The sequence below is a fragment of the Meles meles genome, chromosome 12, assembly GCF_922984935.1.
Source record: "Meles meles chromosome 12, mMelMel3.1 paternal haplotype, whole genome shotgun sequence".
Taxonomy (NCBI): domain Eukaryota; kingdom Metazoa; phylum Chordata; class Mammalia; order Carnivora; family Mustelidae; genus Meles; species Meles meles.
Window position 1 is genome coordinate 91,907,456 of NC_060077.1, and position 135,056 is coordinate 92,042,511.

Below are 135,056 nucleotides of genomic sequence, written 5' to 3' on the forward strand. Positions count from 1 at the left end.
ATATGATTTCTCTCATATGTGGAATTTAAGAAATAAAACACATGAACATAGGGGAAAGAAAGGAAAAATAAAATAAGATAAAATCAGAAGCAAACCATAAGAGACTCTGAACTATAGAGAAAAAACTGAGGGTCACTGGAGGGGAGGCAGGCAGGGGGATGGGCTAGATGGGGGATGGGCACTAAGGAAGGCACTCGAACTGATGTGCACTGGGTGTTGTATGTAAGGGATGAATCACTAAATTCTACACCTGAAACCCATAGGACACTATACATTAGCTTATCTGAATTTAAATGAAAACTTGGTTGGAGGAGGGGATGTGGCTTAAACAAGGTTATTTCCATATGTAATAAGGAGGTTTAAAATCAACAATCAGGGACAATCACAGTGCTTCTACTTGCCCTTGCAGACCTAGGATCCTCCTGTCTTCCGGCTCCATCACCGAGGTGCGACGTGGCCCTGAGCAAGGGGAACACAGCAGTGCCTTCTCTGACAACATTGTCTTTTTATTTGGAAACAACGCCTTCTACGGGGCCTTCTGCCTGTATCTCATCACCCTATATCTACCTCTAACATAGTAACCAGTGGCAGACAGTCACTCATGTTGCAAGAGTCTAGGAAATCGAACGTTTTAACAAATGAGGGTCAAGGACAGCATTAGCCGCAGTATAGAAAGCTCCCCACGGTGTGGTGAAACCACTCCGGCTGCAGCAGGAAACTGTTGCAAGGTGAGTTAGTTGCAATCTTGTGCGTCTAATGGGTCTTGTAGCTGAACGTGGTTCCACATTCTCTTTGGTCCCTAGGATGCTTAGAGTGAAATCTGACCCCCACCTACCATTGTGAAGGTCCAGTTAGCATTTGTTTCTGGGCTCCTCTTACCTGCTAGCTTCTCGTGTTTCTCCTCTGGCCAGACCACACTCAAGGGTTTATTTTGATCTTGGATATTGTCATGTATTTTTATAAACTGACTCAAGTCCTTCATCACAGGATGGAAAGGAGAGACCGAGTGTGTGAGAAAGCATGAGAGCTCAGTGCAACAGCATTTTGGGGTGGGGGATAACGAAGTCTCTTCTGGATGTGCAAAGTTTTGAGATAACTATGGGCTACTGAATAAAAAGAATGTCAAGATTGAGTGAAGATTTGAAAAAGGCAAACAAGTATTAAGGTCATGGGAGTGGCTCAGACTATCAAGGGAAATGGTAGAGTGAAAACGGAAAAAAGATAAGAAAAGAAAAGGATAAGGAAGTCTATAAATAAGGAGCATGAGATCCTTAATGATTTGAAGCTTCTTTCTGGATTCGGGAAGCATCTGCTCGCCCTGCCTGTCCTGATAGAAGTTTTCCTTCCAAGGAGACAGTCTAGCATCACCTGTCTGGTGTTTGTTAGAACGTTTTGCTTTTCTTTCATCAGTTTCATTTAACTCTTTACAACAAGATCCAACTCCCCAACTAACGACAGAAAGGAAGGAACCATTATGAAATCGGTTAGCGTCCCCTTACACGTCTTTTATCGGTGACTATTTGAAATTTGGTACAAACAAAAGCGTAAGACTGTGTCCCTAAGACAACCCATTTTCCATCTGCTCCTGAAACAGCCCTCGTAACACATCCTGGGGTTTAGACAAGAAGTCCATTTTATGTTATTCCGTAGTGAATCCTGAAATCAAACCTAGTTGGTTTCCAAAATGAAGACCGTATCTGATTGCTGCTGTCTTGTCCCTTCACACTTTGTGCGTGCACATGTGCGTGCATTCCTATTTTCACTGAGAACACTGGGCAGACAACATTGGTGTCTGCCCATATCCCCTCACTCCCACCAAGTTAGAGCCGTTACCTGGTATTAACTGCCAGCACCTGTGGATATTGACAAGCCACGGTCACAGTTTCTGAACACACACCCCTCCCCCCAGCTTCTGCCATTTGGAAACCATAACTGTTTTCTATGCCTGCCATAACAAATCACTACAAACTTAATGGCTTAAAACAACACAAATCTCTTACCTTATAGTTCTGTATACATCATTAGCCCAACATGGGTCTCACCAGGTTCAAATCAAGGTGTCAGCGGCCCTGCAATCCTATCTGTGGACCCGAGGGGGCGATCTGTAACCTTGCTCATTTCATAGGGAACGCCCGGAATGTGTAGATTGCTTTGGGTCCTACAGACATTTTAACAGTATTTGTTCTTCCAATCCATGAGCATGGGACATTTTCCAATTTCTTTGTGGCATCTTCATTTTCTTTCATAAGTGTTGCAAAGTTTTCAGGGTACAGATCTTTTTTACCTCTTTGGTTTGATCTTACGGTTTTCAGAGCAGTTGTAAAAGGGATCCATTCCTTGATTTTTCTTTCTGCTACTTCATGACCGGTGTATAGAAATGCAACAGATTTTTGTACGTTGATTTTGTATCCTGCGACTTTACTGAATTCATGTATCAGTTCTAGCAGGCTTTTTTGGTGGAATCTTTCAAGTTTTCTATATAGAGTATCATAGGGAAAATTTGACTTCTTCCTTGCTGATTTGGAGGCCTTTCATTTCTCTTTGTTGTCTGACTGCCAAGGTCCTGCTCATTTGGAAAGTAAGCAAATTCAATTCCTTGCAGTTACAGGACCAAGGTCACTGTACCCTTGCTGGCTATCATTTGGGGGCCGTTCCCAGCTTCCTGGGGTCGTTCTCATTCCTTGAATCCCCACCTCCGTCCTCAAAGCCAGCAACGTGGGTTAGACCCTCTCTCCCTTTGAGTCTCAATTCCTTCTTCCAACTCCTCGGTCTGACCCAGCTGGTAAAACTTCTCCACTTTCAAGGACTGCTGTGATGAACATCGCCCAATGTCAGGCATCTCATAAGTAGGAACATCTGGGTTGAAACCCAGGTATTTCAGTTACTGAGGCTAGGCCCTTAACCACTCCAAAATAATGCTTCTGTAACAAAACTCATTTGTGACGAAGAGAAAACAATGTCGTGTGGAGACAGTGGGAAAGTGGGGCAAAAATCAGTCTACCGATACTGCCTTTCCTTAAAATGGTGATATTTGATTCATTATGGATATTTTTGATTAATTTTGATTTCTAAAAATATTTCATGGAAATGTTATCTCGATCACCATGTTTTTAGCCCCCTACAGTGTATGCGGGAGGTGAGGGCCTCACTCTCTTCCCAGGGCTCAGACAGAAAACAGCACAGGGCTGATTGCCCTTTATGGGAACCTATGTTTACAAACCCTTTCCCAGATCCAGATGCAAACGTTGCTTAAAATCACAAAATGATTCCGTATGAAAGAAAGTGAGGAAAGGGAACCAAAGCTGCTCATAATATTCTAAAACACAGGGAGCAATAAATCTTATCTTATCTTTGTCTTTTTTTTTTATTTTATCTTTGTCTTTTCCATTGATCCTGAGAAGAGAAGACTGAGAAGACCAGACCTATTCTTTTCCTAATTCCTAATTCCTTTTTCTAATGAAAGCGGCAGCATGTCTCACTTTTCAGGAAATGTCACCAAAGAAGTTCAGAATTTCATTGAGTCAGAAGGGGGAGCTCTAGGTTTTTAGTTCTGTTTCCCCAGCACCTCCGGCTTTGGGGTTTGTTTCTTGTTTTGTAAACAAAGGAACAGTGTTAAGGATTCTATATAATAAAAGGCCAACTCACGGAGTTGGTTACACCATTGAGGCTTGAAGCAGCTGTCTTTTGTGTTCTGTCCCTTCCCCGGTAGTTTCACTCCAATCCGCCAACTACCATTCTCCAGGTAAGCCCATGGTCATCTTGGGAAAAGCTCAGTATTTACTGAGCCTTAAAATAACGCTTTAACCCTTTGGGGCCACTAGAGGGCCACGGACACCCACTGTAAGGAATTTCAGGCTCCAGAAATGTAATAAATTGGTAATCATTTACAAAGACATTCTTTTAAGACAGGTTCTTTGGGTTAGTCTTTTAAAGATAGCCATTTCTTTTTTTTTTTTTAAGATAGCCATTTTTTTAGTACTCACTTGTATGGGATTAATTTGAATTTCAAGATAGTAAGTCCAGTGAAATTTAAGGTAAAAAGCTGTTGACACGGCTTTCACAGGTGGAACGATATTTAACTGTTTCAGCCAACATTCTGTTCCATACGACTCTGTCCTTGACAGCGAGGCCACCACTGACAAAGATGCGATCCTTGTCTTCGAGAACCGACAAATTCGAAGCGTGGCTAGTTCGTGACAGTACCGGGTGGTGTCAGAGCAGAGCCTTGCCCAGGACAACGGGGTGCTGGCCAGGCTCTACTCTGCATTTCGGGGATCGAAGGGTTCAGCTGAAGGCATGGAGCACAAGGGAGAATGACTGGGACACACAGCATTTAATATGACAAGTGAGGCGATCTCTATCCCCCTCAGGCTTTTATGGCTTGAGCTCTAGGAAGTCCAGAATCGGTCCCACACTTTCCTAAAGAGAAGATTGTGTTCACCATTGGATTCATCGGAGAAAACAATGAAAAAGGGGAAACCCCCCAAACCTGACCACCTTTGAAATCTAAAGTTACCTACCAAAGGTCACCGTGATGTTTCCCCCCTCCCCCGCCCAAGGAACTTAATTTCTTTAAAATCCTTTAAAAGATATTTTTTAAAAGATTTTATTTATTTATTTATTTATTTGATGGAGTGAGAGAAATAGCACCAATCGGGGGAACAACAAGCAGAGGGAGAAGCGATTTCCCGCTGAGCTGGGAGCCCAATGCAGGGCTCAATCCCAGGACCCTGAGATCATGACCTGGGCCGAAGGCAGATGCTTAACCTACTGAGCCATCCTGGCACCCCTTTAAAGATATTTTTAATTTTAGGAAGGATGAAAAAAAATTTATCTTCTCCAAAAGCCATGCTGTGTCGCCTGGTCAGGGAACACTCCTGGCCTCCTGCTTTGAGGAGGTGTGGCCCTGGGGCTCCTCCTACCTGGTGAAGCAGGGTCTGTCTTTTCCGTTCTGTACAATGGGGACGTGAAGGCGTCACCAAATAAGGGCAGAGTGTGGGCCTGAAAGTTCCTGCCAGTCCAAAGGTCTAAACACTACCCTTTGTCCCACTCACCTGGCCCTGGACTCTGAACCAGCTCTGGCAGAGAGCAAGCAGTCCAGGGACATCTGAGCCCCATGCGTCCGCTGCTAGATCCCCAGAGGCTCCCCAGATTGCAAACCAGGCATAAATCCACTGGATGTAGCCATCCACCTGAAGACAAATGGCTGACTCCCGCTGACACTCACTGTCACCTGTCGGAGTGGAGGGGCTGAGGCGGTGGGCATGACAGGGAACACACCACAGCTCCAAACACCTTGCCTGGGACAACACGGACCCCCAGCAGAGGGAGAGGAGAAAAGCCAGGTCCAGAGGGAGACAGTGGGCATCATGCTTAGGAAAGGCTGACGAAGCCAAGTGGGGCCAGGAGTGTGGGGGGCCACCTGGTGCGGGGGCACCCTGCAGTCAGTACCCTGAGCGGGGCTGCGCTCTGGGGCTCAGCACTTGGGCGGGAAGGGCCCGCGATCGGAGCAGGAGGTACCCGTGGGAGGGCATGCGGGAGAGGATTTGAGGAGGATGAGAGAGGAGACAGGGGACGAGGGCCCCCCACGAAAGGAAGGCGGCTTGGAGAACCCAAGTGGCTCCGTGGGCTGCCTCCAGCCCTTGTGGTGAGGCCCAGACCCAGGGTCTCCGGGAGCCAGGCCTGGGGGGGGCGTGTTCGCTCACACAGATGAACGGGGCAGCTCTAGGGCTCAGATGATGGCAGTGGCAGGGACGTGGAGGGACGCACCCCCACCCCGTGGGAACCCGGCCCAGCTGCGGGGCACAGGCTCAGAGGCGGTGGCCTCCTCCCCGTGCCTCCAACAGTGAGTCATGGGCCTAGCAGCAAGGGGCACCGGAGCAGGCGCTGGGGTAGCCGGTGGCCTCCCGCCCACAGACCCTGTCGAGAGGGGAGGCCCCAGAAAGGAAGTCAACAGCGGGTTTCCCTGCCGTACCCAGACGCAGTCCAGGGACTGAGTTCCGCATCAGGCTCCTCGCTCAGTGGGGAGCCTGCTTCTCCCTGCCCTGCTGCTGCTCCCCCTGCTTGTGCTCTCGCGCGCTCTCTCTCTGACAAATAAATAAAATCTTGGCGAAAAAAAACAGTGTCCTTATTCTTCTAAAGGTAAGATCTTTTCTCCTGGGGTATTTTTCTCTTTAGTTTTGAATTTCATCTATTTGTCTACATTTTGGTGCAGTCAAGTCCCAAGAAGAGGCTCACAACCTCCAAAAATATTTCAAATATTACGAAGGGCACGGCGGAATCGGAACAGCCTTGTGTGTGTGGAGCATGGGGATCGCCGGTTTGTCATGGGGGCGAAGGGTGCATAACTGACAAAAACAGGACGCGGAGCGCTCGCTTCCAAGTGTCGGTCCCCCGCGGCGCTCTGCACACCAGACACAAAGTGACAGCCACCACCAAGGTCAGAGCCGGTGAGCCATCGACAAGGGGACTGTGTAAGGCCCGAATGACGAGGGAGGAGGCCAGTCATCCTTTCTCTACGCCGCTCCTTTCAGAGTCTGTGAGTGAAGGTTTTTACCGTCAGGAGAGGGAATCCGGAGGTCCAAGAAGAGGGGAAAGGCCGACCCACGGGTCTGGAGACCCTCAGACAACCCGGAGAGTTGCAGAAACCTGAGGATTCCACTGTGAGTATTTAGCTTGGACGAGAAGAAGGAAACAGATGCGGCCTCGTGAGCCAAGAAGCTTTGTCCCTATGCAGCCTGGTGGCTGTGGGGAGCACGAGGCCTGCAGTTCTCAGCTATGAGCCCTGGAGTGAGTTCCCTGATCTCCGGCTCGTTCCTCAGGCACCTTTGACTTCCTCAAAGTCTCGTGGGAAGAATAAAGATGCGGGGGGCGAGACGCACAGGCCTCCAGGTGCCCCGTAGGCGGGCAGAGCTCCCTGAAGGCTGATGACTGTGATAATTATCTGCTCACTGGGAAGAGAAGTGAGACCCAAAACAGTCACGAGCTACGTGCAATTAAGAAGTGGCTTTGCAACCGTCAGCATGACTAGGTGAGAAATTCTTCCACGACCATCACGCCTTGTGTCACTGGTACGTGGGCTCAAGGCACAAGCCCCAGGTGTGGGAAGAAGATCGGAAAGAAGTGGGTCCTGCCTGCCCTGCAGGACGGGAGCAAAGAGGGGGCTCACAGATGTGGGGGACACTCGGCAGACAGGGCAGGGCTCCGCCTGGCTGCCGCCCGCTGCCCTCGTCCAGCGGCCATGCCTGCACCACGCGGGCCACCAGCCACCTTCTCCCCACGCACGATGCTTGCGTGGTCTTCCCTGGGGCCGGGGGAGGGGGCAGGGGTGGGAAGTGCCGCTACTATCTCTGTCAACAAAATTCAAAGCACAGATCTATCTCCCGATCTATCTCCCCGTTTCCTCCTTGAGTCCCTGCTGTTAGGGGGCGCTCGGTTTAGCCAAAGTTCATGGGGGGAGGGACTTTATTTTTAGTATCTGTGGGAAAAGAAAAATTAAAATTTGGGGCTGATGCATTATCCAAGTTTCTGACACGAGGAACAGGGAAGGGGAATGGGGAGCTCATCAGAAAAAAATCCCCACTTCTGTCGTTTAGAAGGAAACCCGTGCAGCAGGCCACAAGGGCGGGAGGTCAGATAGAGGCTCAGGGCTTTGCTGAGTGAGTCTGATTGACTGCGCATCTTCCTGGTCCCCCCATGGGCTAAACAGCACGGACACAGCATAAAAGGCTCTTGGATTTAAGTCTCCCTTTGTTCTCCTAACCCTCACACAATTTCTCTTTCTGTTCCAAGAATTTGGAATCTGCCCGAGTGTGAACTGGAACGCACGGCTGAGTCACAGAGGCCCTGGACTAGGCCCCGCTTACTCCTTGGCCCGCGAGCCTGTGGGGTCCGGGGCTCCCTCTCCCCTCTGGGACCGCGCTTCGCCCTTCTTGGCCGGGACACCGCGGGACAGGCGGCTCTCACCAGCTAGTGTTCCCAGGAGGCGCCCTTGGGCTCAGCTTGCCAGGGAGGATGCACGGCGTCTTCCAGGCCACAAATGCTGTGGGCGCGGTCCTGAGTCTGTTGCGGAGCAACACACAGGGCCGCGCTGCAAGATGGGAGGCAGAGCACGGGGGTGCGGGCGCGACGCTAGCCTCCAGCCTCCAGCCTGCCCCGGCGGGACGACACCTGCTCGGACGGGGACCGAACTGGCTTTGAGTCCTGCTTCTGCCCTCCCGCAAACTAAAACCTGAAGCCTGACTTCACTGCTTCCGCATCTGTAAAATGATGGTCGCTGTTGGGCATCAGTTCTGTCCCCACGAGAGACACGTGGTTGTGGTGTCGTTTGGACACAGAGTCCTTGCAGGTGGATTCGTCTGTAAAGCAAGACAGGCACGCGGGGCTTGGTGGGCCTCCCGTCTGGTGAGGAGAGGACGCAGAGAGAGGGTAGGTTGCAGGGCTGTGCCCACAGGGCAACAAACACTCGGAGACTCCAGCAACACCAGGAGCTCGAAGAAACACAGAAGGACCCTCCCCCCCACCCCCAGAGCCTTCCCTGCTAACACCCTGATGTGGGGATTGTGTCCTCTGGAACCTGAGAGAATGAGCGCCTGCTGTTTACACACCCATCTGGGACATTTGGTGATGGTGGCCTTGAGAAACCCTACAGTAGTGTATCCTGGTTCGCAAGCTGGTCGCGGGGATCGAGTGAGATTGTGTAAGAAAATGTTTATTAAGTGTTGGATATCGTTTGTCCCTTTCCTTCCTCTTCCCGGGGGAGTGGTGGCGGCAGTGCGTTCAGGAAGGAGCTTGAGGGCCCTGCTGTCATCCGAGAGCCCAAGGGGGAGTGGTACTGGGATTGTTGCTCAGTCGGCTTTTCGATACACGGCCAAGTTCGCAGGCTGCAGCCTACTTCTCCCCTGTGCCTTGCCTTACCGGGAAGAGTCTAGGTCTGGGCTGGGGACCGGATGCCTCCACTGGCCCAAGTCCCGGCCAGCGTGGCCCCAAAGTCTGGGCAGGAGCAAAAGGCGGTGGCCCCAGCTGAGTGTCCCCATCAGGGATGGCAGAGGGACCTACGGCCTGCTTTCCCCCCCAGCCCTCCAGTGACTCACACCGGCCAGACGATCTCCAAGCACCCTCTGAGTTCTGTCGTCCTAAATTCCATGACGTGGGGTCCAGAACCCTAAAAGCCCAGCCCCAAGGTGCTAGCAGCTCAAGGCTTGTGTTGCTCCCACAAAAACTTCTCACAATCAGGTTAATATTTGACGCCTCATTCCAGTGAACCCTCTGTGCTTGCGAGAGCTCCGCATCTGCCGAAGATCATTTATGCTGTGTGTCGTGGGTTCAGCAAGGCTCCGATCCCAGTAACGAAGTCAAGGTCTGAGGAGACGGACAGAGAAGGCCTTTCCAGAGCGTCCACGTGCCTTTCTGCGGACACTACAAGACGAGGGGTGGGGACCTGTCCGTGTCACTCCAGCGGAGAACCCAGGGGAGCACAGCCCTGACCCGGAGGGGGATCTGGCCGGAGGGGCACAGAAGCCCGTCCTTTGAGAGGGAAGGGCAGAGGTGGGGAAATCAGCCCAAAGTTGACAGTCACCATGGAGAGAAGCACGGATTTGTAGCCCACCTCTGACCTCAGGTGCAGTCCCAGGGCCAGGAAACCTGCTAGGGCTTGAATTGTATGTCCCCCAAATTCATGCTGGGGGACCCAGAATGGGACTGTAGTTAGAAATCCGGTTGGTGCGGATGTAATGAACTAAGGTGAGGTCACGCTGCAGTGGGGTGGCCTGTAATTCAACATGAGTGTCCTGATAAAAAGGAGACATTTGAAAAAAAAAAAAAAAAAAAAAAAAAAAAAAAAAAAAGGAGACATTTGGATACAAGCCCAGGCACACGCCAGGGAGAACGCATGTGACACGGAGGCCAAGACCAGGGAGACGCTGGAACTGAGGAACCGCAGAGACTGTCAGGAAAGCCCTGAGGCTGAGAAGAGCCCAGGGACAGAGTCGTGTCCCCGCACCCCCCTCCCCACCATGCTTGGAAGGAACCAGTCATGCGGACCCCTTTCTCTCGCAGCTCCGGCCTCCCGGACTGGCAGAGAAGAGATTCCTGTGGTTCGAGCTGCGCAGTCTGAGATCCGGCGGCCCGGCAGCACCCGGAAGTCAGTGTGCGGTCATCCCAGCCACAGAGCAGGAGCTCCGGCCCCGCGGGGCTGCCAGGAAGACAGGACCGCGGTGGGGCTGGAGGAGGCCCGGACTTCTCCGTCAAGCCACAAGAGCCACACAGCTGTGGTCTCTGCGGCAAGGCCAAGCTTGGGGGCTCCGGCAGCCGTGGACGGGATCCGCAGGGTGATCGGCCTAAGAAAGCAAGAGCCGGCGGCCGCGGTGCTGAGTCCTCCCACCCGGCCACGGACTGTGCGTTCCCCACGCCCCCCTCCAACAGGGAAAGCCAAGGGTGCGGGAAGCCCCGCGTGGGAGCCCTGTGACCTGTGGGGGCAGGAATCTGAGTCAGCGGAAGGGAGTGGCCCTGTGTGAAAAGAGGGACCAGAGGATGTGGGGGGCAGAGCCCCAAGAGATGCTGACTGCCACGGCTGGGGCAGCGGGGCAAATGTGGGGTGCAGGGAGAGCTCCCTATTGCAAGCTTTGCTTCAAGAACGCAGTGTGAAATCGATATGATGACACGAACGTCAGGCATTCGATGACAGGATGCTCAAGGACCCCCGAGGGCTGAAGAGAAAAGTGCCCGACTTATGTTCAAATGCAAACATACCCAAATGTAGAAGGTACTAGTGAAATCAACTCATGTATCAGGAAATAATTGTAGTTTGTTGTCACTGAACCATTAAATCACTTAAAATGGTGAAACGCTCCCAAAAAGTTTCCCTCGTGAACAAGTCATGAGAGTTGTTGCACAATTCAGTCACTGAGACTCGGGCACCAGATGCGTTCCTGCAGACGACGCCTTCGCTTTCTGGGCTCCGTGCACTGCTGAGGGGAAAGAGTTCTTATATCGAGTTTTTACTAAAAAAATAAAGAATACACCCAAACGACTTGGACGTCTATGTCCCTCTAAGCTTTGAAAAACTGATATATATACTTTTTTCTTTTTTTTAAGTAGGCTCTATACCCAATGTGGGGCTTGAACTCACAACCCTGAGATCGAGAGTTGCATGCTTTTCTGACGGAGCCAGCCACATGCCTCAGGTCCCTCTAAGCTTTGAAATGGTTTAATCAAATATCAACCTGAGAAGAATGTTAGCATCAGTCTACGTACCAGGGAAAAAATCAAGTACATTCTGAGAAGATTTCTGGAAGTGACAGAGTCAAGAAGGAGAAGTTTAAACTCCTTCTGTATCTTCAGAAAACAGTGTATCTTAAAATGTAATTGGGTAGTTGACGAATATGGAAATAAAGTTTTCTGCCAGTGGCAGGATTTCCTTCTTTCTCACGGCTGAATAACTCTCCACCGTACAGTTACCCCATTTGCCTTACCTACTCACCCGCTGGTGGACGTTAGGCTGCTTCCATGTCTTGACCACAGTGAGCACCGCTGCATGAACACGATCCTTCCATGCCCTGATTTCATTTCCTTCAAGTATGTACCAGAAGCAGGATTGCTGGATCACATCGTATTTCTAATTTTTAATTTTTTGAGGAAACTCCATACTGTTTTCCACAGCAGCTGCATCAATTTATGTTCCCACCAATGGGGCAGAAGCCTTCTCTTTTCTCCACATCCTTGCCGATGCTGGTGGCTTCTTGTGTTTTTGAGTTTGGCTGCTGTGACAGGTGCGAGGGGATGACTCGCGGTGGTTCTGGGGTGCCTTTCGCTGATGTCAAGTGATGCTGGGCATCTTTTCCTGTCTTGTGTCGGCAATAACGTGGGTGGACATTGAGCGTATTCTGCTGAGTGGACTAAGTCGGACAGAGAGAGACGAATGCCGTAGAGCGTCACTTATCTGTGGAATCTACAAAAAAGTTAGACTTAAAGGAACAGAGGGCAGAAAAGGGGCAATGGGGGGGGTCCAAACTTACCCCCACAAGATGGAGAAGGCCTGAGAATGTCACATACAACGCGGGGACTGTAGTTGATAACGTGGTTCTGTATGCTCGAAATTTGCTGAGAGGGTGGGACTTCAGTGTTCTCTGCAGAAACACAGGAGATACACACGGGATGGCCAGCCAGATGGGGCCCCTTTCGCAATGTGTGTGTACATCAAATCACCACAATGCACACTTGAAACATCTCAGAATTTTATATGTCGATTTTTATCTCAATATAGCTGAAGTTGAAAAAAGTTGTTTTTAAAACGTTCTTCATCAACATGAAGAAGGATTTTTTACACTAGGAAACGTGTCAGGGCAGGGAGAGAGTGAGCTGCACGGATCCAAGAGGAAGGAGAACCAGGAGGTCAGGCTCTGTGGTGCGTGTCCTGCAGGCGTGCGGAGCACAGCTCCCAGAGGATGCGTCTTAGAAGCTTGGCTGCTCCCCTCCCTTCTCGGGCCCCCTACTCACCTTCTATCGGCTAAGTCAGGATGCTATTCGGGAATAAACCGACCTTGTACTTGAGAAATTAATCTCGTGTGGGTCAGACCTTTGACTGAGCATCCAACGTCAGAAATCAAGTTTAAACGTAAAAAAAAAAAAAAAAAAAAAAAAATTATTTTAAAATTAAAAAAAAAAAGTAACTGCCCCTGGAATCCAAGAGAGGTTTCAAGAGCCAATGTGAGGAAGGCCGCGGGTGCAGCTGGGCCTCCAGAATGCGCGGAGGCGGCCTTGACACCTGCAGCAATCTTCCCTCTGTAGCTTCTCTCTGTCCTCTCGGAGCAGCTGGCTCCCTCCCTTCTCAGAACCGGCAGCAGCGCTCTGGAGTCTCAGCCCACGGCCTCTGTGCTCAGGGCCGGGCTCCCCTCAGCTCGACCGCAGGAAGTCCCTGGAGATAACCACCCCCAGACCATCCGCCGGGGTCCGAGCAGAAATCCAGCGTCACCCAGAGCCCCGCGACGGGAGTCGGGACTGCCAGGGCCGGGGGAGCCGTGCCTGACGTCGGGGGCAAGTCAGCAGGTGGGGGCCCAGAGGAGGTGACGTGGTCCTCACCAAGCAACATGCACACATCCGTCACCGCCGGTGGCGGGCGTCACCTTCCCAAGATGTGATCAGCTCCCAGGAGCCAGTGAGCGAAGCCTTAAGTCCTACAACTTTAGACCCTGGACTAGGCTAAAATGTCAAGGGGTCTTCACACCAAGTCTGTCTGCAACAGCTCTGAGTCTTGCCCATCACATTACGACCAGAATGGGATCGCGTTCTCCCCGCTTCACCTCAGACCGAAGTTCGAGAAACCCAGTGTGGAGTCAGCATCCGGCCAGTATCCAGATGCCGAGGAAGCGGATTGGGGAGGTGGGTGTTTTTTTAAGACAACATCCTGGGGTCAGAACATACATACCTCAGTCTTCCTAGCAGTTTCATCTAGAGTACTCGCGCTTGACATCAGCCATGCAGAAACACCTTTCCCTCGAGGGCTGACAGCGGCTCCTCGCTTTACTTCAGGTGCTGTGACACGTGCGAGGCCCCAGGGATCAGAGGGACCTGGTCCTTCCTCGGGAGCCTTCTGAGAACCTGAATCTCTCCATCAGAATAACTGAGATAATGAACACCTACCGTCCCTGTGGCTGTAAGGAGACCCACCAGATAGCGTCCATCACACTCTAGATCATCCAAGATTCATTACGGTCTATTAACTTTCTGATGTGAAACAGGTATTACTCTGACTTATTCTCATTTCAGAAACCCAGTTATGGGAAATATTGTTTCCGTCAGTTTTCGACCATATTAAGTTTATAATAACAATAGTTGTTATCCACTCAAGCAACATTTGAAATATGTTTGATGGTTTGGGACAGTCTAATTAAACTGGTTAACAGTTAATCAAAAATCTCATGCCTCAAGCATTTTGAATAATTAGAGGCTTCTAGTAAAAATAGCAAGACAAGAAAAATTAAGCCTTTTGGAAACAAAGTTAAAGAAATGAGAGTTTTTCTTAATTTTTTTTTTTTTTTTGACAGAGAGAGATCACAAGTAGGCAGAGAGGCAGGCAGAGAGAGAGAGGGAGAAGCAGGCTTCCCGCTGAGCAGAGAGCCCGATGTGGGACTCGATCCCAGGACCCTGAGATCATGACCCGGGCCAAAGGCAGCGGCTTAACCCACTGAGCCACCCAGGCGCCCCAAGAAATGAGAGTTTTAAATAAGATTTAAAATATTGTCGGGTTTTTTTAATGTGAATAATGTCATTCATGTATAAGAAATTCCGTATGAGGTGCAATGAGGTAGTGCAATGATCTTATTGATATGTTATTTTTCAGTCAAAACTTAATAAGAGGTAATTGGTCATGGTTCTCAGGTTTCTAGAGCATTTTTTGAATTTCTTAGAGATGAAAAGCTGACATACATACGTAGGTGACCTGGGAGTGAGCAACTCACTTTCTCTCAGAACCGTGAAATTAGTAGGAATTTCACCTTTCGTTGACTATGCCTGAGCACTCAGGAATCCCTTCTAGAAAATTCTACCGCATATAGGGCAGCAATGATGGGGGTGGGAGTAGAATGCAGCTGACTGCGGTGTTGTGTGCAGACATTTACACCAGGGCAATACCCGCCAGTGTCGTGTTGTGAGACATTTAGTTCTTCTCTTCCAAAGAGCAAATGCTTAAAGATATTGAGGGCTGTCAACCAAAAATAAATCAGCAAGGAAGAATGAGAAATGGCATTTTTCCAGATAAAGCTTACTATGTGCGTGATGTGGAAATATTATTTCTAAGCCCATGACACATAACCAAAAGAGAATACCATGTCAAATGTAGAAATGTCAAAGTCTGGAAGAGACAAGGCCCATCTGTTGATTCAGTAAACAGGGGCCACGGAATTGCTTCTGTTCACGCCTGCTCAGTTCAAGCCAGTGCTAGAAACCAAAGCAGCTTATGAAAATGAACACCCACATTTGATAATAAAAATGCTGGATGCTTCCCCACGATCTTACTCGGTTCCTTGTAGACATTCATCAGTAAGGTGGTATAATCGCATCACGCTGTATACATTCAGAATTCAAGATCTGCATAGACGAGACTTAAGCCAAAGTAACAGAATTATTACAAAATGTTTAATTTGAGCTCTGTAATTCATATTGCTTTTGAAAATGCAATTCTATGTCAAGATAACCAGACACAGTTCTAGCTGTGGGAAATAATACATAAAAGAAATCCTATTTTTAGATTTGCATGTCCAATAATGGTCATATTATTTCAGTCTTGGCCAGAATTCCAGATTTAGAATATTTTCCACTCTCAAAATAGAGCACGTATGAGTACGTGAACTATATCTCAATGAAGCTGTTTGACAACAGCATAAGGCATGTACAATTGCAGATATGGCTTGGACGCCTTCTAGGAGGGTCCCCAAAGCCACGGCTCATTATTCAGGCTTTACAGTATAAATATGTTAAAATTCTAGCACAGCACGTGCTCGTGAACGTCCTATCAAATCCCCAAGAAGAGCTAGCATTTATTGAACACTTACTAAACACCATGAAATGCTACAAACACTTTTCACACACTCACTGATTTCTCTCAATGACCTTACAACGTAGGTGCCGTGACTTTCTTACATGAAGGAGGAAACGAAGACACGAAGAGTTTGTACAAATTGCCAAAATTCGCCCTGTTGGTGCGGGGTGGGCCAACACCCGAGCTCAGGCAGTATGGCTCCAAGAGCAGACTGGGTGCCAGGTCAGGCGAGGACGGAATCAGATGCCAACGCCTAACTTGCTCCATCACCCAATCTGAGACCATGCGGAGGCCCCTCCGTGGACCTCTGGTCACATCCCTGAACCACCATCCTCCCTTTCAAAGCTCCATAAACTGCCATGGAAAGATGCTGAACTGGAAGGCGGAATCAGAGGCCCTAGAATAGAGCAGCTGTAAGACATTGGGGTTGTCCCACAGGATGGCTAGGGACTCCTCCTGGCGCTGCCTTCACTAACAAACATGGAACAGCTCCGGGAACTCCATGGACTTCCTTCCTTCCGGGGGTGGAACTACCTTGCAGGGGGCAGTTCAGACTTGGGGCTCTGGAGGCAACATGGAGCAAGGACCGCAGATGGCAGGGGTCACGGGGCCCTTCCACAGGTGGCCTGGATCGGAGGGCCTCCAGCTGTCCCCCATGTGTCCCACCAAACACTCTCGTGGGGCCTGGAGGATGGAAGCAGGGCGGCTCCATCCCTTTCCCAGACCCCAGAGAGTGATTCGAGAAGTCGTCCATGCGGTCTTCTCCAGGGTCACTCCTCCCCGGAGATGGGGTCATTCACATTGTCCTGCTGCGTGTCTCTGTGAGGGGTGAAAACTTTCTACAAAGACTACTGGGCTAGGCCCCCGTTTAGCCATTAGAGAGATCCCTAACTAGTCTGAGCCTCTTTCAAAATCATAACGTAAAACAACTGAAATCAATTAAAAAAAAACAAACAAAAAACTCCCCCCCTTCTGCCCTAAATGTCCAGCCTCTGCACCAAATTACAGTTTTCTTCCACCTTCAAAGCTTCTCATGCTAAGATTTAGTAATAGGTTACCTAACTTCAACCTTTCCCCCTCAGGGGTCAAAACGTAGCATTACCCCAACATCAAAGCTTCTTAGTTGCCAAAAACAAAATTTGAAATACTGCCTTGTAAAATAAAAGGTTTCTAAAAACAACAGAATGCACGAACAAGCCCTGAACTTCAGAACACATTAACACTTCTGTAATCCCGTCCGCGCACACAGAAACTACTGCACTGCCCGTCCAGAAGGCTGCCAATGTGACCAACACAGAGCACAAAATCAACTTTCTGGTCTGCAGAATTTGACCAGACACTGGTCTTCTTCCTCCTTCTACAGACTGTATTTAAAGCACGTGCACACACAGACACACACACCAGAATGAAACCCCCTCTTCTGGGTCCTCTCTCGATTTCTTGCTCTGAAACTTTCATTTGACAGAACTCTTTTCTCTTTATAAGAGAGTGATGCAATTGTTAATACTTAACTTACAAATACTCTTTGGCCATTTAAATTGATTTTTAGTACCTTTCTCTTTTCTTTTAAAAAATTTTTTAATTTAAGTCATTTCTACACCTCATGTGGGGTTCGAATTCACGACCCCAAGATCAAGAGTCTCACACTCGTCCAACTAAGCCAGCCAGCTGCCCTGCTGCCTAGTATCTTGATCAAATAGTGAGCAAAAAGAATAACAAAACATTTAAAAGGAGCACCTTGGCTCTTGCTAGCCATATTGCTGAAAGTCCTAGTCCCTGAAGAAAGGATAATTTTCAAAAATACTGGCCACCAGATGCAGGACAGAACAGCCCTGGACAGGAAGTTCCCAAGGTTGGGTATGGGGGTGGTAATCAAGGCCTTGTCCCCGGGATGGAGGATGGGATGAGAGGAAATGCTCAAAAGTTACGTTTCTGCCTCAGGAACTATATGTCACAGCCCATACGCGTTTCATCATCGCTCGTGACCTTTTCAGAAATACACATTCAAAGCTAGCTTTTGCCGAGAATGAGAAGTACCAACTATGTATCTAAAACAATGTGCTTTCTGCCTCTCTTTGACTTTAAAAAGATCATTCTGGTTGTCTAAACCAATACATTCAGAGCTCTAATATCATGGGACAATGTGACATCGAATGGTTCCCGTCTAGCTTTCAGGCCTTCTGGACTTGAGGTCGTCTGGTCTACAGGCTATCCCCAGCAGTGTGGTTTAAAGGCCTGGGACTGACCTTCTTTGCACCTTAATTAGCTCTGTGATCTCTGCCTTTGTTTCTTCCAGTGCAGAATGAAGCCATCATCACCTGGGCATCAGCCAGGATCTGATCAGGAGAACAGAAACCATCCAGCGGTCTGAGATCCAACTCAGCGCTGCTGCATTTGCTAAGCTGCTGATCCAAGAACCAAGAGGCCACGCGGGGCTCGTGGAGGCAAGGCAGAGCGTGCCCATCAGCAGAGGGAAGGACAGATGGACACAGGGAAGGGCGGCGGTCACAGGCCTCCCTGGGATGATGGAAGCCCTCGTCGGCCGAGGTGCAGCCCTGCCGTCCTCGCTGAGGCAGAACGGAGGCCACACACCCTGCTCCTCCCCGGCCGGCTGCCTGGTGCTCCCGCTAACGGAGCTCACCCGGGGCCGGGGCGTCAGGAGCCGGGGAGGCACAGGCAGCGTGGGTGCTCTTATGAAACGGCGCAGGACAGGCAGGGGGCAGGGAGGGATAGATTCACGTGCATAACTGTTGGGGACCAGCGCCCTGCATGGCAGACTTGGAATGACTAGAACTCACATTCCTAAAGCAGGTTGTGCTCCAAACAGTGAGCTCTCAGGGCGCCTGGGTGGTGTGGTCGGTGAAACCCCAACTCTTGGTTTTGGCTCAGGTCGTGATCCTTGGGTGGGGAGACTGAGCCCCATGTTGGACTCTGTGCTCTGCGGGGAGTCTGCTTGGAATTCTCTCCTTCTCCCCCTGCCCCCCCCCTTGTGCTCTCTCTCTCTCTCTATATCTCTCAAAATTAATAAATAAATCTTAAAAAAAAAACAACAGGTGAGCTCTGGTGTGCATGGGTCCTTGGGACTTGGAGCGATGCTTTTGAGTAAACTCTTGTGACTTATAAATAGGACTGACTGGGAATGAACAACCAGAGGAAAGAAAGTAATGATGTAGGAAAAGTCAAACAAGCAAATATTTCCATCTGATGAGGAGTTCATCACTCCCACTGGGATGTCGTGGGCACAGTGGATCCCTGTAAGACATGATGGAGACGAACATCATTTCTCTGTGTACTTGGAACAGGGGCCGGGAGAATGGCCCATGCACCTCACACCTACCTGAAATATCTCCAAGCTCACATGTGTATTCAGAACTGTACAAAGGTACACACAGATCACAGTTTAAAAATACCTCTTTTGGGGCGCCTGGGTGGCTCAGTCAGTGAAGCGTCTGCTTTCAGCTCAGGTCATGATCTCAGGGTCCTGGGATTGAGTTCCGCGTCAGGCTCCCTACTCAGCGGGAAGCCTGCTTCTCCCTCTCCCTCTGGTCCTCCCCTGCTCACCCCCTTGTGTGTGCTCTTTCCGTCTCCCTCTCGCTCTCCCTCAAATAAACTCTTTAGAAAAACATCTCTTTCATAACCCTGTACAAATCGCTTTTAAGACATATCAGGTATCTCAAAAGATGTCAGATTAAACCCCCGCTATTACCCGAGGCTCGAACAGTGATCATCAAGCCTCTAAGCCACAAGAGGTCTTCGAGGACACCGGGGGCAGCACACTACCTCCTTTCAGGAAGAAGAGATCGCGACACTACACACGAAGGCAGACACAGGCTTGCGGACTCCTGAGCCTCCAAGTTACCCTGCTCTCGTGTTTAAACGGAACCATGCCCCATGGGCTTCCTCACCTGGCTTCTGCAGCCAAAACCCTGCTCGTCACCGGCCCCTTGTTTCGCAATTTTATAGTTTATAATTTACAAGGAATCTGGACTCAAAGAGGTTGTAGGACTTGCTGCCCGAGGTCACAGTCCCTTAAGGCAACACGTGAACTTCAGACCCACTTCTCCCAGCTCCCAGCTCTGTGCTCCTTCTGTTCCGGCCAGAGGCCCCGTGAAGCGCGAGGACTGCGCTCTCACTCGCGGCGCAGGGAACTGGGATGGGGCAACAGCGAGCGGCCTGACCCCAAAAGGGTCAGGACAGCCTGTGCTGCCACGGTTGTACCGACCCAACCTGCGTTGCAACACGGCTGGAAATGTCAATTCGAATTGCAACAGATTGTACTGCAAAGGCCAATTTTGTTTGTGAGAAAGCCAGACTTGGCACAACTCCAACGCTCATTTCGGAAAAAAGCTCCTTCTACTTCTAAGAGTACCTTTCAAGCACATTTGCTTTGTATTTTGCCTGCCTGTCCTTCTGGGCTCTCCCTACCTCTATCCCAGCACATGCCCTCTCCCATGGCTTCCTCCAGGCCATTGCCGTCCGCCCGGTTGGTGCCCACAGGTCTGTGTCTCTATAAGGATTCTAGCACACTGTAGGACTCAATAAATGGGTGCATGAATGAGTAAAAGGCAATGACCAATCATCACGCTTTCTGAAAATAGCCAATTTCTGCAGCAATAAAGATGAAAAGCCTGCATGTGTCAGATGGGTGTCCCCTGATAGTTGACCCTAGGGCAAGCCTACAAGTTCAAAGAGTTCATGGGAGAGGTGACCCCAGAGTTTGGGAGTGACACAGGGAAGGGAGGAGACACAAGGAAGGTCATGGTAGGGATACAGTCACAGGCAACGGGGGCCGCAGCCCAGCCCTCCAGAGAGGGCAAGGAGTCTGTCTCCACATTGCCCCCAGAGACGAGAGGAAGCCAGCTATCCACCACCCACCCGCGGCTGTGCCCAGTAACTGAGTCACTCCCGGGATATTACCTCCCTAGCACATCACGCCTGCCCACTAGCCAGCCAGCCACAGTCCCCAGCAGAGCCAGAGAATGCCTCAGGCAGAGACACAGGAAGCCTGGGGCCCTGTGAGAGCTGCCCCAGAGGGCGAGCCTTGGGACTCCCGGCGCACCTAGTTAGGTACCATCGAGCCCTCCTGACAGGTGAAAACCCGCGGCAGCACTGGGTCATGCTCCAGAGCCTAGAGAAGCACCAAGGTGGGGTGGGGTGTTCCAGGATCCCGTAATGAGTGGTTTTGAAATGCCGTATGTGTATTAATGAAAACCATGCGTTCCAGCTGCAAGCGTTTCTTTACAGAAATGCCACTTCAGAAACGAATATATTGAGAACCCAAGACACCAGAATACGCTCTTTTTTTTTTTTCTTTGACCCATTAGGACATTCTTCCTTTCTTTTTTTCTCCTTTGTTTTCTTTTCTTTCCTTTTCTTTTCTCTTTCTTCTTTCTTTCATTCTTTTAGTTTCAGAGGCAGACTTCAGTCTTCAGTCGCATGTAACACCCAGTGCGCATCCCATCACGTGCCCTCCTGAATGCCCCCCACCCAGGACCCCCATCCCGCCACCCGTCTCCCTTTCAGCAGCCTTCAGTTTGTTTCCTATGATTAAGAGTCTCTTATGGTTTGTCTCCCTCTCTGGTTTCATCTTGTTTTATTTTTCTCTCCCTTCCCATGTGATCCTCTGTTTTGCTTCTTAAACTCCACATATGAGTGAGATCATATGTCTTTCTCTGATTGACTCATTTCACTTAGCATATAATACCCTCTAGTTCCATCCACGTCATTGGTAAGATTTCATTCTTTTTGATGGCTGAATAATATTCCAGTGTGTGTCTGTGTGAGTGTGTGTCTTCTTTATCCATTCATTTGATATCTTGGTTTTTTCCACATTTTGCTTCTTATGGACATTGCTACTATAAACATTGGGGCACGGGTTCGCTACATTTGTATCCTTTGGATAAATACCCAGTAGTGCGACTGCTGGGTCGTAGGTAGCTCTATTTTCAACTTTTTGAGGAGCCTCCATGCAGTTTTCCAGAGCGGCTGCACTGGCTTGCATTCCCGCCAACAGTGTAGGAGGGCTCCCCTCTCTGCATAAGAGGCTCACTCTTAAAAAAACAAAGAAGCTATTCATTAACTACTTGCTTAAAAAATATCAAATATATCTTTTAGCTCACCAATTGGTAGCCCACCTACAAAGGAAGAATGAGCAGTTTGCACCTTCTGGCACTTTAGGCCATCTTAGACGGAGAAGAGAAGGCCTGGCCTGCGCTTGGGTGAGAAAGAAGAGAGACGGGAGGAAGGGTCGAGAGCAATGAGCGTCACGGGCAGAACTGCCCAGGGTGGGTGTGTCCTGGTTCCTGAGGGGTGGCTCCTGGAAACACAGGGAGCAGCCACACTGAACGCAGTCCAGCCCACGCTGCGCAGCCTGGGGCTCGCAGGACACATGGCAGCCATGGGGCCCCCACCCCAGTCCCTTTCCCTCATCCTACCTGGCAAGGATCCCATCTATACTCCAGTTCTGCCGACTGGCCCACCGAAACTCCGTGGAGCACTTTTTCCTCCAGCTCAGCACACCGTGCAGCATCTCTCTGCCTTCGTCACATCTGTAGTCATGTTCACTCTGGAATGTTCCTACAGCTTGTCTTTACCTCTTAGGACATTATCTTTCTGAAGAACAGTCTCCTCTCCCTCCCAGTGGCACTGTCCTCATTTAGGGTTTGATGCATTCCTGGACAGTGACCCATGTACGCAATGCTGGGTTCCAATCTAGGCATCCTGCCTAGAGGAATGCCCTGTCCATCGGCCCCTCAAGGCATCACCAGCTTCCTATCCCGCAGTTACTATGGCTTCCCTTGTGATGAGCAACCGGTCCAAGAGGGGACACACGAAGGCCAGCACAGACGCTGACCCTCACGAAATATCCTGCTTAGACTCGGCATCCATGGTGATTCTCGCCCGAGCCAGTGTTCCCCGTGAGGACCACAGACTGTCCCCACGTCACAGTCACCACCCAGCAGAGGCGTTTTCATAATGCCGGTCCAGATAAAAACTCACCCTTGGGAAGGACACCTCCATGATAGAAACGCACTAATTTGTCCAGTCAGTCAAGAAATTGCTGAATCCTATGTCCCATGAAAGGCCTCCTTTCCCTCCCATTTATTTATCCTTTCATTAGCATTACGGACTCACTGATCCCTATTTTCTGCAGTGGTTTGTAAGTCATTACTGTGCGCAGCTGCATGCCTGCCCAGGGCTGGCTTGATTGGCCCATAGGAGCCCTGTCGAGGTGGCTCCTGTGTCCTTCTGACCAGTCCCATCTTTTATTTTATTTTAAAGATTTTATTTATTTATTTGACACAGAGAGACACAGTGAGAGAGGGAACACAAGCAGGGGGAGTGGGAGAGGGAGAAGCAGGCTTCCCACTGAGCAGAGAGCCCGATTTGGGGCTTGGTCCCAGGACCCTGGGATCATGACCCAAGCTGAAGGCAGACGTTTAAGGACTGAGCCACCCAGGCGCCCCCAGTCCTGTCTTTTAAAGTCACTCTGTATTTTGCGGCATAAGGCAGCCCAGGCTCACGGACCCACACAGGGTTTCCTGGCCCTGACATCAGCCGTTTCCCTGAGGAGCCCTGGCTCCTTCTGAGGGGAGAGTCCTTGACAGAGGTCTGGGCAAGTGAGCTAGCTTCTGTGGCAGGGGTGTCCTTTCCAAGAGGCGGTTTTTACCTGAACCGGCATGACGCAACAAGACTCTCCCTCTGTTGTCTCTGGAACAAAGAGTCCCAGAGCTCAGGCTACGAGCGGGCAGACCACACAGACACTCCGGCAGAGCAGACTGGTACTGCTGGGGGCTGCCCCACCAGAGACGCCACCCCTGCGGGACAGGGTTCCACGATCTGCCCTCTGCCACTGGTCACCTGGATGTTCATCTTCGGGGTTCTGGACGGAAAGCTGCCAGGCTGTGGAAAATGGAGCAGACCCCTCGCTGGGACACCCGTGGAAACCCATGGGAGCATGACTTAAATTCATCCTTTGTCATCGTGGTGATGAAATGAATTCAGTGATGGGGCGCCTGGGTGGCTCAGTCGGTCAAGCAGCCGACTCCTGATTTCGGTTCAGGTCATGGTCTCAGGACCCTGGGATCGAGTCCCACGTCAGCTCCCCATGCTCTGTGGAGCGTCTGCTAGAGGACCCCCTCTCCTCCCTGCCCCTCCCCGAGCGCGCGCTCTCTCTCTCAAATAAATAAATAAACCTTAAAGAAATAAATAATAAATGAATTCCTTGGGGCCCTAATCACGAATCCGGGGACAGCACTGGCCCCGGAGAGCTCACAGCCCATCTACTCTTTCTTCTTCAAACGTCGTATTGTGAAAAGTCTACAACCCGCACAAACAGGAAAGAGCCTGTGCGGCCTCGCCCTGTCTTCTTATTCATCGCCGCACCCCAGCTCCGCCGTAGCTTTTGGCAAGAAAATACGAGAGCAAATTGTAAACAAACTCGAGTCCGCCTCTCTCAAGGTTAAGGACAATACCATCATCATCTCCAGCAAAACCCACAGTAACAACCTGCTTACCCAGCATCACGGCGGAGGCGGCCCCCGTCCAGGCGCTCCCCTCCCCAGTTCTCTCCACTATGTCCCGTTACACTGTGTTTAAATGAGGATCTAAGCCAACGAGGCCAACACCCTTTACGCCCTGGATTTCGCTCCTCTTTTTAATGTGACTTACTGGTTGAAGACTCGGAGTTCTGATGACTTTTCCATGTCCTTGGTGTGGCTGAGTGTCAAGTCAGCCCTTAATGTGTGAGGAGAAATGATCCAGGGACCCAGGAGAGGCAGACCTGGTGGGTGACAAGGTGCTAAGAGAGAAAAGGGCACGTTCCCCGGGTGCCACTGAAGGGGTGACAACGGTTTGAAGAGACAGAAAGAGACAAGGCAGACGGCTTCGCTCACTAAGGGAACCCCTCTGGGAATTATGACACGGATCAGCCAGAAGAAGCTGGCCCCGCGGGGAGCTAGCGCTCCCACACCCAGAAGCTGGTGCGCAGGGATCACAGGAAAAACGGTCTTCCCTTTCAGAGTCCTGGAAAGAGGTCACCAAGCCCACTCAAGGCTTCTGCGTGCGCTGCCAGCCCTCGCGGCTGATGCACTGGGGTTCCTACCACCAGAAGGCACCCCGTGGGCATCGTTCACATGAAAACCAAAAACCCATCTCATGGCATCTCACAGCTCTCCAAAATAAACAAAACATTCCTCAAAATCGCTTATCGTTTTATGTTTATTTTTACTTACTTGACAACTTGATCTTTTTGTGTTTGTTTAAATATCTGTTTGTGTTAGGAGGTCAAGATCCAGGGGGTACAGAGAGATGCAGCACTGGTTACCACGCAGGAATATGCTGGCCACTCAGGTCCCCCCGACCCGCTGTCCCAAATGGGACACATCCCCTCTTCTTCCTGGACTTCTTTGCTGGGGCCGCCGTAACAAGTCCACAGCAGACAACAGCAACGTATTCTCCCATAGTGCTGTGGGCCAGAAATGCAAAATCCAGGTGTGGACGGGGCTGTGCTCCTTCAGAAGCTGGGGCTGGGGAGCCTTCCTGCCTCTTCCAGCTTCTGCTGGCTGTGGGCAGTCCATGCCATTCCTGGGCTTCTAGCTGGATCACTCGTCTCTCACCCTTCATCCGGGCCATCTCTGCGTGTGTCCCTGAACTCACACAGCCATCTGCTCATGAGGACCGACTGAACCATGGGTCTACCCCACTCCACTGGACCTCATCATAACAAATTACATCCTTAACAGCCCTATTTCTGAACAACCCCATCCTCAGCGACCAGCGACTTGGACTTCTATGTGGCTTTTGGGGGAAACATCATTCAACCTTTGACATTCCTCTCCCAAACACGAGTTCAGCATAACTTAAGCAAGCATATGGAGCTCTCAATAAAGTACCGACTACCAACCTCCCTTCAGCTTAAAGACTAATTTGTTTATTTTAGAGCGAATGAGTAGGGCGGGGGTGCGGAGGGAGTGAGAGAGAGAGGGTCTCAAGCAGCCTCCTTGCTGAGCGCGGAGTCCAATATGAGGCTCGATCTCATGACCCTGAGATCATGACCTGAGCTGAAATCAAGAGTCGGATGCTCAACCGAATGGAGTATCCATGCGTCCCAGCCTCCCCTCAACGTAAAATAATCTGTCTTACCACAACTGACAGAGGAAATTCTACAGGCCACCAATACCTTGAGGCTGTATGTGACGTCACTAAAAGAGAAAGTAGCCCATTGCCCTTCAATTGCGAGTACAGAATAATTCAGGACCGAGGGGAAAACGAGCACAAGAAGCAGGGCCAAGACCCAGAGCAGAACTGTGAGACTCGGAGACTCACGGGCCCACTGTGCCCGCATGCACTGCTGGGCAGCCTTGCGCGGTCTGGAGCATGGCGGGTGGCCGGCTGCCTGCGCCCTCCTTCGGAGAGGGAGCCAGGGTCCACGACAGGGCACTGCTCAGGAAGTGGTAGGTATTGCCACCTGCCCTGGGGCTGTGCTCTGTGACCAGGGTCACTGGCTGCACCACAGAGATCCCCGAGCCCAGCGGACCCATCCGTGGGGTGCCAAAGGCTCTGGTGATCCTCTGCCGGGCCGGAAAGCCAGCCCCTCCCTGCGTGTGCGCCAGAAGGCGCAGAACATATCGGCCAGCCAGAAGTAAAGGAAGAGAAAACAAAGCAGACTCACTGGGGAAGTTATGTTGGCAGGAAGAGAATATGGCAGAGAACGAGGCGGACACTCGCCCCCGGAGATGGCTCCGACTGTGTGGGTTTCCAGGTTCAAAGTCATCCCTGAGCACCTCACACTGCCCCGCCTTTGCTTTAAGACGCTCTAACCCAACTTCGTGCCTGAAAATGAACACGGTCGTAATAATGCAGTCAACGGGAAGTTTTAATGAGGCTTTTTATTTTTTTTTAAGCTAACAGAAACTCTACCCCATTGCTGGCGGGAAACGTGATGCTACCAGGGACGTGAGCAATAGCTGTGAGGGGGTATAATTTTTAGTTCTTCACCAGTCACAAATTCAATACAGAGCTTCAGGCAAAAATACGCAGCAAATGCCCCTTCTTCCCAGCTGAAGACTGGAAATCTGAACTCCACCAACTCCTAGTGACCTTGACACGCACCCATGTGTGCACGGGGCAGAAGGTGCCCTGGGAAGGCCGGCTTGCTTCCGCCCATCAGCCTCACAGCACCTTCTGGCAAAGCTCCACCCCCAGCTAGGTGCTGAGTCATTGGCATGGGTACTGCCAGGCGGGTCAGGTTTTCAACCCAGAAGGAACAGCAGGGCAGTGAAAACACCTGTTGCCCCGAGTGCCTGTGATGAACAGATTTGTCAACGTGGAAGGTGGGACTTTGTTCTGGGCTTGGCTCCACCCCGTTCAGCGGCCCTTGGATTTGTGGAGCATGCGGGGTGGCTGAGTTCTTTATCCCAGCAGGGTCTGTTCGACGTGCTCTTCTTTCCTGCCAGCCTTGCTCTCGCTCGCCTGGGCTTGCGGGGACAGCTAGACCCAGCTGGGGCCCAAGGAGCTCCATAGACACCGTCCAGGCCGCTGAAGTTTCCAGGAGCACCGGACAGGGGTCACGACACCAATTTTCCAGGATAAAAATGTTGGTCTGGATCTGGGTCTCCTTCACTGTTCATGTTTTCCTTTCCAGCAAGGAGGTGGGCGCACTGATTGCTTGCACAGTATTTTCCTGCTTTACAAGCTAATGAATTAAACAATGGGCCCAACAGTTACAGTTTTATTTACAAAGAATAGAAATGTATTGTCTATCAGAAACTCCCCGTGTGGGCGCTGTTCATCAAACCTGATTCTTTCTCCGGAATATCCCTGGCATTCCCAGGAGGCCCAAGTGGTACATTTTGAGCAGAAATGATAAAGAAGAGGTCCAGTAGAAGTTGGACTGTAAACAGGGGCACCTGGGGGGCTCAGTCAGTGGAGTGTCTGACTGTTGGTTTCAGCTCAGGTCCTGATCTCAGGGTCGTGAGATCGAGCCCCCATGGGGGTCTGAGCTCAGTGCAGAATCTGCTTAAGTTTGTTTCTCTTGCGCTCTGCCCCTTCCCCCTACTCTCTCTCAAATAAATAAATCTTTAAAAAAGAAAAAGTTGTAGGGTTAGAAACACCACCTCCTACTATGACCCAGGAAAACCAATACGACAGACTAATTGCCAATGAACTAGCTGTGCCCAAGTCAATGAGGACAACGGGAGATGCTTCCCTCATCCGCATCCTCTGCTCCTGGACTTTTCCAGGAGAGTTAACTGCCAGGTGAGTCAGCCTCAGATCTGTCCCCAGATAACCTACCTCTGAACTCTTGGTTTATGGCATGGGTTTTGTTAGTGATTAGTCAATCGATTAGATTATCAAGTATGTATAATTGATAAAAATATAATAAAACATATGGTGATAATTAACTCATGGTGGTTAGGAAATTAGTTGCCAGTTTGCTAGTCTAGCTTTCATGATCTTAGAAAGGGTTTCCAGAAGGGCTCCTTGGCATGCTTTCTCCAAAGAGAACTCAATTATTACCTGAAAGTAAAAGCCAAGAAGTTTAGGTCACATGAAAATATAATAATGCTTTGATGCACCACATGCAAAATGAGAACATGAATCTTGTCTATCATTTAATTGTTGGGCTAAAGTTAAGACCAATACTTAACAGCAGGTAGACACAGAAGATATTAAACATATCTTCTTTCTTTTCTCCTGCCCACACAAGAGTTCAAGGCAGCGGGGGCCATGCGAGACAAGGCCCTGGTGCAGCCTTTAGCCTCTATGGGGAAGCAGTTACAACGAGAATACTTTTCTCACCCAAATAGCATGCCCTGCACAACAATGGGGACACATCCCCACACCACAAAAGCAAGAGCCAAGAGATGCTCGAAATCTGACTTTCCCTATTAACATGTCGTGCAATCCTTCACTTTACACCCCTTAGAAAGAAGGTGTATGGTTTTTAATAGCTCCTTGACCTTCAACCCTGGCAGTGGAAGCAAAGAACTTGCTAGCCTTAGCAACCATGGGCGGGGGGCACGTCCTCTTCTCTCTGGGGACAGGGTTTGGAACTGACAAATCGGGGGCCGGAGGAGAGAGGGGCGTGTTTCACCCATAAACACAGTTCAGTTAGACCCACACATGTGCAGTAGGACTTAGATTTCTCTCTCCCCACACGAGCCAGTGCCTGTTACCTGATGAAACTCGATGACTCAGTGGTAATGAATTATGGCTCCCGGTTGAGCCTGTGGGCCATCCAAGCGACATCGGTGTTCGCAGGAAAGCTTAGCAAGCCACAGAGCACACGTTCTAACCCAGAAGCACTGCCTGCAGCCCGCGAACGGGAGTGGATCTTACTCCACCACGCACAAATCCCTCTGGCTGTTTCCAAATATTCACTCCAAGTTAAAAAATGCAAATAATCGTGTGTGCCCTGAGGGCCCCTCGATGCATTCTCAGTATTTATGGGAAGGCCCTTGTTTGGGGCCAAGCCAGTGTTTGAGGGAACATCCATGACAGGGATGGAGTGCCCTCCAAAGAAAAGTGTCCGTCCCCGACCCCCTGACTGCCGCCAGCGCCCACGTGAAAGGGCTCCTGAATGCTAACCTGCTCCCTTTTGCCGACCTGACCTCGGATTTGCTCTGAATCATAACTCTTCCAGGCTGGGACTGACAGACGTGGTGGTCAGGGAGGCCAAGAGTGCCCACACCTGTCTCCCGTGGGCTGGCCACCTGCGGGATGGCCACAGGCACAAACGCATCTCTGCTACCAGCTGGGATGTAGCAAGAGCAGCACGGAGGTAGCTGGGAGCCATCAGACCTGGGGGTTAAGTGCGGGAGCTTCCCCCTCCTTGGGGCATGGTTCTAAGGTCCAGCTTGTGTTCACTGCCTGTCTTTTGAGGAGCAAGTGACAAAAACAACCTAAAACTGGCTTAGACAAGCAAGGGGATTTATGAATTTCAACTCTCAGGTTGAACTGACAGAAACTGCCATTCTTGTAGGGCAACACTTGTCAAATTGTCAGCAGTATACTATGCTTCCAGTGTTATAAAAAGCCCCATGATAGATCATGCTAGCTTCAGGACAGGCATGACCCAGCAGCTTAGTGACTCAGATTTCCCCATCTTTCTAGTCTGCCTTCCATAGGGACAGGCTCATCTCAGACCTCATGAGTCCTCACCGCAGCAGGACCCAAAGTATCTCATGATGTCAATATGGCTGCAACATGCCAAGTCATATATCCCTACAACCTATCACCCAGGAGAGGAGAAACGGCCTCTTCAGAAGCACACACAGAGGGAAGAGGCACCACCTTCCCACAAACACTGGCAAACAGCTCCTCCACCTCCTTGGTTCTGACAGAGTGAAATACTTTTTCACTATAGTCAGGAGATGGGATGTTTTCAGCTCGAGCTCATCACGGCTCACCCTGGAGGTAGGCGGCGGGTCAATCCCACCCACAACACAGAGCTGAGAGCAAGGGAAGGTGATCTCCTGCCAGTCAAATCAGGGTGCTGCGAGCAAGTGGGAACGGACACTGGTGGCAGAGAGCAGATGCCTAGGGCAGGTTGCTACCATTTCGGTGAGTGTAACCAGAACAAGCCTTTACACTCAGTAAGTGCCCTGAGTGTTAGCAGCCACCTCACGGGAGGAAGGCCATGGGGCCAAGGGACCTTACTTCCTGCCTGTGGGGCCACGTGGGGCCTCACTTTGAGAGGACACTGGACAGTGCATTTGAACCCAGCTGGGGACACCAAACCCCGCCACATGCATGGTCTCTGATCCAGCTGGCGTCTCTGTGCTGCCTGGGCAACCTTCCGTCCCTTCCGCACGGCACTCCTCCTTCCGTCCTCTGCCACCTCCCCTCACGGAAGATGAGAGGCGTGGATTCCCATTTCCCCTTTTCCTCTTTCTGACGCTTCTGGAACATTCTGGCCTCCTTGGCCCTTCCAGCCTGGGACCTGTGGCCCCGAGGCAGCCCCATTCTCCCACACCCTCCAGGCCCATCATACCAGCACTCTGGACAAAGCAGTCTCCCCTGAGAAGGCCGGCCAGGACTGTCCTGCCACTCTCCTAGGGCATGATTGCAGTCTCAATCCTGGCATGTGGCTTCAGAGCCAGCCTGACAGGAATTGGGTCCCAGCTGTCACTTGCTGGTCACCTTGGGGGAGTTCTCTCTCAGCCTCTGTGGCTTCATCTTTAACACGGAGATTACAGCAGGTTCCTACCTCCTGTACATGTGAGGATTGGGTGAGGTCCTAACGTGACACCCTCCAAAGTGTGCCTGGCCCGTGGCAAAGCTGCCAGGGCTGTGGGCCAGCACCTCCTCTTCTCTGTCCCCCCAGGGACATCTCTGTGGCAGCCTCTCCCTCGGGCTCAGAGCCCTGCAAGCCCCTGGCCTCCCTGCGACCTCTGTGCTCAGCCTCCTCCCAGGCCTCCCTGTCCCCTAGACGGAGAGCAGACAGCTTCTGTCTCCAGCCTGTATGTTCGGGCACCACCAACTCCCAGATGCCCAAGCCAGTCTCCTGGAACCTTCTCCAGCTTGCTCATGTCTTGGCGGGTTTGTACCTCCAGGGCTTTCTAGGAAAACTGACATATGGAAACTTCTCACTGGGCTGAATGGATGGATGCAAGGTCTCTGGTCAAGGGATTCAGAAGGGGAGTATGGAGTGACAAGGTCATACTTGAGGTCATGACAACAGTTGCCTTCCTCCAGGTCGGATGAATAGAGGAGTGCAGACAGAGCCTCAGGGAACAACCCATTCAGGGGGGCGGAGGGTCTTCCTCCAAAGGCCTCCAGAGTAACCCTGCTGCGGTGGGCCGAGATCCTTCGTTTAACTAACTCACGGATGCTGCTGGGCTTCACAACAGACGTGGGGTAGCCTGGGTGGAGGCCTTGTGGACTTCCTTTAAAAGTGAGTACATGAATGTTTTACTACAATAAATGCACTAATAGTACCTAACAGACTACATTCAGTAAAGACGCAGCCTTTTGCGTTTTGATCTAGGCAGATTCCTACTATTCATTATAAAGTGAAAAACTATCTTTCCAATGCGATTCCACTTTTCTAAAGGAACTTGAGAAGCAATCCTGGAAGAATATATATATTGAGAGGCTAATTGTAGTTATTTTTAGGTGGTCACCAATTTAAATTTTATTTTCATAGATTTCTGATTTATAGGTCTTGTTTTCTTTTTTCTATAAATATGTACAAAGGTAATAACTGTAACTTAAAAATTCCCACTTTGAGAAGTCTAAATACATGAAAACGTATTTATAAAGACACGTACTCATTCCTAGGCTTGCGCTCCTGTGCTTGGCCACCCGCAGTCTGTAATCTGCAGAGAGCTCCCTCTACATGCAAATCGGGTGATGGCTGTTGAAGCCAGGCTTGCCTCTTTGTTCCTCTTCAAATACGCCCGGCACGCTGCTGCCACAGGTCCTTCGCACTGGCTGTCTGTCTGCTTTCCAACAGACACCTGCATGACAGGTTCCCTCACTTCATGCCGATCCGCACCCAGAGGTCTCCCATTCATGGAGGATTTCCTAATCCCCCTGGAATCACAACCCCGGCCTGGACACTTCCTCCTCCTCCCCTTCATGACACCATTCACTGACTGGTGTTCCACGCATGTGTCTTATTTGCAGGTCCCGCGGATGTCGCTTCCGGAGGGGAGGGGCTGTTTAGACCTGTGGCCCCAGGCCAAGACGGTTCCTAGCTCAGGGCATGGTTGGAGGGTACATTTTGGGAGCGGTTGTGACCTGAAGAGGGTTGATCTTTCCTTCTTTCTTACACTGACACTAGTGGTCCTCGACCTTTCGGGAATGGCAGGCCCCCTGCGAATTTAAGGGAAGGTCCCAGTACCTGTCCCAGAACAACAAGCATGAACGAAGTGTCCCACGTCGTTTCTGGGGCTCTGAGGACCTTCTGGAGCGGCTTCCTGAGGCTGAAATCGGCTGCCCTAAACCGCAGGGGTCCGACTTCCAGCCTCATTTGCCAGTAAGCGAGCAGAACATCTTTCCGTCGGGTCTGTCCGACCGAGAGACGTGGTCAGAGGCGGCGCGAGCACAGCACAGAGACCTTCCCCTCACGGCCCGAGCTCGCCGCGGGAGAGGACGAGCCGGCGGCCCGGGCCGCACGACGAACCGCCCCGGGGCGCTGCCGTCCACCCCGCTTCGAGTCGTCGCGGGATTCGCTGTCTCCCTCGGCGTCTCTGAGGGCCGCGGCGCCCAGACGAGAGGGTCCGGGGAGGCCGCACGGGAAGCCGGCCGCGGGGGAGGCTTTGGTCCAGGGGCTGTTCACACGGGGCTGGTCACGACAAAGGCCACGCGGAGGACTGAAGCCCCAGCAGGGCCGCGGTCCCGAAGTCGGGCTCTGGGCGACAGCAAGGGCCTCTGGACGACGCGCCTGACGCCGGCCGGGACGCCCCCCGCGCGGCTGCGGCCGAGGAGACGAACGCCCGAGCGCAGAGCACGCTCAGTAAAACGGTTTCCCGGTTTCCCGCTTACCCGACGGAGTAGCCGCCACCCAAACGCACCGTTCAAGGGGCCTCGGCCGCCCTGGGAAAGCAGGAAGGGGCGACCCCGCAGCCCGACAAACCCCACGGGCGCGAAGGGAGTCACTCTCAGGAGCCCCGCGTGTTCTCTGCGGGCCTGGCTCGGCCGAGGGGCCGCCGCGGGCCTTCCGGAACCCGAGGGAGGGGCTCCGGCCCTGCAGGGGGCGCAGAGCGGAGGCCACAGGGGCTGCGGGAGAGAGGGAAGGGCCGTGGGCTCCGCTCTCACCCGACGCGCCCCGGGAAGCGGCCGAGCAAGGGCGCGTGCTCAGCCGGGCTGACCCCGGAAGGGCGCTCCCGGGGGCGCTGGGCGCGAGAGCGAAGACCTGCCCCGCGGCCGCCTGGAAGGGCTCCTCGAGCCCGCGAGCGCCTCAGCCAAGCCAGGGAGTCGCTTGAAGGGGTATTCAGGGTCTGCGGGTCCGGGGCCGGCTCCCCCGACAGGAAAGGGGGGTCCGTGACCGCTTCCCCCGACAGGAAAGGGGGTCCGTGACCGGCTCCCCCCGACAGGAAAGGGGGGTCCGTGACCGCTTCCCCCGACAGGAAAGGGGGTCCGTGACCGGCTCATTCTGACAGGAAAGGGGGTCCGTGACCGGCTCACTCTGACAGGAAAGGGGGTCCGTGACCGGCTCCCCCCGACAGGAAAGGGGGGTCCGTGACCGCTTCCCCCGACAGGAAAGGGGGTCCGTGACCGGCTCATTCTGACAGGAAAGGGGGTCCGTGACCGGCTCACTCTGACAGGAAAGGGGGTCCGTGACCGGCTCACTCTGACAGGAAAGGAGGTCCGTGACCTGCTCACTCTGACAGGAAAGGGGGTCCGTGACCTGCTCACTCTGACAGGAAAGGGGGTCCGTGACCGGCTCACTCTGACAGGAAAGGGGGTCCGTGACCGGCTCACTCTGACAGGAAAGGGGGTCCGTGACCGGCTCACTCTGACAGGAAAGGGGGTCCGTGACCGGCTCACTCTGACAGGAAAGGGGGTCCGTGACCTGCTCACTCTGACAGGAAAGGGGGTCCGTGACCTGCTCACTCTGACAGGAAAGGGGGTCCATGACCGGCTCACTCTGACAGGAAAGGGGGTCCGTGACCTGCTCCCCCCGACAGGAAAGGGGGTCCGTGACCGGCTCACTCTGACAGGAAAGGGGGTCCGTGACCGGCTCCCCCGACAGGAAAGGGAAAATGCTCCCGTAGCTACCGCCGAGCCTCGCAACTCTGGGAAGCCGAAAGCACGGGTTTCCGAGGAGCCGCGCGCTCGGCCCGCACCAGTGGCCGCCGGGGAAAGGCGGCTGACAGGTACCCGGACGGGCTGCCCAGCGACCTGCGCCGGCCCGGGGGTCCGCAGACTGGGCGGTCGGCCGTGCTGGAGCCCGCAGATAGCGCCTCGGGCGGAGATAACGGCGCGTCAGCTGAAGCTAATCAAACCGGGCCGAGGGCACAGAACTTCCCCGACCCTCCGACACGCCGCCGGCCTTGCCCGCCCGCCTGCTCGCGGCTGATAAGCTTCCTCCCTCACGTCCTCCATCTCCTGACGGGCTCCGAGGCCGAGGCTCCCACGTAGCCTTTCGGAGGGTTTCGTCAGCCGACAGGATCCAGCCGGTCGAGAGGGTCGGAGCTCTGTCAGCGAACACTGTCTGCCTCAGGCCGCGCGAGACCTTCTGGAGTCCGCACCCTCGCTCCAGGACACAACACTCCTCCGGACGGCAGTTCTTACAAACCACTGCCTTCCAAGGCTGAGGAGGGCTTGGTCAAGTGCCTTCAGCTCTGCCTCGGACTTGGTGACGCCACCGAGGCTTCGGGCGAGAGTGACACGGAAGTGGTGTCTCTGTGTGAACCGTCTGATGGTGGTGGGGATTCCACGTTAGGTGTCGAGACGGGGGTGGGGGAGCAGCTATGGGACTTCATCATTAGTTTAGTTATTCAGTCAACAAACACCTCCCACGCTCCAGGAGTTGGAGGAGGCGCAAGGACACAGCACGGGACAACATAATGGCATGGCCAGATCCGGGTGGGAGGAGCGGGGGGTGCTGACAGCCACAGTCCAGAGAAGAGGTGAACGTGTGCACTAAGGCGGTGACACAGGGGGTGGACAAAAGAGATGGGTGTTGGAGCCCATCGTCCTTCCAGCTGTTTCTTACTATTGATTGCAAAAGCCAAACATTTTCATTCAAACTGTATAAATAAGGACAAAATATAAAGAGCCCCCTTTCTGGCTTCACACCCCACACATCACAGAAGACCACTTTTAACAGATGGCTGATTTTAGGAAGGGACACTGAGGGAGAGCAGGATGTCACCCCCCATTTGTGGTGTGACCTGGGCAGACACTTCTGAGATAACAAACCAGAGAACTATTTCTTAAAGGATGAGTGTGCTTGGATCTTGAATTTCTTAAATAACAGCTGGGTTGAAATGTAATTCCCATACAATACAACTCACCCGCCTAAGCTGCACAATTCCACGGGGCGTTTTTATGTTCATACACGTGCAACCATCACCACAGGCAACTTTAGAATTTTTTCATCACGCCAAAAAGAGACCAAACACACATTAGCCACGACTCCCCATTTACCCTCAACCCTCTACCTAGACCTAGCCAACTGCTTTCTGTCCTTATAGATTTGCCTATTCTGAACACTTCCTACCAATGGAATTGTACAATATGTGGCCTTTGGTGACTGGCTTCTTTCACCCACCATCCTGTTGTCAAGGGTCAGCCACGTTGTAACACACAGAGCACTTCTTCTTGTTAAATGATATTCTACAGCGAGAGTCAATCAGTCCATCAAGACATCTTGGTAGGCCATCCATTTATTGATGGATATTTGGGTTGTTTCCACTGTTTGGTGATTGTGAATGCTGTGAAGATTCATGCAAAGGTTTTGAACACCTGTTTTCAATTTTCTTAAGCATGTATCTATCAGTGGAATTGTTGGGTCCTACGTGATACTATATTTAACTCTTTAAGGGCCTGCCATATTGTTTTCCATAGCAGCACACCACTTTATATTCCAACCAAGAGGGCACAGGGGTTCCAAGGTCTTCACCTCTCTGTCAACAGTTACCATTTGACCTTCCTAATGGGTGTGGAGTGGTATCTTGTGGTTTTGATTTGCATTTCCCTAATAACTAATGATATTGAATATCAATTCATGGGCTCATTGGCCATTTGTATATCTTCTTTGGAGAAGTGTATAATCAGATCTTTTGCTCATTTTTCAATGTGTTTTATTGCATTATAAGAGTTCTTTACAGGTCTCTTATTAATTGTATGATTTGCAAATACTTTCTCTCATTCTGTGTGTTGTCTTTTCACTTACTTGACTGTGTCCTTTAAGTACAAAAGTGATTAATTTTGATAAAGTTCAATTTATCTATACTTTTGTAGCATGGGCTTCTGGTATGACTAAGAAACCACTGATTAATCCAAAATCATGAAGAATTAGGCTTATGTTTTCTTCCAAGATAATTATGGATCTTTTACTGTGCTCTTGAACTAGTGAACTAAGCAATGAATGCAAAGGTAATGCTACTCCTCTTTGTTACAATATTAATTTTTTCCATTTGTCCATTCTCAATTGATTTCTTTCTAAATCAATTGCTAATTCCTTTAGCTCCTAAAGAGATATTGACATGAAAAGCATAATCATTAAACTGAAATTCAGCTCAGAATATTAGGATAATGAAACAAGAGTTTTCAAAATTGAGTATTCACCACAGGATACATGTCACTTAAAATGATGGGAATTGTGAATTCTTTCTATGAGAACTTTTAATTGTTCAGTTACTTCCAGAATCCTCCATGGCTTCAAGACAATTAAATCAAATTTCATCATCTAAAAGTGACAACATACCATTTGAATGATTCCTTATATTATGTGGACTGAAGGTGAAATGCTTGCAATTGCATATTTTGAGTTGTTTTTCTGAGGGACCTAAGCTATGGACACAAGCAAATTTGTTTCACTTGCTTCTTTAAGTGGTGATGGAGTACACAACCGCCTCACAGCAGGACATGAGTGCTTCTAGCAAACTTTAGCCTGGTCCTGGAAAGACTCCAAATGCCCTCAAATGCAGAGACCACCTGTGGGATCGGAAGGACCTGCTGCGCCCTCACCCTCCTTAGAGCAACTCCTTCAATGTGTCAGAAATGCTACACCTCGTGTAGGCTTTGGTTCATACTGAATTTCATGACTCATTGGATTCTTTGCGTCACCAGCCTCAGGAGGAACAAAGGACTGTGACCAGGAAGATACCAGGCTGAGGCAAGAGTAAAGAAGCAGGAAAACAAGCCTCTTTATCCATTTTTAGGACTTTCCTTGACAGATGCATCGTTCCCACCAACAACTTGGCATTTGTTTTCCATCTCAATGGAAATGTTCACGTTTGACAATCAAAAAACAAGTAGATTTAGATTTCAGAATTTATGTAATGATTTCATCTCTCTCAAATTCTCAAACATTTGTTGATTGACTGCAGGCTATACCTTCTGATAGAACCCTCCCCTCCTCAACCATCATGATGGAAACACTTCGTATCCTTTCTTATTGTTTTGGAGTTTGATACCCAGGTTTCCTGCACGAAACATCTTCCTCACCTGTTGCTGCCCCTCCCTCAGTCTGTCCCTGCTTCTGAACAGATGAACACAGCACATGTGTAAGTCTAGCCCAGAGCCTGCCATCATGTCTTCACTCCTCCCTGGAGGATCGCAAGGCTCGCCGAGAACAGGGACCATCTCATTCCCTGTCACCTTATATGCAAGGCTGTATTGCAAACAATGATGCCACAGGAGTGGATCCGAATCTCTCAAGGGGGACTCTACTACTCTGGAAAGTACGAAAGTTCCCCACCCTGGGACCAAACCAAACTGCACCTCCAGAGAGAGTGAACACAAATACTGTCAGAAAGGAGCACAGAGAGGAGTTTAGACACTGGATCTCAGCCCAGCCTCACAGACTCTGTACATGGATGTGATGTGTCTGTGAGCTGTAAGCATCACAATTACAGTTTGTTTTGCTGGAATTTCGCATACCAAATACCTCATCCTAACTAAAAGCAATCTTTCCTCTAAAGTGATCCAGATGGGGAAGTGCAAACATTCAAAACACATGTGCACCAGGCAAAAAGGGTACAAGCTTGATGGTCATTTTGTTTCTCTTTTTAAGAAATTTTATTTGAGGGGCACCTAGGTGGCTCAGTGGGTTAAAGCCTCTGCTTTCAGCTCAGGTCATGATCCCAGTGTCCTGGGACCGAGCCCCACATCAGGCTCTCTGCTCAGCAGGGAGCCTGCTTCCCCTGCCCGCGCCCCACCCCCGCCTGCCTCTCTGCCTACTTGTGAGCTCTGTCAAATAAATAAATAAAATCTTAAAAAAAAAAAAGAAATTTTATTTGAGAGAGAGTGTGTATGAGCACATGAGTGGGAGGGGCACAGGGAAAGGCAGAGAGAATTTCAAGCAGACTCCACACTGAGTACAGAGCCCGACAGAGGGGTTGATCTCACAACCCTGGGATCATGATCTGACCCAAAGCCAAGAGTCAGGCACTTAACTGACTGAGCCACTCAGGGCCCCCAGTCATTTCAGTCTGATCCTCACAATACCGGGGTCCACTCACATGTATGTGGTGGGGTAGTACAAACAGAGGAAACACACATAGTAGGTCTGAGTATTTTCAAATCTGCTAACATCTACTAGGCTAATGGCCTAAAACACTAGATTTGAATTTAGGACTTTCAGATTCCGCCAAGTTCTATGGCAGAAGGTGGCAGCACGAGGAGAACCAGCCCCAGCCCTGGTGATGAGCCAGCCAAGTCCACATTCATAGACCCAGGGATGACGATAACCACCACAGACAAAGGTAAATCCTGTCAGGGTATAAACCATTCCAGCTAAGGCAGGACTGTTAATGTATTCATTCCCGAGGACTGTCACATTTGTCCATTCAAGCCAGGGGTCATTTCAGCACATTTGGAAAGTAAATCTCCTGGCCTGAAATACAGAGTCATTCTAAATTCCTGGCAAAGGTGGACACTGCTGGTACGATCTTTTCATGACTGGGCAGATCAGATTTAGATAATTACGAGAATGTGGGGATGTGTCTCATTGTGCAGGTACAGTTATAACCGAAAAAGACAAAAAGGCACTGGATGTTCTGGCCATGAAAGTCAGAGTCTGTGACTTCTGAAGGGAGTCCCACTGCGGTTTACGGTGGCATTGGGAACGGGAGAGAAACCAGTCCAGGGAAGACGAGGGGTCTCCAGCATCATGGACAGATCAGTTTTTGATGAAAAATCCAACAGTCTGAAAGGTTACCTCCTCCACCCCTCACCTTAGCAATGGCCTGAGAAAGACAGATGGTGGTGTCATCTTTCTAGAAAAATGTCGCAGTGAAGGGGAGAGAGGAGAGGGATTCATGGCTAGGTAAAGTATGAAGTCTTGATCTGGCATATTGTGTGAAAGCAGTCTGCTCTGGTGTTGATTATTTTGTCAGTTTGATTTTGAGGTGTCTGGTGTTTGCACGGGACCAGATGATTGGTGGCACTTTCTTCAGTTGTGATGCACGCGCCCAAGGATTGACACTGTCATTGGCAGCAGCGTCAGTGATCAAGAATTCTTACTGGGTCCTTTCCATCAGTCTCACTTTTGTAAAAGCATCAGAGTAAAACGGTAACTGTCTCTAAATGATAAAAGACTGTAAAATGTCCACTGTTAAATCTGATGAGAGTTCATTTAAAAAGGAAATGTAGTTATTTCTGTGATACACAACACTTTAATAACTGAAATTATTACTAAGAACATTATAGCAGGTCCTTGAGGAGAACACAGGCAGCAACCTCTTTCATCTCCGCCACTTCCGCAGCCGCTTCTTCCTAGAAACATCGCCAAAGGCAAGGGAAGCAAGGGCGAAAATGAACTACTGGGACTTCAACAAGATACAATGCTTTTTCACAGCAAAGGAAACAGTCAACAAAACCAAAAGACAACTGACAGAATGGGAGAAGATATTTGCAAATGACATATCAGATAAACGGCTGGTATCCAAAATCTATAAAGAACTCCTCAAACTCGACACCCAAAGAACAAATAATCCAATCAAGAAATAGGCAGAAGACATGAACAGACATTTCTGCAAAGAAGACATCCAAATGGCCAACAGACACATGAAAAAGTGCTCAACATCCCTCGGAATCAGGGAAACACAAATCAAAAGCACAGTGAAATATCACCTCACACCAGTCAGAATGGCTAAAATTAACTAGTCAGGAAATGACAGATGCTGGCAAGGATGCGGAGAAAGGGGAACCCTCCTACACTGTTGGTGGGAATGCAAGCTAGTGCAGCTACTCTGGAAAACAGCATGAAGGTTCCTCAAAAAGTTGAAAATAGAGCTACCCTATGACCCAGCAATTGCACTACTGGGTATTTACCCCAAAGATACAAATGCAGCAATCCGAAGGGGCACCTGCACCCCAGTGTTTATAGTAGCAATGTCCACAATAGCCAAACTATGGAAAGAGCCTAGATGCCCATCAACAGATGAATACATAAAGAAGATGTGGTACAGATACACAATGGAATACTATGCAGCCATCAAACCCCGAAATCTTGCCATTTGCAACAACGTGGTTGGAACTAGAGGGTGTTATGCTAAGTGAAATTAGTCAATCAGAGAAAGACAGTTATCATATGATCTCACTGATATGAGGAATTTAAGAAACAAGATAGAAGATTATACGGGAAGGGAGGGAAAAATGAAACAAGACGAAACCAGAGAGGGAGACAAACCATAAGAGACTCTTAATCTCAGGAAACAAATTGAGGGTTGCTGGAGGGGAGGAGAGTAGGGGAGTGGGAGGAATATGGTAGCTGGGTGATGGACACTGGGGAGGGCATGTGCTATGGGGAGTGCTATGAATTGTGTAAGCCTGATGAATCAGAAACCTGTACCCCTGAAACAAATAATACATTATATGTTAACTAAAAAAAAGAAAGAACATTATAGTAGGGCATATCAGATTTCTAGGAATTTTATACAATTTCTAGAATACTTGCAACATATACTTACACAACACAAAGAAGGCTTAGTATGACTTATTTGACAATACTTCCCATGTAACCTAACATATCAAATAAGGCTAATTAGTTTAACATCTTTCTAAAAAGATAAGGTGATTTTACGAATCTTCTGAGATGCAGTAGGGTCTCTGGAAAATCCCAAAGTTATCTCCAGCTCAAAAAGACATCAATTAGAATTTGGTTTGGGGGAAGTTTGTAAAAAATATCACAAGGTTTTAAAGCACTTGGTCAAATAGGATCACAGGCCACGGTGAAACGATACTTAGTTATCCATTTAATCATAATGACAAAGACTTTGGCAAATGCAGACAGTTAAACAGTTGTGTAAAAAACTTAGCTCTATCAACAGAGAAGACTCAGTTTTCTTTAGTAATCAAAGCCATGATAAACACATTACGAAACCAGGAAATTATTATATTTTTTAAGATTTTATTTACTTGAGAGAAAGCGTATGCATGAGCAGGGAGGAGGGGGAGAGGGAGAGGGAGAAACAGATTCCCTGCTAAGCAGGGAACCTGACATGGGGCTCAATCCCAGAACTCTGAAATCATGACCTGACCATGGCCTTTGTTTTCTAGGCAAACACAGAATCTTTGATTTCTAGATTACTTAAAAAGTTAAGGACAAACTTTTCACAACCTCTTATCAAAAGCAGACCAAAAGTCCAAGAACACTTTGCCCTTTTAAAAGAGAGAACACCCAAATCTAATTTTGCAGATTACTTTTTTCTTTCTTTCTTTTTTTTTTTTTTCAAGAGATCATTCACACATGGATGGGGATACAGAGGGAGATAATCATTTTTTAAAGATTTTATGTATTTATTCGGGGGTGGGGAGCAGACAGGGAAGACAGAGAGGGAGAGGAGTCTTAAGCAGACTATGGACTGAGCACAGAGCCCAAGGTGGGGCTTGATCTCATGACCCTGAGATCATGACCTGAGCCAAAACCAACAGTTCAACACTTCACTGACTATGCCACCCAGGCTTCCCAAGGAAAGAGAATATTAAGCAGGTTCCACACCCAGCACAGAGCCCAGCTTGGAGACAACTCAGAGCTTGAACTTAACCTTGAGATCATGACCTGAGCTGAAATCAAGAGTCAGACACTTAACCAACTGAGCTACCCAGATGCCCCTGCAGATTACTTTTGACATTAAATTTACTTATTGAAAAAAGCTTGACCATACATAAAATTCTTTTGCAAAGATTCCTTTTCCACAAACTTCTACAACATTTTAAATATCCCTTCAAAATTTTTGCCCTGTTTTTCCTTTCCCATTCTGAAATAACCAGTTTCACTTTAGAACAAAATTACTCTCTTTTCTCTCAACAAAAATGTATCTTCATTCCTCACACCTTCTCTTACCAAAAACACGCATCTTACTTTCCTTGCAAATCTTTCCCTTATTATTTCTAGTACCTTCCACAGGTTCTAATTTTTAATGCTTCAAATATCTTAATTTCTTTTTTTTTAAATTTTTTTAATTTTATTTATTTTTTTTAAAGATTTTATTTTATTTATTTGACAGACAGAGATCACAACTAGGCAGAGAGGCAGGCAGAGAGAGAGGAAGGGAAGCAGGCTCCCTGCCGAGCAGAGATCCCAATGTGGGGCTTGATCCCAGGACTCTGGGATCATGACCGGAGCCGAAGGCAGAGGCTTTAACCCAGTGAGCCACCCAGGCGCCCCCAAATATCTTAATTTCTGAGGAAAATAAGGAAGTTAACAATTGTGAGCTGTCTTTTCCTTCTGAATTCTCTGACTTGGCAAATTCATGAATATATGTTATATTTCCTCAAACACATGCTTTCTCAGTATGGCACAACACCTGCTCAGTCATAGACTCAAATAGCTTTAGCTGCTCTGCAAAGAGAAGCCAGAAAGTAGACAAACCTATCCATACTCAGTAATCAATGTTTCAGTATTTTATTCAGAAACGGCCTAGGTATTCCATGACTAATTTAACTTAACAAAACTTCAAGGTTTCAGGTTACAAAAGCATTTGGGAAAACTATTTAAAAAGTTAAAAACTAAAAAAAAAGAAAAAAAATGTTAAAAACTTCTGACCCACTTATACCTAGCTACTCATTCTCTCAACAATTGTTTACTTATGAAAATTCCATCATACCAGGTTATTTTTCCTGATGACAAATTTTATAAACCGAAACATGAGCTTATTCGACTAATAAATCCAGGCAGAATAAAAGATATAAGTGTGCATATTTAATGTTGATAATTCTATAGACATGTCTATTTCAATTAAACCAACAAATTCTAATCAGCTTTAATACTGAATATTTTCCCATATCACATGAACCTGAAAAACATTTAGGCCTCTATGCTATTTGTGAGAATTTTATGAACACAATTCATTTCAGCACCCAATTTTCTTTAAGTCAACTGGATAGAGCTCTTTTACAAACTTTGGCAAGCCATATGGAGGTGGAAAATACCCCATGAGAACAATATGTATGTATAAACACCTATACACATAGACAGAAGTCAACAGAGACCTTACAGCTTTTGTTTTAAAACTTTAGCCATGAGACAGGTAGGATAATGCAGAACTCACTACCTGGATGCAAATTGTATGTCTGGAAGATGAAATAAGTAAATGTTACCTGCTCAGGTGACTAAAGTTTTTTTACTGGTATTTGTGGAGAAGACACTTAAGATTTTTGCCCAAGTTTCATATAACCCTTTCCCCCTTCTGTTTTTTCTTCTGGTAAGAAAGACTTCCCTGAAGTGTGTATTCAAAGACCAGGGTCTAGCTAAGGGTGTGGGGAAAAGACAAGGTAGAACATTTACATCCCAAAGGCATGGGGGTGGAGGCTGGGGGGAAACACACCTAAGTTCCTCCCAGAAGAAAGTTTGTTTCCTAAGACAAGAGTGTTTACAATACTGACCAGCCATTTGAGATGGATAGAGGTGGTTTTAGGATTGGTAACAATAGGTGAACTTTGAATTGATCCCAGAGTTGCAAAGGGTTGCAAAGCATTGCAAAGTCTTGATCTGTCCATCTAACCACATTATCTTTGATTTGTTATGTTTCAGGGAGATTTCCAGCTAAGATGAAAATCAAAGATTTCTATATTCTGTATTTGGACCTGCTTATCTTTGGAAGTTTTAGTAAATCCTTTTTACAAAGCCTTCAGAAGGCTTTTCTTTCCTTCTGGATGCACAATCTCATTTTAGCTTAGGGGAGAAGGCCTACAATAAAATGACAATTAGGCACTGAATATCAGCTTCCGGTCTGGCCATCTTCTGACCACAGACTTTACAAAAATCTTTTAAATATTTTGTTAGTTTTTAGCTGGGACAAACAATAAATATTTTTGGCAGGAGTGAACATGCCCTCCTGGATGTAAGAGGGGTCCCCCCCAAAGAGATACAAAGATGACTACCTTCCCAAGATCCAGGGAGTAACTCCCAAAGACAGCCAAAACGAAGAAGTGACAACTGTCATGTCCAAGGCAGGCAGAAAGCCAAGGCAAGTTCTTAGGACACAAAATGAGACAAGTGAAAGGGTGGGGAGAGTGAGTCGATAACCAATGGGTTTTGGAAAGGAAGAGACAACTCAAGAAATTTTATTTTCCCCTCTTGACTGGGCACTGCAGAGATCCAGGAGAGCTGGCCCTGGTAAGGACCCTCACCCTTAGCCCGCCTCTGCCAGCGCTCCCAAGACCTCACCTGCAGGCTCCAAGTGGACTTGGTGCAGCTTCAGTGTCCACCAGAATCTGGCAAGGTTTTCCGTTCATTTTCAGTCTCCCTTGGCTGTTTAAGGGAATAACAGTCATTTACCAAAAAACCCCTGAAGTCCCATCAACTCTGGGAGGGGCCCAGATGGGAGTTCTCCTTTGAGAGTAGATACGGAGGCACCCACAAGACCACTCAGCTGCGGTCATGAGTTCTATCAGAGTGATGGGAGCTCAGTTCCATCCTGGTTTTTTTTTTTAACTAATCTACTAGTCTCAGGAATTGGTCCATTTACAAACAGGGCAGCAAGAGCAAGGTTGAGTGACCTCATTTATTATATGCAACCGCGGTACCATAGGAAGAGAGCTTCCAGACAGGCTGGAAAGTTGGCCAAGGTTCATCTTGTTTGTTTGCTTATTTGAATAAACCAAATGAGGCAGGCAGGGAAAACTCCTTCCGGCAATGGCTTTTAAAAGATCAGTCACCATTTTTGCAAGCATTTTCTGGGCTGTGAGGGAACTGTAATTAAGAGCGAGAACCCTAAATATCTTCAGGTTTATACCAATCTGCTTCATGCATCCATTTCGGGGCTTCCTCAGGGCTAACGAGCATGCGCATAAGCCCACAGAGATCTGGAAGCCTGGGTCCCCAGACCTGCTAATGACTCTGAATTCTTCAGGAAACTTTTGGGAATCCTCCCTGGTCTGAGGAAATTCTTTGACTATGGCCCCTTAGTTCAGTCTTTGACCAAGGAGTTTAAGATATCTGAGGAGGATCTCCTGCAACCTGGGGGAACCCATTCTGTGTGTTTGGTTTGGGAGCCCTGGCCTTCAAAATCTTGCCTAATGGGAACATTCCTCATAATGGCCATCGTAATTCTAGGTTGTATTCAGTAAAACTTTGTCATTGTAAATATCTACAGCTTCTGGACCACAGTTCTTAGACAACAAATAAGAAGTTGTGCCAACATTGCTTCTCGGCCTTTTGGCTAAGATCAAGTGTAGAAGTTGTGCCAAAAGGTGGTGTGATCAACTCTTGGAACTACAGCTTTGGGTCTTCTGGAACCAAAGTAATATCCAAAGGGATGTGTTGTTGGCGTGGGGACTGTGTGGTGTTCTCTAGTGTATCTCACCACATGGAGACCTTCCTGAGGTTGGCGGGTAACCTAGTGTCAATCTAACCTGTTCTGTGACCAACTTCTGGGTGAAGTTGGGTGGCAAGCTTCCAACAGCTATTAGACGCTCAGCCCATGCCCACCAATCATACAGCTTTGGGCGTCCAAGATTCCCATTAGCAACAGCCTTTAACTACACAAAACACACTGGATCCAGGCCAGCTTACGTCACACCCAGTCTGACCCCAGTTGGCATGGGACTGGGGACAGGACTACACCATCGGATCCCAAACAAATGGAGAACTGTGGCGTGAACCACCAGCAACACAGAATTGGAGACTTGACCAAGGGCTGAGGATCCTGATCCGATGGGACTTCGGACTGGACTACCAGCAGTTTTCACCATGAAGTCAGTGACTGTCATCTAACGTGAGCTTGTGAAGCCAGTTAGGTCAGGAGCTTGACACAAAGAAAGCAGAGCTCAGAACGGGGAGGAACTTACCCATGGCCCTTGGGAACAACAAGAAAGAGAATGCGGTTTGTGGGTGCCATGCCTGTGTTTCTCGTGGCCCCCGAAGCTGTCAGAAGTGCCCTACAGATCCCATCACTGCCACCCAATCTGTTAAAATCCAAAATTCATCTGAATAAAATGTAAAGATCTTATTAGTTTTATTCAATAATTCATCAATCGGGCAATATCCTGTCTGGCAAACAGAAAGAAACTCCAAGAGCTATACCAAATGGAAGACATTCACGAGCAGAGAGAGACTCTGAGCAGAGCTGAGCTGTTTCAAGCAAAGTCACCTGAGTGTGAGGGGTTGGCGCGTGGGGGTGGGTGTCCACCAGGGATTATCTTGCTAGCACTGACCAGATTAATTCCAGACTGGCCGGCCTAAGATGCTACTCCTGAGAGAGGCTGAAACTGCCCAACAGTTTAGGTATCAAGTCTTGGTGTGGTGACATGGGTTTAGCACAAGTGACTCAATTTGGGGCCTGTTGCCTCTTTTTAAACAATACTCTGTAATTAAAAAATTCCTTTCTAAGGTGTTTCAGTTACTTCTGAAGAACTCCAGTGCTTATCAGTTGGTTAGTATGCCAACAGAAACTTGTACAGTCATACATAACTACAAAGTACTTAGAATCTAATTCATCCCTTAAGCTTCCGCATTTAAAAGGAAAAAAGGCATGGGGAAGAGAATAAAGATGACAGAATTAGTCTGTCATTAGAATTAGTCTGGAACTCCAATGAAAAATGAATGGAGCTGTACCAGACTTCCTCTGGGCTCACCGCCACCAGCCACATTTCTTCAAAAATCGGATTCTAAATGTCCCATAATCTCCTTCAAATTTTGTTTTCGTGAAGTAGGAAATCAACATTTCCTTAATGAGTATGTAAAATTTTTCCTCTGAATGAGGATTTTTTTTTAAACTTTAGAACTATATGACTGAGAATCTCTTCAGTAAATTTTTAGTCTGTGAGAGGGAACAGTTAAAATGTCCTCTCATGGTTCACAGGTTTCCTTTTACGTTGACTGTAGTTTTTAATCAAAGAAGAGATGAGAGTCTTTTTCATAGGTCCTATAGGTTCCCTTCTCATTTTATCATCTATTTCAAGTAGAAAAATTAGAAATCTTCATTTCTGAGCTTTTCTTAATTCCCTGGGAAAGGAAACTATGCTGGAGCAGGCAGTCCTGGCTTGAGGGAAACAGGAAGCCGCCCCAGGAGAGATCTAAGACACTGTCCGTCTCACTTCATAGAGACTACTTGAGTCTGAATGATTAGCACATTAAATGAGTCTGCTAAATAATGAGATTCTAAATGTTGGAACAGTTATATCCCAAACAGACAGGCAAACATGGTGGTATATTTTAAAAGCCAAATGTATTTTTAAAAGATCATGCTTACAATAAGTAAATTATGTAGTGATGGAACATCAAAAAAAGTTGATGAACAAAAGGCACATTCTAAGTGTTCAGGAGTAGAAAGAACAGAAGAGTTCTTTTGGTTTGGTTTGAAGTAGGAGAAAAGGGAAACAGGTATGTTAAAATTATTTTTCAGGTGAAGGTTTCTGTCAGTTGAAGCAGTTAACATTGGCTTCTTTCTCCCTGGTCCAAAGCAGTCTCTTCTTTCCTTGGCTTCTGAGAATGTGTTTAATCTTCCGCGGTATAGAAGTGATACATCAGAGCCACCACAAGCGCGGAGATGGCTGGGATCACCCAGTTGGTCCACCAGCTGGAAAGAAACAGCAATGATGCTTGCATGATGTTCGACGCACGGGACTCAAAACCTTTGCTCCTTCTAATTACCATGAAAATCACTGTGGCATGTCTGTATTACTTCTATAACCTGCCTGGACGAAACATCAACTCTGAGTTGCTAAAAGCAATGTGAGCACAACACATGCCCTAGTATACCAGCAAGGGCTCTAGCTTTGTAAGAAATTAATGATCCCCAACCCCAGGCCACTTACTCTATTTCTCTAAACTTACACAAAAAGCTATCAATCGCTCCCTCAACAGATGCTACCTACAAAAAGCGACTTACCTAAGGACACCAACTCTGGGTTCTGTATCACAGGTTCACAAAAGCGAATATTCCTTACAGGTTTATTCTACTTACATACGTTAAGAATTTAAAATAGCTAAACTGAGAACAAAAAAATCAAGGTTCTCATCTTGGAAGAGCCATCAGCAAGCTCTACAACCAAGAGAAGCAGCACATCTTCCGGACTGTGAAGTTAAGGAGTTTGAGTCGTAGGATTATTAAGGTTGCTATGAGCACCACCGCGCTATGTTCCGTGATTCTGTTTTGAAAATCTAATCTTTACCCACACATAGTAGATTTACCACATGAAGAAACCGTGTGCCCAAACTACTGAATCTGTGGTTCATAGGTATAAACACAGAAAAATCCCTAACTTACACTAGGACTTAACTTAACTAGGACTCTTTCAGTCCTAGTGCCTAGAATTTTTGATTGACTATAAAGGACAGATTACAGATCAAACCAGACACAAAACTAGAATGACCTTCAGTTTAGATATGAACCTACAGTTTCTTAGAAAACAATACAGGCTGTAGAAGGTGAATTAAGCTAGATAATATATTTTCTGTCATAAACCTACTATCTAATACTCTTCAAACATCAACCCCTACAAAGACTGAGTTCAATAAAAAGATCTAAACTGCAAAAGGATTACAAATATCACTTTCATCTTGCTGGGGTTTTCAGTTTTCATTTAGAAGGAAACTGACCTGCCAACAAACATAGGGTGAAGGACTACGGCCTGAATGCAGGGAACGTACCAGAACCCCTGGTGCAGTTACGTCTGACAGGGGGAAATAAAATTGGCTTAAATGTGTGGTTTTGAGCTTGGAGCCAAATCTCTCTACGAGAGAGATATATGTGGTTATGCAAGATGATATGGTAGGGCTGCCACAAACGCTAACAGGATCTTGGACTGTGACACAGAAATCCAGTCCCTAGACCAAGTATTCATGTTACACTTAGAGGAATGCTGAGCCGAGGCTCAGGGAGAAATAATCACTACAATTTAAGAAACGGACCATATACTGAATGAGAGAGCACATTTGCCTGGACAGTAAAAGACTGTGTAGGCCAGAGGACGACCCTGGAGGAAAGGAGACCTAATCTGTTCAGTCTGCAGCTGGAGGGAGAGATTCGGGGTTGTTCTGAAGAGTGTCCAGAGGCTGAGCTCTCTGACGGTTGAGGAGGGGATGTCCTCAGTCATCTGGGTGCCAAGTGGAGAAGACCCTGGGCTGTACACTGAGAGGGGGTGCAGTGGGACCCTGAGTCCTCAGGTGGGGAAGAGCCCTAATCACACCCTGATTCCACTGGCCTTTTGATCGGTTTAAGAGAAAACGACGACATACCTGGAATTAGAATCAACAGTAGTAATGAGAGTTTCCTGGAACACAAGAGAAAAAGTGAACTTAAAGGGAACATCTGAACATTTATTCAATTGACTAAGAACTTCTTTTAAAATAAGATCACAATACTCAGTACATTCTTCAAAACACATTGGAATGGAAAATTATAACAAACTTTTCACTAAAATGCCTAATTTCACCATTTTTAGAAGAAAAAAATTTAAGAATCATCTGTATTTAGATTACTTGCAAACATACCCTAGGTAATTTGAAAAAAATGTTAATAATGGGCGACATAAAATATCTTCTACACAATACACATCTGAATAATGTAAAATTGAAAACAGGGATCATGTCCATGGGCACACAACCCCACGACTACCTTGAGGAAGAGAAGTTTAATTCTTTAAAAGCATGAATGAAACCGTCAGTAAAATCAGTTATTTCATTTGAATTTTATATGAAGTAAAAATGTACCCAAGTTGTATAAAAGGCATGTCAACCAGAAAGAGAAAAATAAGAAAGAACTGTCATTTAAATCAGCACACTGTGGACCACCACCTTTCTTGGCCTTCTCTAACTCTGACCAGACAGCTCTAAAAAGTGGAGGCCTCAGGAACTAACCTCACAGGATCACCGGCCAAGAAACCTCCAAATAAGGACAGCCTTTGTGTGTCCTGGGGTCTTTCACAGTTGGCCTATTTTGCCTTCCAGAACTTTCTGAGAGAAGTTCTGTCAGTACCATAAAAGTGAACTAATTTTGGCTCTAAAAAAATACACACTTCCCCAAACAGATGAACAACTAAGGCCTGAGGGAAAATACACTTTTCTGGGCTTGAAAGCTAAGAAGCATTCTTTAGAAATTTCACACCAGCAAAAAGTATTAGTGCCTCAGAGGAAGGTAGCCGTAAGTAAGGTAGCTTCACCTGAGAGTTCGTCTCTGCAGTTTCCCAAAGCACAAGATAAGCCATTAGCAAAACAACCCACACTCCGCAGTGAGGCAAAGCTATAGAGAGCGAGCCAGCGCGTTAGAGAAACCCCATGAAAAGGCACAAAACTGTTAGGGAAGAGCAAGCAAACCAGTTAGGAGACCCACAAACCTGGAAATGTGGCCTTTAAGATTCCTGACACAGTAGGGGGGAAAAATAAGTCATTTAAAAAGAAAACTTCACACATTTATTATCTTTTTAAGCAATGTTAAATCTTAGTGACTACAAAAGTATTCATAGCTACTGCAAGATTATTTTTCAAATTTTGCATATATGAATAACAGTAACAAGGATTACCAGAAGTTACGGGTCTACACAAAATGATTACTCAGCTATTAGAAGACGTAATAAGTTCTGAAACTGGAGCACAAAGGCTCACTGAAAGTGAAACATTATTGACAATAGAAAGTTAAGCCCAGAATAGTAAACAATGCAAACACAGATCTGTTATTTTGTTATACCGAGCACGTGCATTTTACCAAACATGCTGACAACTCTGTGGAAACTAGGCTGGCCTATCCTTCCTCCCCCTTCCATCGCTGCTCTTAGCATTAATGCTAAAACTGTTAGGGCACCATCACTGCCAGCAACAACAAAGATTATGTACATTTCTGAGTGTTTATTATCTGTTAGGCTCTTAACCCAGAGATGCCTGAGAGTTAAAGCAAGTTTGAATTATCACTTACCACACTGATGAAAAAGGAAACTGAAACTGTCCTGCCCGTCCAATGGTCTGAGGGCCCCAAGCTGGGCCTCTGTGTGTAACTAACAAATATGTCAACAACCAACAGGCAGAAAAGACCATGGTTTTTTATTACAGCCTCTGCCACTTGTTCACTCTATGACTTCACTCTATGACTCTACGCTCAATTTCACATAGCAAAAATTAATAATTCCATCAGTACATGAGAAGCTATATATAAAATCATGCAAAGCTCATCCAGTTTTTGTAAAGCAAAATCATCTCATTTATACATTCATCTACTTCAGCCTATTCCTTAATTGGAAGGCTTTCCTAAAAATATCCGGGACACTGACGCCTTGGAGTACAGAGCCTACAGAAAAGCTTAAGAGACTGCCCCGGCCGAACCTGGGACTGGTGCTAGCCGTGGTCCTGCAATGTGACCCCGAACAAGGTCAAAGCTTACAGCAACATCTGAGCTTCACTCTTACCTTCCCTGGAAGGTCTATGGATCCCACAGGGATATCATAAGGCCCAAATAAAGTCACTTAAACTGCAATGATTTGAAAACCACAACAAAAAAAGCTATTGATACTACTGATATCCTCCATGTAAGCAAATTTAATAGATATAAATTTGTTTAAAAATGCATCATTTTTAGCTCCACAAAATACCTTATTTTGGCAACTAAACACCATGTTTTCCTTTGGGCAGGGTCAAGCTAATAATCTTTGTTGCTTCTTATTTCATAGTTCAACTAGATATTTTCAGGGGCAGCAATGAACAAATTCAGACCACAGCTTACATGTATCAGCCTGGAGACAGACAGATAGTTATATGGAGATACACACACACCAAAAGAAATACCTAAGGACACACTCTTCTGGCAAACTAAAAGTATAAGAAAGATAAACCCAAAAAAGTGGTCATGTGTTTTTTTTTTTCATTGTATTTGCTTATGTCCTCTAAAAAGACAGCAAGTTCTGGTCCTACTTCTGCGGATACAAGCAAAGTCACATGTGTTCGAAAAGAGTCTGTCTTTAAGAAATACAGCAGCATGGGAGGAGACCTGCTTACCAGCTCAGCTCTAATTTCTGTTTGTAGGCATCATTGTTTAGGATATGACTGGATCTATATTAAATCTAAGTTAATGTAATGAGCCTGATCAAATCCTTGTTTTATTATAGCTGAATGATTTGCAATAAGATTATTAACATATTGAACACCTAACGGGAAAAATACATACTTTTTCCCTGACCTGACTGTGGAGAAAAAGCAAAATCTACCCGCATCACAGGATTTCAGTTACCCCAAAAGTAGCCTCAAAAAAGGTGCTAATATTGTATGACCCAACAGCAAGCACTCAGCAACTGTTACAGAGACAATTCGAACTCTGAAGTCCATTTTTTATCTTCCCAAGGTACTGAGATCACCAACACTGAACTTGTTGAATAGGGAAAGGAGAGAATATAAATGAAATTGCTTTGTAGGAAATAGCATTAATTAAGACTTATCCTGTATCATCTGGGGATGAAGGTAAATATGGCCTTTATGCTCTATTGGATTTACTGCTCTGATTTTGCTGTAGATTAAAGACAACGTCATGTCAACAGCAGCTAGTAAATGAGTTCACCAGGTCTACATACAAGCCCTTGCAGTCCCAATGTTGGGCTCTGATAAAAGCAAGAACAGGAACCAAAAAAGAAAAATTATTCTCTCATTCTGTGGTTTAAGCAAAATGTTCCTCCATGGTCCTTTAATTACAGGCCAACAACTATTCTGTCTGCTTGTACTTGTCAGGGACTCTGGTTGTTGTCATCAATTCTTACTGTGGATTTATCTTCAAACGTTAAGTGAGAAGACCAGCGCAGAGAGAAGGGCTAGTGACCCAGGGGATAAAATTAATATCCCTTAGAATATATTTTCCTTTCCTAAGGAAAAATGCATCACAAGTTATTATTTCATTTGATTAACATTGAATTCATCCAAAAATACTTATTTAACACCTATTATGTCCCAGGGACAAGGAGATAAAGAAAACATGGGTAGTGTCCTCTAAGGCCTCTGCTCAGATTTCAAGTTCTCTGAAAATAAGGCTTGTGTCAAATTTTTGAGATCAGAAGCACAGTGCTTACTTATAAAAATAGCTCTTCAAGAGCTATCTACTGATACTTAGATGAAAAAATGGTGTACTGAGAGTCTTACAAAGAGAACACACAAGCTGTCCTAATGAAACAGGATGGCTGTTCTATGCACAAAATATTTTCCTAAGTTAACAGGTTACATGTTCATCTAACCTAGAGAGACCTATGCTGGCCTCATTCAGATAGCTAAACGACGCCTGCCCTGCAGTTTGACAGGTATGAAATACAGTGAAGATAGGCACAGCCACGGAGACACTGGAGATGACTTACCGAAGGCTTGGCTAACTTTGCTCTGTCATCCTGCAATAAAAAAAAAAAAAGGGCACGTTGTAGAATGAAAGGACATTTACAAAAGTACCATGTCCAAGGGAGTCACTTTTATCGAGATTTTTTTTTAAAAAACATTGCTGTTCAGTAACTAGCACTTTAGGTCCATCTATCTAGATTGCTCATTACGAAGTCTGATCCATCTGACTTGACTGCAAAAATTAATAGCTGATTAAGTGATTCTCAGTCTAGAGTTCCAAGTTTAGAACATCACCCGTGATAATCACATCTATGCACTTGTGCACGTACGCATTTACTAGACTTGGATTTTGATCTTCAATTCGGGGGCAACTGAGACCTAACTGGATCCTCCCCCAACACCCTCGGAAATGAGCGCAGGTGTGTGTGTACCTGTGCATGCGACTGGGTGCGGCATCCTTAGCGAAACCCTGCACTCTCCCAGCTGCAGGGTTATACTTCTCTTAAACCTCTGGTTGAGATAGTCCAAACTAAGGTCACCTAGAGGTGACTACAGGGGATCACAGTTGGCAGATGGGGCGGAAACGCTGTAGTCACAGCCTGAAAACCCACCTCCTCTATACCCGCAAGTTTAGAAAGTTAAGAATAAGGATAGAATCAAACATTTTAAGGGAAACCCCTCTGGTTACCATAAAACTCAACTTTGGTCAAGTATGAAGACGACGATGAAAGTATGTGGGTGAATACACTCTCCAGCTAAGGAAAGCTCACTCCTTCCTTAGGGGGTAACCCTTACCCCTCCTACCACCAAACAAACAAACAAAAAACCCGCCTCCCCATTCAATGGAAATTGCTCTAGAACAGATTTCCTGCTTTCAGACCTTCCATAAAGAGCCTTTAAGCTTTCCTTCCTTCATGGTTATTGCAAGAAAAAAACTTTTCTTGGGGGGGGGGGGAGCAATGCTAAATTTCTTAGCTTGCTAATTGGTATACGGGAGCTTATTTGATTAATATTTTATACAACACACCTATTATTTGTATTTACAAATATTTTATAATAAATGACAACATTAGAATTACTGGCAAGTATATTTGGCAATTATATGTGATTTTTATTATAATGACAAAACTTTTCATATGGGTTTTGCTTTTCAGTGGTTTCTCAGCATGTGTACTTGGGCTAAGGCCACAGGCCCTCACTAGCCCCTTTCTAACATCACCACCCGCCTCTGGCTGGCTCCGGGTGAAGCAGCATGAGCAGGGAAGCCCGCATAACCGTGCTGAGGGACAGGTGCTCCCTAGAGGTAAGAACAGCCGCATGTCAGGCATAGGATTCACTATCTACTTAGAGAACTCCGCCACCTCTTCCCAAGAGTTCGGATACATTCCAGATAACTTCGGTTGACAGATTAGCAAAGTCTCATAAGGTCATTCAAAATTGTCACAGAAGGGCCTAAATTCATATTACAGCCCTGGGTTTATATAAAAGCTAGATTAGGCAGCATTTTCCCCAAGTCAGTTCAGGGACTGGCACCAAAGTTGAAGTTCTCAAAGATCTGGGATCAAGTGGGAAGAGTAAGGAGAATGTGTGGGTTTTACAGAAGACAGACTGGTTTAACATGGTTTAAAACCACAGAGTGGTTTAACAGAGGTGGTTTAAAATTTTTTAATCATTTTTTTAGAACTGAAATATTCTCAAATTATGACAGTAGAAGGGAGTTTCTTTTTTTTTTTTTTTAAAGATTTTATTTATTTATTTGACAGAGAGAGAGGTCACAAATAGGCAGAAGGCAGGCAGAGAGAGAGGAGGAAGCAGGCTCCCTGCAGAGCAGAGAGCCCGATGCGGGGCTCGATCCCAGGACCCTGAGATCATGACCTGAGCCGAAGGCAGGGGCTTAATCCACTGAGCCACCCAGGCGCCCCTAGAAGGGAGTTTCTTAACAAATGTTTCTTTTTTTTTTTTTTTTAAAGATTTTATTTATTTATTTGATAGACAGAGACCACAAGTAGGCAGAGAAGCACACAGAGAGAGAGAGGAAGGGAAGCAGGCTCCCTGCCCAGCAGAGAGCCCGATGCGGGGCTCGATCCCAAGACCCTGGGATCATGACCTGAGCCAGAAGCAGAGGCTTTAACCCACTGAGCCACTCAGGCGCCCCTCAAGAAATGTTTCTTAAGGGGCGCCTGGGTGGCTCAGCTGTTACATGCCTGCCTTTGGCTCAGATTATGATCCCAGGGTCTTGGGATCGAGGCCCGAATCGGGCTCCCTGCTCAGCGGGAAGCCTGCTTCTCCCTCTCCCACCCCCTGCTTGTGTTGCCTTTCTTGCTGTGTCTCTCTCTGTCAAATAAATAAAATCTTAAAAAAAAAAAACAAACAGAAAAAAATAAAAATTTCTTAAAATATTTTAGTTACAAAAGAAAAAAAAAAAAAGAAAGAAACCAGCAGGGTCAATGACCCCCACCTTCTAAAATATGTTGCTCCATGACACTTCATAGTCTGAGAGGCACTGGCCCTTAGCCTTGGGTTAGACGGTCCCGACTCTAAGTGACAGTGAAAACTGCAATCAGGGAAATACCAAGAAATTTCTGGTCGATTATTTATGACGAGAATGTTGTTATACAATCAGGAGGAATTGTTTTTATTTCTTCTTCAGTTTCGTAAGATGCAAGTCTACAGTTTTGAGAGAGGTCAAGCCACAGCCTTCAAGAGAAGTGGGGTCCCCAATAAGGTACTCACCGGATGGAGCTCCCCAATGATGTATGTTTGGGACAGTTCTCTAGCGTCTGTAGAGTGTCCCACGTCCTCAAAATTCTCAGTAGCATCCCCTCCAGCTTGTTCCCTTAACACTTCTTCCCCACCAGGATGCTGTTTGAAGGACAGATACAAAAAATAAATATGTTTTTTCCAGCTAAACCAGTTAAAAGGAAGTGGCCAGCTTCCTTAACCAAACAGGCTACTCTAGAAGTTGCAGATGCCGATGCGTGAGTACGATTCATCCAATATGTGGATGGAAAGAGCATACTTTCCTGTATTTAATTTCCCTCCTGAAAATTCATTAGAATCTTTCTCTGTAGTCAAGATGTTCATTCCCCCAGATCACCCTTACAGCTACAAAACCTTTAGACACGCATTTTTAATCCTTTGGGAATGTCCTCTTTGCTTTTCCGTAAAGCTCTCCAAATTGTTCTTCTTGACCTTCACCCAATCTATTTTTTCTGGAGTCCTATACCCTCCTCACCTTTGACTTCTTTGTTCTAGGTGTGGACTCATACTATTACACCTTAGATGGCAGCTGTGTGATAACTCATCTTGAAAAGCACCCTGCCTGTCTGCCAAGTGCAGGAAGCGCAGAGCCTGCTGGGCAGTAAGCACGTCCCCTGCTTCTAGCAGAACTCACTTTCTAGTGGGAAGAAAAAGGAAAGCAAGCAGGTGTAGCAGGAACTTGTCCAAGCTGCTGCCGTGGGGACAAATGACTGATGGGGACGAGGGAAGCAAAGGAAGAGCCCCACTCCGCTGGAGCTGGAGAGAAGGCCTTGTGCAACCCAAGTATTTGAGAGGTCTCAGCCGCTGCTTAGCTGCTTCAATGAGTGAAACAACAGATGGTCACAGTGCAGGGAGGGGCTGACAAGGTGGCCCAGGCCCCGACACAGATGAAGCCGAGAGATCCTAGGCAAGGAAAGGCTGTCTCAGTCAAGTAAAAAGAGTAAGTGCTGGCTTTATCACCCTGAACACTTTTATGGGAGAGAAAAGCCTTCTTATGTTGAGCCTCACTATTTCCTTAGATCAAATTTACCCTGCCCTTGAGCAAATCACCTGTAGGCACGTATCCAATAACTAAACAAGAGTCCTCGCCTGCATAACTCACAGCGCTCTGTTCTTAATTGCTCCCAGTGATGGAAAACACAGACACCCAACAGAGAATGGTGGACAATTTCTGTTTTGAAATCCATTTCTCCTCCTACTTTGTTTAAATATATCTATGGCTATAGAAATTTACTTCTCATTTCCCTCTACTATTGTAAAAGTTATCCATCTACATTATAGTAAAACTGGAAAACACAAAGAAGAAAATCAAAACCACCAAAATCAGCTATGGTCCTGACATGTCAATGGCGCTGGATATACACACGTTACCCATGTCAGTAATTTTTTAAAGAAAACAAAGATCATTATCTTATGCATGCGGTTTTGTGAGATTAAAAGAAGATTATAATACATGATACAGAGACAGTACTGCCTAGTAGTTACTTACTACTACTATGTGAACTCAGGAAAATAATGGCGTTTATCTCATATAATTTTTGAAGACTAAATTTGTTAATATGGGTGTCTGACACATAACATAGTGACTGATAAACATTATCCAGCATTTTCATTAAATATTTCCCAATGTCATAAAGCATCTTTCCTCAGCATGACTTTTGAAGCAGCCGCCTAATGCTGCATACTGCAGGAATTTCCAGACTTATTTAGATGTCTTCTACTGGGGGCACAGAAAATCGGAAGTCCACTTTAGACAAACATGAGAAGCCACACCAGAGGTGTAAGTGGTTGAGTGGCTCACCCCGAAAGCCAATCTGAAGCTTCCTGATGCACCCCCAAGGCTATGGCAATAGAAACCATGATTTGTTGATTCTGGAACAGTCTATTTACTGTTGGGCAAGGACTGAGGAGTATGGAAGCAAAACACAAGACATATAAAATGATGACTTACTCAACACCCAGAAATTATATAAGTTCACAGATTGTTTTCCTTTCGTGTGGGTGGCTGAACTCATGTGTTCCTTTTAACTTTTGTTTCTATTAAGGATATGTGACTATAGACAAATCTCTCACAGCAAATCATTAGTTTCCAGTTATAGTCTATCTTCAAAGAAAATTTTCAAATAAGGTTAAAAACATAGACTGGCATTTCATAAAGCATCATAAAACTAGACAAGTTTTTAAAATAGATAATTTTGAGGGGCATCTGGGTGGCTCAGTGGGTTGGGCCTCTGCTTTCGGCTCAGGTCGTGGTCTCAGGGTCCTGGGATCGAGTTCCGCATCGGGCTCTCTGCTCAGCGGGGAGCCTGCTTCCCCCCCCCCCCGGCTCTCTCTCTGCCTGCCTCTCTGCCTACTTGTGATCTCTGTCAAATAAATAAATAAATCTTAAAAAAAAATAGATAATTTTGATTTTTAAAATGCTAAAATATATAAGGTAAACATTCTGCTTCACAGAGAATAACACAACAGTCTTAACCTGAAACAAATGGGCAACTTCCCCACTTAAGTTCTGACCAAGGAGGGAAAACAGGAGAGTATGTCTCTACATGTACATATGCGTGTATCTAGCTATGATTTAGACTTCGCCTAAACCATCTCTGTGAGACAGTTTCTTCCAGCAGGAAAAAAGGAAAGACATCTTGGCTTCCACTGGTTCCACTGACTGCTATTTAAGAAAAATTATAAAACGAGCGAACTGACACTAAAATACCTTTGCCCCACTCTAGGGATTTTTTTAAACAGTGAAAAACAAAAACAAAAAAACCCAAACGAACAAACAAACTAAAAGTTTGTTTCTTTTTCCCAGAATAAAATAACTCAAATCTTGGTAAGAAAGCAAAAGATATGGGACAAGCTTATTATAACACCAGGTATTTTCCCTGAAATATATTTGTGATGTGGGGAGAGACAGAGACATATACTTTGTGATGTAAATCAAGTCTAATCGGGATGGTTTGAAACTTGGTGGTTCACCCTATCACTCTCTTCGCTCTTGTGAGCAGATCCATGCTGTCATCCTGTATGCACACATCTCATTTTCAGCCCGAAGGAAACTTTTCCTTACCTGTCAGCTCTCTTAAGAGACAGGCACACTGGTGTCGGCGCCATCTTGGTTGCTCCCAGAGATGGTGTAGGTCTACAGTTTATGCCCAGAAACTGAGAAAACTTACTATCTGTTGGGCAGCTTCTAGAATTTGAGACAAAGAAAAGGCAAGAGGAAAGCAGTAGAGTAACAGGTGACTAAAATTATCTGGAGATTTTCTGAAAGATTTAAGAAAAAGACCAAAGTGCCTAGTCACACACAGGCAAGATCAGAGCTAACAAAAGAGGGGAGACTCTCCTCAAGAGTCCGAGCCAAGCCCTGGTGAAGCTGTAACAGAGTTCTGTCCTCATACAGCAGCACTCCGAGGACCACCACTCGTTCACCATGAGGCCGCAGTCAGCAGCTATAAAGCCCAAAGAAAGGGAGATGGGAAATGTCAGGGGTGATAGTAAGGAGGACCCAGGAAGGACAGAAGTGGGTGCAGCTATGGGAAAACTAGCCATTTCCACTATAGTTGTCCTTCTAACATTAAGTCTCCCATTTTTCCAAAGGAAGATTTTGTTTTCCATTTGTGTTATTATGTCTTAAAGTCAATTCACACAAGAAACACATACCAAGTGTCTCCATGCGCCAGACACCAAGGTGTGCCAGACACACAGAACAGTGCAGGTCCCAGCTCCTGCCCTGGGGGTCTGACAAACTAATAGGGATCCTATAGGAAGAATCTGTAATTGTACAACTAACTGCCAGTGAGAACCAATGTTCTGGAACAAAATAGCACAGTGCCATGAAGGCTACAACTCAAAGGACTCAGGAGGGGCCTCGCTGGGCTGAGGTACAAAGCGGGAAGGAGTCAGGGTCAAGGGACAGAGAAAGGGGATGAATGTCCCACGGGCAGGGAGAGGCTGGGGCAGGGGAGGGAGAAAGGGCAAGCTGCAGAAGGCCAGATGGGCCACAAAGGGCTCTAGGCCCCTTCAAAGATTTTGCGCTTTCTCCTGTAAGCAATGAGAAGCCTTTGAGAAGCCTTTGAGAAGACCTAAGAAGGGAAGGGGATGAAAGCAGACTTCGTTTGAAAAACATGCCCTGGTCTTCCGAGTGAACAGGTAAAAGGACAGGAAAAGATCTGGGGAGACAATTCACTAAGGCCAGAGAGCCTAAGGCAGGCTGCTGGCAGCCATGGAGATGAAGAAGATGAAGATGAAGACAAAAGGCAAGAGAGGAAGGACTTCGTGACCGTGTGAAGATGGTGGATGGAGACGAGACGCAACACGAGGACGCAGGTTACGGCTTGCCCGATCGAATGGAAGATGGTGCCCACTGCTGGGAATGGGAATCGCGGAAGCAGACCAGTTCTGGCGGGCAGACTGGCTCCAGCGGGGCTCCAGCGGTCCGCACACCTGCTGATCTGGTAGTTTCCTCTGCAGGTTCTCCATTCCACGAGGCTTCCAAATACACCCCGCTCCGACACCGCATGAGAACCCCCAGGTACAAACAAGGGCATACCAATAAAATAACTGGAAATAGCTTTCACTCGTGACATTCATAGTTAAGGGTTATTATAGGAAAATATATTTGTAAGATAAAAGATTAGCACAGTCCATAACTCAGAAGACATGAACTGCCACAGCCCCACTCCGCTCCTAAGGACACTTTCAGGAAGACACGGTGAATTGTGCGGTATCAACGGTAACGCCAGCCACCAGGGCCTGAAATTACAGCTGACTTTCTACTCTTCGCAGCATAAAAGCCCTCAGCAACCTTGCAACAGCAGATCTCTTCTGGAAATGCTGGCCTCTTGTAGCTGCTGGGATAGTGGACCCTCTGGTTTCCCTTCAACCTCACTGGCCACTACTTTCTCCTCTGTTCATCACCAAGTCTTAACACAGGAGCACCCCAGGGCTCAGTCCCTGGCATTCTCCCATACTCTTCCTACACCAGCTCTCCCAATGATTTCACCGGGCCTCCGCCCCAGAAAACCACTGCTCCCTAGTGAGTGCAGGTGATAATACCCAACTCCCCCAGCACGAGTCCTCCCACACGCAGCAGCCGACCTCACACGCTCACTCAGCACCTAATGCATGTCCCGAGCACAACATAACATAACCAAAACCAAATGTTTTATTTCCTTCAAAATGCACTGCTTTCCAAAGGTGCCTGAGCATCCAACTCCTGATTTCGGCTCAGGTCAGGATCTCAGGGTCATGGGATCCAGGCCCATGTGAGGCTCTGTGCTCAGGGAGGAGTCTGCTTGAGATTCTCTCTCTTCTCCCTCTGCCTCTCCTGATCATGCTCTTCCTCTAGAATAAAGAAATAAATCTTTAAAAAAAAAAAAAAGGCACTGCTTTCCAGAATTTCCATTCTCACGAAACAGTGCCCCCACATACCCAGTTGCTACGGTCCAAACCAGAAGTCAAACTTTATTCCTCTCTCCCTCTCACTCCAACCCACCAGGTGATTACCTTCAACATACACTCAGAATCCAACTGCCTCTCTCCACTTCCAACACCGTCACCCTAGACCAAGCTACCAACACCAAGCACAGACGACCACCACGGTCTCTAAACCAGTCTGCTTCCTCCTGCCCCTTCTACAATTAGCGCCTCACACCGTCACATAATGGGGACCTTTAGAAGATGACTGAGGTAATCTAGGGAAGGGCTAATGTTAGCCTCGTCCAGGGCGCCGGTCATAGTGGAGGGGAGAAGAAGTAAAAGAGAAGTAGAAGAAGAAAACAGACACGCCCGCAGATTCTGCCCACACTTGCAAACATCCAATATTCCAGCTTTCTAAGACGGCAAAGTGAACCCTCCCCTGCTCAGTTCTAGCCAGCGGGGTAAGTCCTCAGTCCTGCCGAACTTGTTCTCCACGTCTGAACCCTCCCATCTGCTCCTTCTTGGAATGCTCCTCCCCCGACGCTTCCGTGACCCCATCTACCCTTCATTCACACTCAGGTCGGCCTTTCAGAGCCCTTCGAGGATTTCCCCATCTACAGAGCCCCCCCCCCCACCAGGTTCCCTACCCACTTCCTGTTTTGTTTGCCTTCACAGCACTCATTACGACGATATTTATATCAATTTGTTTGTAAGATTCATGAGGACAGAGACTTTTGTTTGTCCTACTCATCGCTACTGCCCCAATACCTAGTTCAATGCCTGGCACATGGTAGGGATGAAGAAATATTTAAAAGTAATTATTGGATTGGGGCGCCTGGGTGGCTCAGTGGATTAAGCCGCTGCCTTCGGCTCAGGTCATGATCTCAGAGTCCTGGGATCGAGCCCCGCGTCGGGCTCTCTGCTCCGCAGGGAGCCTGCTTCCTCCTCTCTCTCTGCCTGCCTCTCTGCCTACTTGTGATCTCTCTCTCTGTCAAATAAATAAATAAAATCTTTAAAAAAAAAAAAGTAATTATTGGATAAATAAAGGAGATAAACACAGGTCACCGCGCACTGGCTTTGGAACCATAACATCTAACCAGTAACGTGGCTGATGACAACTTTCTCGTTTCAACTATTCTAGCTCATACCACTCTCCTTTTCCTGAACTATAATAGCTCTTACCATTCAGAAACCATGTAATTTCATGTTTAACTGCTGTCTATTTTATTTAATCAAAATATTTACTGTCTACTCTGAGCAAGGCATTGTGTGGGACACAAAAAAGTTCATGAAAAATTCGGCATGGCTCGATCCTGAAGAACCATGTGCTTACACTGAGGTTAAATAACAGAGAAAACCCCTGGGCCTTCACTGATACAGCCTCACAGTTATGCCTTAGCATGAATGACCCGACAGGCCCTAAACATGTAGTAACATGCAACGCTGCTGAATCCCTCTCCCTGAGAGTCAGGAGCAAAGGAGGCACGTGACTACCGCCAGCATCCATAGCACAGGGCAGTTCAATGATTCTCAACTTACTTTCAATTCTGTGACTTGTGTGATAGAAGCTTTCTTTGTGACAGATGGCTCTGAAAAAAAGTCACCTGCTAATTGCTGATGGAAGTGAAGAGAAAAATCAAGAAGTACAGTAAAGCAATGGTTTTGTTGCCAGACATCAGAAATGGGGTTTGGAGCAATATGTGAATTCAAAAATGGCTTCAAATTGTGATACAAATGGTTCCACCAAATACTCTATCTACACGGAAACCAAGTGGCTCCTAAAGCTGCTTTAGTGAGTGTCTAGTCCAGTACGGTCCAACAGAACTTTCTGTAATGATGGATATTCTTATATCTAAACTGTCCAAGTTTGTATCTAAACTGTCCAAGATAGCAGCCGCTAGTCACAAACAGCTACGGAACACTTAAAGTGGGGGTGAGAAACTGATTTTATTTTATTTATTTAAATGTAAAGAAGCCATGTACACCCATTAGTTACCACACTGGATACTGTAGCTATAGAGAACACAAACCTTTTTCAACACCTATAGACAACCTTGGTGAAAACTGAAAAAGCATTTCATTTGCAATGAAAGATATGTATATTGTGTGTGTGAGAGAGAGAGACAGAGACCCCACACAACACAGGCAACCCCACAGCTTTGGTAGTGCACTGCCTCACAAGCTGAGGAGACTGACAGACAAAGGCTAACAGCTAGACAGGCTCGGCAGGAACCAAACTGCCTTGGAAAAAAAAAAAGCTTTTGTCAACTAACTACTCCAAGGAGAGGCCAAGATAAAAGCTAGTGATGGCCAAGGGCCAAATGACTCTTCTCTGTGGTTATGGCAGGTTGTAGGATCAAGCCTGACTTGTTTTACCAACCCTAAGGCATTACAGGGTAAGGCTGTTGAAGTCCTCATAAGACATAATGATAATGCAATAAAGACAGAGCAGTTCATTCATACGAAGTTAACAAATTATTACTTTATGGCTTTAGTCCTTTTTCAATCACTACAGGTCTGAAGTGGTCTCTTAGGCTTTTCAGTTACACTCTACTTAATGTGAGCACTGCAGTTGTAATTGTCCTTGTGAATTTGAGGATTTATCAAAGTCAAGGGACTCACAAATACATACAAAAATGAGATAATACTAATAAGGCAGAGAGTAATGCTAATAAAGTAGAAAATAAGAAGTGTTAAATGACTATCAAAATGCAAGGAAAGAATAGGTCACTCCAGATGGAGGACAGGCCACAATGGCACCCTCCACATGCCGAATGACTGACAGAGAGGGTGAGATCACCCCTACCTCAATAATGGCACTCACTGAGTCTGTATGGTACTCAATGATCTAATAGGTATATAACCTGCTCTCTAAATAATTAAGAGCTCAAAAAAAAAAAAAGAAAGAAAGAAAATATTACGAACTTGATCAATCTTTCTTTCCTGGGCATCAAATATCCATAATGAATTCACCAGTACTAACAGTCCTCTGGACAATACTGAAATAGAAACAAACTCAGATTTTCACTTCATCTTAAATCATGCTCGGATTATGAGGTAAACACTGATGAGTTACGTGCTGTGAAAAATCCACACACTTTGGGGTGCCTGGATGGCTCAGTCCACGGAGCATATGACTCTTGTTCCTGAGGGTGTGAGTCTGAGCCTAACATGGGGGGGGGGGTAAAGTTTACTTTAAAAAAGAAGAAGAAGGAAAAAGAAAAATCCACACCGCTTTAAACCAATAACCAGCTTGTCACTCTTCACCTACAGAGCCAGTCTAGTCATGATCCTACCCAAATACATCCTCCTGGCAAGAATTTGCTTTAATCTGAAAAATACTCAGGAGAAGTGGAGCTCAGGTGCTCTTGGGATTGCTCCTTTCGGGAGGACACCGATGTTATCAGGGTTAACTCCACACTCAAAGCCTCCACTCAGAAACCAGATGATAAGCTTCATTTATAACCAAAATCTAATCTCACTGAGAAGACCTGTGGTCTATTTAACACTACGGAGCTCAATGGTTTCCACCCCAGAGCATTACAAAAAAGCACATGACCCAAATCTTGCCCAACCTGCTGGCAAGACTCTCCAGGTCCGCTGATGGCACAGCAGCACTGCCTAAGGGGTGAAGGCCAGTCCCCGGAGAGCTGCCTCTTAGAGCTCCTGCCCTGACCCCGGATAGTCTCTGCGTCACTAATAAACAGTAGCAAGAGACGCCACATACAACATGTAACTTTTTTCAAATGAAAATAAGTCCAATTTCCCGTACACAGAAAGAAAAACATGAGCATCAGAATAAACTACAAGACGCTTTACCAGAGCGCAACAGTGCAAACATATCAGGGGATCCGGTGCAGAACAAGTACAGTTAATGAAGGCAAAGTCTTGAATTATTTTGTGTGTTAAGAGGTCAAGAATAATAACATCAACATAATGAAAGTAAGGCCTCAAATCCTTTTTCAAATAAGGCCAAAGAGAAATGCTAAGTAAAGGAATAAATGCATAATAATAGGATTTTTTAAATGGCAATAAAATTCTACTTCATATTTAGTAGTATACTAAATAACAATAAATAATGCTAATAATACAGTAAAAAGTGGATCTGAAAAACTGGCAAGATAAAAAAGATAAACTTAGATACCTCTCCTGATACAGATGTTTTCAATAAGCAAGAAATTCTTTCTAGGAGTGCAATAATCTTTTGTATTTTAAATTTTTTTCTTTCTTTTCCTCGAGTACTTTTTTAAAATTTGAATTCCCACTTTTATCACATGCAATAGAAACATTTTTAGAAAGAGCTCAATATTTTTCAAATGACTAGATTATTATTAGTTATCCTTTTGTTGTTAAACACCATGAAGCTACACAGAGTCTGTTATATCCTTACTATGCCATAACATGATTTGTGAAATTCTCTTTTTTTCTTTTCAGTTTATATTTAAGTTCTAGTTAGTTAGCATGCAGTGTAATACTAGTTTCAGGAGTACAAGACAGCGATTCCACACTTGCACACACCAGTGCTCATCACAAGTGTCCTCCCTTGGTCCTTATCTATCACCTATTTAACCCCATGCCCTGCCCACCTCCCCTAGGAAGGCAGTAATCTTAATGAGAAAGAAAAGAAAATGTAAAATCTAAGTCACTCTAGATTCAAATGGTGCCTGCAACTACTATTAATTCCGAAACTAATTACTGAGTGAAAATACTTTCCAGGTCCCTCCACTCTGCATCCCTGCTGTTTGCGTCTGTGACTGCTACAGTTCCTCAGATTCTCTAGCCGAAAATAAAGATGCGCACAAATTACATTTTTGGAATTATTTGTGCTAGTTATACTCCCCTTTAATGTAAACAATTTCACAAATGAGACAGTCTGAGGCTTGATACAGAATAACATTTTTGCTTAGTCTTTGACCTTAACTCCCAGAATTCCGACATTTTAGTGACAATGGAAAAACAAATGGTAAAATTTCCGAGTCAAGCATTAGGTGTTGCTCACCTGACAGGAAAGCCTTGCACTCTTGTAGGTAAGATCAGAGAGGACTTCTCACGGACTTCATGGCTCCAGCCACCAAACTGGTCCTTTTCTCCCCAACTCCTCTCCCATTCTTGCTCGTCTTCTGAATTGCTGCTAGAATGTTCATCCTTAAATATTGCCTGTTTAGTGTATCCCATTCAAAAATGGACAGTGGTGAACTGCATGACAATCAAATGCCTCCTGAGTATCTCCACAAAGAAAGCCTCAACAACCGCACAGCCCAGGGGACGGCCTCCCCGGCTCAAGCAGGTCAGTAGTGGCAAAGGCTGCTCACAGCTCATTGTGCTCTCTTGCCCTTACCCCCCACAACACTCAACCGTTTAGCTAGCAAACAGCTACCTGGAAGACAGATTTTCCCAGCCTCCCTTTCAGCCATGTGATTAAATTCTGGCTAACAGAATAGAAGTGAAGAGTCAGAAGAACCTTCTAGAAGTCTTTTCTTTAGAATGGTATGCCCCTTTTCCCCTTTCTCTTCATCCTGCTTCCTGGAATGGTGATGCTGCCTCTGAACAGGGGGATGAGGACCAGACACTAGGGATGGCACGGAAGTAAGCCAGAAGCATAGCTCTCTGAGGTCTGGTGGAGTGCAGCCAGCACTCCAGGCCTGGGCTACCTGGCTTGTTTCTTTACGACAGACAAGGAAACGTATTTAAGCACAGTTATTTGGAGTTCTTCTGAGGTTAATTCTAACCACTGCATCCATCATTTTATCAATACCGTGCACCAGGAACTAAGGTCCTGAAGCATTTAAAAGATGTGAATAAGCATTATTTCCAGGGTCAGGACACTTAAAACCATATTAGGACAATGGTCTTCACACACATTAAACACACTAGAGCAATATTAAAGGATTAACAATATTAATTGCTGACTGAACAGAGAAGTCTAGAAAGGCAGGAGCTATTAAAAGATTATCCAGGTTCCCTCAGGAGAGCTAGAATTTGGGGAAACAGCAGATACAGATGAACAGGCTCAAGAGGAGGCCGAGCCCCGAGGAAGGCTTACTGACCAAAACACGCATGAGTGCCTGCGGCTAGTGGAGACGTAGCTTGAATAAAGCACAACAAGTAAGACTGTGTGATGGTCATTTGTGTGTCAGCCTGACTGTGTCCAGGGATACCCAGAGTAAACACTATTTCGGGGTGTTTCTGCGTCAGATGAGAATTCATACCAGCGGACTCAGCAGAGCAGACTGCCTTCCCTCCAATCCATGGAGGGCTGGAGTAGAACAAAACACAGAGGAAGGAGGAATGTGCCCCCTTGTCCCGCGTCACTGATTGGGCTGGGACATGTCATCTTATCTCCGGCCCTCAGACTTGAGCCTTTCCAGCCTCCCACTTCCCCCCCAATCCATCACAGGCTCCAGCCTTAATCATAAACCACTCTCAGCTTCCTCAAAGTCCCGCTGTCTTCCACTCCATTCGCGAGCATGGCATCAAAAGCATCAAACTGAGCTGATGATCCTGACTCCAAAAAGTAGGCTGAAGGTTAAAAATCCCGGAATGGCAGTGTCTGAAAGAACCTTCAGAGACTCAACATCCTCAAGTTCACAAACAGAGGAACTGGAACTCGGAGAAACTAAGCTCAAGGGCACACTGATAGTTCACGGAGGAGGCAGGACCAGAATCCTGGGGTCCAACTTGTAGTTCAGCTCCCCTATTTGAACAGACAAATTACATGACCATGTTTATGTTTCTAATCAAAGTAACCTTGGATAAGATGCCCTAAAAATAAAGCTCCTCCATAAATTTGGGGGGTCTTCCCAACTAAGAAAGATTCTTAGGAAACACACACACACACACACACACTTCTATTACAGGGTTTTATCTGGCTACAAGGTTATTGCTATTAAAAACCCAGAAGGGCACTAAACTACACTCAGTATCACAACGTGTCAGGTCAAAGTCATTCCCTCCAAGGGCCTATTTAAACAAGCCAAACAAAGGACAACAAAAAACCCCTTTCCACTTAAATGTAATGTTATGTGGACCCAAAGTCCACCAGTTCTAAAGTTTTAAATAGGATTTTTCAATCCAAACACTTAGCACTGCCAAAAAAGGGGTCAGGTAAACATATTGTCCATAAACAATGACTAAGCAAAAAAATTTATTTAAAGAGATTATCTACAACTGTTAAGCCAAAAATGAAAACGATTCAAAGGGGTGTGGAACATAAACAATTTACACAAGATTTAGAAAAAAATAATAAGAGGCCCAACCAAATGTTTTCTTATAATTTCCAGAGACAGTTTTTCTGCACTGCCTAGGGCTTTGCATGCACCCTCTCTCACTGTATCCTCAAAGCTCAGGGACCAGAGGCTCACCAGCATCATCTGAATCACTTCTCCCTGTTTCCCTTGAACATCACGGGAAGAAACTTAAAACGAGGGCTACCTATGCATTCTCCACGACAGCCTGAGAGCCATTCACTCACTCACACATCTGCTAAGTCCCAAGCCTAGTTCTGTTTGCAAGATGGCTAAGTACTGGCCCCCATCCTCCAGGAGCTACCGTCTAGTGAGCAAAGAGCCGGAGACAGACAATGGCCACACACAGCAAAGCAGCAGGTACAGGAGCTCCAGCACAGCAGATGGCTGTGTTCCCTGGTCCCTCAGGAGGGGCCCAGGGAACGGCACTAAGGGGAGATGCCCGAACTGTGGCATGAAAGGTTCACCAGCCGTTCCCCATGTGAACAAGGGAGAGACGGTCTATGCGAAGGAAACACAAGGGCATCCTGGAGGACCCTCAGGCACTAGTCATAACCTGATTTCACAGGTGTGAAGATGAACTGCAGGAACAGTTTTTTCACCTACTTTTGTTACTGGACTGGGGGAGGCAATTAGAAAGAAGAATTAAGCACATATCACCTCCCGCCAGCTTTCTAGATAACCCCTTCCACGGTCAGCGATCAAAGTGTGGCATCAGACCCCTCCTTGGTCACTTCGAGCCCCTTAACCTTTGTGACCTCTCCCGGACCCCCGCAGTGGGCTCTGACACCTCCACCTTCTTACACTCCGCAGGTGCCCGTGTCATGGTTATTCCGGAAGCTGCAACCTGTACCCGGCTGGGCCAGCATCCGCGTGTCGGCAGTACTTTCGAAGCTGAACAAGGTCCAGCTCTGCCGCATCTTAGTGAGGTGACCCTGGAAGGCGCCAGATCTTTCTGAGCTTCCGTTTCCACATCATAAATGCCTGCCGAAGACAGTAGACACCACAGCAGGATGCCTGGCCTGCAACAGGTATTCCAGTAACATCGGTTTAGCTCCCTTCCTCCAACACACGCGTCCGCTGGTGCCACAGAGAACCTGACCAGAAGTTAAACAGCGCCGGCCCCCATGACCTGCTGAAGGCCAAGTCCAGCACCAAAGCCAAAAGACCCCCCACTTCTTTCTACCCTGCCCTTCAAGAGATTTCTGTGGATTCAATCACATCACTAAGCCTGATTATACAAAGCCACAGAACCCAATGACGAGAACTAACAGAAATTGCAAAGTTTGCAAGGACGACACATGTTGCCTTCATGAGAGATTCTTAAAGGTCATGTGGGATGAGAACAGATAATGTGATGCAGCTGTGAGCTGGTGATTATCCCAAGATGCTGTTAAGATTTTCTCTCCTTGAAAAGAGAGAAGCAAAATTCTTCTTGGTTATTTTTAGGGTTGAGATAGTAAATGTTTGGCTTAAAATGTGCCATGAATCAAAGGTAATTTTGCTTTTAGTGAGTATGCCTTGGCCAATACTATTAATTCTACTGATACTAATCACTTCTTAGTAGATACGATAAAGCAAGTGTGGTAATTACGGACAGAACTATTCCTCTGATCTGTGAAATGAGCGTAAGTCCCAATTCTGAAGTAAGAAGAGGCCGAGGCAAGGGACAGGCCTGCTTCTAGGGAAAGCGCAGGGCACACAGAGGCCAGGAGAGGAGCGGGAAGAACACACTATATGCCTTGTGATGCAGCTCAACCCGGTGTTTCTCAGGAGAATAAGCAAAGCCACCAAACTTGAAGACCCAGCGACAGGCAGGCGGCTTTCCATGAGGCACTGTTAGCCCCGCCTTGGGTCAGAAGGGCCAAATGAAGAGAGGACAGGACAACCTGTGTTGACAACGAAGGGGGAAGGAAAGAGGACTGATGGTGGCGCTGGTCTGTCTTTTCTCACTTTTCCCTGCTAATCTTCGGCCTATTTTTCCTTTTATATCTAGTGTTGAGAATAATAAATGTGGCTCAAGCCTGGTATCCAAGGGCAAGACAGAAATAAAAGAAGCTGCCGGGAAATTATTCAACCTAGCCCAGTAGCCATTCTGAATCAATTTTCTAATACTTTACACTTAAAAACTTCTCATTTCTCATCCAGCAAATACTTGTTGAGTCCTTGCTATGTGCCAGCACTGTTCTGGTTGCTGGAAAACATCAGGACATAAAGGAGGAAACAGATCGTCCCATATGCTAAAAAATGTAAGCTCCTGCATTCGCGGAGGGAGACAAACAAGCGCTAAGTATAGTAAGGAAATTACACAGCATGTTAGCAGGTGGCTGAAGGTAATGAAGTCGGGATGCATGGAGTTGTTAGAACTTCCCCCTTTAAAACAGGGGCAAGGAGCAGGGGGCAGGGGCAGGGCAAGTCTTACTGAGAAGATGAACAGGAAAGCTATGCAGGCATTTGGGGGAATAAATTCCATTACAAAGTACGTAAGGTGGGAGAGGTCCTGGCAAGAATGAGGGCATCAGTATGCCTGAAGCGGGACATGACAGGAAGAAGGTGGCAGAATGGAGTATCAGAGATGGAACCTGGCACCAAAAGACATGGGACCCCACAGCCATCAGACTCTGGCTTGAAGCAGAAAGCGAGAGCGGGCCACTGAAGGTATTTTCTGTTTTAATTATATTGACATAGTTACTCACAAGCAGTTGCAAAAATAGCAGACAGAAGCCATGTACCAGACTTCCTCACCGGATGACATCTAACGGCAGCACAGAGCCTCACCCTGGCATTAGGCAGGATGACTTTCTCAGGGGGCTGCTGTGGGTGCGCACAGTGTCTGTCTGGTGCGTCCCGGCCCGCAGCACCGGCACGTACGTCAGACGCCACAGCTCTATCACCACAAAGGGCTCCCCACTGCCTCTTTATTCACCCCCATAACCTCTGATCTGCTCCTCACTGTCCTCTGGCCATTGTGAGAAGGTCCCATAATGGAATCACGCTGCATGCGATCTTGTGAGATTCTTTTCTCACCGGGCGTAATGCCCCTGACACTCGTTCAGGTTGCTCTGTTCCCTTTTCCGTGCCACGTCATTCTCTGCGCTGTGCACGTCCCAGCCTAACCACCGATGCCCTGAAGAACACCTGAGCCGTCTGCAGTTCAGGGATATGATACAGAAAGCTACTAGCCAACAGCCGTTTTGTATTGATCACAATTACAAACTCTTAATTGTTCAGCCAATAAATACTGAGTCCTCTCTCTGCACCAGCATGGTTCCAGTTGCTGGCACTTGTGTACAGGCTTTCATATGGCCACAATTATCATCTCGCTAGGACAAATGGCTAGGGGTATGATTTCTAGCTCGTATGGTAATGGATGTTTAACTTTTTAAAAGCAGGTTGATTTCCAGAGCGTCTGTACCTTTCTGCATTCTCACCAGCAATGCATGCTAGAGTCAGTATTTCCACATCCTTGCCAGCATTTGGGTTACCAGTTTGTTTGTTTTTTTAATCATAGCCCCCCTTTTTAAAAAAGATTTATTTATTTAAGCCAGAGAGAAGAGAGCACAAGCGTGTGCACAAGCGGGGGTAAGGACAGAGGGAGGCAGAAGAACCTCAAGCAGATCCCTACAGAGCGCGGAGCCCCACACGGGCCACATGGCGGCTGATCCCAGGACCCTGACATTGCGACCTGAGCCTAAATCAGACACTTAACCAACTGAACCACTAAGGCAACCCCTTCACGGCCCTTCTAAGAGGTTTGTAGCGGTATCTCACTGTGGCTTTAACTTGTATTTCCCTAGTGGCTAATAATGCTGGACATCCTTCCACGTGTTTACATGTTATCCATGTATCTTTTTGAAAGAAATGTGTATTCAAGTCTTCTGCCCATTTTCTATTGGAACTGTGTCCTCGTTGAATTTAGAGGCTTCTTTACATATTTTGGATATAAGTCCTTTGTCAGATATGAGATTAGAAACAAATTTTCTGCTGGTCAGGGGCTTGTCATTTCATTCCTTGAAGAGGGTCTTTTAAAAAGCAAATGTTTTTCATTTTTAGGAAGTCTAATTTATCCATTTGCTTTTATATGGACCACACTTGCACTATCATGTCTAAGAATTCTGCCTAAGTCTCTTCAAAATATTTTGCATTTTATATTTATATCTGTGACCTATAGTTGGGTTACTTTTTTTTTTTTTTAAATCAACTATGAGGTTTCGTTCAGGATTTATTTTTCAACTACTAATGTTCAATTGTTCCTGAACCATTTGTTCAAAAGGCTGCCCTTCCTGGATCAAATTGCTTCTGCATCTTTGTCAAAAACCAGTTGGAAAAAAAAAAAAAAAAAAACCCCATTTGGAAGAATTTGCATGGATCTACCTCTGGGTTCTCTACTCTGTTCCACTGAACTATGTGTATGTTTCTCTGCCAAGGAATGCACTTTTCTTGATTGCTATAGCCATCACCCAAATCTTAAATTAGGTGGTGTAACTGTCATGAAAAAGTTTACACAGGAAAGCGATGCATTCTGATGTACCTTTTAAGAGACTACTCTACTGTAGCGAGAGTCTGCTGTCCCAGGCAAGGGACACTAGGTGAGGAGCAATGTTGATCAGACCAAGGAGACAGCAGGAAAGGTGGGAAGAATTAGGCAGAATGTGACTCTATTATAAAATTGGAGACCACAGAATGTCCTCCTGGATTCATGTGGACTGAGAGGTAAGAGAAGGGTCAGATACAACCTCAGGGTTCTTGACCTGAGCCAATGGACAGAACTGTCATCAACTGAAGTGGGTAAGTGAGACAATGGGGCCAGTTTTACAAGGGAAGGTCAGCTCAGTTTTGATATGTTAGATGTACGGGGCCTGGGGCCTGGCAGACATTCAAGTAGAGATGTGACTTGTACTGTGCATACAACAGTCCCAAGGCTAGAGAAGAAGTCTTTTCGCCCTGGAGATGCAAAATCAGAAGCTGCAGCGCATTCAAAGTCAGGACATTGAAACAGATGGCCCAGGCAAAGTACAAAGCACAGGGCTGGAGGGCACTCCCCTGCTGAGATCAGAAGGGAGACAGAGCAAGACCCGGGAGGCAGGAGAGAAGGGCACTGGGAGCCACATGCAAAAAGTGTCTCCAAGAGAGGGGAACATTAGGTCACGGGGCGCAGGAATCAAACAGAGGAGACTTGCGAACGGACCAGTTCTTACCAAGAACGGTTTGGGTGAGAGAACAGCAAAGACAGACTGAAGGCAGGAGGCTTAACAACCTTCTCGAGGATTTTACTACATAAGGGAGCAGAAAACCAGCACCAGGAGGGGGAAGTAAGGAGGGGCTACGTGTGAGTGTGTTGAGGACAGTACCAGCAACAGCGCGCTTGAACACACGCAAGAACCGCCCAGTGAAGTGAGGGCTGAGGAGGGGCTTGCCGATGCAGCAGGACGAAGGGACTCTGGGTGAGCAGAAGGAAGGGGGATCACTGGCTTTTGGCAGAATGTACTGGAAAACCCTGCCTTTGACTCTCCACTTCCTTCTCCTTACTTCCTGGGAGCCGGGCTCCGCGTCATTCTTCCAGTCCACACTCTGAGGCTATGCCATAATCTGAACTCTCCTAATAGTCTCTCCAGTTTCTAAGTGTTAAGTCTCTGGGACGGAATTCCATGCAAACGTCTACAGACTAAGTTCTACAGATCATGTCACAATAAAACTAGAAGGTAACATTTGTGTGGAAAGAGAAAAAAAAAAAGACATAAGACAGTATAGAAAATGTGTCTGTGTCCCTACATCAGGGAGACACATTTACTGAGCACTTACTACGTGCCAGGATACAGAGCAGTGAGTAGGATGGACGGGGGCCCCACTGCCTGGTGGGAAGACCGCAAGCAGGCAAATAGGAAAAACAGCAGGTACTGAATGACGAATTAACAGAGAAGCAAAGTAGGACGATGGGACAGAAGATCCCCGTCCTGGGAAAAGATCCCGAGCTGGGAGCTCAAGAGGGTAGTGATCAGGGAACACACACCAGGCAAAGCAGGAACCAGTACAAAGGTTTATGGCAGAAACAAGCCGGACGTGTCTGAGAAACAGAGAGGGCCTGAGCGAGGGGTGGGGGACAGGGGGTAGTATGACTGCCTGCAGCGGGGGCCAGGTCATGCAGATCTTATTAAAGAGGGACACAGAGATGGGATTTCATTATAAACGCAACAGAAAGTCATTGAAAAGAATTAAGCAGGGAAGTGGCAATCCGTTTCCACAAAATGAAGTTCTTTGATTTTCTTCAAGAAGTTCCATTCTCTAATAGAATAACAACATACGTTCCTCAAACTGAAAACTCAAAGCCACCACTTTGGCGGAACCCGTGAAATCCTGGAGACTGGGTGAGGTCATGCTCTGAGAACGCAGCACTGAGTACCGCAAGGGCGTGGCAGATACACTCAGAGAGCAGGACAAAGACAGAAGGGAAGCAGCAAGAAAGGAGGGAGATCTCCCGGGGGGGGGCTCCTGAGGCTGCGACGCTAAGTGGAATGGTGAGACAGGCAGCCAAGGCAAGACAGGGTGTCATGCACAGCGCGGGGGATGAGGACCCACAGTCAGTGAGGGGTGGAAGGGGCAGGCGGGGATTAGCTGAACCCACGCAGGGATTTTATCAGAGCAGTAACCTCATCAGATTTCCATTCAGAACAAGCCCTCCCAGGGCAGGCACTGAAGAAGCCTGCCCAGAATAGCATTTAACTCTTCACACATACCCAATATTGACATACACAATCTCTTCCTTAAACAACAGGACACTGATTCTTAAGACCACCCAGGTGTCACTTGTGTTCGGAACAGAGTCCTTGAAGACTCCACCAAGACACTCTGCATGAAAAACCTCCTGTGAGAAACTGGAACGGCTGGTCATATCCTTCACCTCCTATAACGCAACACAGTAAATAACAACAGACAGAAAGGCACGCACATTTTTGCTCTTTGACCTTCTCAGGGTTTTTTCTTTTTGTTCAAATATTTCCATTCTCAATTTCCCTTTGCTTTCTCGCTGGTTCCTGCAGTGACCTCTGGACATGGGGTGGGAACCTAAAAACCTCAGAGCAAGTAACATCAACTATGTCCCGAACGGATGGCTCTTGTCTTCTAAAGCTCTCCCTGTTATCCCAGGTCTCACGCCCTGGCCACAGTGTAAGCTGAAGACCGTGGGCTGCGAGTCCTGCAACCCGGACTTAAATCCTGGCTTTGTCCTCACTGGCCGTGTGACTAGAGCAAGCCCCTGACCTTCCCAGCCACATTTCTCTTAGTTTAAAGAGGAGAATACCAACTCCAACCTAGGAGGATCATTTTGGGGATTAAAAGTATAAATGCAGGGGCGCCTGGGTGGCTCAGTGGGTTAAAGCCTCTGCCTTCGGCTCAGGTCATGATCCCAGAGTCCTGGGATCGAGCCCCGCATCGAGCCACGCATCGGGCTCTCTGCTCCGCGGGGAGCCTGCTTCCTCCTCTCTCTCTGCCTAATTGTGATTTCTCTCTGTTAAATAAATAAAACATTTTAAAAAAATTTTTTTAAAAAGTATAAATGCAAAGAGGGCTTTGTGCACGCAGAGCACCCAGCATACTACCTGGCACATTTTCAGCCCCAGTCAATGGTCAGTGAGTGTCCCCTGCTATCACTTCTACCATTAGTCCACAGGGGATCACCAGCAAGGGAGGGAGTACACATGACATTTAGTTAACACTTTCTGAAGACGGAAGAAGGGAAAGCAGGCTGGGTATTTTGTGTCCCGGCGAACTTTCAACACAGCTGTGCAAAACTCACTGAACAGCCTGCCCGTGATAACCAACGGCAGGAACTGCAAGAAACAGGTGGGAAAGGACACACTCTAGACATCTGCTGCCAAGGAGCAACAGGTTGCCACCCCTAGAAAGCCAGCACAGAAGGCCCTTGACCGGGCCTGGGGCCATGAATGCCTCCCTCGCTGCCTCTCCCGCAGCCACCCAGCATCCCGCCCCCCCCCCAGCAGCAGTGCTGGCTCAGGCCACCCTTCGGGACTTGGAGACCTCGTGGGCCTGACTAGAGACACAACTCGGCACGCAAGAACGTGACATCTCGATGTCATTCACGAGCCCTCAGCTCCCCCTGACCGGAGATCGCTTACCAACAGGCTGCTCATACCAAATTCTACTCACCCAGAGTGAACTGAGCCCACATCTTCAATTCACTCTCCTGGTCTGGTCTAAGACACAAGCAGCCAGTTAATAAATCTGTACACATAAACAGGCGTTCCCAGGAGGCCCAGGTTCAAAGATAACAGGAAAAAGCCGCACACTTCACCAAGACACAGAGAAGAGTCCTGAGCCACCGCTATGTCCAACCTCATTGTTCTGCGCCTACCTCAGGCTACTTTTCCTGAGTGTTCCAAACTGGACCAGCCCTGGAAGTTTCAGGATAAAAAAGGTGTTACTTGCTACAGCTGCATTTTTTTTTAAGATTTTATTTATTTATTTGACAGAGAGAGAGATCACAAGCAGACAGAGAGGCAGAGCAGAGAGAGAGGGGGAAGCAGGCCCCCCGCTAAGCAGAGAGCCCCACGATCTCTTGGATCACGATCCGAGCCGAAGGCAGAGGCCCAACCCACTGAGCTGCAGAGAGAAAGGAGAAAAAGATGTTTCATATGTTGCCCCTGCTGAGAAAAATACACATCCAAATAATTCGAGAGAGAAGGATAATCAATTCTCTCAGTTACTAAAGAAAACGAAGGTCTGGGAGAGCAAAGTCTCACTAGTGTGTAAGCCCGGGTTGTGGCCACTCCCGTGATGACCACGGGCACTCTGGGAATATGCGACAAAATGCAAAACGCATGTAACTTCCCACCCAGCAATCCGGTTTACAAAGACTCACCTAGGGAGACATCACTGTGGCAAACAGCACAATGAAATGTGCAAAACAAAATAAACAAAAAAAAGAGGTTTGGTTACATAAATTGTGACGCATCTACCCAATAAGCAAGCAGCCGGAAGAATACAATTTACTGACACAGAATGGTGTCCTCCAGTATAGGGGGACGAGACAGATTACCAACCAGCACGCAGAGTATTTTATCATTTACATACAGCAAATCCCAGTACAAGGGTGGGTGTGTAAAGCTCCTGGGAAGGTGTTCATCCAGACATTCACGGTGGTCACCTTGGGCAGTGGAACTCAGTGAGTTTTGACTTCTCCCTGGTTCTTTCCCACACCATCCAATTCCTCAGAGTAACATGTATTCCTTCCCCCACAGCAATAAAGTTCTATTTTTAGGGCACCTGGGTGGCTCAGTCAGTTAAGTGTTTGCCTTCAGCTCAGGTCATGATCTCAGGGGTCCTGGGATTGAGTCCCACATTGGGCTGCGTCAGACCCTCTGCTCATTGCGGAGTCTGCTTCTCCCCTTGTCTCTACCCCTGTTCATGCTTTCTTTAAAATAAATAAAATGTTTTTAGAAAAAATGAAATAAAGTTGTATTTTTAAAGGCACCAGAAAAGAGAGGATATCCATAACGCACAGCACATATTCCTCAAAAATTGTATTTCAAGTGAGTATTTGTATTTTGAACCATTTTTGCTTTTAACATTATAACTGGGTGTGTGTTCCTACTAAATAAATATTGAACCTTCCATACAACAAAATTTTAACTTACTTGGGAAGAAAACTTTATCTTAATCAAAATATTTATATATTTTCCAAGTGCTTACATACATATTTTTCTAATATTCACAAACTTGATACAAGGGACAGATAGTCCCCATTAAGAATAAAGAAAATGATCTACAGATTTTACCTAACTCACCTCAAAATGGGTCTAAGATGAGACGTAGTTTTCTTAACCCCCATCCAACACTTGGAATGTCTAGCAGGAACTGGCTTGTTCAAACTTCATTATATTAAAAGGCACCCACTGCACGGCACCTGGGTGGTTCAGTGGGTTAAGCCTCCGATTTGGGATTTCCACTCAGGTCAAGATCACAGGGTCAGGGGCGCCTGGGTGGCACGGTGGATTAAGCCTCTGCCTTCGGCTCAGGTCATGATCTCAGGGTCCTGGGATCGAGCCCCGCATCAGGCTCTCTGCTCACGGGGAGCCTGCTTCCCCCCCCCCTGCCTGCCTCTCTGCCTACTTGTGATCGCTGTCAAATAAATAAATAAAATCTTTAAAACAAAAAATGCAGGGTCATGAGATGGAGTGCCCCCCCTCTTGTCCTGTCAGGCTCTCACTCAGCAGGAAGTCAGCTTGGACCTCTCCCTCTGTTCCTCCCCCAGCTCGTGCACGTCCACATATTCTCTCTCTCCCTCACACTCTCTCAAATAAATTTTTCTTAAAAAAACAAAAATAAAAAGGTACCCATTGCTTGTCTTCTATGGTTCTGGAGGACTTTTGGAATAAAGACACCGGCATTCAATAGAAATGAGAGTTATTTACTCCTTGATTTAGCCAAACTGGCCTGCATAACCTACTCTTCCTTCCTTTGGAATTTCCATCCACCTTAAAGATAAACAAAAGTCAAAAGTTAACAATCTGGAGTGTTGCTTTTTATTGTTAAGTTTTTTAATGTTTCAAAACAGAGTAGTAGCTCACAAGCACTCTTGAAACCTCCTCTCAAAAGTAGCAAAAAGTTACCGAGGGAAAAAAAATGCAGAAATGTAAAAGACCTACCCACAGGCTCAGAGAGCCTTATGGCTCTGCTGCCTGTGCACCCAAGTCACCTGAGCCACGTTTACCCCTAAGAACCCCTTTATATTTTCCTCCTACGGGCTTCAGTATTTTCTAAAGTTTTATTTACCAAACTATGACTGTGAAATAATAACATTCCTACTTTATAGTCATCAAAGACATATTTGCAACCATAGCTCTTTAGTACTATCAGATTCAGAGTGTTATCAATTTTCCTCCAAACAAGCAAAGGAACTTAGGATTTAGCCCAAAATAGGTCACACACACACACCCCCATCAAGCTATACTGTCCTCGTGTTTTTCAGAATTAAGGGCTTAAGTTTTTTTTTTTTTAAAGATTTTATTTATTTGACAGATAGAGATCATAAGTAGGGAGAGAGGCAGGCAGAGAGAGAGAGAGAGGAGGAAGCAGGCTCCCCGCCAAGCAGAGAGCCCGACGCGGGGCTCGATCCCAGGACCCTGGGATCATGACCCGAGCGAAAGGCAGAGGCTTTAACCCACTGAGCCACCCAGGCGCCCCAGGGCTTAAGTTTTAAGCACCCACTTTCTTCCTGGGTCCAGGAGAACTGAGGTCCCCCAGGATAGGAACCACTGGTTTCTGAAAAGTAGGCAACCATGTTCAAGGAAAATAACAAAAAATAAATCCCTACATCAAAACTTGCTATTATGGGGCGCCTGGGTGGCTCAGTGGGTTAAGCCGCTGCCTTCGGCTCAGGTCATGATCTCAGGGTCCTGGGATCCAGTCCCGCATTGGGCTCTCTGCTCAGCAGCGAGCCTGCTTCCCTCTCTCTCTCTCTGCCTGCCTCTCTGTCTACTTGTGATCTCTCTCTGTCAAATAAATAAATAAAATCTTTAAAAAAAAAAAAACAAAAAAAACTTGCTATTATGAACACAGTCTCTGAAAGCAAAAATGAACCAGGAGCCAAAAGCTCTGTGAAGCAGAATGCTGGTAAAGGAAATCCAGGGTGACAAGAAAATGTGCTACAGAAACAAGGAGGCACCAACTTGACACAAAGGCATTCTCTTCTACCACATTTTTTAGGAAGATACCAATTTTATAAATCAAACACCTATTGACTGGAACTGAAAGCAAGTTAATATAACTTCATTAGTTATAAAATGCTTTCTTCTTGCCTCCCACAACTCTTAAAACTGAATACACACTGCTGCCTAAATCACAGAAAGGGAAAAGCAAACCATTTTTTTTTCCTCCTGACCCCAAAGGCCTACGTTTTCATTTCAAGTAACTGTCTCTCAAAGCTCCATAGTCATTAGTCCTGCTAATAATATCATCAGATGAGACAAAACCAAACTTCACGAAATTAAAAAACTAGAACTGAGGACTGAAAATAAGAAAATCTACTCTAAAAAAATGCAAGCAATAAAATCCTGTAGGTCAACACAGATAGTAACTGAACACCTGCTGGTACTTAGCTTGCCATTAACAATGAGCCAGCCTGCCCTCTCAGGTATCTACCGCCCTCTTGAACAACAAACCAGTTTTTGAAGGCTATTATTTCAAGAGATAGAGCTCGTTGCACAACTTAAAAACTTCACCTGTGCTCTTGACTGGAAGCATATAATTTTTATAATCCTTTCTCATTTCCACATCGCCTGCCAGATTTACACCTTTACCTAAAATCTCCCATTAACACTCAGCTACATCAGATACTACAGAAAACGAGCCACCAGCCCACCCTGCGCCCAACTAGAACAGGGGTTTTCGTTTATCCACGTGTCTGGTATTGTGTCATGTGTTTAACCTGCATTATTTTAATTCTTATAATAACCCTGTGACGTAGACACTATTACCGTCCTCCACTTTATGTTAAAATAAGGCATCTGAGACACGGAGAGTGTAGGCAGCAGAGGTACCCCCTTCCAGCCATCACACTACACATTTTCTCAACATGAATGCAGGAAAAAATACTCTGCCATGAAAAGTCTTATTGTCCATACAGATGGGTGAACTCATAGTAGAGGGCGATCTAGAGCCCATAATGACTGAAAGTTCACTTTAGAGGTAGGAAGTCTCTCACTCCAAAAGAAAAAAGAAAAACCTTTCATACTTAGGTAAATTAGGGAAAGCAGAACATTCTTTAGTTAACACAGAAAGGTTTCATGAAATCCTGGAGCTTTTAAAATGATGGAAGAAATCAGCAGGGGAGGAAGGAAGAGAGATAACCTGGGCCCCTTTCTCTGTTTCAAAAGAAGTTAAGAGATAAACAGTACTGGCAGAATAAAGTAACGGAAACAGGACAGATCTAGGAAGAATTTTACACCTGGCAGAGTGGCCTGCAGAAGCGGAGAGGATTTGTGTTTAAGATGCAGGAAGCCACAGGCAGGGACCCTAGGATGGGGTATACAATTTGGAGAGGCCTCCACTCCTGCCAGTGGGTCCAACTGCAAAATGTCAGCCACTTTGCTCCGCTACCTTAATCCAGTCCCCACTCTGTGCACCTGCGTTGTCCTTGCCGCCCTGCCAACTGTGGACTTCAGGGCCTCTTTACAGAGCTCACGCCCGAGGCTTCACACCGCCCTCCTGGGTCTGCTCCCTACTCAGCTAAACCCAGCGGACACCAGCACTGCACTGTTTCCTGCACTAGTCCTGCTTCCTCCAACAGAAGCTTCTGGGAACAGAAACGATGCATCTTCCTCTCGGGTCGTAATCTCCTGAGGGAGACACACTCGAAAGAGTTCAGAAGATACTGAACTTACTGAACAAAAGGAAGGGCACAACGACCAGACAGTAGTGGTGCCCCAAACTCAAGTCACAGGCGGGCTCTAACGGGGAGCCTTTTTCCAAGTGCCAGTTGAGAAAAGGAAACGGGAACCACCGTAAACTTGTTTTCATTTATCTCACTATAAATAGTTTTTAGTTATCTCACTGTGTTGGTTATCAAATACTAGTGAGAAACTCATTTCACTGCATTTTACCCATTACTAACACATTCTTCTCAAGCTACTTTCAGAGTACTGAAAACGATTAAACAAAAGACTTGGTCCTCAGCTAATTTACCCCTCCAACAGCTTGTTCGCACCTTTTACAATTTTATTCAGAAAATTCTGTGCAATTCTTTTTCCCGCCTCATAAAAATGAAATGTAAGTGGCTTAAAGTTTAGTAATCTTCTCTTCCTTATTATCTCCTTCTGAGAAATTTACCTTTAAAAGTTACGCAAAGTACATTTTTAGAACAGTGATTCTCCACTAGGAGTGATTTGTGGACACTTCGCAGTATCTGGAGACATTCTGGCTGTCACAGTCGGGGAGGGAGTGCTGACATCTGGTGGGGGGAGAGGCCAAGGCAGATGGCTGTACAACACAATGGAGAGAACAGAACCCACAAAAGGGGGGAAAAATTTTTTTTTTCAAAAAATATCTTATTACCATTTCATAAATGCTGTTCTTTTCTACAGATGGAAACAAAGGACATGCTGAATCTTAAAATTCTAGAATTACACATACCATGGGAGAGGAAAAAGGAACAGGTGAAAGTAGACCTTTGGCATCAGTTAGCCCTGATGAAAGCGTGCCAGGTTATGAACTCCTGAAGCTTTCTGGCCTGTGACTAGGTAGAGGGACAGATCAGGTGTGCCTCCCTACTATAAACCACTCCTCAATCGGAACACTATTTTATCTTCTGGCACACCGCCAAATGGCAATTGAGGAGTAAAATATCTTATTAATAAACATCACTTTCAGCTTTTTAAAAACACAGCTTTAAAAAAAGTTCTCAGCAAAAGTCCCTTGATGTACATTGTGATTCAGCTTTTACTTCCATTTCCCCTCCAACTATGTAAAAAAATTAGCATCACTAAACATTGTCCTTTGTCTGGGGGGAGGCGCACGGGAGGGGGGCGGCAAGGAGGGTAAGTGTTGAATTCGGATTCATGGTTCAAGCTCACCCAGAGTGATAAAACAAACCCAGAGGTAGCAAAGAAAAACACCCCAGAATTTACTGCAAACATTGTAACCTAATGCAAAGAACCTCATCAAAGCAACGTTTTCCTTTAAGTCAGGCGAAGTTAGTCTATAACTCCCAAAGCTAAAGCTCAAGTCCCACTGGCGGTTCTCACCACCCATCCTTCCTTCTGTATCAGAGCCTCACACAGGCGGGTTTGAACCCCTAGTCCCGAGAGTCCAGCATCGTACCTCGCCGCGCTGTCCTTACTGGATGCTGTTAACAAGCACCGCACTCCTTCCCGGCGAACAGGGTGCGCGTGGATGGTGGGTGGGCCTGCGGCTGCCAGGGACAGCGAGTGCGGACTACACCCAGACCACGGGATTCAGGGTCCTCTCTTGCGGGATCTCACAGTTCTCAGGACGCGTGGTCTCCAACCGGCTTCTACTGGGAATCCACTCCCGGAATAACAGAAGTTCGAGGATCCTGGTCTCTCTTGGAGCGCCCCACCCCCCTACGTAAACTCATAAAGGGATCTTTCAAAATACTTCCGCAGCGGCGCCCCCTCCCAGGAAGGCAGCTCCGGACCCGACGGTGCTTCCCACCCAGCTCTAAGCGGGGCTCTCCCGCGCGCGCGGAGGGAGGCAGCTTCTGCCGGTGCCCGCACCCGCCGGCTGCTAAGATGGCTCGCCCAGCGACGCCGGCCGACGCGCGGCGTCACACTCCCAGGGCTGCGCGCCCAGGTGTGCAGACCCCGCGGCCGCTCCCAGGCGTGCAGAGGCGGGTGCCACTCAGGTGTCCGGATTCAGGGGGCGCCCCCACGTGTGTGAGCACAGGTGTGCACACACAGGTGCAGACGGAAGGAACCGCTCAGGTGTGCACGCACGGGCCAGCGCGTTCCACACAGCCGCACACCTCGACCGCGCCACGCTGCGAGCGACACAGTTCGCCCCACGGAAACCCCAAACCCAGTCAGCGCCACGTCTCTCCAACTCACCTCCTCCAAGAACTTGGTCAAATCGTACACCTTGTGGTGCAGAATCAACCAGGTGCTCTTGCTGTGGTTGTGCTTCTGGATCTCTTCCAGGGTGTAGTACTTGACGGTCTGGTCCGACTGCTCGGCCATTTCGGAACGCGGAGAGCCTCGGGCCGTATAGACACCAGCGGAGCCGGGAGGAGCGGAGCGCGCGTCTCAGCCAGCTGGGCCCGGGACCTTCCCGGGGCCCCGGCTCGGCGCCCAGAGCAGGGCGGCCCGCGCCGCGGAGGGGGCGGTGGCGCACGGCCTCCGATGAGTGGACAGGACGCGTGTCACTCAAGGGGCCCGCTCTCGGCCGACACCGTCCGCCAACCCGAGTGCGCCCCCGCCCAGCGCGCGGGCGTGCACTGGCTGCAGAAGGTGCCCTTCAGGAACTCCGTGGTTGGAGCGCGCGGAGGGCGTGGCGATCTGGGGCGGGGCTTCCGTTGCGTCTGCGCAGAAGGCTGCGGGACTGGGGGCGAAGGGCACCCAAAGTGGGCTACCTCCGTGGGGCGGCGGTCCAAGGGTGGTCCGCGGGCGTCAGCGATCGCACGCCACCCTCGCCTCGGTTTCGCAATCAGGTCAGACCAGCCAGCCCTGGATGTCATTGTGTAACCAAGTCGCTCCGCTGCGAATTTGTTAACTATTAAAATCTGTTAACGTGATGGGAGAGTCCCGAGCTTCGGGGACTTCAAACACGCAGTGCCTTCACTCTGCTTCCGAGAGCAGTGTGCTGCCCAGAATCGTCACTCAGGAATTGTGCTCGACATTCCCCTCCCCAGGCGTATCCGATTCTCACAGGAAGAAAACCCAGGGAAATTATTTGTGCGATACAAAGAAAAAAGTCCTTGTTACTCTTCAAGCTCTGAAGCACTTCGCTGTTGACACTGACTGGGCGAGTACTTGCGTTAGGGTCCCCTGTGTCTCTTCTCAACGATGTATTGTTTACATAAATCCCAAAGGATCAACAGCACTAGGACTCCAGAACAGCAACTCCCCAGTTTAGGGAGCACTCACAGGAAGATTCACAAATATCGGTGGGGGGGGGGGGGGATCCCAGCATATTATCAAGTCATCTATTAAGGTCCTTTTCACCAAAGGTAGTGAATTCTAAAAGGACCTACACAGCAGGTTACACATGTAGGTCATCCTCCTAGAGACAACACAGCTCGTCCATGTGAGAAGCCTCATAAATGTTAGTTCCCTTCCCCACTGCTTACCTCCTCCATAGGAATGCATGGCCATAGAGAAGGAAACATTTTTCCAAGCTTGCTTAATAGCCTGTACAGATGATGGAATACACTGGTCTCCACATACTGAACCAGCCTTGCATTTCTGAATGCACCCCACTTGTTTATTGCTAAATTATATTTTGTTAAAGAATTTTTTTTTATCTGTGTTTGTGGGAGAAATTGGTGTGCGGTTTTCTTTCACGCATGGTATTTATCTGGTTTGGGTATCAGAGTAACACTGGCTTCAGAGAATGAATTGGAAAGTATTCTCTATTCTATTTTTCTGAAGAGGTTTGTAGAATTGGTTTTATTATTCTTTAAAAGTAGAATAGGTAGAGTTCTCCAAGGAAGCCATACGGGCTTGCAGATTTCTTTTTAAGGAAGTTTTAAACCATGAATTTAATCTCCATAACAGATACAGGACTATTCAAATTATCTTGTTTCATACTGGGAAAGTTGTGGTACTTCATACTCTTTGAGGAATTGATCCATTTCATCCATTCATAATACTCCTTTATTAACCTTTTGATGTCTGTAGGGTTTATACTGATATCCCATGTTTAATTCCTGATATTAGTAATCTGTGACTTCTCTCATTTTTTTGGTTGTCAGCATTGCTAGAGATTTGTCAGTTTTACTGATCTCTTCAAAGAGCCAGATTTCTTTTTGTTTTTCTCTATTTTTTTCAACTTCATTAATTTCTGTATTAGTTCTATCTGTTTACCTTATGTTTATTTTTCTTTTCTTTTTTCTAGTTGCTCCAAGCAGAAGTTTAAATTATTGACTTGATACTTTTCTCTTTTCAAATGTTAACATTTCGTATTATAATGCTCCTATATATTTTAAAAATAGTAAACCAGATTATACTACTTCCCTAAACAGTTCTTAGAACAGCTAAATCTTCCCATGACTTCTAGCAGAGCACTGAGTCTCTTAAGACCATGGCTATATCTATAATCCACCATCAATATTGTTCCAGATTTCAGTCTCAGTTCCAAATCCAGAAGTGGTTAAAAATAAAACTTTGGCACTAGTGATCTGGATCCTGCCCCTGGTTTAGTGATGATTTATTCAGAGATGCATAGCTATGAGCTTGTCAGTTACCTATTCTAGGCATATCACTTATAACATGCTTAGGACAAGGTCTGGCACACAGACAGCATTCAGTAGATTTCAGTTAGTGCTGCTACTATTATTCTACAAGGCTTCCTTTTTCTAAAACACAGGTATGAGGAAATATCCTATATGGCAGGTGCTCCAAGGTGAAGTAAATCTAGGCAAATTTGGAAACAAACCTGAGAGATTAAAGAAAACAAATATTTACAAACTCCTGACTTCCCCTCCAGCAAAGACATTTTTATAAACATTTGGAAAACCAACACCACTTCTAAAGTTCCTCAGGTAAAAATGTACTGTAAAAAGCACTGTTTCTTTTCCACTATAAGCCAAAAATAAGCAAACATAATTACATTTTTTATTCATTTTCTACTTCTGTCAATCATGCACAAGATGTGCTTGAACAGCCTTTCCCTGCCCATTGATAGTTAAATTCTCCATTATACCGGTAGAACCATAGAGAATTGGTTCCCTCAAACAAATGGGCCCTTCAACAAAGATGGGACTCCCAATTCAAATATCTACAGATAATTTGCATTATATCCAGGCCTTTTAAATACTATATTAGCAAAATTTAACTTTCTCCTTCAAAAAATATCTAAATTTCTCATCTATATAGCCTATTTTGTTGATTTCTAAATAATTTCCTATTAGCAATAATTTCCAAAATTTTCTAAAACTTTTACATTTTTATTCATTTTCAAATAAAGTACGTATGGCTTGAGGTTGTTTCTATCCATGTATAATACCATGTATAATACCAAATGTCAGTTGAGAATCTCTGTTCAATTGGACTGCAGAAGCAGAAATGAGGAGGAGAGAGCAATGGGTATTATCTGATCACAAAGCTCATCAAATATCTGAAGTTCATTGCTGAAGTAGGACAATTTTCCTAAGTTCAAACAACAACAATTATATATCTTATTGTAAATACATTCTTAGGCACATTTTCTTTGTATGTCCTTCTTTAGAAGCAGGCAAATAAGGAGGATGTTTGATAGCAGGACATGGATGCAGTATTATATTTATTTTTTAAAATCTTTTTGTCTCTAGCACAAATAAATAGAACAAGAGCAAAATGGTATACATAACAAAAGTTCCAGGTATCCTATTTAACTTTGTAAAGGGTTTAGGTTTCCAGACAGTTCTATGAAACAGTTGACGGTGTATTTCCCAAGTCAGAAGCTTGCAAATTATCCAAGTCATCCTCAGAATTGATTCCATCACCCAAGTCCCAGAGATTTTCCCTCTTAAATATCTAATGAGTGTTCTCCTCTTTTATCCCTAGTACTATTCTGCCAGATCTGCCTTTTATGATTACCTGCCTACCTGCTTACAATACCTTGACAGGTTCTCCTTCTAGTCTTCAATTCCTCAGGTCCATCTTCCATAGAATAATGAATCTAATTAAAATCTGATCACATCACTACTTGCCTAAGACTTTCCAAGGTCTCCCAGTAACTAAAGTTCCCATTCCTTACCAGAGCATCCAAGATCATTCAAAATCTGCCTCATTCCAGCTCCATCTTTTGTCATTTCCAGCTCAAACCTATAGCCTAGCCTAGCGACAGTGAGATCTGTCGCTGGAGACACAGCATCCTATCTTTACTTCCATACCCTTGTTCAAGTCCCCTTTTGCCAGAGGACTCTCTTCATTCCTTTCTCCCACTTCCTTTTTCTTGCCCTAGAACTCAGGGCCCTTTTTGACTCAGTTTAGTAGTCAGCACTGGAGGAGGCACGTGCTGATCACACTCTTCCCTTCCCACTAATGCCCACGCAATATTCCTTAATTCTCTGATTATCACACGCTCACTAAGTCATCAGTCTACACATCTGCCCTTCTCACTGGGCCAAGAGTTCCTGAAGGGCAGGGATAATTGGTCACAGCTGTGTCTTCAGCAGAGTGCCCAGAACTCAGTGTATGCTCAATAAATGTTTTTGGATGAATACGGGTATAAACTTACATAGAAGATTGCATGTAAGTACTTGGAAATGTCACAATTTTCCTTTAACCATACTGAAAAATGTGGATTAATTTATCTGTCACTAGCAAGAGGACTAGCCAAGTTTTCTAACTTTTCCCAAGACATCTACTAAAGATAAAGCTGTTTTCTTTCTTTCCCAGGCTAGGACACACAAAAAAAGAGAGGCTAAATGCAGCAATAGCATGAAAATAGTTTAAAATGAACAATGTGCACACCTAGGAGCAATCCAAAGTGCTCAATGCATCTGCATAAGTGTACAATGTGAATGATGGAGAGGGCAGTGGAGTTCTTGCAAGCCGGAAGTGCCATGTCGGAAACACTTACCTGCTAGGAGCATGTGGCGCGCGGGGCGTGCCTGGGCGCATGGCCTGCCGGGAGAGCGCGCGGGGCGTGTTGGGAGTACCGCTAAGAGCCACGGGGAGATCGCGGAGGTGGCAGGTGAGGAGGTGTGTCGACCCTCAGAGCAAAGGGCGATCGTCCCTGGGAGATGTCAGGGTGAGGGATGCAGAGAGGCAGCACGGAGGCCCTTGCGGCCCTGCCGTCCCTCGCACCCCTTCCTCACGCCAGTGAGGAAGCCTGTGGGTTCGCCTCAGGGCGCGATGGCTCTGAAGGTCTGTGAGTTCGCCTCACGAGGCGACGCCAATGTGAAGGCCTGTGGGTTCGCCTCAGGAGGCGACGGCTCTGAAGGTCTGTGAGTTCACCTCACGAGGCGACGCCAATGTGAAGGCCTGTGGGTTCGCCTCAGGAGGCGACGGCTCTTAAGGTCTGTGAGTTCACCTCACGAGGCGACGCCAATGTGAAGGCCTGTGGGTTCGCCTCACGAGGCGATGGCTCTGAAGGCGCTGCTGGTTCTCTGTGACCGTCAGGGAGCGGTCCAATGGGGACCCCGTCCCAGCGCCCTGAGAAGCGCCGCGCATCTCTGCGGGGCGGTGCTGCCGGCGCGTAGGGTGGGACGCGGCCCCGACTCCAGTGCGCCGGGCTAACTCCAGGAGGCCGCGCTCAGATGGCGTCGTCAAGCTGAAGAAAGACCTCGAAGGGGCTTCTGCGCGGCCCATCCCCGTCCGGAGAACACGAGGCCCGCGGGGGGCGGGGTAGGTTACGGGGCCCCTGCGGGCCCCTGCAGGCCCCTGCGGCTCGCTGACCGCACGTGTCGCCCGCACCGCACCCGGGGCTGGGGCCGAGGCGTGCAGCGCTCTGCGCGGCTTCCGGGGCAACCCGGGAAGGGGGACATGCTCTGAGCACTGCGGGTTTACGGCTCCGGAACTCAGAACGCGCCGACGGTAGCGCGGAAGAACGGGCACCGCTCCCGGCGTGCTCCTCAGCGGGGCCGTGGTGCCCCCGCGCGGCTCTCTGACCGGCCGCCGAAGGCCGGCGCAACTTCGCGGTGCCTCCTCCGCGGGAAGGTGTTAAAATCCGCAAGAGTCATCTTAGGGGGAAATAGGTCGGACGTGAAACTGGGCCGCGGCCATGGGCCTGCGGCTCCGACCTGCGGCTCCGACCTGGGTTCTGCCAGGCACATGCAGCGTGTGCTCGGCCGCGCCGTCGTGAGCTGTTCGCTTTATGCTCTGCCTGGTGCGCTTTGATGCCCTTTATCGCAGCGCTTCAGAGAAAGTGGGTTTTAGGCGAAACTGCGAAGGAGGTTGTCTTTGCCTTGGAACCTGTACTTTAAAAAAAAACCTTTTCGTAACAGTAAACGTTAAAATAGAGCAGGAAAGCAGAAGGAAGGACTGTTTTTACTTTTAATGCTGTCGGAAATCCCATTGATGAGGTCACTAACAACGTGTGGGAATTTGTGTTAACCTAAGAGTAGTTCCCAAAAGAACCAAGTGCCCTTCTGGAGACGAAACTTTAAAACACTCCTTCTTGAATGAGGAAGCTGCATGGGAGCCAGCCAGAGGGGCACTGTCCGCCGTCGCCTTAGACCACACACATGTGGTTCCTGAGATCACGCGTAAGACCGGTCGTATTCCCGATTCCTGGACTGATACGTGACTACGTGTCTTCTTAAAGGGAGAAAATGTGTTAGAATCTCAGTTACCTTCCCCTGCCGTGTGTGTGCATGTGAGAGAAGCTGAGCTTAACTCCGCCACTTGCACACTTGCCTGTTTTCTCTAACGCCCAGGACAGACTTCGAGGGTATGCTCTGTGAATTACCAGCTGTGAAACTTGTCCCAAATAGAAGTTTTAAAGCTAAGTAATTGTGGAAAAGGAAACTAGATAACAAAAATTAGACATCTTAGTAAATACTTCTTTTCATGTAAAAATATGAAAAATACATTCAAACTTGAAAAGCTTTAGAGATAACCTGAAGGAACAGAAGACTTCACTATACATTTAGATTTTCAAAAAATTATTACTGTCGTAGGAAACACCTTTTTTTTTTTCTAAAAACAAAATGAAACAAGAATAGCCAGGAACTTTAAGTTTCTTAAATGAAGACAATGGGATAGAAATATATCTAGTATCTAGATCAGAGTAGGCATTTAATAAGCAGTAGCTCATTTTTGTGTTATTATACTCAAATTATTTTACTTATGGTGTAGAACTTCAGCCTTGTAATTCTACATTATCTTTTTGGAATGATGAAGAATTTCCAGTATGTATTGTGATGGTTGCGTAACAGTGATACTAAAAACCATTGAAATTGATAATATAAAAAGGTGAATTGGAGGTAATTTGTATTACATCTTAATGATGTTTGTAACAAGTTCTAACAGGTTAAAGACTTTATTTATTGAGAAAGAGAGTGTGTCTTCATGGGGGAGTGGGGGAGAGGGAGAGAGCACCTCAAGCAGTCGCCCCACTGAGTGTGGAGCCAGGCTTGAGCTCAAGCTCACAACCCTGAGATCATGATCTGAGCCAAAATTAAGAGGCAGTTGCTCAACCAGCTGAGCCACCCAGGATAAACAATTCTTAACGGTAAAATGGTAATGATATTTAAATGCTAAAATCTGCTAATTTGTTTTTATTGCCTTATCCCAATACAACATCAAATATTCTGTGGTGGGTTCATATTAAAACCCTTTGATAAGATAGTTCACTGCTATTTTATTGCTGTTTGTTTATTTTTAAAGGCCTGACAGAGGTGAGACATTCAGTCAACAGGAAAATATGAATGATTCTAGGCAGCAGTCACTGTTCTTCATCACATCTCCAGATTTACACAAACTCTGTGCTCTCAGGATAATATTGAGTAATGAAGTGGCTGATACTGAGATTAGAAGCACACAAATGAAGATGTGCAGGTAAAAAATCCATTTTATAAGTAAGGCTTTCTAAATTTTTTGAGACCTATTAGAGCTGTTTCAGAAGTATCTCCTTTACAACAAAATACTCTTTTATTTAATCTGTGTATATAACTTTAAATAAAGGAATTCAGTTTTGTTCTGACCAGATATATTGGATTACATTTAGGGAAGGACTTAAATTATCTGTGATTGAGTGTCACATTACTGAATTTTTATATTTGTGACTTCTCATGTGATCTTTTTGAATTTTTTATGGACGTTGATAAATTAGATCCTCAAAAACTTAGAGGTAGAAATGAATAAATAAATATTTACAGAGTATCTGGTGTTTATGAACACTTTAGGAGATACTATAAGCATTTTAGATTAATGCAGTTTCTTAATTTGCAGGTCAACATAAGATAATTTCTGTAGAGTATTTCTCCAAGAACTATTTTGAAATGACTGACCCAAGATTGATTGAAGCCTAAAGTATAACTCCATGATTGCTAAGAACCCACCATTTATTAGTCCCTTAAATTGTTTGAGTCAGTCAAAGAACAATTCTTAGAATACAGATAATATCTGTAACTGAATTTCTTGGAGAGGAACAAACACAAGATTGCTAGGATCCAGAAATAAAGAAGATGCTCTTGGGGGTGTCCTCCCATTTTGCTCTCATTTACAAAAGTTTTCTTCTCCCCATTGTATAGTTTCCCAGTAAAGTACATCCAGGAACCTGTATCCTTTGTGCTAAGGTATAATTTGATACTTACTGGACATTTACCTGTGACTCCTTTGAGAAACAAATGGGTGAGAAACCTGAGATTTTCTCCTGTTTACCCTCAAATTGAAGGTGGCCATGCTCACAGAGTGAGGTGTCTTGATTCATTGTAGGCATTGTAGGCTTAGCTACGTCAAACAAAGGCAGGCCTTGCAAAACCAGGTATCTGCTGCATCTGGTTCTGCACCAGGGGTCTTAACAGAAACAGACGTGCCCATCTAACTTTTTGAGGTAACCCCTCCCCACTACATACTCTTTATTTTTTTTAAAGTTTGTTTCCTTGATACTAATTTTGAAATTTTTCGTGTGTTTTATCCACCTTTTCCTTGATCTTTGAAACTAAATTCTTGATGATAATTTGAATTGTGATTTCTGTTGTGAGTTCATTTGGCTGTTGAATACTAAAATGAAACCACTACCTACTTCATTTAGGCTTGGAAAAAATTTCTTTTTTGAAGGAAAAGCATCTAGTTAGTCGTTCTAGCTTTGAAGTAGTTGATAATTTCACTGATAGATAAATCCTTAGACTCTTGCCTCCTGACTGCCACTTTAAAAAAGGAAAATAGGAGTTAGAAGAGCTGGATTCGTAACAACATTAAGATATCTTCAAGTCTCTCTTTGGACAGAAATGGAATTTTAAATGAGAAATCTAGGTTCATGGATGAAAGAGATTGAGAAAATGAGATGCAAGGATGACATTCATATCAATATCTGAAAGCTTATAACATTCTTAAATCTTGGCTGTGTGGCTAAATGTTCAAGTTACCATGTTAAGTGTGGGGAAAGATATAGAAGTCTTTATAGCATAATCCTTCCCTAGGAAAAATGTAAACTTTTGAACTAAGCAATTTTCAAAATGTTCTGATAAAGTAAAATCAGACAGAAGGCAAGTCCACTTAAAATTGTATGTTTCATCTCTACAGGCAGTTGCTGTGTTTGCATCAAGATATTCTTACATCACCTGTGCCTGGAACATTAAGCCAAATTTGGGTAGTGATGGCGGTTAGTATTTTAAAATTTTATGAAGTCTTATTACTAATTATTGGGAGCAATATTGATAAACAATAATTCAGGTATTAATTTTAGCTCAAATTGAAGGTGGTTTATGAACCCAAATTACCGTGTTACAGTTTGATTGAACCATTTATAGACTTTAACTTTGGTATACCTGATGTTTAAAATTCATTTTTCTGGTTCTAATTTAATACTTAGTTTGTCACAAGTGCTAAGATCAAGACTATCAATGAATAAAATATAACATAATTTAAAGAGCATGGCCTTAATCTTTTTTTAAAATTTCATTCTTTAGAATTCTACTTAATATGAAGGAAGAAATTTCCTATTCCAATACATCTCCAATTTTTTTAAAGAACTTAGATCAACAGTTTATTTATTTATTTACATTAAACTTGACATTTCTTCTTTATTTCCCCCCAATATTTGTTTATCTATTTAAGAGAGAGAGATTGTGCTCATGCTTGCACGCACACACAGAGGGAAAAGGAGAAGCAGACTCCTTACCAAGCAAACAGCCCAGCATGGGGCTTGATTCTGGAACTCTGGGATCATGACCTGAACTGAAGACAATGCTTAACTGACTAACCCACCCAGACTCCCCAACAGTTTTTATTTTTAATTTGGAAATTTTATTTAAAACAAAATTTTTAGGGATGGCTGGCTCAGTCAGTTAAGGTTCTATCTTTGGTCCAGGTCATGATCCTAGGGTCCTGGAATCCCAGTCCCACACTGGGCTCCTTGCTCAGCAGTGAACCTGTTTCTCCAGTTGCGCGCTGCTCCTCCTGCCCCTGCATGTGCTTTCTTTTTCTGACAAATAAATAAATAGTCTTTATAAATTTTTAAAAATTTACACATAATAAAACTACAGTAAGAAACCTATTTCCCAGTGCTGTATGTCACTGGAAATGATAATGAAAAGCCAAAAATCTTTATAAAAATTATATTATCCTCAGATTTTTATCAAAAATCTTTCTGAAAATCCTCATATTCTGAGATTTTAGTTCTTCAGAATCCAGGGAAATGAACATTTATTAATACTAACAAGCCATCAAAAAATCTTTGGTTCCTTTATTTTTCTTCTAAGTTATATTGTTACATATTCATCTTTTATTTTCTCATTTTTATATTATTTTTAAGAAAAATAAGCTGTTGATGGACAAGTAAACACTATTACCTCTTACTTGTGTTCTTCTCTATCTGCAAATCTTTATGGAACAGGGGGAATTTTCTTTCAGAGTTCTTGTAAATTCAAGCATCCTAATCTTAGCAAGAATATTAAATGAAAAGTAGCCATCTAAAAATGTGTTTTGCTTTCTTTAAGTATTATATATCATAAGATTTTTGAAAATATTTAAAGAAAATTGGATTTTTATACATACTATTTTAAAACTTGCCTTTCATTTCTCCTTGAACATCCTCTCCTGGATGTTGTTCTGTTTCAGTACATACATCTTATCCATTGTTAAGGCTGTCTAATATTTCATTGTATGGGTGTATAATAATATTTTCTAATGCACATCTGAGTTTCTAGTGGTACTTCTACAACACTTTAGAAGGCATCATTGAAATTATATAGTCTTTATTTGGTAGTTTCTGTGGGTTAAATTTCTAGAAGTGCAATTGCAGTACATTTTAAACCAAAATCTAAGTAATGCTATTCTCTGAAAAGCTTGTACTAGATGGCATCTTAATAGTATATTTAGAGAGACAGTATTTCCACATTCTCATAAACACTAGATATTAACAACCTTTACACATCTCCCAATCTCTTAGGTTAAAAATAATACCTTCTTTGATTTCTATTTCTTTCATTGGTTAGTTGAAACACTTTGGCCTTTTGAACTCTCTTTTGAGTTCACATTTGTGTCCATTTTCCTTATCCATGCCTAGAAACTTGTTAAGAAAGGTGTTAGATATCATATGAAATTTATTAGCCTTTTCCTTTTCTAGGTTCATGTCACTTTCAGATAGGCTTTCCTCATTTTGAGAATGTACCCACATGTTCTTTTTTAGGGAGAGAACAATTATCACTTGCTTCTCCAAGACATACAAGCTATTAGGATGATAGCCTGATGATGGGTCAGCTGCTGTAGAATGTTTAAATTGTTTATGTATTGCATTATTTAACAATGTATTTGTGTTAAGTAATTTTTATAAATGTGGATTTTTTGTTGTTTTGTTGTTATAGATACCATTTTATAAAGCTGGGAAACTTAATGCCTATATTGAAAAATCTGGAGCTAGAGTAAGTTTTTAGAAGTTTAATAATTCCAAATACTATTTATATTGATTATGTATTCAATTTTTTTGTCGGCAAACAAAAATTAAAATGTCTTTCTCATATGATATTGCTTTCTGTGAAAGAATCACCTTTTTAGTTTTTAGAGTTTCTATAGAATTTTTATTTCTTCCATAAAAACTTAGTAAAATTCACCAAATTATCTGGGCCTGGCATTTTCCTTGTGGGAAGGTTTTTGACTACAATTTCAATGTCTTTAATAGATTATAGTATTATTAAAATTATCTATTTCAAGGAATGTGTCCATTTCACCTAACTTGATACATTTATTGACATAAAGTTGCTTATAATACCCCCTTAATTTCCTTTACTGTAGAGTCTGTAGTTATGTCACCTGTCTCATTCCTGATATTGGTGTCTTGTCTTTCTGTTTCCTCCCTAATCAGTCTTACTAGAGGCTTAGCAAGCTTACTGATTGCAAAAAACAAGATTTTGGTTTGGTAGATTTTCTCTGTTGTCTTACTATTTTGTATCTCATTGTTTTTCATTTTTTTATTATTACTTTCTTATGCTTACTTTGGGTTTATTTTGCTCTTTTTTTTTGTTTCTTAAGGTGGAAACTGAAGTCCTTGATTAGAGAACTTTCCTTTCTAATATAGAGACATTTTGTGCTCTAAATTTCCTCCTACGTATGTGTTTGTTTTGATTTTCTTCAGTTCAAAATGCTTTCTAATTCCCCTTTGATTTCCTCTTCGAACTGTGGGTTAGTTAGAAGTGTATTATGTAGTTTCCACATATCCAGGGATTTTCCAAGGATCCTTCTATTGTTTTCTAATTTGATTGTGACTAGAGAACATGTTTTATATAGCTTGAACTTTTAAAAATTTATTGAGACTTGTTTTATGGCCCAGAATATGGTCTTCCTTAGTAAATATTCCTTGTCTACTTAAAAACAATGTGTATTCTGCTGCTGGGTCAGGTAGTCTAGAAATGTTAATTGGATCCCCGCTGTTGATAGTGTTATTAAGCTACTATATTTTTCTTATTTTCTACCTGTTTTATAAATTATTGAGAAAACATGGTACAAAATTTGGCACTGACTTTAGCTGCAGTGGTCAATAGCACCATCTTTGTCCTGAAAGGCCTCCAGGTCATGGATCAGGATGGTTATTGATGACAGAATTGCCCTACATTTCCTCCTTGTACACCAAGGTTGAATGTATGTTGATACATTCTACTGTATCTGGGTTAATACCTCCGTCCAAGCAGAAAGGTCAGTACAGAATCAAGGAGAAAGCCATTTGGCTTTCTAACAAAGATCCTGATAGTTTATGGGGTTCATTCAGCCATTTAGGGCTGAGACCTTGGGTTCATGTTTGAGGTTAGTGGTACAGGTTGGCTTCATCCTGCTGCCTGAAATCCTATTGATAGATAGCATCCTTAATTAAAATATCTATGAAACAGATTGAACAGATTTGTCTTCTTCACTGCCAGCAAAGTAGTTATCCTGGGAAAATTCACCAGAAACTAAAATAGTACAAAAATGAGGGGTGAATGATATTGGGAAACAGGTCTCCTTGGCTCTCTCATTTTTTCTGCATATATCACTAAGAGTGGCAATGGCTGCATTTTCTTTTGGACTGTATTTACAAGGATATTTGTATAGAAGAAAACCTTGGTTCTTTTCCTAGCTCTGTATATTTTCTTATATGTGTGTGGCTAATCCATACTCAGCTGGTGACTCAAGAGGGACTCTACTGATCTCGGAGTTTGCTCTCTGTGCAGCTCTCTCACCTCTATAATGTTTTGCCCCCAAAACTAGCTCCCTAGTCCTCCTGGACTCTCAGCTATCCTGTCAACTAAGATAGCCCACTGGGTTTTCCAGGATTCTGCCTCCCTGAGCCTAAAAACCCTCTTTAATCGATATATTGGGGTCTGAATATAAGTTTCCCATCTCTTAAGGATTGCTATTACTTCTTGCTAGATGTCCAGTGTCTTGTGAACCACTGTTTCATGTAACTTGCTCAATTATTGCTTAGTTACCTAAAGTGGGAGTATAAATCTGGATCCTATTACTTTTTATTAGTCAGAAGTTAAAGTCTTGATTTTAAAAAATACTCTACAGGTAGAGATAGTCTGCTGGTTTCATGTGTGCTCATGTAAGTAATTGTTTTCTGATGTTGAACTAGAATGAACAACAATGAAAACCGTAATACAGTTCTTTGCAGAGCTGAATACGAAGTATAGTGTAGGGTCCTAACACAGGAGCTCTAAAACTTTAGGCTTATTGGGTTAGGATAAGGAGGAAGAAACTGCCATTGTAGCATGCTAGTCTTCATGGTTTCAAAGCGACTATGTTCTAATACTAATTAACTTTAGAACCAGAAAAGATTAGCTGTAGTGATGACTATAACTCATATCCAAAATAACCCATGTGTTTGGATGGTGATCTAAATACACATTTTCCTTGAGTTTATAGGACATACCAACTGCTATAAATTTGCCTATGTTTTGTTCTTTAATATGTTTAGGTAGAGGCTCCACAAAGAGTAATTCCTGTAATTCTTCAAAACTGCCTTTCATATTCACTCACAGCTAGACTTGCTCCAGCCTGGAACAAAACTGGCCATCTCTTGGTGCAAGGTGACTTTATCTCTTTCAGTCATTGGGGGTTTCTGAATTAGATTACCTCAATTCTGTGCATCTGTTTTAAATTTCAGGATATATTATTTTTAGGGAATAGTGGTTTTTTTTTTAAGATTTTATTTATTTATTTGACAGACAGAGATCACAAGTAGACAGGGAGGCAGGCAGAGAGAGAGGAGGAAGTAGACTCCCTGCTGAGCAGAGAGCCCTATCCCAGGACCCTGAGATCATGACCTGAGCTGAAGGCAGAGGCTTTAACCCACTGAGCCACTGAGGCGCCCCTAGGGAATAGTTTTTAAAGCATAGCCACTGCTAAGCCTTCTCAGGCAAGTCCACAACAACATAAATGTCATCTTTTTACCTGAGATGATATCGAGAGGCCTGCTGATGGTTTTTCAAAGAATTTTTTAACATTATGTAATACTTGATATTTAGAAAGGAATAAATATAAGTTATGGTGCATTATAATACAATGAATACAAATTACCAAAAACTGTTGGAACCAAAAGGCTATTCTGGATTTTGTGTTGAGGTCTGACCATTTTCTAAGAATTTGATGCCAGGAAATAAATGTTAGAAGGAAGAATTAGGTATTTGTCCTTTTAATTGACAAGATAATTTTCGAGTGGTTATATTTTTTCTCTGAACTGTCTTTAGGTTATTCCTTTGTGTAAAACTGCATTTTAAGGTATTTTCCTTGGCTTTGATAATTAAACATAAAAGGTTGTATTTATTAAGCATGATTTATAAGTTATAATAATATGGAATACCTTATGAATTTTTTAAGGAAGAGAATTTCTTTCTCAGATGGGAAAGCAAAGTGCTGTTGGTAAGTAAAAATGCGTAAGTAAATAGATAAAACGTTAATCTAGTTAATAGTCATTAAAGAAAAAATGTTACAGATTGGTGGGTTGTTACAATTTTGATGATTATCAGAATATAATCATGTATTATTATAATCACAATTTTATCCAGGACATCCTCTCTGGGCCACAGTATATGTTCTTATTTATTAAAAAAAAATCACTTTTCTTAATTGGAATAAAATCTATATTTTTAATATCTCTACTTAATTCAAATTATTACTCTGAAGAAGTTAAATTCTGCAAGCATTTGTAATGTATAGTTTCCAGAGTCATATCATTGAAAATTCTTTAGCACTGTTGTAAATAAAAGATGTATTTCTTATGAGAACATAGTTCTTCTTTTCCTTAAAAGAAAAAAAGATTGTCTGAAGAGATAAAGATGATCTAAAATACACACTTTATAGTATGGTCTTATTCTTTCATTGATAAGCATGGCTGTTCAAGTAGACCTGTTCCTAAACAGTAGTCCACAGATAGCAGACAGGTGGAAATCCTAAGCCCAAGTAGACATTAATCAATCATGCTAGCTTTCACCACAGTCTGGGCATAGCCTTAAATCCTGAGCTACCACCTATAATCCACAACTATTTAGTTTGAGTTGACTTTCAGGCCGAAGCTTATTTGCCCTCCTTCCTCTAGTTTTATGTTTAAACTGGACGTGACAGTCACTGTGCTCTTGCTCTAGGCAAATGGGTTCATTACAGAAATTCAGTTTCATCCTCAGACACTGTCAAGAGACTATTGATGTCAGAGGTTAAAGATAAAAGTTGAGAAGAGCAAAACTCTTCACTCTTGTGTTAGAATTTTTCTTTTAGTTTTGCCAAATATAACATTCTCTAGCAGAACTGATAAATTATAAGTGTATATAGCTCATTGGATTTTCACAGACTAAACATATCCTCATAACCGGTTCTCCAATCAAGAAGAACATTACCAGTACCCCAGGAATCCCCTCATGCTTTCTTTCAGGTACTACCTTTTCCCAAGATGACCACTATCTGACTTACATAAGTAATTCTAATTATGAGAAAGCAAGGTAGGAGCCTTGGCGCTCTATGAGATCTGTATGGTATCTGCTGGTTTATTGATGGGCATTTGTTAGGAAAAGACTATAAAGTTAGGAACTGGGCATGGCACCTCTCCCAATTTAAGAAGACAATGTCCATTTTCCACATGTAATAGAAATCAGGCTTGTAAAAATACTTGTTGAATTTTTGTAACTGTGGGATGTCTCATTATTCTTATTGTATATAACCCTGCCCTGTGACCTCCCCAACACATACATGTCCATATTTCCATTTTGTTTCAGGCCTCTTTCTCATCTGCAGACTCTCAGACATTACTTGGTGATTTTTTTAGATTTTACCATGTGAGGAAAATTTACATATTCTTAATTGAGTTTCTAATGTGAATAAATTAACTTAAAGTTATTTTTTATTAAAATATTAAACTTAATAAAATGGAGTAATAATTCAGAAAATTCACAGTTAAATATTTTATTTTCAGTATTAGATGTCAATGTAACCGAAACTCAAGTTTGTCTAAGTATAGAAGCTTATACAATCAGACTGCCATTACCTGAGGTACCATGTATTTTTATTTCTATAATTAACTTTGCTATATTTACTATATACTTTATTACCAACATACTAATAGATTTTAATTTTTAACGAGTGATAAGATTTTTTTATTATCAAAATCCATATTATTAAATGCTTGACATGTTGAAATTGTTCTAAATCTGTTTACTCAAAGAAAACATCATTCTGTCGGTTTAACATAGATTTTTTTTTTAAGATTTTATTTATTTATTTGACAGAGAGAGATCACAATTGGACAGGGAAGCAGGCAGAGAGAGAAAGAGGGAAGCAGGACCCCGCTGAGCAGAGAGCCCGATGCGGGACTCTATCCCAGGACCCTGAGATCATGACCTGAGCCGAAGGCAGCAGCTTAACCCACTGAGCCACCCAGGCGCCCTTAACATAGATTTTTAAAAAAATTTTTTAAAAGACTGTATTTATTTGAAAGAGACAGAGCATGAGCAGAGGGGAGGGGCAGAGGGAGAGGGAAAAGCAGACTCCCCACTGAGCAGGGAGCCTGACTCTGAGCTCTGTCACGGGACCCCAAGATCATGACCTGAGCCAAAGGCAGATACTTAGCCAACTGAGCTACCCAGAGCCCCTGACACAGATTTAATCATATCATTCTCTTGCTCAAAAATCTTTTTAGATGGCAGTGGAGACTCTCCACAACCCTGCACTGCCTCAGCACTCACTTCTTGCCTCTTTTCTCACCTTCAAATATTAAAAACACTGTTTCAGTTCATACTAAATGTAATGTCCCGTCATTAGCACTCTGCTAGCATTTTTTATACTTGTAAAAAAATATATATGTAACACCATTTGCCTTCTTAGAAGGATAGGTCTTTTATTGTACTAATTCCCATAGTACCCAGCATAGAAACTTACACATCAATAGTAACTCAATAAATATTGTTTTCCTTCTTCTGTGACAGTGGTTCTCAGTGGAGGGGGGTAGAGAAGGAAATGAATGACTTTGTTCCCCATGAGCCATTTGGTAATGTCTGAAGAAAAATTTGGTTATGACAAAGGGAGAGGGGCATTTAATGGTTTGAGGCTGGGGATGTTGGTAAAAAATCTTACAGTGCACAAGACAGCAACCCCATCTCCACCCCAGCAAACAGTTTCTAGCCCCAAATTTCAGTAGTGTCCATATGAGGCAGATGACTCCTCCTTTGCTTTGAGTAACCCTTTTATTAGCTATTCATCCTGCCCATCCTTTAAGGGCCAGCTCCGATGCTATTCCATTCATATTTCTCTTTAACTTTAATTCTTTGATTACCTGCTATGTTGAGGCAAGAGACAAGTCAGAAATAAATAGGATCTGCTGTCTGGCCCTCAGGAACTGTGTAAGCCAGTAGGGAAAATGACCTGCATAAAAATAAGTGGAATGGGCAGCATGACATGAATATCTTGATGAGGAACCTTTCCAAGGCTTGGACTCACTGTGACCTCCCAGCCTCTTTTGAACCTTCCTTCTATTCTGCACCATGCTCACAACAACATAAAACATTGTATGTTTAGAATGATACTCATTTTATATCCCCAATTTACTTCATAATAAGCTTCTTAAAGACTAATATCATGTTTTACTGCCCTTTGAGTTTTCTACAGATGAGACTTGTGCTTTGTATATCTGAGTTTTGAATCAATCAGAGATTGAAAAGAAGAATAAGACATATAGTATATGTGCTGCCGAAGCGAGCACAGAATAAGACATATAGACAACAGAATACTGTCTTTATTACTAGGATGAGAATGTAATTTATGGTCCCAAATGGATACTTTTGAGAGTGAAAGGGACACTAAGGAGATACTGGTCCAACATATATGAATTGGGGTATGTTAAAAATAAAATCAAAGCAACTAAAATTATATTTACTGAGTTCATTTTACATAAAAGACTAGTTTGTGAACCAAGAGTCTTCAAACTAACAGTGTAATGTGACTCAGAAGGGTGTTGTTGCAGGATAGCTTCTATAATGAAAATGTAGAAGGTATTTTATTTTCATAATGATTGGTTACAGTAATGGTGTTTTCCAAATGACGGGATTGGTTAAAAGTGATTATCTTACTCTTTTTTGGAAAACAATTTAAGTTTTATTTATGATTTTTAGAGGCATTTACAAGAAATAATTGAAGTTAAATTTCAGTTGTGTTATAGAATGAGCTAGATTAGGTTTTATGTGGCTTAACTGGTTTTGTCTGCTTAAGGAATTTTCAAGTTTTGTCTCCATTTTATTTATTTTAATAGACATATGGTCACGCCGTTTATTATTGAAAAAAAAAAAACAGTTATTAGAGAATGTGTCCTATCTGAACCCTAGAATTAGGCAGATTCCTCTCCTACTTGTGGGAGTAATGGAGACCCGCAGGCTCCCTTGGGAGATCAGGCACCATTTCCCATATGACAGAATGCAATACACAACTTTCTGCTAATAGGCCAGTTCCCAAGAGGAAGAAAAAGGAATTGCCCTGGTTTTATCAACCAGACAAGTCACCTGATCTGCCCTGGGGAAAAATGAATGGACAAAGAGACATCAGGAATATGTGTTAAAGCTTTCTCAACATGGAAGTAAACACCCGAAATGGAAAAGGTGTAATCCTCTCTTCTTCTCAACATTATATACTCAGTATACACTTACTCTGTTCATTTAAATTGATTGCCTAAATTATAATTGACTACCAGCTCCTCCAAATATCACTTTACCTAAATTGATATGGCATTTTTCATGTTCTGACCCATTAAATTAGCTGTAAAAATTAGTTCCAGACATGTCTATGTTCCTACTAAGCTGTGATCTCTTTGAGAGTCTAGGTTTTGCCTTATTTATCCTTGTTCCCGATATGGACTAAAAGATGCTGGGATTGAGTCTTCCTTTTATCAAAATCCAGTATTGGGTATAGGTCTGGTGAGGGGAATAAAGATGAGGAGGAAGAGGATGTTCGCCATTCTCTTCTTTCCAGTTAATCATTTACACTTTCATTCCCCTTGAGTAACTGAGCTGGGACAGAGGCTAAGTAACTTGCTCTAGGTCATAAAGGTATTAAGAAAGTGATTTAGGATTTAAGAGTTTTCCTTTTGACTCGGTTTTTTTCTGCTACATTATACTTCCTTCACCTAGTCTTAGGTGTCTTGACTCAAATTCATATGTCCCATAGAGCCTGACAGGAGAGGATATTTATTACGTAACAGTGTTTGGCAATATAGTACCAAACTAAGTATCATAAGAATTACATGACTTTAGGAGTTCAGGGAAAAAGGAGATATTTGAGGGAATTCATATTTGAAACTGTGGCATTATTTTCTACCCTTTCCTTCTTGAAATCATATCCTTTTTTGATATCTCTGAAACTGCATTATCCAGAATTTCCTACCACTTACTAATGATTCTCTCTTCTCTTACTGTACTTTAAGTGTTGCTGTTCCCTAGAGTCCCATTTTCAGCCCGCCTTTTTTTTCCTTAGCAGGTTCAACTCTTCCAGTGGTAACCCTATACAATTATCTCCCAAATATTCTCATATAGTTGCAATTTGTCCTTTCTCAGATATTTTCACATGAATGTACTAAAGGTGATCGGTCTCTGCTATGCCTGAAACTGAATTATTTGTCACCCTCAGTAGTACCAGCTAGGTTCTTCCTTGTATTTGCTCTTGGTTACTGGCATCAATAACCAATAAGTTAACTTGCTACAGATACAGAGTTATCCTTGGATCTCACGTCCTATATCCAGTCAGCCATTAATAGCCTATCTCGGTCTCTGAAATATCTTCCTCCCCTCCATTTCTGCTGCTCTTAAAGTTTCTTCTGTTGTCTGAACTATTAAAATGGTTTTCATATTGGTCTTCTTTTTTTTCCCTTATTTTTCCTCGAATTCTTCTTCACAGTATCAACAGAGTTCTCTTTCTAAAACAGATGACCCCAACCTAAATATCTCTAGTTAATCTCAACATTGCCTAGAGCAAATAAAGTCCAAATTCTTTAGCCTGATATTGTAAGAAAGAAGGGATATTTATTGAGTAACTTGTTAGTGTAAGTCTGTTCAGAAAGGGCACATTATAAATATTTTTAAAGTAGATATATGTAAGAGGTTAATTTTCTTTTGAGGCATATGGGTAGTTAGCCAGTCTTCAGAAAAATCTATGTTGAGAAAAGCCAATATAGACATTAAGTGTTAGTACTTAAGATGAAAATCTCTGCAACAATTTGCTTGAGTCTCTGAATAGAAAATAGCCAGAAGGATATAAACTCAAGCTATGTAAGTGGGTGTATATGAGAACCCATAAACTGAATATTTGGACATGATACCTACCCGCTCTGAATTCAATTTTAGGTTCTGTTTTCCCTCAATCTATTCATTCACCTGCAGTCAGTCTTTCCTGACATTCACAGCCATCCCAACACTGACCATCCTTTTCTTTTTTTAGATTTTATTTTTTTATTTGACAGAGAGGAGAGAGCTCACGTGCACACAAGCAGGGAGAGTTGTAGGCAGAGGGAGAGAGAGAAGCAGGCTCCCCACTGAACAAAGAGCCCAACGTGGATAGGGTTGGATCCCAAGACTCTGGGATCATGACTGCAGCCAAAGTCAGACCCTTAACTGACTGAGCCACCCGACAGTTCATTACCATCCTTTTCTTTGGTCACACAACTTCGCTCTTAAGGACAACTTCGCTCTTAAGCACAGTATATCACAGGGCAAGATTTATCTCGTGTGCACAGGACAGTTATGCATCCTTACTCACGCTTCTCATCTTAGCTTTCTTACCTCACAACATAGCCAGCAGTTCTAATCTTCTTATTTCTGCATTCGTGTTTTTCGGCTCTGCCTTGCTTCCTCATTTCCATTAGTTTCAATAAATGCTGTAAGAATTCAGGGAAGGGACAGTCACTGAACATAGAGGAGATGGGTTTACCTCTACTCCTGTAAGGCTCTTATTGATAGAACTCAGATAAATCACAGGAAGAGCAGTGCTTAAAGCAAATGTTTTGTTATTTATGACTTGTCTAGGCAATAAAAAAAAAAAAAAAGGCCAGCTTAGTTGGTTTTGTTGAAAAGCAGTACTAGAGAATGAAGTTGGAACATTATTTCCCAAAAGCCATGTGATGATAGGTTAAAAAGAGGTTGAGGGATTATGAAGCATTCGTTCTGATCATAACACAGTGTCTTCTTAGGAGGAAATTAATACTTCACTTGAAGTCTCTCTTTATCTTTGATTCACTGTATTAAAATGCCCCACAGGGTAAGGAAACAGTAAGTGGAAAAGGATTGTTAAACTATAAGCTTAAGTACCCTGCAGATAGGGCACCTGAGGACAAGAGGAAAAGCATTCGATGAGAACGAAAAGGAACACAGAAAGGGAATAGTGGCTCTGTGCTCTCCCTTCCAAAGAGCAAATAGAGGAACAATGTCCAAACTTATTGTCCAGTAAAAAAATAAAAATAAAAAATTAAGGCACTATTGTTACAAAATGTAAATACCTTCCTTTAGAAGGAATTTGGCTTCCTATAAACATAAGAGTTGAAACAAACTATAAACATAAATCCTATAAACAAAGAGTTGAAAACCAGTTGAAAAGTATGAGAGAGGTTCAGGGTTGGAAAATGAGAGAAAGCGTGAAATACTTGATATATTGTACAGAGAGAAATAGGAAAAGCTGAAACATTGATTACATTATGTAAAGTGTTATGCACCTCCAACTTAAACTAAGCCTTTAAAATTACTTTGTAATTGACTGTGTTTGTGTTTCTTTTTGTTTGACAAATTCTTTTGATGTCTTACTTATACATTACATCTTATTTCTATTAAAAGCTGAGAGAATTTGGTATTTCTCAGAGTATTATAAAGGATTTTGATAATAACAAGAATGCTGTCATTGAAGGACATTCAATTTTAAGCAACTGGTGCTACGTTTTGCCAAGGTGAGATTTCAATTTGTGTCATCTGAGATGGGTCAAAGTTAGAGTTAGTTCTGTCTCATTTTGCTTCAACAATGATGTGTAGAAAAATATGAAGATATCTTTGAAATTGAATTTTTGAGAGTGATTTGTAACTTAAAAAAGATGTCGTACAAAGCCATAAATTTCCTGTATCAAATTACTAAAACAGTTTTTTTAAAAAGATTTTATTTATTTATTTGGCAGAGAAGCAGGCAGAGAGAGAGGAGAAAGCAGGCTCCTCGCTGAGCAGAGAGCCCAATGCGGGACTTGATCCCAGAACTCCAGGATCATGACCTGAGCTGAAGGCAGAGCCTTTGACCCACTGAGCCACCCAGGCACCCCTACTAAAACAATTTTATTATACACTTACATTTTTGTTAAATATAGTCTTTACAAAAGTAAAATTTCCAGATATCTCATTATGAAATTACAACTATTATAATAGTATCAGTAAAACCTTATAACTTGTGCATATAATTAATGATTCATTATCATTTTTTAGGAACTGTTTTAAGTTTGTACTGTCTTTAGGAGAAAAACAGCTTGTTATTAATATAAATAGGACTATTGGGATGAAACTTTAACCTGCTTAGGAAAAAGAGCTTTAATTAACTAACAGAATATGCACAATAATTTAATCATCAAGGCAGGGAAGAGGAAGGGAGGGAACAAAGATTTGACTCTGATTCATTTAACTCTTAACAGACTTTTCCTTAAAGTCTAAAAGTTATTAGGTATGCTTCTACATGGCAGCATTTACTAAACTTTATTTTGTGTTTATTACTGGCACATTGCCTTAATTCAGTTTAGTTTTTCTTAATAATTCTAGCTGTTAAGATTTAATATGATGGTGTACTTGGAACTAGGAGCAAATGATTAGTTTATTACTTACGTATTGATAGTGGCTTAATCTTTTTGAGTATTTTCTAAATTAAATTAAATAGTTAAATAAAATCATATCCAAGCACTGGTTCATAATGTTTTATCAACTCTTATTTTTTATAGTATGAAAAGGGGACAAATAATAAGTATTCTTCACACCACACCCCCTGACTGTCCTTTTCACTCATATGAAGATTTCCAGATGCACTGGGATGACCTGGTAAGGAAAAGAAACATGTATTATGTTAGAAGCTATTTCATTTTTGCTTCTTATAATTTAACCTAAGTTTAGGTTTCTCTTAAGAAAATTTCAGCTTTGTTTTTAATTTTTAGTATGGCTATCAACTTCCAGAAGATTGTGGAAATACTAAAATATACTGTAGCATCTACTTCAAAATGACAGGAGGAAGGATCTTCACATATCCTTTCACATGCCACTTACAAGAGAAGCCCGTTGCCAACCTCATGATCCAGTCTTACTCCTGGCTTTGATGTTGTCATCATTTCCAACCTTCTCTATGTCTAAATGAAACTGCATTCCCCCTACTTCTTGTTTCCCCGATTGAATGTTTGTTATCCTTAGACGTTTTCTGTTTTTGAGAATGAGCTTAATAATTATTTTTTTTCTCTTAAGCATCATTGCAACAATTTAGGCAACAAAAGGAGCTTTAGAGTAGACAGAAAAGTGTTGAGGTGCCTGGGTGGCTCAGTCCTTAGTCATCTGCCTTCAGCTCAGATCCTGATCCCAGGTTTCTGTTGATTCCATAATCCTGGGGTCAAGCTCCCTGTTCTGCGCTGTGCTCAAAAGGAAGCCTGCTTCTCCCTCTCCCACTCCCCCGCTTGTGTTCCTTCTCTCGCTGTCCTCTCTCTCTCTGTCAAATAAATAAATAAAATATTTTTAAAGACACGTTCACATCATTGTTAGTAGACAGTAAGAAAATCTTAGGATTCTCCTTAGCCAAGGGCTCCCTCCAGTGGTATTTTGGATATTATTGAAAGGGCAAAATATAAAAAATTAATCTTTTAACAAAGATTTTTGTCCATGCAAGATTATTTAATTTTACAGGCAAAATTTAGAAGATCTGACTTGCACTTAATGCACCCCAATGATTTAAGAAAATATCTGTCTTACCATTATTTTAAATAAGTTAATGATAATTGAAAGGTTAGGTGAAATCCTTAGATTGTAACTGGTACTGCTATCATGTTCCTGTCTCTATATTCTGAACTCTGATTCAAATTGGAAGAAGAAAGAGTCATAGTGTTCTTTTTCTCCATCCTACATTTCCTAACCCAAATCTTAATATAAAATTGAGGCTGACAGGGATCAACTACTCCCTTTCATTAGATACAAAGACATTATTCCAAGTCCTCAGAATGTTTTTCGTCAGAAATTTACTGCTCTCTTCAAAGAATTGCCTTTGGAGCTTGAATACACTCTATATATGTTGTTTCTTTGTATTAATTTTTTTTACAGCTTTTGGAGATGCAGCCTCTTTATAGTTTAGTATCAACACTTATTTTTGTAATCTCCAAAGGTTGTAGTGTCCTTCTTATGAATCATTTTTGGAATATCTTAGTCTGCCAGTCTATATAGAAAGCTCTATAATAAGGACACAATGAGCAATCTTGATTTTGAGTATTAAAATAGAATGAATCAAGATCCCTGTGATAAAACACTTTAAGTTTTGGAAAATATGAATTAACCAATATATGAAATAGTTAGGATTTATTTGTGTGTGCTTTTTTAACAGTTAATACTTTTTTAATTCCATAGAAATTGCTATCTCTTGGGGCACCTGGGTGGTGCAGTTGGTTAAGCATCGGACTCTTGGTTTCAGCTCAGGTCATGATCTGAGTCATGAGATCGAGCCCAGAGTCAGGCTCTGCACTCAGCTCAGAGTCTGCTTGAGATTCTCTCTCCCTATGCTCCTCCCTCTGTGTGTGTGTGCGCGCACACGTGTGCATGCTCTCTCTCAAATAATCAATCTTGAAAAGAAAAACAGAAATTGCTGTCTTTTGAGTACAAAACCTGTTCTACTGTTCTTTAACATTTCTCAGATACCCTCTGAGCTGCATCAGAAGTCAACCCATACAATTCTTTCCAAGGGTAGATTTGGAAGGTGTGTTGAAAGGTTTCATTTCAGACTTAAAATCTAAACTGCCTCATATCTGTGGCTTTCCCATAAAGATGACAACTAAACCATGCTACTACACACACGAACTAATGAAACCTCATGTACAGGTAAGAGATTTCATGCCCTACTGAGCTCTCTAAGACATAGTATGAACTTACCTTGGATCTCTTACTTTCTGTGAGGCATTATCTAACCCATTGTACTAGAATTCTTTTCTCTCAGTTCAGTGTTTCCTTAATGCTATTTGTTATTGTACTTGACCATATATCATTGCCATTTGTTGTCTTTTTTGTGTTTATCATGGAACTATAGTTATAGCTGTTTACTAGTCTCTTCTAATTTAGTGTGAGCTCCTGGAGGGCCCAGATCATATTCATTTTCTTATGCTAAGTTCCTGGTACAAAATAGGTGTTCATTATATTTTTTTCAATGAATAAATGAACTTATAGGGTAGTTTGGGAACATTTGTCTCATACAAATCCAAGTTAACTTGGAACTGCCACTTCATTTGAGTCTGCTTGATCAAAAAACCTTTGTATAGTTCCATTTATAGAAACTGAATTAGTTCAATAGCATTATTCCTTATAAGATGATATGCTGAGTAAAATCTTACTAAAAAAAGGAGTAGAAGCAATTAAGCAATACTGACAAGGAAAATATGCTGATGTATCTTCACACTTACTAGAATAAGATTTCTTTGTGAACAGATAATAAAACTGGACATGAAGTTTTAAAGAAACAAATATAAGGAGTTTAATTTAAAATTTTCAACAGTGACCTTTCTTATAAATGACAATTGTGTGTTTTTGTAAAGGAGAAAGACAAAAGTTTGAACAATTTGAGCAGTTTGAATTGTAATATGAATTATATTAATATTTCTGTGTCTGCTTAACCTTTTTTCTTGACTGGGTCCTCTGTTTATTGTAGTTTCCACTGCTCCAATGATTTCACATGGTGTTGACTTGCTATGAATCATGGCATTTTTTCAGCATTTGCTTCTATGCTAATTGTTTTATTCTCTTTATGATCCTCAACTAAAATTCACCAGAGCCAGGATCAGATAGGCCCCATTCATCTTTTCAGGCCAGGCTATATCTATGGTCTCTCACCGGCTAGTGTGTGGATTTGGTATCCTTGAGTCAAGGACACCTCATCTGAATGGTATAAAAACATGGCAGCCTAGATAGACATCAGGGCCAATAGGCAAGGCCATTTCCTAAGAGAATGCGAGGGGTGCCTGGGTGGCTCAGTCAGCTAAGCATCTGATTCTTGATTTCGGCTCAGGTCATGATCTCAGAGTTGTGAGATCGAGCCCCACATCAGGCTCGGCACTCATCAAGGAGTCTGCTTGAGGTTCTCTTTCCCTCTGCCACTCCCTCTTGCTTGCTCGCTAGCTCTCTTTCTCTCTTTGGAATAAATGAATCTTAAAAAAAAAATGTGAGTGGACAAATTCCAATCGATACCTTATGATAATGAATCTTAAAATTTTGCCCAGACATAACATTTTTAGTAGTTACTGCCAAGTCCAAATCTAAGGAATTTAGAAGTAAATACATCATTGCATAATGCATTTTTTATTCGATATACTTATCAAATACTTATTATTTATAGCCCATGTCTGTTTTAGAAATAGTAAATCTGGATAATACACTTGTGCAAATTTGCTTCTTTTTTTTTTAATATTTTATTTATTTATTTGACAGAGAGAGATCACAAGTAGACAGAGAGGCAGGCAGAGAGAGAGAGAGAGGGAAGCAGGCTCCCTGCTGAGCGGAGAGCCCAATGCGGGACTCGATCCCAGGACCCTGAGATCATGACCTGAGCCAAAGGCAGCGGCTTAACCCACTGAGCCACCCAGGCGCCCCTGCTTCTTAAAAGTAAAATAATACTTGGGGCATCTGGGTAGCTCAGTCGCTAAGAACCTGCCTTTGGCTCAGGTCATGATCCCAAGGTTGTGGGATTGAGTCCCATATCGGGCTCCCTGCTCAACAGGAAGCCTCCCTTTCCCACTCCTCCTGCTTGTGTTTCCTCTCTCGCTGCCTCTCTCTCTCTCTAATAAATAAAATCTTTAAAAAAGTAAAATCACACTTAATTGGAAATTCTGGTCTTTGTATTTCTCCTGACAATAAGAAGTTATCTTACTCAGTTTTATTGAGTGCCTCTGGGTGCCAGCTTCTTTTATGTGTATTATTTCATCTTCATCATCTTGGAATAAGGAAATTTCCCCCACTTTTTGCAGAAGAAATTAAAGCTCAGAGCATCCGAGTAATTTAAACATAGCCACACAGTTAAATACATTGCAAGCCCAGGTGTTCAGGCGTTTAACTAACTTTGACAAAGTAAAAACTTAGCCACTCTTGCGAGTGGCCTGGCAGAATAATGGTAATAATACAGTAAAAAACAAGATTTTTGTTGAGTTATGACTTCATAAAGCTCTGGTTTGTTAACCATTTAAGTATTTTAAGTTCCATGAATTATATATGATCTCATCTGCTGTTTACATTGTTCTTTTTATAGTATTTTTATAAATTTTGAATATAAACCTAGAGGTGTCACCCTTTGGGCTATTTACTATATTTTAGCAGTTGAAAGAATGAGTAAATAATACATCAACAGGATATGGGGCCAAACAAGCCCTTGGAAGTTATTTTCATCAGGTATGTTTCTGAGACAGATGAAGATGAAACAGGGTATGAATATAAACATATTTCAGACAACATTCTATATAAGTTTTATGTCAGAATGCAAGTGATTCTAATCTCATGTGAATCTATGTAGAATGAGTTTTTCTTTTGGAATCTCAAGTAGTAGATACATTATTTAAAAGTTACTACAGTGTGTAAAATGCAGGAGTCAAAAAATGGCTTAGTTCTTGAACGCTTTTTTCATCAAATGGAAAAAAAATCTATCTAAATATTTTAAGATGACCTACTTCTGATAAAACATCTCTTTGAGATAGAATTTCTTTCAAATTTAAGAATTGTTCTTCTCCCCATGGTCGCATCTGTGGGCAGGGAAAGGCTGTGTGGGGGGAGGGCGTTAGGTATATTTACCTAATTTGGTCGAGGAGAATGAGTGCCTTAAGCTGTTTCTGGACACATACAAAGACAGTGAGTTGGATACTTGGCTTCTGCTAACTCTGCAACTGAAAAACCAAAAGCATTCATAATTGAACTTTTGAGCAGAAACTGCAGAAGTATGGCTTTACCTTACTTCTTCCTTCCAAATAATGTGTGTGTCTGATTAGCTGATCCTAAACTGCATCCTGCACGCTAACGGCAAAGTAGAAAATGTCCATTTTAGATTTCCAGGCACCAGTTTAGGAAGGAACACCAGATGGAGGGAAGAATGGATGTTGAACTTCAGTTCCACCAGTATCCATCACACTGTCACAGCTGGGTAATGCAGGGCAGAGAGAGAGGCATTCGTTTCTTGACCTGGATTGGTCTGATGTTGGTGGTCTCTGCTCATGTGGTATCTTGACGAAGATGATGTATCAGGTTTTCTTCTAAGCTCCCTTGTTCAGAGAGTCTTCAGAAGAACAGCTGCATCCCCTCTTCATTGTCTGCAGAAGCACATGTCAATCTCTGTTTTGGTTTGAATTGTGTCTTCCTTGCCCCATATTCATGTGTTGAAGACTTAACTCCCAATATCTCGGGATTTTACCTTGTTTGAAATAAGGTCATTGCATATATAATTAGTTAAGATTAGGTCATACTGGAATAGAGTGGGCCTCTAATCTAATATGACTGGTATTTTTATATAAAGGGGAAATTTGGAGACAGACACATGTGCAAGGATACCATCATGTGACTGTGAAGATGGCCATCTCTGTCCAGGCCAAGAGGAGATGCTTAAAACAGATACTCTCTTCATGGCCGCAATCCTAACAACATCGTGATTTTGGACTTTTAGCCTCCAGAACTTTGAGGCAATACATTTTTGTTGCTTAAGCCCCTCAGTTATGATACTTGTTACAGTAGCCCTATCAAACTAATACAAACCCCTTTTCGATGAATGCTTTTTCATTCAGGCTAGCAAATCTCCAGGGGTTAGAAGCCAGCTCTTGTTCATTGGTCAACCTCTGTATCCCTTCACTCAGGGTCATAAAATCTGTCTGGATCTTCTGTGCCCTCTGAAAATTATGGGGAAGTAAAGAAAGGTGACTTCTTGCTCTACTGCCATGGGTAAGACTCCAACTTAAGAAATCTACAGACAAGAATTGAACCCTTCTCATCTGTTTTCAGTATCAACTCAAAACTCACCCAAGATTTTTCTTGGAGTCTTCCCATGTCTCCTGAGAAAGGTCAGGGTGAGAGAAAGAATACTGTTCTCTATGGTGACTATTTTTCTGAAATCCTTTCTCTGCATAGTTCAGGCTTAGAGTGGCACGTGATCAGAAAAGGTGGAAGTGAAGCAAGAGCCTTGTTTACATTTGGGAAGCCTATGTGAGGCCTGAAAGACAACTCAAACCCCTGGGGATTTGCTATGGCACCTTGTTAGCTGGTGTGGAGTAGGAACTGGACTGTGGTTCCTTCATCTCCTACTATACATTCTCTTTAAGTCTCTCTAAAACCTGTATTAGAGTTTTGTGCAGCTTCATCGCGTAGTGCAACTAGTGCTTTGGTAGGTCGCCTATACTGTGACAGTGGGGGCTTGAGGATTGTAAGAGATGATGTGAGTTCTGGCTAGAAGCAGCATGCTTTCTGACATGTACTCCCATTTTTCAAGACTGTCCGTCGACATGCCCTTATGACCAGTGACAACCCTCATACTATTTCAAGGTAGACGGTCTGTGTTCCCTCCTCCTGGGTCTGGGCTGTGACAGACTGTGACAGAGGTGGTGCTGCATGACTTCCATGGCTATAGGTCAGGTGGAAGCTGTCTCTTCGGGACGCATGCTGTGGGACCCCAGACCACGTGAGGGGCTGCCTGAAATTAGTCCAGTTTACAACCAGCATCCAGCATCACACACGAGTGAGGAAATGACGTCAGCCCCAGGGTCTTCTCACTACAGCTCCATGAGAGAGTCTGAGCTAAACCAAGTCAGCTCCCAGAATTGTGAGAGCGAGGACCTAATTATTGTTTTGAATCACGAAGTTTTAGTGTGATTTGTTCTGCGTAATAACTGGATCACTCACTCTTTCTTTGCCTATTTCCAACTCATATCTTTGAGCGCTCTGCACCTCTCAGCTCTGCTCAGTAACTGAACCTCCCATAGTGGAGAGAGGCAAGCCAATTGTTCTGATTTGCACAATATTCCTAGCAATTTTAAAAATTTTATTTCAAGTTGTGACTGTTTTTGATGTCGGAGGATGAGAAAAGAACTCTCCATCCCATGTTTCACATTATTGGCACATGTCACTTCTTTACAGACTCTAGGACTCAATAGATACATATTTTACTAGACTGTAAATACTTCCATCAACGGGTGAATGGATCAACAAAATGTGAGATTTCTATACAGTGAGATATTATTAAGGCCTAGAAAGGAAATTTTGTCCCTTGCTACAGTATAGATGAAACTTGAAAACATGCTGAGCGAAATAAGCCAGACACAAAAAGACAAATATTGTATAATTCCACTGGCCCTAGAGAGGGCAAATTCATAGACCTAGAGAGTAGAATAGAGGTTCCCGGGGTCTTCAGGGAGAGAAAACTGGAATTGTTGAAGACTACAGAGTTTCTGTTTGGAATGAAAAAAAAGTGGTAGAAATGATAATGGTGATGGTTATTGAACAACAGGAGTTCAATAAGGAATTTACTCAATGCCACTGAATTGTATACTGAAAAATGGTCAAAATTAGAACTTTATGTTTTATTTATATTACAACAATTTAAAAAAAAAGAGACTAAACTCTTGGCTGTCTTTGAGTTGTCTGACTCTTCGAGTCAGTCGGACAAATTCTTGTTGAATTGTTACCAAGTACCAGCACTTTTTTAGACTATGAGAACACAAAACGATCAAGACACAGCCAGCCAGTGCCCTATAGTCAAACTCCTACTTACTCTTAAAGGCCTGGTATAGATGCAACCACCTCTTCCACTCATTTCATTTCTTGGAGCAAGCATTTTGTAGTAACTGTGAACGATTTAAGAATGTGAAGTATAGGGGTGCCTGGGTGGCTTAGTTGTTGACCAACCAACTCCTGGTTTCAGCTGAGGTCATGATCTCAGGGTCGTGAGATGGAGCCCTTCCTTGGGCAGCGGGGAGTCTGCTTAGAAGCCTCTCCCTCTGCCCCTCCCCCCACTTGTGCACTCATGAGCTCTCTCTATGATAAGTAAAATCCTCTAAAAAATGTGAAGTATATAAGAATAAATACATTGGGGCACCTGGGTGGCTCAGTGGGTTAAGCCGCTGCCTTCGGCTCAGGTCATGATCTCAGGGTCCTGGGATCGAGTCCCGCATAGGGCTCTCTGCTCAGCAGGGAGCCTGCTTCCTTCTCTCTCTCTCTGCCTGCCTCTCTGCCTACTTGTGATCTCTCTCTGTCAAATAAATAAAATCTTTAAAAAAAAAAAAAAGAATAAATACATCATGGTTCTTGCCCTCAAAGAATCTAGTATCTCCATAAGGTGGTGGAACACACATGCTCGTAAGAACACCACCTTTTACTACTGTTTTTTTGGTGACAAATACCTGATAGCATATTCTTAGGAAGTTGAGGGAAAGAATATAAAGAAAAAGGAAAGACATTGTGAGTGAGAGCAGCGCAGACCTATTAGGAGGACACTGGATAGCTAATGGTAGTTTTCATAGAATTTATATAGAACGTAGAACATATCTTCATCTAAAATATTTTGAAAGGTTTGTATCTTAACAAGGATGCAAACCATTAGAAGTGTATATGTTTCCTCAAGAAGGCTCGTTGGTTTTTGTGGGTTTTTTTCTGTATTATATATTGTAGTGTTACTTTATATTCTTATTTCGATATTTTATATATTTTTTTCTTTTCCATTAAGAACATTTTGACATTTTAAAAATTTCCTAATCTCTGTCCTTTCAGGAAAAAGTCAAGGCACCTAATCTGACCACTAAACAGATGTTCAGGTTCTCTCTGACTCAGGCCCCTTCCCCAAGACCTGCTGTGGCTGAGCGTCTTCTACCGTGTTCAGCAGTCATGCACCACAAGGTGGAACTTCCAGGCAGCCATCTGAAGAAGCCGGGGGTGTCCTCAACTCCGCACCTCCAGCAAGAAGCTATCCAGAACAGAAAGAAATCCCGGTCTGACAAAGCACCCCAAATACACTTGGAAGTACCAGAGCCCAACAGAGAAAAGATTCGAGTTCAAGGCACAAATTTTAGCTCCCAGAATAATACTGCCCCAAAATTCATACCAGTTTTCAAAAATCAGTCATTACAAATGAACAAAAATATCTTAGAACCTGGCAACCTGAAAAGAAAACAGCATGTTGTTACAGAATCTAAATTGTTTTCACTTAAAAGTAGCATGATGCAAAATGACAAACTGAACTTAGATCCAGCTGTTAGAAAAAGACCTAATCATCATATTCAGATGAATGCCAGAAATTTAAATCAGAATACTTGTAGACTACAAGAAAAAAACACTGGGTCCTGTGAAAATATGGTAAAATATCCCCCTTTTAATGAAGAATCATCAACTGTGAGTTTAAATAAAAGTAAATACCTGTCTGATAGTTCAGCATTTCAGATGTCAGGTAACAGTTCAGGTGTAATAAATAGTGCTGTTGAGTTCCAAGTAAATGGAAAAGAACATTTAACAAGCAAATATATAACACAAATTTTAGGGGAAGGACACAAGCCACGAAAAATAAGAAAACAACCACACATTTTTGAATCAGACACAGAAATGGAAGATCCCCAAGTACTACAGCAACAATCAGTAAATCAAAGTATAAAAGTTAATGTAAATGATCACAAACTGATAAGCAAAACAGCCCATAGGCCTAAAAGAAAATTGTGTCAAGAATCTTCAAAAACTTCAAAAAGACTTTATTCCAATACTCTGCATTATGGGCGGTCCAGTTTCTCTGGGAACAAGGTAAAAAAAAAATCTGGGGTATTTACCATATTGTAGACCTTTCAGACACCTAAATAAAGATTTAAATGATTTGTCCCAGATCATCTAGAAACATGAGAACCAGAGTGTCTGCCCTAACACAAGTCCAAGTATTAAGTTTAACCAAGTGTGATTCTTCATTCTGATTACAGATACCTGATGAGGACAAATCAAAAACTCAGAAATCTGTCATCATTCCTAAAGTTTAGAACATGGATGTGAAGGGAGGAAATGTCCACCAGGTAACTGAGGTGACACATTTTGATTTATTTTTTGTTACATTATCTGAATTAGTATTGCCATGTTTAGGGATCTCTGACCTCTTGGTAAGAAGGAGATACTTTTAAATTCCTTGAAGCCTTATCATCAGCAAGGAAATAGGAAATATTGGGAACAGTGCAGCACTTGAATAAGGACTGTACACAAAATCAGTTGCATATATAGTAAAGGCCCCCACAGAGGGATGACGTGGAGAGAGGTCCCACTGCCGGTCGGTTCCCACACTGCTCTGTGGTCTAAACAGACTAAAAAGAGGGCATAGCAATAGCAGACCGCCTAAAGATGTAAGACTCCATAACCATCAGAACATGTACCTTTGGGACTTCTCCCCAAGATAATTAACCTTATATGATGTTTCAAAGGTTAATCGTTAAGTTAAAATTTACTCCACAAAATTATAGTGCTGGCTAAAGTGAAACTTGAGATTTAGCTAATAATGCTGAGTTAAAGGCACCGAATTCCCAAACCATGCATCTGGAAATTGCATTTTATTCCATTCTGCCATCTGTTTTATTCTGAGACTAAAATATCAACAAATACTTTTTTTGTGTGGAATTATTGGAATATTTTCAATTCAAATTCCTGTGAACAAACTAGAAAACATTTTCTTTTTTCTTATAAATGCTATTTCTTTCTGTAATAGAATTTCAGCCTGATTTCAGTTAACTAAAAGGTACTTAATTCTGTTCCTATTTTTTTAAGCATCTCGTGTTTTATGTAGTCTTTGACTTACATTTTAATGCACTCAATGGGTGGCTAAGGAAAAAAGTGTGTGCTAGAATGCCTTAAAATTTCTCATTTTCATTTTTAAAAATTGATTCCAGATTTCATAGTTTTGCTTTATTTTGTTTTGTTTTTTTAGAAATACAGCCTTTCCCATTTTGATTTACTTAAGACTTAGGATAATTCTTATTTCATTCCATCACCTAGAAAGAATAGCATAATGAAAAAATTTATGGATGTTGTTATAGAAAATAATTTCTGTCATATATAAAGTTAGTATATACACTTGTTAAAAAAATTGAGTAATACAAAACACATTCAGGAGAAAAGTAAAAAAAATAAAAAATCTGTAATTCCTCTTTGCAGAGATAACCACTCTGAACAGGGATGGACATTCAGACACACCTGTGAGCATGGAATCAGGCTCCATCCCTGCTGTGGAACTTCCTTTATCACTTTACAGTTGTTATTTTCATGGATGCCTAGTATTTATTCCGTGGCTTGTGGGTGTATTATATGCACTGCCACTACTCATTGACACTTAAGTTGTTTCCAGTTTTTCACTGTGGCAACAATATTGTACATACGGTTTTGGACAGGGTACCTGGGTGGCTCAGTTAAGTGGCTGCCTTCTGCTTAGGTCATGATCCCAGGGTCCTGGGATCGAGCCCCATGTTGTGCTTCTTACTCGGCTGGGAGTCTGATTCTCTGCCGCCTGCCAATCCCCCTGCTTGTGCTTTTGCTTTCCCTCTGTCTGTGTCAAATAAATAAATGGAAAAAAAATTTTTAAATAAAACAAAAAAATGGTTTTGAACAGACATTTTAAAAAATATCCAAGTATATAATAGTTTTGTTAGTTGAAAATACCTTTGTTTTGCTCTTACTATTTTTATGGAGATTTATTTGAATGTATTGTTTTTATTATTGAAGATTTCAAGCTCTAGAAGATATAGACAATAGTATAAAGATTCTCTAAGGAGCCATCACCCAGCTTTAACAATTATTAATATTTTGCCACTCTATTTCTCACAGATGCACTTTTTTTTTTTAACCATACTATTGGAAAGCAAATTGAGTACATCAGATAGCTCACCCATAAACACTTCAGTATAGCTCTCTACCAAACAAGGGATAGCATAATTTTAAAGAAAAAAAGAGTATGTGTATGTATATACATTTTTGGCCTATTCATAGTATCTTTACTAACTCACTAAATTTTACTTTAGTCTAACATGCGAACTGACAGAAAGCCCTCAGTAAACATAAAACCTATTTCACAGGACAGCTAGAGCCTTCAGTCATACAACTAAAATAGTGGCGTGAAGATTTATTTGTTCAGCCATACGTATGTGCTCTGTGCTACTGAAATAACAAAACTGCCATTGGCTGTGTAGTCTAGTCCCCAATCAACCCACTGTGGGCTCCTAGCAAGGACATAGGGGCGTATGTGCAGTGAAGCAAATGCTAACAATGACGTTTTGGTCTATATTACAAATAAATTCTTGAGCTTTTTTTTTTTTTAAAGATTTTATTTATTTGACAGAGATCACAAGTAGGCAGAGAGGCAGGCAGAGAGGGAGAGAGAGAGGAGGAAGTAGGCTCCCTTCCATGCAGAGAGCCCGATGTGGGACTTGAACCTAGGACCCTGAGATTATGACCTGAGCTGAAGGCAGAGGCTTAACACCACGTGAGCCAAACTTGCACCCCTATTATTGAGCTTTTAAAAAGGGAGAAACAGAAAATAGAGTTTCCCACCTAATTAGTATTATTCTGACTTTCAAAAAACATTTTAATATTTTTAATTAAATTAAATTAAATATGTTTAATTTATAAAATGTGATATAATTTTTGAAAGATATTTAAAAGAAATACAAAGATCTTCATTAATATTCTACTGAAAGAATTCTTCATTAAATTTTTAAAAACCCAGCAGAGAGCTGAGTGTAAGTTGAACCTGGATTTTTTTAAATGTGATTCACTGTTTTTTCTACTTCACTAAATCACTGAAATTAAAGGCAAAAGTGAATACAAACTCTACTTCAAACCTGTAAATATGATTCTTGCTCTTGAAGTTGCACCTGGTTAAATTACTGTATGTCTTTTACTGTGAGCATTTCTTTTTCCCAGAGTATTTCTATTTTGCAATATTGTCATTTTCAGAGGGAACACAGCTGGTTTAAAGCCCATTTTGAGTGGGCCTTGCTCATACTAAAACTGGTATGGTAGAGAACTAGTAGACTGTGGTTAAAAAAAAAATTGGATGTCATTGTGTTTGTGAGGCTGTGGTGACAATATTTGTTAGTGAAAATACTGTGAATAAGGATATATTTGGTTACTCAGTCGTCACAGTATGTATGTCCTTGAAACCAGTCTTTCCCTCTGCTCCATGTATTCCTAGCTGCCTTCCTGCTACTGACCAGTCATCATACCTTAGGTAATAAAAGATTTAACTTTATTATAAGACTAAGCAAAATAATTAAAAAGATAAATCTACTGCTTAGCATTAGCATCTTCCATCTCTTTATATAAGTAATCTCACTAGCTCCTCCTCTGCTCCGTTAGTGTCTAAAACTAATTTATAAGATAGTATTCCATTTAGATAAATGTTAATCTACATGGCAAAGCCTGCTTATGTTATTAGGATCAGTCTATTTTCTGGTATAAAGTAGGTTTATTTTTCATCTTACAATATTTATCTTAAGGAAAACAACACAAAATATATGTAACATGTGTATATATGATATATATGTGCATATTATATGTGTGTGTATATATGTATGATTTGCTATAGAGGTACATGAACATATAGATTGATTATTTACTATTTCATGTTCAGAGAAGAGGTTCCAGGCTAAATTGCTGTGCTCAGACTCACTGAAGAAATTAATGAAGATTTTGGTTCATTTTAAAGATTATAATTTTGAAAGCCAGGATAATTCCAAATCTAATTAAGGAAAACTGATTGCACTTCTTTAAATTTTTGTTGATTTATATACAATATGGACACCACCCTTACCCTGCCCTCAAAATCATTCTACATATTCCAATTGTATGCTAGTTTTGGAACCATTACAGTTTTAAACCATAAATAATTTTATGTTTGCATATATGCAGAACCTTAAAAGATTAGTCATTTCATTTAAAAACCTATGGCAGGGGCCCCTGGGTGGCTCAGCAGGTTAAGCCTCTGCCTGTGGCCTAGGTCATGATCTCAGGGTCTTAGGATCGAGCCCCTCATCCGTCTCTCTGCTCAGCAGGGAGCCTGCTTCTCTCTCTCTCTCTCTCTCTCTCTCTGCCTGCCTCTCTGCCTACTTGTGATCTCTCTCTCAAATAAATAAAATCTAAAATAAATAAGTAAAAATAAAAATAAAAACCTCTGGCAGTATGCCAGAATTATGCTCTAAGAATCATCTTCATAGAAATAGAAAAATGTTTTTTGTGTACTATTTATAATTTCACAGTATTTTTGTTTACTATATTTACTAAAATTATACACTATTATATATTATTTTCTTTGTATTTGTTTACTATATCAAATAGGTGAAATATATGGGTGTGTCAGTTATTACTAATGAGTTCACTAACCAGTTTTTCTCTTTTTTTCAAATTGCATGTCATCTGGTGTTATGCTGGAATTGACAGTATATTACATTTACTGATACTTAAGAATGGTCAGTATTTATAACTGTTTAAAGATGTCATGGTCATTATGTATTGATGTTTAAAAATGTCCATGTTGTATCCTACATAGTGTCTTATTTTAAATATGAAAATAAAGGTATTCAGATATGTGTATTTTCATGTTCTGGAGTGACTACATATAGGAATAGAAAGGCTTGGATAAATTCCAAACTATTTTACATTTATGTTTCCATTTCTTCACATGCATTTGCTTCTGGGTCCATGTAAACTAGTTAGGTCATCACCACTTCACAGAACTTCTGTTCTCAAAAGTTTCTTCTTTTTGCTCAACAGGTATTTAGTTAGTATCTACTACATGCTGAGCACCATTGTAGATGCTTGAGATATCTCAGTGAACACTAGCCTTAGATACATCAGTGAACAGAGAGAGACAGATGATAAATATGACAATATAATGTATTAGAAAATGACAAGTATATGAAAAGGAAAAATAGAGAAAAGAAAAGGAGATGGTTAAGGTAGGCTTCCTTGAGAAAGACATGAAGGAGGTGAGCTCTCCAGGCATAAGGAACAGGCTATGTATATTCAGGAGCTAGAGTAAAAAGAGCCAGAGCGGGGAGACCAGATGAGATCTGATGATGTTGGGCCTGTCAGCCAAGGCAAAGACAATTACTTTTACACTGAGTGAGATGGGTTTGGGATCAGAGGGGCGACATGGTCTGACTTGATTTTCAGCAGGTTCACTCTGACTGGTGCATTGGGAACAGACTGAGGCTAGAGGAGAGCATGAGAGAAGAAATAGGGGGACCAGCCCAGAGGCTGTGCAGTCATCCAGGCAAAGATGAAAGTGGTGTGCCGCCATGGCAGCTGCGGAAGAGAAGAGCAGTGGTCGATTCTGTGCAGGTTGTGAAGGACACCGTATGCTGGCTTAGGGCTAGAGGGGCTGAGGATGACTCCAGCGTGTTTGGCTTGATCATATCTCACTTAAGATGAAAAGGAGCAGGACTGGGGATTGATTGTTGCGTTTCACAACGTGGGGGCCATTGATGACGCACAGATCTGTGGAGTGATGGAGGCAAAAGCCTGACTGGGTGAAGGGAGAAGGGAGAATTGGAAATCATGAGTGTAGGCAGCTCTTCCGAGAAGTGTCGTAAGTGGACTTCTCTGAATCGTTGTTAATCACCCTTAACAATAGTATCCTTTGATTTTGCCCTTCTTGAAACCGTATTTTCCTACAGTGTCCGTAATCTTACAACTCTGGACACAAATTTTCTGTTTCTCTTGCTGACTGGAGCTGGGTACCCAAGGACTTTGAAGGCTGAACAATAGTTGTGCCAGACACATTTGGGACACAGGAGGAATGGGAGGAAGGTCCAAAGAGAAATCAAATGAGAAAAGGCACGAAGAGGTACCCATGTTTAGAAACAGTGAATATGGGTTCTCGTGTGGTTAGTGTGAACTTCATTTGGGGACCAGAATGACTTCAGACCAGACCACAGTGGTAAAGAAGAGTTTTAGGCTGGGTAGTAAAATCATGGGGAGGCTCTTCCAGAAACCTAGTCCAGGCAGCGGAGAATAGAAAATAAGAAGTACTGACAGACCTAGAAGTGGCCATCAGGGAAGCTGGGTGGGGAGGTAGGGCCACCGGTGAAGCTGGATTTTCAATCTTGAACCACTGTAAGAAGGTCACCTTTCAAAAATACAGAAAATGGAGTCATGGTGGGGAAAATCTAACAGAAGATGGTGGCTTCAGTCCATCGTAAACTGAGTTAGTGGCATTAGCAGAAGATAGACCCACCATAAAGACAGAGTAGACCGACTATATTAAAGCTCAGGGAAATCGAGTTTGGGATATCATCCACATAGAACTATTGAAGATGCATGTGAGCATAGGGAGTGGAGAGAAGAAGATGAATGACAATTTCGAGTACGCAATATTGGTGTGTAAGGAATGGGCGAAGAGAGATGGTGCAGAGAAGAGCAGTCAAGCAGTCAAGATAAGGTCAGAAAGAGAGGTGAGGTATCCCAGAGCTAAGGAAAGGAGAGCATGGAGATGGCAAGGTCAGCATCAGCGCACTGGCCAGGAAGAGACCTGAGAGACAGCAGGCTGTGGTCTCCAGTTCAAATGAGTGATGGTCAGGTGCACGGGAAGCAAGTCCTGGGGTCCCTGCAGGAGGTCTGGCTATGGAGGAAGGACCCATGCACTGTGGTTGAAGGGATGGCAAAATCAGAGGGACATTTGTGAACTGGAATGAAAGGATGAGACACTTCAGGAACAAATACTTGTCGAGAATGTATCAGATGGATGGGATTTTTCCATCTTAAGCTTTTCCTCTATGATTTTTTAAAATTTTAGAACCTGCTGCCAATAATAATAGAAAAAATTCATAAACAGTTGATCATCTTGCTTATTAGCTTTGTGTTTAAGAGGAATGTTCATGATTGATTTTCTTAATATTGCATGTATCTTTTATTCTGTTTTCTGCCAGAGAAAATTTTCGTAGTCACACACATACACCAAAAAAGCATCAGTATTTTATTGTATTCTACAAAGATCTTCCTGGCTGCTGTTACATATTCATTATATTATTAAGTTTCTGATTTTAAATATTCAAAGAATGTTTTGATATTGACATTTTTCCATAAAAGAAATTACATGTAGTGTGTGCATAGTATTTAAAAATTTTGTTCCACTAGCTTTTTCCAGAGAACCTATGGGGATTATTTCTAGTTGATAGCCTGTATTCCTATATAAAAGTAGTAGAAATCTGCAGCTATAATTAAGGAGAAACTTGGCAAAACATTATTGGTTCTGTGGTTTATAATATACCTACTTATCTCACCAATAAAAAAATTTAGGAATAAAATATTTAAATTTCTGAAAGATGAGTTAAGTTACCTTAAAATCCTGGATCTACACTTCATGGAAACATCATTAACAATCATTTAGCTAAAATGAGTAATACAATGGGATTTTATAAACATACTGTTAAAGCCACTAAAATTTTTATTTAAAAAAAATTTTTTTCCCCGAATCCATTCCTAATTTTTCTCTGTACTAGTGTTGCCATACTGAGATAAATAAACATGGGACTTGTATCAAGCAGAGAGCCCCCCCCCACCCTCTTTTCTCCTTTCAGCTCTGGACTTGGTGAACTTGTTTTCATCTGAGTCAGAATTTGAAAACTAGCTTCCTCGATGAGTTTCTGTTTTCAATAAAGGCAGGTTAGATGCTAGATTATTTAAACTAAACCTGTCACAGAAAACAACCAATAACACTGGATACATTTTTTAAAGTTCATAGAAACATTCAAGAACCAAAATGACAGAAGGAATTACCACTATAAATGCTAAGAGAAAACCAGAAAGGTAAACAGAATTCAAAATCACTTCTGCTCTTAAGAAATTTCGTAACCCAGACTGGAAATGGAGCTGCATTTTGATGATGTTGGAGTGAAGGAAAAGAAATGTAAATGCTGAGTGCCTGCCAAGGGTGGGGAGCCTACTGGAGATGCCCACCTCACTCTGCAGTAGACATGTTTTGCTGGGACCCTGAAGACTGTGTCCAAGGTGAAGGAACCATCAGCCACCACGTCCCGGAGACTGTGGGGGTGCACTGCCTTAGTGTGAGAAGAATAGGAGAAAAACATGGGCCCCAGTGGATCTCTGCCCAGATTCACCAAGGTGATCCAAGAAAACTCAAACCAAGAGTTTAAAATAATATCAGAATTATAAAAGTGCCAGGAATATCAAAAAATTTAGGGAAAAAACTAAATGGTTTTGAATGGTATTAATATCAAAGTAAATGAAGGGCTGTGCCATGTTTATAGACTGGAAACTGGATAATGGAAAGCTTCAGTTGTGATTTTGGGCCACACTTCAGCATGTTTATTTTTAGAACTTGAAAAGCTTACTCTAAAATTGATAGGGGCATGCAGAAGTCACAAATAAAGACTCTTAACAGAAATGAGAGAGAGAACATGCTCTCCATATAGCAAGATTTATACAAAGCTATGATAAGTAAAACAACATGATACTGGTGTTCAGATTGACAAACCACTGAAACAAGAGACCAGTAGACCAATGTATAAATATCATACACACACACACTACTGGTATATATACCAGCACACCAATATACAGATAATATTTTATACTACTACTGTTCATAATGGCTCAAAGGCAATCTAAATGACCATTATGAATCTTACATGATAAGTGAGATGTGAAGTTCAAAAACAGAAAAAATTCATCCATGTTGTTTAAGGATTTTTGCTACAATTAATATCTTATTCTTCCTCTAAATGTTGTTTACAGGCTGCAATATATTAGACAAATCTTTGCTAATATAAGTGTTAATTCCCCGCAGACAACCGTATAATCTTTTAAAATCACATAAGCAAGATAAAAGTTTCTGTGACCTACATTGCCTCTACATATGCCTTTTGGGGAAAAAAGAAAAAGCAATGTATTGACAATTGGAGCTTTAAAAATATGGTTTTCTTACCAAACTTTATAGTAAATGAACCTATCATCAAAGCAGTGAACTCAAGTCAGATCAAGCAAAAGAACCATGTAAAAAGTATAAAGAAAATCAAGGGAATTTTTATTTAAAAATCCAGCATAATGGTACGTCATGAGGGAGAGAAGGGAGTATGGCTGGGGAGCGGCAGGGCAGTTCTTCCCGGATGCTAGCAATATCTGTTCTATTTCTTGTCCTCTCTGGTAGTTATACAGACATTGACTTTATTCATTGAACTGTAGCTATATATTTATGTACTTTTCAATGTGTGTGTTATATTACACAGGGTTTTGTTTTTTAAAGAGAAAAGTGGAAAACTATCTTCACATAGTGTAGAATACTGAAGGGGCTTTCCTTTGAGACGGTAGGAGAGCCAGGTGGGGTTGTAGATTGTAAGGACTGCGTCCGGCCCATTCTCGGGAGGATGCTGTGTGGCCCACACTCTCAGTGTGAGCTACTTTCGGAGACCCAGGAATGGCAGGTTGCAAGAGAGCAGCAGAGAAGGAGGACCTGAAGCTCAAAACAAAGTCCCAGCAGAGGCATGTGGGTTGAGTGGTCAGGGCAGAGGGCAACAGAACTGTGGCCCTATAGCATGCAAGTAAGTGGTCGAATCAGGTCAGATGCTTTGAGGAGTTTTAACTAGAAATGGCGAGTGTGAAAGAGTGAATTGACCTACGGTCTACCCTCATATCGCATGGTTTTTACTTTGTGGACGCCAGCTTTAAGATCAATTCATCTGTGTTCTGGGGCAAAAAAACCCTATAATCTCTCCTTTCAACTTAGTTTTATTCAAGCCTTATTCACATACTGAGGGTGCTGAGGACTTGTCCTGAGGAAAACCGGGAGGGAAGTCCCATGGCAGCTACGTGTGACCAATATGAGTCTAAGGTAGTTTTGTTTTTTTTTTTTAATTTCATGGATTTGCTTCAGGGTTCGATGCAAAAAAAAAAAAAAAAAAAAAAAAAAAACTGCATTAGAAAACCATTCCTTTATTAACTTGAAAGGCGAGTATAAGTCGCCGTACTGTGGAACATAGAAGTGTTATTTAAGGAAGAGCCAAGTCCTAAGGCATCACGGAAACTTTAAAAGGGGAGGGAAATGCCCCCACCCCTGCCAAAAAAAAAACCCCAAAACAAAAAGCCTAATTGTTTGGGAATGGGGTGTGGGGGACAGGACTTACAGTTGCTGTCACTCTTGCAAGTCGGCGGGGGGTGCCCAGCTTGCAGAGTCGCAGGAGCGGCCCTAGGAACCTGCGAGATGCCTCCCCGACGCCGTGGGCTTCTTCCGGCCCAGGCGGCCTCTCCCGCGGCCAAGCCGCTCGGCCCGGGAACTCAGCACGAGAGAGAGAGAGAGAGAGAGAGAGAGAGAGAGAGAGAGGGAGGAGAGAGACGCTGGCGGTCGCCCCTCGCTGCGGAGCTCCGGGGTCCGCGTGCTACACGGCCGTGGGCGACCAGTACCGCGGCCCCGTGCGGGATCGGGCGCGAAGGACGGGGCTGCGGACAGGGGCTGGAGGACAGGCGCGGGGCAGGCTGCGTGTCTCCGGCTGCGCCCGAGGCCGTTGGCGCGGGGCTGGCGGGCCGGTGCCCGGGACGTGGGGGCGGCTGCTTCCCGGTCTACGGCTCGGGAACTCCCGACCGCCCGGCTGGGGGTGACAGCGCCAGGTCTCTGTCCCCGGCTGGCGCCCACGCGTGTTTCCCGCGGACCTGGATCCGGACCTGGATCCCGCGGGAAGCCTGCGGACCCCCGGCTCCCGGCGTCGCCCTCTCAGGGGACCCGTGGGCGTCGTCGAGGCCCTTCTTCCCGCCCTGCGTCCGCGGGGACACCCCGTCCCTCACTTGGAACCACGTGCGGCCGGCGAGGCCGAGGGCCCGACCAACCGGCCGGTGACGAACGGAGCCCGCCCTGCGCCGTCGTGTCCTGCCACACCGCAGGGTCACGACCGTCGAGGTCGTTCGGGTGTGGCGTGCGGAGGGTCTAGGAGACTCGTTCTCCGGGTCGTCCCGTGGGGTTGGCGACGCCGCGCGCCTCTGCTCGGGGAGGCAGTTCTCGCCTGCCGTCCGCTCCCGCTCCCGAGCGAGCCCGCGCAGACACTTGTCGCCGCGCTCGGAGCTCCCGGGGTCGGAGGCCGGGGAGCGGCGCGTGCAGCTCGGACGCCCGGAGCCGCCCTTGGGGAGCCGCGCGGAGGCCCGTCCGCTCCCCCGTCTCCCCGGCCTCGCTCTCCGCGGAGGACCCAGACGTCCCGCCCGCGCGCACTGAGCCCCGCGGGACGAGCCGGCCTGGGCTCCCGTCCGTGACCCGCACAGGCCTGTCCCCTCGGACGCCGGGACCGACGCTTCCGGAGTCCTCCTGGCGCCGCCGTGTTTCCGCCAACCTCGCCCGGCCCGCGGGGCCCCCTCGCTGCCGACGAGGCCCGGGGCTGCCCGCACAGGGCGCCGCTGCGAAGGCAACGCGAGCCCCTGCTGTGAAGGGCGGGACCTGGCCGTGCCCCGGGCGGCCCCGCGCAGCCGCAGAACGAACCTCTGGGCAGAAACCGAGCGGGCGCCGCGCTCCGGGGTCGAGTCGGGGACTCGCAGCCAGCGGTGTGGGGCCGCCGAGACGAACCGGGGAAGCACTTCGAGTCCTGTTTCTCCGGTGCCGCATTCACCGCACTTCGTCGCCCGCCCGCGCTCTGCCGTCCCTAAGGAGACCGCGGGACGCGACTGGGAAGAAACCACAGAAAGGATGTGCTTGTTCCCCGTCGGCCACGCGGCGGCTCAGCCGGGCTCTGGCGAGCGTCATTGCCCGCGCGGGTCGCTCCGGGCTCAGAAGCAGAGCGCGGTCCGCGGGCGGTTCGGGGGACGCACGGCTTTGCGGTCCCGCCGCGCAGGAACACGGACGCACGGGCGGCTCTCCTTTGACAGGAGCGCACGTCGCGCTTGTGCCGTCAACTGGACGCAGATTTTATTTGGCCCAAGAGCCCACGTGCCCAGAGTTGGTCTCTGCGCGTGCGCCATCAAGTTGTGCCCAGGAGCGGGTATGGAGCTCCGTCTGGCTGTGGGGACACATGACAGAGCTGACGGGCATCCCCAATTTGGATGTATTGTCCCATTGTTTGAAACGAGGCCCCAAGGCGCAAACCAGCTATGTAAGTCAGAAGGAAGAATTTTCAGACATTTAATTATATAACAAGGCTGTGAAATTTCTTCCTGGGAAGACAGTGGGATTTACGAATCAAACGTGTTCACTTTTGTCTGGACTGGTTTTAATTAACCGGCAATTCTTCGGGAAAGTATGGAGATACACCAGATGTCCTCTCGAGGTCTCTTCAACCAGCCTGCTCTGTGCCGAACGACAGAATGTAAGAACAGAAAGAGATGTTGGCTGAGAGTTCAGTTCCTTCAACTCAACAGTGAGGGAACCAAGATACACAGAGTAAGCATTGTTTTCATTATTATCATAATGCTAAGGAAAAAGTAATTCTGTTGCTTTACAGTCCCATCTTTAAATAAAAAAAAAACTTTTTATTGTAAAAAATGCCATGGATCCAAAAGCACTTAGAAAGTATGCATGTGCAAATTAAAGATAAAAAATGGAATATCTTATCCTACTCTCCACGTTAAGCGACAACCTTACTGAACTTCAGAGGCTCCCAATGGGCCCCTTGCTGCCCCCATGGAAGGAAAGTCACCATCCCCCTGACTACTTTGTTAATCTCTTGTTTTTCTTCATAGTTTTACCACATAAATGCCTATATCCCCACACAATGTATTTGAAGGTCGTGTCGGTGAACTCCACACCACGTGCATTCTTCTGTGACTTGTTCTCTCGTTCACTGTCACGACTTGAGCTCCAACCACGCTGGCACCCTTGTCTTGCTCATTCCTTTCCCTACTGTATGATCCCATCGTGGGGACATACCACAGTTTGTCCATCCCACCATTGATGGACTTTGGATTATTTCCAGTTGGCATTTTTCTTTGTTTTCCGCTTGTTTTGTGTGTGGTTTGCATGTGGGCAAGTTTCTCAGACTCTGGAATTGGTATGTGAAAGGAGAGCCAACTCTCAATTGTCAACTGACATGGGAGGTGAGTCCCAGTGATAAGAAGGAAGCAGTCGTGTGGAGCTGGGGAGCGGAATGTTCCAAGGAGGAGGAACAACAAGCACAAAGGCCCTGGGGTGAGAAAGGGCACATGGGAGAGGAGGAGCAAGACTGCCCGGGCGGCTCAAGAGCCCATGGGAGAGCCGTGGGAGAGCCGTGGGAGGGCCCGTGGGAGAGCCCATGGGAGAGCCGGAGGAGGCGAGACGGAGCAGAGAGCAGAGGCCAGATGGCAGGTGCAGTGGGAGGCCGGTAAGGAGGCCGCACTGCGGGCTGTGTGGAGAGCGGGTCACACGCGGACGAGACGTAAATCCTGGAGTGCAGTGAAGCGCCTGCCAGGTCATGCAGGCAAGGCACAGTGAAGACTTTAGATGAGCAGAGAACCAGTAGAGGTGGAGAGAGAGACTGAACTTAAAAATATTACGGGGGTAGACAGTGGGTTGGATGCGAAGGTGAGAAAAAGAGAAATCAGCGTGAATCCTACATTTTTGCTTTGAAAACCCAGTGACCCATTGTGGGAGTTCCTGAGCCGCAGAAGGCGAGGGGAAGGACGGAGGTATTTTGGAGAGACGGAGAAAATACATGTTTTTGTTTTACAGTGTTAGGCTTGAGATGCCTAATGGACATCCAGGGCACGTATCACGTGGACAGTTAATCTGTGCATCCGGAGAACGTTCTGGTCCGGAGAGACATGTTTGCAGTCATCAGCGTATCACTGGTAGTTAAAGTCCTGGGAGAGAACAAGATTACCCAGGCGAGGCGTAGAAGGGAAGAGGCCCGAGCTCTGACCCTAAGATACCCCAACAGTTTCAGACAGGCCGAAGGAGAAGACCAGCAACGGGTGTGGAAGTCGGAGGACGGACACAATGGTGTGGTGCGAGCCAGGAGCCGGGACCGTTTCTGGAAGGAAGGCGTGCTCTGCGGAACGGTGCCCGCAGGTCAGGGGCAGGGAGGACAGAGAAACGCACAGACAAGCAGAGACGGAAAAGCTGTTTTCCCCGAGGGCTGGAGCTCTCGCCCAGAGCAGATGCAGGTGACTGAGGCAGGGACTGGGGGGTGAACCCAGCATCGGATTAGGCAGCGCTGTCAGGGGCTGCCGGGGAGCGCATGGGACGAGAAGAGAGACTCCGTGCAAGATGGAAGCCCCCAGAGAATGTTCGCACGCATTCTCAAGCAGGGAACGCTGAGGTGGCAGGAGTGTCCTCGCTTGAGAGAGGAAGAGAGGATCCAACACAGGCGAAGCCGACCCGTGCTTTGAGCAGAGGTGCTCGTGAGGACAGGTACTCGGCGTGCTCAACACCAAGTAATTTCCAGCAGCAGAAACTTCAGCCCGCGTGTTCAGCTATAGGAGAAGTGTTTCTTGTAAGAGCTAGCACGTCTGTAAAGCGGAGGGCTGTGCAGGCTGCTCCTTGGAGTCATGTTCGCAGACACATGGCGATACAAAAACCTACATTTGAACGTTGAAAAGGAAAATATACATCTGTATCGTATGTATAAAAACTCCTGAAAGGAAATCTGTATCGTATGTATAAAAACTCCTGAAAGGAAATGCATCATAACATTATTGGTGGTGGTTACTCTGTGTCCTGTTCTGGGTGATCTCTCTTTTTTCTGTACCTTTTGAAAATGTCCCAAATGTTATGACGAGCATGGACTATCTGTGCCGTCAGGAAGAAGATAAGTCGCGTTACTTTGAGAAATAGATGTGGTGGGACACAGCATTTTCTCTTTTGGGCAGACAGCCATTTCCTTTTGCTTGATACATGCAAAAATATTGAAGGAGTGATATTGTTTAAATTTAGATGAACTCCACATTAGTTCTCCTTTTTATTCTTATCTGCTGCATCTCCTCATGGTGTTAGGCATGTTTCCTTCCGACATGTGCCAAGTTGTTGCTTTTGTTCTTTCTAGAGCACTGGGCAATCACCCGGTTACCTCATGATGGGAAGATGACAAAACAGGAGGGCCCTGGAGCCTTTTAGGGAATCCCAATAACTCATTTAATTGAGAAATTGCGGCTTCAAGCAGTCAAAGCCATAAGCAGATCAGCTTTCTTAATGGTATTTAAGTAATTACTGGAGCCAGGGTGAGTATCTGGGTCCCAGGAACCACGCAGATTCCCAAGTAGAATTCAGGGCTGTTGTCACGCTGGAAGAGCCAGTGGATGCCTGGAAACCACTGATGTGGACTGCAAGCTGTGACCCAAAAATCCGGCCCTCATCGACCTGTAACCACAAACATAGTGGTTGTATTTCCACTAAAGGAGTCTTTCATTCATTTTCAAATATCTCTTTAGTACCTACAAGGCACAGAAGTTATGCTGGAAGCCAGATAGGCAATATCCAATATAAAAGGGCTGGTTGCTGGCCCCCCATCCACAGGGAAGAAAGACAGGGCAACCCATTTCGAGGATGCATTGAATGCTACCATGAAGGAAGCTCTGTGCACCATCACGGGAGCGATAGCAGGAGCATGACTTCCGGAAAGAAAGGAAGTTCAAGCTAGGGTATTTCTGTGGGTGGGAATTAGTGGGGTAAACTGGAGGTACGGGTGGTGGGGGTGGAGAAACAGCTGTGTGAGAAGACCCAGAGGAAGACACGAGAACTCCAAGGAGCCAGAGAAGACCAGCGGGGCTGGAACACGAGACAGAAAGGGCAGCGAGAGCAGCTGGACAGGAGAGACTGGAGACTGAGGCTGGAGGAAGGCTAGACTGGAGATGGGGGATCCCGGAGGGGACTGTAGTCGCATGATGTGGAGAAACAAACTGGTTAAGAAATCTCCCCAAAGTAGAGCTGCCAGGACTTAGTGGTTAACTGCTCTAATGGAAGCTGAGATCATGGGTGTCAGCTTCTTCTTGTGGAAGCCTTCAGGGCTATGCAAGTCCCTCAAAGCCCTGCTTTAGCTGCATCCCACAATTTTGGCTTGTTGTGTTTTCATATTCATTCAGCTTAAAATACTTACAAATTCTATTTAGAAACTCATTGTTTAATTTCCAAATATTTATGGCTTTTGAAGATCTCTTTCTGTCATTGTTTTCTAGTTTAATGCTACTGTGGTCATTCATTTTAATTTATTTACTGAGGCTGGTTTTATAGCCCAGGATATAGTCTGTGTACTGTGCCACCCCAAGCCCAGTTGATTCCCTTCCCTTTTTTATCTGACCTCATATTGCCTTGCCTGACTTCATTGTCTTTTTCTTTTTCAG

At 44.5% G+C, this 135,056-nt stretch overlaps 2 protein-coding genes across 2 annotated transcripts; one reads left to right on the plus strand and one right to left on the minus strand.

Moving 5' to 3' along the window:
- Positions 1–47,813: 47,813 nt before the first annotated feature.
- Positions 47,814–85,144, minus strand: LOC123953831 (cytochrome b5). Its single transcript, XM_046024258.1, has 5 exons — positions 84,901–85,144; positions 56,637–56,765; positions 53,927–53,956; positions 49,845–49,879; positions 47,814–48,183 (listed from the first exon to the last, which is right to left on the minus strand). The coding sequence occupies exons 1-5, from the start codon at positions 85,027–85,029 to the stop codon at positions 48,102–48,104; spliced, it is 405 nt and encodes a 134-aa protein (XP_045880214.1). The 5' UTR covers positions 85,030–85,144; the 3' UTR covers positions 47,814–48,101.
- A 7,218-nt stretch (positions 85,145–92,362) lies between these two features.
- On the plus strand, positions 92,363–118,819 carry C12H18orf63 (chromosome 12 C18orf63 homolog). The gene is made up of 12 exons (XM_046024372.1): positions 92,363–92,496; positions 94,186–94,264; positions 96,468–96,524; positions 99,050–99,161; positions 99,952–99,993; positions 101,537–101,613; positions 107,424–107,533; positions 108,557–108,653; positions 108,767–108,852; positions 110,495–110,678; positions 117,576–118,592; positions 118,763–118,819. Exons 1-12 carry the CDS (start codon positions 92,363–92,365, stop codon positions 118,817–118,819), a joined length of 2,052 nt encoding a protein of 683 aa, XP_045880328.1.
- Positions 118,820–135,056: the final 16,237 nt, after the last annotated feature.

Bases quoted from the DNA above. Each gene is read 5' to 3' on its own strand.
- LOC123953831 (XM_046024258.1), bottom strand. From the start codon at position 85,029: ATGGCCGAGCAGTCGGACCAGACCGTCAAGTACTACACCCTGGAAGAG. The intron at 49,880-53,926 runs GTAAGTCATCTC...CTTGTGTTCCAG, and splicing joins CAAAGTTAGCCAAGCCTTCG to GAAACTCTCATTACTACTGT. The intron at 48,184-49,844 runs GTATGTCGTCGT...GTTTCTTTCCAG, and splicing joins ACTGTTGATTCTAATTCCAG to CTGGTGGACCAACTGGGTGA.
- C12H18orf63 (XM_046024372.1), top strand. From the start codon at position 92,363: ATGAATGATTCTAGGCAGCAGTCACTGTTCTTCATCACATCTCCAGAT. The intron at 92,497-94,185 runs GTAAAAAATCCA...TCATCTCTACAG, and splicing joins ACACAAATGAAGATGTGCAG to GCAGTTGCTGTGTTTGCATC. The intron at 108,853-110,494 runs ATATCCTTTCAC...AACATTTCTCAG, and splicing joins ACAGGAGGAAGGATCTTCAC to ATACCCTCTGAGCTGCATCA.